Source organism: Camarhynchus parvulus, chromosome 2 (genome assembly GCF_901933205.1).
Source record: "Camarhynchus parvulus chromosome 2, STF_HiC, whole genome shotgun sequence".
Lineage (NCBI taxonomy): Eukaryota > Metazoa > Chordata > Aves > Passeriformes > Thraupidae > Camarhynchus > Camarhynchus parvulus.
The window spans coordinates 73,957,188-74,101,366 of record NC_044572.1 but is presented as its reverse complement, the minus strand read 5'-3'; the positions used below and the strand labels follow the sequence as shown (position 1 = coordinate 74,101,366).

At 34.7% G+C, this 144,179-nt stretch overlaps 1 protein-coding gene across 5 annotated transcripts; it reads right to left on the bottom strand.

Annotated features, from left to right (window-relative positions):
• Positions 1–31,396: 31,396 nt before the first annotated feature.
• On the bottom strand, positions 31,397–124,994 carry LOC115915613 (cadherin-10). Of its 5 annotated transcripts, none has more exons than XM_030969162.1 (13): positions 124,947–124,972; positions 104,552–104,713; positions 86,197–86,575; positions 64,278–64,572; positions 54,348–54,467; positions 53,573–53,740; positions 48,403–48,590; positions 45,278–45,531; positions 43,582–43,718; positions 41,189–41,310; positions 35,155–35,263; positions 33,042–33,293; positions 31,397–32,156 (listed from the first exon to the last, which is right to left on the bottom strand). In XM_030969162.1, exons 3-13 carry the CDS (start codon positions 86,425–86,427, stop codon positions 31,663–31,665), a joined length of 2,370 nt encoding a protein of 789 aa, XP_030825022.1. In that variant the 5' UTR covers positions 86,428–86,575; positions 104,552–104,713; positions 124,947–124,972; the 3' UTR covers positions 31,397–31,662. The 5 variants fall into 5 exon arrangements, with proteins under 5 accessions (XP_030825022.1, XP_030825033.1, XP_030825004.1 ...); XM_030969173.1 differs by lacking the exon at positions 124,947–124,972 and adding an exon at positions 123,482–123,508; XM_030969144.1 differs by lacking the exon at positions 104,552–104,713 and having other exon boundaries at positions 124,947–124,994.
• Positions 124,995–144,179: the final 19,185 nt, after the last annotated feature.

Sequence of the window (144,179 nt, the reverse complement as noted above, 5' to 3'; positions counted from 1 at the left end):
AACAAGCCAAGAAAACACCCCAAAATTAGAGTTTGTTTGTGTGTGCTTCTAATTATGAAAAGTGATTCTGAAATATTTCACAGTTCATTAATTTCATTTTTTTTGTCCGTTCCAAAAACTGTAGTTGGCACATTTTATTTGTCTACTGCCACTCATCTGACCTCTTCAAATGACAAAGGGCTAAGGTATTTTTACAGTCTTTTTTAAGACACCAGCAAGTACCTTATGCGTGTATATTGAGTTTATGTAGCTGGATTTTGGTAGTGGAGGGATGACAGGAGTACCTTATGTGTGTATATTGGGTTTATGTGGCTGGATTTTGGTAGTGGAGTGATGACAGGAATACCTTATGTGTGTATATTGGGTTTATGTGGCTGGATTTTGGTAGTGGAGGGATGACAGGAGTGGCTTCTCTGAGAAGCTGTTAGAAGCTTCCCCTGTGTCCAGTAGAGACAAAGCAGAGGGCTCGAAGGCAGACCTGCCTCTGTGATAACATCTTTAAGAAAGGAAAAAAAGTTACTGCATCAGAACAGCAGGAGCCGGAGAGGAGAGGAATGAGAATATGTGAGAGAAACAACTGCAGACACCAATATGTTAAAAACATAAAGCATGAAACAGAGAGCTCTTTCAAAGGTGCTTCAGTCACTTCTGTATTCTGGTGAAAGGGTGCTCAACCAATGTTATCCACTGCATACACAGCAGCTATAGATTCTCTTGTAAATGTGGACTAAGTAAAACATTGTGATTTTATTTACCTTCAAGCTTCTGTTAACATTTAAACATGGCCATGAACTGTTACTTGCTGAGCTAAACAGCTCCATTGCAGGCACATCCTGCAGCTGAGCAGAGATTAACTTCACAGCAAGCACAGTAACCTTCTGGAGCCAGGGAATCTGCAGGAGAGCACTGAGACCCCCATGGAGACAGCAGCTTGCTTGGGGTGGTGTCAATGTGAGCGGAACCAGCACTGACAGTGGCTGCTCCCATGTGATGCTGTTCACAGGGGTCCCAGGACAAGGGAAGAGATGAGAATCTTGACTCCATGTTTCAGAAGGCTGATTTACTATTTTATGATATATATTGTATTAAAACTATACTAAAAGAGTAGAAGAAAGGATTTCATCAGAAGGCTAGCAAGGAATAGAAAAGAATTATAACAAAAGCTCGTGACTCTCAGAGAGTCCGAGCCAGCTGACTGTGATTGGCCATTAATTAGAAACAACCAACATGGACCAATCAAAGATGCACCTGTTGCATTCCACAGCAGCAGATAATCAATGTTTACATTTTGTTTCTGAGGCCTCTCAGCTTCTCAGGAGAAAGAATCCTAACAAAAGGATTTTTCATAAAATGTGTCTGTGACACTCCCACTCTGTCATACGGGGCCCACAGGGAGGGCAAGTGACCAGGAATGTGGTGAATGGAGCAGGCAGACAGGGCATGGCGCAGCAGCTCACTGAAGTCTGTGCAACAGGGAGAGCTTGTCTCTCACCATCAGGGTGCATCTAACAGAGGCAGCAACCAGCCCCAGAATTTTGTGACAAAGGACACAAAGAGGTCTTTTCATCACCAGTCTCATTCCTGTATACTTTCTCAGCTCTGGTTTTGGCAAGCTGAAGAGTTCATTCTCCTGTCCACTGCACGTGCCGTGTCAGAGGCCTCCAGCCAGATCTTCTGACGGTAGATGTAGCTCACTAGATCTCAGGCTGCCCAGCATGCCTGATGTCTCTCTGGGCTGACAATCATTCCTTTTTGCAGAAAGTGTGCTGCTATTGCTGAGCTGTGTTGTCAGGTGAAGGAGCTACAGAAGGAAGTGAGCAGGCTGCAAAGTATTCCTGAGAATGAGAATGAGAGACGGGAAGGCTGTCCAGGAAAATATTAAAGTCTCAGGAGTCTCAGACTGCCACTGAACTGGAGACACAGGTGGACTGAGAACCCTGACAAGCACTTAGTCAAGGGTCTTTTTGAAACATGAAGGCTGGAAGCTGGTCACTGCCCATACTAGGAGGAGGACTCCTACTGCTGAAAACTTAGAATCATAGATTCAGTTCCTTGGTATCTGCACAGAAGTTAGGAAGTACATGTAATTTTTATTTGGAAACTGAAAAAAACCCACTGGGATTAGGGTCAAAAATATAGGTCTTCCCATCAAGGTGACCAGCTAATTACAAACGAAAATCCTTACTTTTAAATCACATAAATCTTGCATTTCTCTCTGTACCATGATCAAGTTCCACTAGGCAAGGAGAAGAAGGGATGTAACCTATGACTGGTTCAAAATCAAATAAATTATTTTTGTACTTTTGCATTTTGAAGACTTTATGTATTCTGAGCAAATTCACTCAGTGTTGAGGACTTACTACAGTTCTGATATATTATTGCTATTTCTTTATAACAGGAAAGGTAATTAAAATAAATCACTGTTTGAAGCTCAAAAATCAACTAAATTTTCTTTGGAGGCTTCAAAATACTTATTTCAATGATATTATCTAAATGTTGCCCAACCTCACAGCAATATCTATGCTACTTCCTCAGAAAGACTGAAAGGCTCCTATAAATACCCAGTTTGGGATGCACTTGTGGAGCAGGTGAGTCCTCAGGTTATTTCCAAAATAAACATATGGATCTTTAAATTGATTAATCTGCATATTTTCTGCCCTGTTGAAAGTATTTTTATTTCAGAAACTAAAAAAAAAGGAAACTGAAAAATGTTAATATACTACTTAATATTTTTGCAAAGCAATGACAATTACCATTTTCACCATCCCAAAATGTAGGGCAGTTGAATCAAGAAAACTTATCACACATCTTAATGTCTGAAAAGACATACTAATGCTGATAAAAGCTACAATGTCAGCAAGTTTATAAAGATAATGACTGGCATGAAATAGTTCCAACTAGTTATTTAATATTCAACTTTTTGGTTCATGGTTTTTTGCTAAATTCCAAATATCTCCTTTTTGAAAAAACTTTCATATAGAAGTCAAAGCAATTTTATAATCTCAAGCATTAATTTCATGTTTTTAGGATACTGATGTTAGTTCATGATTCATTTCTTCAATATAGCCAATGCCAAGAATCTTGGTAGGAGTGAGAAGCATTGCTTGCTTTTTTAAAAGTATTTTTTCTTTTGTCCCATCATTTTATAATTCTTGCTGTAATCTGTGAATGCCTTTAATTATTTGATTCTGTGTATGACACAGTAACAATAAAACTATGCTGCAAAGGAAAAAAACTATGGGAAACAATGTGTATCTATGGAAAATGGATGAAATAAGGTTACTTTTGTTTTTTAAACTTATATTTCACAGCTGATATACATCAAAGATTTAGAGTACATTCCAGACTTGATTTTGTATTCATTTTGCTTACTTTTTTCCTTCACAGTCCTTTACCTTTTAAAATATTCTTGCTATAATATCATTTAGTATTTAGGGAATTGATCTTACACCCAAATTTGAACCCAGAGTGCTTCTTACTCCGCAAAGCATTTATGCCTGGATTTGAATATGGTAGGTTTGAATTTGTTTTCTAGTTTAGACCAGGTCCATTACATTCAGATTACTTCATATTTCTGCTGTGACATTAAATTCTTTGCTGTAATGGTGCTCATTACTTGAAACAATTTATATAAGTATCCTTTCAGCAGCACTCTTTTTAATTTCAGTAATGTATTTTTTTTTCCTAGAGATGAATGCCAAAGTCGTTATTTCAGTTTGTTTTATTGTCCCTCTGAAGGAAATGAAAGCATTTGGGAAATCATTACAAGTAGCCAGATATTTGTCGTAACAATGTGAACAGTAAGGTTTCCATCACTTGTTCTCTTTCTAAAATATTTAGAAGAGTTTTGGGGGGACAGTAATATTTTTAGCCTAATATAGGACATAAATGATATAGGGCCAGTTAGGAAACACAAAATTGAGGTTATAGATCTGTACTGATGACAGTAATAGGATTCACAAAAGTGAATTTTCAGCTTTGGATATATAAATGGGGGAAAAAAAGGTATTTTTAGAGGCATAAGTCTATTTCCACATTTAGTAGGTACTGGAACATGAATAGTTCCTATTTCAATTTGGTATGGGTTTTTTATAAGTTTTCCTCTGAAAAGTTTGGTAAAAAGGACGCTCCAAATGAATTATAGTCAGATTGTCACAACTGTTCCTATTGGGAAATGTACAGTGGAAACAATTTCAAGCAGATCTTCTTTCTATTCAACTTAAATTTTTTCAGGAATAACTCTGAAGGTGAGAAACAGATGGAAATGTCAAAATGGATGGAAGTCCATGGACTAATTTAGTTCTGCAAGTGTTAATGCTTGATATACTGAAGTATGATTAACAATCACAAGTTCTCTAGAAACTTGTGATATTTCTTGTTGCCCTCTTGGTGGAGAAGGGAATTCCTGCAGTCACGTGTAATTCAAATTGAGTAAACCTCCCATCAAACAAGCCACAAGGTCAACAGCTCTCTTAATATAGATAAGCCTTTTGTTTGTTTTTAATATTTTACTTAGGAAAGCACAATTATTATTTTAAAATGCAATAAGGTAGAAGCATGTTCTTTGTGAAATATTCTCTGAAAGATAAGCAGAGCAACTTGAATCCAGAAAATGGATATTTGAAACTTAGAGATAATGAAACTTATAGTATTTGTTCTAAGTTCTGTTTAGAATGGCTTCAAATTAACTTTTGGTGGGAGGCTGCTATAGTCAGAAATATTTGATGATTTTCTAAAGTAACAAGAATAAGAGATCAGTGTCAGCCTTCTACCTTTCAGTTCCCATTATACCTTTTTAACCCATGAACACATAAAACCAAATGTCCCAAAGATGCAGAATGGAATAGAATTAACTTCATGTAAGTTAGACAGTTGGAAGACAAGTAAAAAAGGAAAAAGCTTCTGTGACCTCCAGAACAATGCCTGGCCTGTTACTTGGTGTATGTTGATCAGGAATGAAAATGTGGATACTTTCATAGAAATGAGTGGAAGAGGTATTGGAAAAAATGCAGGAAATATAAGTAGGAGAGACAAGGTCCCTGAAAAAATAAAGAGAAATATGAGTCATTTTTTCATCTCTAGGGAATTAGGTTTAATTATTTCATATGCCCTTGCACCAGCTTCTTTAGTGTTAGGAAAAAAAAAGTACTGGAACTGCTCTGAAAAATGAAGTCAGTTACAAGAAAGATTAAATAAGACAGGTACCTTCCATTTCATGAGAATCATTTTATGACCCTGGGCATCCAACCATGATTTTCAGCAGTGATTATTCATGTTATGATCTTTATTCTTCTAATAGCCAATACGAGATGCAAAGAACCTAATGGTCAGCAATTACTAAACACAGCCTTTGAAATGTAGAATCTCTTTTTTTTTTTTTAATAGAGAGATTGTAGGTAGAATGCTTCTTCCTTTCAGCCATTGTCATGAGAAAATTAAAAAGTCTGGTTGCTGTCAGATGAACCATGTTGTGCTTTTATGTTCATTCTACAACTGTCTTGTTTAGTAATTAGGATTCTTTAATTGGTGAAATATTCCCCGGAGACATGGTTGTATATTATACTACCTACAGCTACACTTAACAGTTATCTTCCCTGTGTTTTCTTCCTGATTATTTATTTTTAATTTCTATAATAAATAATTAAGTAGTGCTCAGATTGCCAGTGTAAGGACTTAATGCTGTAACCTAGAAGATATAAACTTGAAATGCTGTTTGTAATACAAATGGGAAGAGAAAATAAATTACCTGGGATTTCAATATGCAAAAAAATTAACAAAGACTGAAAACTTTACTAGGGTCATCATACCTAGTCACTTAATTATCGATCAGTCTATAAAGCTGCATCATAATTTTCAAAAATCTCATTAAGAAAAAAAATACAAAGCCATATCAAAAGTAAAACATTATTAAATTAACTGCAGTACTGTCCTAGTTTCAGCCAGAATATGGTCCATTTTTTCAGTAGCCAGTAAGGATGCATGGTCATACCCAAGCATTATTTAATGCCATATCATGGGATGAGATGCAAGAGGCAGGAGTAAGGGACTTACTCCAGGTGGGAGAAAGCAGGATGTGATAAGGAAGAGCCAGTCAGTATTTTGTCATGTTTTCTCTATGTAAATAGTGTCTTACTCTTATAACTTTTTAATAATGTTGCCATTACTGTTTTTTTATCTTATTGCTGTTTCCAATAAAGTGTTTCTATCTCAAACCCTGATTTTCACACTTTAGACTCCAGTTTTCAACTCTATTCCTGGAGTGGGAAGGTGGGGAGAATGGGTGGGGAACGTGCAAGCACATCTGTTTTGGGAGAGCCTTGATTGCAGGGGGCACTAAGACGAAAAGTGCCATTCCTGAACCATGACAAGTACAAGCTCTGGAAGTGTTGTCTTACAAGTCCTGGAACTCTAAAGTTCACGTCTACCAGTGCTATGCTTTTGTGTCTGTAGCAATAAGTAATGAGGCAGGTTGCTAAAATGTGCTACTGCTGTCTAGTCTCACCCACCTGTCTTCTTGGAGTGTCAGAAAAAGTTCTCACAGAACTTCAATATTTCTGTAGCCTGAATTTTGTGTATTATTTTCTATAATATTTCATATATTATATATGTATATTTTATTTCTGCATACTTACAAGTTAATACAGAGAGAAGCAAAATACTGTATAAATAGGTATAAAAGGAAATATTTAAAAAAATTAAGATGCTTAGACTGATTGTGCTTTTATTAGTTATATAGACTTTGATCATAATTATGATGAAGCCAAACTGTTCCATATATGCTGTTGAAGAGGGTATACCCATGAGATATTTCAGGATGTTCTGAATATCTCTACTTTATTCTTAATCTGGTGACTGTGCTGTAATTTTCAAGTAATTTTATTTCAGTGTGTCACTGTTGTATATTTGTTAAATAAGTGCTTAAGAAATAAATGTATTTCCATCAAAGATCTGGTTTTGGAAACAATTACTGGAGAAAAGGATTTTTTTGGAGGATAGCTTTTAATGAACTTTATGCTGTGAATATAGATCAAGTAAGTGTTTTGGCCAAACTAAGTGAAGGATATGGGTTATTCTTAGGAGAATCCCTCTGTTCCCACCTTTATAAAAGGAATCTTAAAAGGAAACACATCTAGGACGTGTGATGTGGAAATCTGTTTAACAACAAGCCTTGTAATTGTGTAGCCATTATTCAATCACCCATTTTGCCTCTAGAAGCACAGGAAATGTGTTCCTACACATCCATTCAGGAAGGATAAGGTTGCCAGGAAGACTCTTGCACTGTATGACATTATATTATCATTTTCTACAAATAAATATAGCAAAAGATAGGCTTAATTCTTAGAAATCTGGAATCTAAACACTACTAATCTGTAATAAACTAGTAGGCTTTATATAACTGTGAAATTGTTCTCAACATTTTATTTTTGGATTGCTCACATGTAATAACAAGATTTTGTGCAATTGCAATTTTTGTTGCTCTTATTTTCTTCTCATTCATTGCTCTCCATGAGTCTTGTTTTTAAAAGCCTGTAGGGGCGTTAGTTATTGATGTTTGTTTTACATTGGGCCCTTCTGGGGCCTCCCTGGGTGGGAAAACCCCTCCTGTAGCAGTTCTGTGCCAGGAAAAAGGAGACGTATAGGACTTTTTCAGTCTCCAGCTTCTTGTTTATTGTTATCTTATCTGAAGTTTTGCACACTGTCCACACCAGGCTCAGCACGCTGGAAAAGCACTTCAAAATGGCCCCAAAATGTACAGTTTCAAGGTCTTTTAAAGTTGTCTCATCCAATTAACTCTTAAAACGTACATTTTTTCTACTTACCTACCAATAACTCATCCCTTGACTGTCCACATAACCTCTGCACTGTGCTTTCCTTGACCAATCCCCCTGTGCCACCGACACTGCAGAAAATGGAGCAGATGAAGAAGAAGACAGGGACTACACCCAAATTCCTCCATCTTGCTTCTTATCCACATCATACAAAAAATCCCAAAACCTAAATTTCACACCCAAGTGACATACTGTACTACTCTCTATTGGTAGACTCTAGTCTATCTCAAAACCTTGGAAGCTCTCTCCATGGGTGAAGGTTAAAGGCAGTACTTCTCTGGGGGTCAGAACACCCCAGAGCAGACAGAAAAATATTCCCTGGGCCCCAGATTCCCACAGAAGCCTGCTTTTTTTCTTGTTGTTTTTTCATTATTATTATTATTATTATTATTATTATTATTATTATTATTATTATTATTATTATTATTATTATTATTTTTTTAAGCCTGATTTTTTTTATTTAGGTCATATTCTATCATATTACTTTTTTATAGAAAAAAAAGTTAGAACTGTATTTGAGACTGGAGAAAATGTTAAATTATTTTCTTGTTATTATGAATAAAACATGCATGAAGAAAATTATTTAAAAATTAATAACCTAAGCTATCTTGTAGTACAAATATTCAACAACTATAAGAATGCTGTATGGCTCTCATTTATTATACATAATTACTAAAATCTCTATGTTGTGCTATACAGTGTTCATTGTAACAGCCTATTATGTAATCAGAAAAGTTCATACTAACTTTCCATGATTTAAACATTTTCTATATTGTCTTGGTCACTGTAGGACATATATAAATGCAGTAGCCATTACAGAAATGTTGTACATATGTTATTAATATTGTGATAATAATTTGAAATATTATTTCTATGATAGATATATAATCAACATGTCTATAATAATTAAAATATTTTAATATCAAGAAAGTGCACAAAGATGCCCTTGTAATATACAGTCTGAGCATCTAGTCAGTACATACATATAATATGTATATATATTATATACATATAGTATAATTACTACAATGTACAAATTTAAAAAAAAGTTGTTCCATAAGTACAGTAGACATTTTTATGTAAAGTGAAGAACAGTTTGAAAGAATTCCTACAATCCAACAAAATTTAAAAGCTCCATGTATAAAGATCCATGCTATATTTAGGCACATATTCTTCAAATCTAGATTTCTTCATCAGTGAGAAAATTTCCTAATTAATAGATTTGTTTAGGTTGGAAAAGACCTTTAAGATCATCATATTAAACAGTTAAGCCAGCACTGATATGTCCACCACTAAACCATGTCCCTGGGTGTCACATCTGTATGTCTTTTAAATGCCTTAGCTTCTCCAGTCCCTGCCTTGAGGTCCATCCGCTCATTAGATGTGGGAAGAGAGGTTGCCAATGAAGACTGAGGCAAAAATGTTGTTAAGTACCTCGCTCTTGTCCTTGTCAATTGTCTTTGACCTTCATTTTCTGGCTGACATACCTGTAGAATACTTTTTTATTATTATTATTAATTTTTTTAAATTTTTTTTTATTTGTGTCCTTTCCTGAGCTCTAGCTGTGCCTTGGACTTCCTGGCTTTACTCAGCCATGCTAGTGTCTTATCTTCCTTTTCTGATTTCCTGCACCAGGGCATCAAGAATTCTTGCACACTATGGAAAGGATTCCTAAATATCAGCTTTATCCTGCTCTTCTCCCTAGTCTCTCAGGGCAGTTTCCCTGGGAGTCCTATTGACTAATTCTATGAACTCTTTGAACAGCTGGAAGTTTGCTTTCCTAAACATTCAGGGTCCTGACTTTACCCTTTGCCCATCCTATAACCCACAGATCTGTGAAGTCCACCAGTGCATGATCACTGCAGTTAAAGTTCCCTCAAACCTTGATGTCATTGATCAACTCACTTGCATTAGTGGCCATCAGGTCCAGTATTGCGTTCACTCTTGTGGGGTTGTCTACTACCTGGCATAAGAAGTTATCTTCAGTTCACTTCAGGAATGTCTTGGATTGCCTACAGCTTCTTGTGCTATTTTCCCAGCAGATGTCAGAATGGTTGAAGTTCCTCACCAGGACAAGAGGCTGCGAATGTGATGCTTCCCACAGCTGGAGCAAGAACGCCTTGTTAACAGGCTTTTCTTGACCAGGCAGACTTTAGTAGACACAAACATCATTTCCTTTCTTGCCTCAGTCTCTAGTTCTTCCTCACAAGTTTTCAACCTGCTTATGGCTGCTCTTCAGAGACATTTTTTTTGTATTTCTCTTCATTTCTTGATGTAGAGGACAGCCCCTCCACCTTCCCTTTCCTTCCTGTCCCTTCTAAACAGCCTGCAGCCACTGATAGGAAGACTCTCAACTTTGTATTCATATAATCAAGTTTCAATTATTAGGTTGCAGCTTTCCAGCAGCAGGGTGGATTCCAACTCTGGTTTGCTGACAATGCTCTGTGCGTAATTCTGGAGGCACTTCAGCTGGTCACCTTCTTAGAGGAATGCATCTCAATTCCTTTGAGGTATTTCAGCAGTAATTCCCTCTTCGTTCCTATTATTCCATGAGCCCCTTGCCCACCTATGTAAGATGCCAAGTCTGCTCCAGCATGACACAGAGCAGTAGAGGCTAAGAGCCCTCACAAGCAGCGTGTCCCTCTACCCTTTGAAGAAGGTGATTCTCTAAACTGGACATCCAATATCCAAATATTTTGACTGGTGACTGCTGGCAATTTTTATGGATAATGGACCATATTTTATCAGTTTGGATAGCCCTCCAGTGATCCTTATCCAGAAGCCGAAGTAACAGGTAACCTTCCTGAAGCAGCAGGAGGGTTTGGCCGTGGACAGTCCTTCCCCTAGAAGATGGCTGCTAAGAAGACTTTGGCACCTTTCCAGGTGTCATGAAATTAGAATAATTTTAGTAGCTGTTACACATCCAACACCTTCTGTACAGGCAATTTTGCACATGGACTGTCAATTCAAATATTTCCTTGGTGTAAAGTTTTTGAGGATGCACTGAAGAGGTGATAAGCGGAAACATATATCCCACACAGTGGAAGAATAAGTAATATTTTGTCCTGACTTCACATTTCATACTTCTACAGGTTGACAGAATATAAAGATGTATTGAAAAGTGCCTGCAGGTAATTGAGAACTACCTGACAATACTGAGGAGATTAGGTCACTGAATATTTGATTTTTAATCTAAAATATGAATTTTTGTAATAACACTAAGGAAACTGTAATCTTCCCACTCATATATACTAATATTCTGGCACTGGCAAACTGTGTGAAATATATTTTTGTCAGACAAGGGATAGTGGAGATCCTATGAATGGATAGTTGCAGACACTTCCTTAGAAGATAATAAATGAATCTAATTTTGAAGAGATGCTGTGATGATCCTAAGTAAGGTACAAGCTTAGCCTACTTTTTCTCTCACATTTTACTTAGAATGTTTTGTGCTAGCTAATCAACTGATATTAATCATTCAGGTACCATGAAATACGTGCAAACCCTAGGGGCAGTACTGTTACATTTATCTTATTGTGACAGAACTGGTGCAGAACTGCCTTAAGATATCTGTATTCCTACAGTGTGTTGTAATGTCACCTGGAGCTACCCCATGAACATGTGGCAGACTAATCAATTCTGTGAGCTTGCTCCTTCTCTCCTCACTGGTGCAGGGAGTGTAGAATGGAGGCAGAAAGAGAGGAAAAATTACGACTTTAAAGTAAATGTCTCTGGAAGTGTGGAAAAACATGGAGAACTCTCATTTGTGCAGGAAATGTCATATTTCTACCCTATGCCATAAATGAAAAGCTAGAGGCCCTTCTTTCTTTCTTTCTTTCTTTCTTTCTTTCTTTCTTTCTTTCTTTCTTTCTTTCTTTCTTTCTTTCTTTCTTTCTTTCTTTCTTTCTTTCTTTCTTTCTTTCTTTCTTTCTTTCTTTCTTTCTTTCTTTCTTTCTTTCTTTCTTTCTTTCTTTCTTTCTTTCTTTCTTTCTTTCTTTTTTTTCTTTCTTTCTTTCTTTCTTTCTTTCTTTCTTTCTTTCTTTCTTTCTTTCTTTCTTTCTTTCTTTCTTTCTTTCTTTCTTTCTTTCTTTCTTTCTTTCTTTCTTTCTTTCTTTTCTTTCTTTCTTTCTTTCTTTCTTTCTTTTCTTTCTTTCTTTCTTTCTTTCTTTCTTTCTTTCTTTCTTTCTTTCTTTTTTCTTTTTTTCTTTTTTTCTTTCTTTCTTTCTTTCTTTCTTTCTTTCTTTTCTTTCTTTCTTTCTTTCTTTCTTTCTTTTTCTTTCTTTCTTTCTTTCTTTCTTTCTTTCTTTCTTTCTTTTCTTTCTTTCTTTCTTTCTTTCTTTCTTTCTTTCTTTCTTTCTTTCTTTCTTTCTTTCTTTCTTTCTTTCTTTCTTTCTTTCTTTCTTTCTTTCTTTCTTTCTTTCTTTCTTTCTTATCATCAAGCACTTCCTAAAACTACTGTTCTTTTTCGGTGAAGAACAGGCATGTGAGAGGTGTTATATTTACTGAGTAAGATTGACAACAAAAGGTTTTCACTACCTGGATAATCCATTTAGTATTTTAATGCATTCTTTTACATTCTCTTCCTCCATATATATTGAACAGGCTAAACTACATGGAAACCATTCCTTAACTACGCTGTGTCAAAATGAAAAACATAGCTTGAAATAAGGCACATGAAAAAAATGTTAGTGGTATTTTGATATTTGGCTTGTTTGACTGTTTACTCCATTTAATTATTATTCATGATAAAAAATGTAAGTATGTGGTATTTCCCAGGCTTTTGCCTGATGAAAAGCTGTGGACTTGTTCATATCAATTCTAGGTCAATATTATTCTGCTTAGAGCCTGGCAAAATATTATTTGATGTGATTTGATCTTCATGGGTTAGAACAGTGTTCTGACCCCTTGTGAAAGTTGTATATTAATTTTGTTCTTCTAGTACAATTTCTTGTTTCTACATGTGTTTGTTCATAGACACACAACTTAATAAATTTGGCAACTTTTTAAATTCTCAATAATATTGGAAAATTGAAGATGGAATAATCTAGTGCCTCGGGGCCTCTTGCTGGTCAGAGTGACCCCAAGAAAAGTTAGAAAGTCTCTTTTCTCAGCACGGTAGTTGAAGAAGGAGTCAGAAGTCTTCAGTTCTCAGTCTCAAGGTTGTTTATTGTTCTTTATCTATAAAATATTTTCTCCTGTCTAGCTGAGGTCTGCTCAGCAAGACAGTCCAGGCACTCTCTGCCTGCCCCTGGGGCGGTGTTATGTCTTTATAATAAAAACTACATATACAATGTTTACAATTACTTTCTAATACTTATCACTTATGTTAGACAGTGAGCTTCTACTCTAAACAAATCTAAAAGTGGCAAGATCATAGCAGAAGATGGAAGCCAAGAAGAAGAAGGAGAAAGGCTGGACATGCTCAGATCTTTCCATCATGCCCTCTGAACCCCCATTCTAAAAACCCCAAAATCTACTTTTTCACCCCATGATAAATTCACTGTCATTCTACTTAATCTGTTGTGGCCTGCAGATCTTCATCTAAGGTTGGTAACTCGCTCCACTCGTCATAATCAAAACCACAGGCATCTTGGGCTCTGTGCCAGGGTCTCTGAGCCCCCTGGCAAGGGTCTTGGCTGCTCAGGACAGCCAGAGGGATGTCCTGGGTTCCGACAATCTAGGGTCTGATTTTAACATTCTTTTTTCCTTTAAATGGGACTTGAAAATAAAATTACAAATTCTGCAACCCTCCTTCTCTTATTTATTTGTTTGTTGGCCATAATAATATGCACTTATTGCAGAAAATTATAAGTCAAGAGAAATCTTCAGATTTGTAGCTCTAGAAATTGCTTTATACAATGATAGAAAAATCTTGGTGAAGAAAAATTTCAGGACTTAGTTCACAAGAATGAAACACTGAAAAAACTGAAAAAAACCAAGAAACTGATTTCCCTTGCAACAGGTTTATACTACTCTTTTGATCCTCTTTTTTAAGCTTTAGCAGAATTAATCCTGATAGGTAGTAATTTAAGGGTAATCAAAAATCACATCCTAAGATATCATTTCAAAGAATAGCCTGGTATACTCTGGCACTCTTAGCTTCAAGCAAGTTAAGATTGGAAACAAAAGTATAAAATTCCTTAAAAAATTACATTTATTTAATAGGGAATCTAGAATTCCTTCTTATTCAAATAATGTGTATCAATCACATGAAAATTCAAACTCTTGTGACTGTTCTAATTACATATACCTTTCCTATTCAGATTTATGCTTCAAGAAAATATTTAGATGCTTCTAATTTTAAACTACTGGATTTAAGTGAAAAATTTAAGGTTCTTTGCCATATAACAATCTCATTGCTATTCTTGGATCTATACTGCATAGGAAGGAGTGCTATGGTTTAGTAAAGACCTGCAGTCAGTGGAGTGGAAAAGAAAGTGCATTAGACCAGAAATAGTAGCCTCTAAAGGAATTGTGCCATCAACACAAAAAGTATAAATGTTATATACAGCAGAGTATTTGAATTTCTCTTGTGCATTTTGTACATACAAACATACAAAACCCACAATATTGTGAATGCACACATATAAAGGCAGAGTTTAAAATAGAATATAGCTGTTCATTAAGAGATGCTTAAAATAAATTACATCCAAATAGACAACATGTGCTACTTTTCCACATAGCAAAATGAAGGTTTTCCCTGCCAGACTTAAATTGGGTAATGACTTGTTTTCTAATGGTTGATGCAGATAGATTAACCATCCAAAAATTACTTGTAATTCTTGTGATGGACCTTAGTCTAAGTCAGAGCATCCTAATCCTGTCACCTTTTCTGTTGTAATTTCAGTTCGCCTAGTTTCTCCATGCTTAAATATTTCTGCAAGGTTTTGCTTTACCACCACTTGGAGAGAAAAATTACATACTCAAAACCATACATCAAGCTCAAGACTAATTTTGAGATTTTTCTTGAAAAGTCAGCTTCTCCTCCAAGTAAGTCTCTTTCTATTACACATATCTCAAACACGAAGTCGGTATTTTTGCATTGCATTACATCTTATGTGAGCTACCAGATCAGGTCGTGAGCTCATCTGAATCTTCATATAACTGTTCTCAGATACAAGCTTGCGGCCATTAAAGTTCCCTTCCAACAAAAGCAAAGCACGTTTGCTTCTGCTTGTTACCTTTCCAATTATTCTATTGGTCCTATGATTTTTTTCTGACCGAAATAGGAAAAAAAAATGATTCTGCAGGGCTGCTGTGATTAATTTCCTCTCTGTTCCATTCCTCAACAGTCAGGTTTAAGTGTCAGTGTTGGCATGTAGGAGGTGTCAGAAGGTTGCAGAATTTCGGGAGATGCACAAGAGAACCTTCTGAAGAATAAAACCTCTGGTTTTTGTGTCAGGAAGCTACTAAATGGACTCACTTTTATTTTTGAGCCATGATACATTTCCCTGTTTGCTAGGCAATGATTTCAAGTCTTACATAAATAAACATTTGTGGTGTGGTTCACACTTCTTGTTTGGTCTACCTGTGAGTTTGAAAGGCTCTCATAAATACATCTGTGATTTCATCAGACAGGAGCAAACCACACATGAAACAATTCAGTACCTTGCCTGTCTTGATAACACAAAGAAGATATTTATATTTACATATTTCCTATGTTCATTACCACTGTCTTTCTCCTGAAAGGTAAATGTCTTCACAAACTCATTTGGACTCATTTAACACACAAAAAAAGGATTTTTCACTTCCATCTGCACAATGAAATTAAATCATAATATTCTTAAAGGTGAGGTCATTTAAAAAAATGTTTAAAAATGTCTGTGTTAAAAAAAAATCCAACAAACCAAAACTCAAAAAAAAAAAAAAAAAAAAAACTAATCAAAAAAAAAAACCAAAAAAAAATTCCATTGTTTTTCAGAGTTCTGATTTCCATTTTTGTCTGGCCATCTTATCCAGAGTAAGACTAAAAGCAGACATGTTAAGGGGAGAAAGAGGAGTAGAAGCTATTCCTGTCCAAAATACAAACAAGAATATGTTCACAGGGTTCCAGATCTTGAGTAAAAGTGTTAAATAAAAGCTGCGGCAAAGTATTTAAGAGAATACTCTTATTGTGGTACCTGGAGCTTTGTGCTTTAATTCACCACCTTAAGGACTCTTCTGGTCCAGCTATTAATTTGGCAAAGAGATACAACGAATAATGTACCAAAAAAAATGTGTTCATCACCCATCATGTAAAGCTGCATTATGTAGTTGTTGTTGCCTAGTGAAAAAAAAAAAATATATAGATATAGATATATAGATATATAGATATATTTTTATACACAGGTGCCTGTATATAGGGAGAAAGTGGAAAAGCAGTCAATAAAATTTTAGGCAGTCCCAGTAGTCAAGGTAATAATGCCTATCATCTATCCACAAGGCTATAGATTGACACATTATTTCCAAGTTTAAGACATCTAATAATGGTTTATTTCACATTTTTAAGGGTGCTAAGTTGGCATTTGGACAATTTTGAGGATACTTCTTGTATGTCTCTCATTAAGGGGGTAGGTACTTTCCAAGGGTAAACACAAAAGCTGATAAAATTGACAACAGAAGCAATGTATAATGAGCTAAGAAAATTCATAGGGAATGTTGGGATTGTCTCTGGGACCCTTGAGTAAGATGTTGTCAGCTGAAAATGAGCTAAGACAATTCTTCTAATTGCTGAAGAGATACTTGGGAGATTTGCAAGTTTTCACCATAATTTCTTTTCCAATCTATGCAAAATGCATGTGTGAAGCAGCACTTGCACATTAACTTGCTATATCTAACGGGAATATCGTCACCATATGGCAGTTTTCCATTACTTCTAGCCCTAAATAGGTAAGTACAATTCTACCTCTCCCTGCTGAAAGACTGCTCACAGTTGGCAAAGCAGAATGATGTGAAAAGAATGGCTGGAGAGACAGGACTCACAGCTGGAACCTGAAGAGTTTGAAGAAAACCAGGTTGGAGCCAAACAGTTTAATTACTGAGTCACCTATGTTTCATATTTCTAGAAGGAATCTTTGTATCAAGAGTGATCGATGACTTTTTATTCAGTAATAAAACCCAGAAGAAATCAAGAAAGATGGAGCATTTTTTTTATGAATAAAACCAAATAATAGAATCATAGAACCCTTAAGTTTAGAAAAGACCTCCATGATCACTGAATTTGACCTGTGACTGAACACCATAACGTCAACTGAACCACAGGGAATGTCTTGAACACCTCCAGTAATGGTGGCTCTACCACTTACCCGGGAAGCCTGTTCCAATGCTTAACCACCCTTTCAGTGAAGAAATTCTTCCTGATGTCCAATCTGAACCTCTCCCTGGCACATCTTGGGACCATGTACTCTTGTGGCAGGGTCTTACCTGGGCCTCTTTTACCTCAGGCTGAACAATCTCAGCTCCCTCAGCTGCTCCTCACAGGACTTCCTCTCCAGACCCTTCACCACCTCCATTGCCCTTCTCTGGACGTGCTCCAGCACCTCAATGTCTTTCTTTTGGTGAGGGACCCAGAATTGGACATAAGACTTGAGGTGCAGCTTCAGCAGCATTGAGTACATGGGGACAATCACTGCCCTGGTGCTGCTGGCCACACTGCTGCTGACACAGGCCAGGATGGCATTGGCCTTCCTGGCCACCTGGGCACTTGCTGGATCATGTTCAGCCAGCTGTTGACCAGAGCCCCCAGATTCTCTTCTGCTGGGCCACAATCCAGACACTCTACTCCCAGCCTGTAGTGTTGCATGGGGTCATTGTGAATCAAGCGCTGGACCCGTCACTTTCCTTATTGAGCTACATACTATTGGCCTTGGCCCATGAATCCAGGGTGTCCATATCCCTCTGCAGAGCCCTCCTACCTTACAGCAGATTAACACTCCCACCAATTTAGTGTCATCCTGCATGGATGTGCTCAATCCGGTCAGACAGATCGTTGACTGGCCCCAGTCCTGAGCCCTAGGGAATGTCACTTTTGACTGGTAGCCAGCTGCATGTAATTCCATTCACCAGGTAGACTAAATCCACAACTTTTCCTTTATCCACTAGGCAGGTCACGAAGTTTTGTTTACTTCAAATTTTCCAAATATCTATTCCAAACTTTGTCAGTTGCAAACAATATGTTGCAACATATACTTGTTTTGTTACTTGGGTTTGCATAAAAAATAAAACACCAAAAAAACCCAAAAACCAACAACAACAAAAACCCCCAACAAACAACAACAACAAAAAAAAACAACAACAAAAAACACCTCAAACCTGTCTACAGTGTAGTGTCACAGAACATATTTTACGCATAAATAGTAATGACCCAATTTTCACATTCCTATCTGGAAAGGGTTTTGCACCCTCACCCTGGCAAAAGATCAAAAAAGTTCATGTGGATCCCACAGAATAACAGATAGGCTTATGAGACCTCTGGTCACCAACATTCCTTGTCCATACATTTAGGAGACATTGTGTTTAATTACAAGTTAAACAAAACCTCTCACAGGAGTATTGTAGTCTGGTAAAAACAAATTTCGAGGAAATATTTTGGATCTGCATTTTATTTTTTTTCTCTATGCTAGCACTGTATGTTGGTAGATTCCACGTGCAGTTGATCACAACTGTCTAATTCTTAGCCAAAATCTCAGAAATTACCTAGAGAAAAAAGAAAATAGCATGCAGACAGTCGAGCCCTGCATGACAGCACGCACAGGAGTGGGTGTTTCAGAGTCAATATTCAGGTTTTGACTTTCATAGAGAAGAAGTCCTACCTCACAAGATTATGCCATTCAGTTTATAGTGCGAACCCTCTCACAGTCCCTGACAAATAAAGACCTGTGAAAAATGTGTGAAATAACTAATTAACATGAAAGTAAGGAGCAGTTCAGAAGGTATAACATCTGCACAAATGAAGTGTGAAACACTTTTTCAGAAGGGTTAAATGAAATAACAATCAGTGGTTTTCAAAGAAAATTCCTGGCTATTTTCCCCCTACCCTGAATTTGACCAAAAAAGGATATTTTAAGGGGGAAAAAAAAAGCACCCAATGTTTATCTGAAAAAAGTATGCAAAAATTTGATTATTTCCTGTTAAAAACTCAAATAAATTAATTGAAATATGCTTGTTTTCCTTCAAAATTTGCATGGGAGAAAATTAGAGCAGTTTCACTGCTGTAAATGTTATGAAGACAGAAGCTGAATTGGTGAAATCAGGTGTTTTATTGCCATGTTTTAGAAAGCATTTTAGAAAAGATGAGATACTATACAAAATTGTATTTTTTCTCAGCCTGAAAAATATGTGTTCCATAGCCTGCAACAGCTGATGTAGCTTCCTTAGAGAAATAATATATCCTACCTTTAATACTGCAAGTGTCATAGTAAAGAATGCTTCCCATTTAATGAGAAAGGAACGAGACTTCAGAAAAGCTTTGAACACCATTGCATCTTCATACTTCGTTGCTTAAAAAAACAGTACAGGTCCTTTACACATGAAATGAACTTTCCCAAAGGTTTTACATGGAAAGAATGAATAGTCACAGCCTCTGGCATCAGACATTGGATTTGGCTGACCAAGAATGAGCAGCCAAGTCTTGAGCAGGATAATATGGCTGGCTGAAAAAGAGCTAAAACTGGGTTGAGACTTCAACCCAGAAGAGATGCTATAGAGCCACAATTTTTTTGGCCATATTTACAATTTATGTAAAATATACTGAGAGGTTTCTAATAGAATGTCACTCAAAGTTGTAGCATAGGACTGAGACATGAGATTTCTTTTATATGAAGATAGCATTATGTAATATGAACAACAACAAAAATAAAAAGTGAAGAGCATTCTAACAGATATTTCTTTAGTATGTAAAACCACTAAACAGACCCTTGGATTTGCCTTTTTCTAATTCTTCCTAATGTTTTACACTTTACATAGATAACATTACTACAGGATATCTAGTCTTGAGTATATTTTAAATAAAAGTCTTAAAATAATAGAGTTGAAAAAACAATTATTACAGCAATATAATCTTCCATGAAGGGTCAGTTTAGGCCATCATTATGTGATTGAGCCCAAAACATTAAGGTGAAAGCAGTTTGGCAGCATTTTTGCATCATATGCCTCTGCGCAAAGCATCAGTCCAGTTGAAAAAAGATAATGTCTGAACGGGGGTGGGGGGAAATGGGGAAAGGCAGATGAAAGACACGTAAATCAGAATAGGAGGATTTGAAGCCCATTAAAAAAAAATAAAAAGCTTTTCATTTCCAAATATAGAGCATCAGATTTGGTTGTGATTTTACTTCTTTTCAGTTGGCACATCAGTTATACTGAAAAGCAATAGAAATGTTTCACCATGTACTGATGCATTTTCCTAAAGAAAAACCTCACTAAATTAATAAAATGTACAGCAGCAGTTTTGAATATGATGACATAAACTGCATACATTTTAATTCTCAATGTAACTAATTTTTTTCTCACACAAAACAGTGTTGAAGTAAAATATTATATATGGGATGTTGTTCACTTGGTCATGAGGATTAATTGTCATTAATTCAAATAATGGTTAATTTTGTATTTGTAAAATAAGTTTGTCTAGTGAAGAAATTTCCAAGGCTCTAATTTATAGTTCGTGAGCCATTTCCTATATATCTTTTAGTGAGATAATAATATGCATGTCCTGTGTAGTCAGAAATCTACATGACATATTTCTTGAGCTATTCCATCTTTGTGAAATTGATACTTCTAATGATGCGCTGAAATGTGTCAGATATGTTTCAAGAGAGAGACATAATCAGAGCTCTCTTATCAGAGACGGATGATACACCCTTATTGTGAAAATGTTATGAAATATACTAATACTTGTGAAAAATAATTTCTTTTATTCCTGTGAACTTTTAAAATGTGTCTTCCTAAAACAAAATGTGCAGTTAACACAGGAGTCAGGAGTTCAGTTTATACAAGCTCTTGGCGATATCATAAGACCTAATTTAAGTAGCTTTATTTTTTTTTCATGCTGTAAAAATGTCATTGTTGCTTGCTGAATATTTGGCTTTCTATTTAAGTATACTCAAGATGATATAATTGAAATATGCTGACATTTGCATATCATCAAGAAAACAGATGATAACTTGCGGAGACATTAGAAATATACAGCTTCTCACTGAAAGTCAGAAATATTTGGTCTCATAGAATGTGTTTTAGACAGCTGTATCTTGAATCCTCCTGAATGGCTTAGGTGATATTTTTGAAATGAATACCTTTCATCAGGAGTACCAGCAAAGATCAAAAAATGGAGCAGGTTTGTTTAACTCTTGTTCTTCATAAGTCTTCTGGTTAAGAGCCTGTAACCAAATTTCTTAGAATCAAGTAATAGCTGTGCTCTGCTATTAACATATATCTCTGACTCTCAAAGTAATTGTGAAATATTAACAATGGAATTTCCCTGAAATATAGTAATAAAAGGAAGAGATATGAGCCATCTTCAGTCACAGTAATGCCAGGCAGAGATATAGATAATTTTAGATCTTAGTTTTCTGGAAGTAATAAGTAAAAAACAAAATTTAAAAAATCTTTATATTGCTTCTAGTTGTTTTTATGAATCAGGGAAGGGTCACAGACTTTGGACTTGAAATTGTCTTTTCCCTAGTCTCATTTTGCTCCTTATCCATCTGGAACTGATGCCTTGAAAGGAAATGCATGGTGCTTCTCTTCCGAAATACACTAGTATATAGTAGTAGAATCTACTACAGCTTCTTTTCAAATGTAATCCCCCTCATGCTCAGTACACAACTTAGTTTATGCCAATCTCTCATAAGAAGAGAGTTTAAAAAATCCACAGCCCATTTTTTTTCTTTTTAAAACTCTGTGACTGCTCTTCTTTACTGAAGGACTAATGAGGGAAAAGTAGACTATCAGAATGAATAAACAAGCTGATGTTACAAGTACATACCTATTTCTCAAAACAAATTTATTTTAATAGAATGTTTTATTTATTCATATGTTTTTACTTTGCAGTTTCTACTTCCTTGATTGTACATGAAAAACCCCACTATAGTTATGAAAGGAAGAAAGACTCAGAATTCATAAAGTAAATGGTCCTGACTAACTCAAACTGGATCCTGCTGAAATTACATTAAAGTTGTCTTATCACTTTAGAGTTCTACTTTCTTTAATATCAGCAGAGGAATATCAAGGTGTCTAAAAATATTCAGTTAGGCTGTGAAAGGCTTGTTTGTGCTTAACTGAACTGAATCTATTTGAGGCACATCCACTGGAAGAAATAAAGCTGAACTAATGATAGAAGGAAATATTGGCCATTTTTTCAAGTAATACAACAATATTTAATTGCTACATTATTTCAATACATTTTCCTGTAATAACACAGCAAAAAAAACCACCAAGCCCAAAACATTTTTCTGCTTTCACTACTTTATAAATAAAATTAATTTATATTCAATTTCCGGTGGCAGCACGAATTGCTGTTAATTCATTTCACAGCATTTGGGTGCTAGAAAAAAACTACACCGCTCCCCTCTCCTGACATTTTACTTTTAAACATAAAATGTTTTTCCTTTAATATCTTATGTAAGATAATTGTGCATTAAATGGCTTAGATATATATAAATAGCTGACAGTGGCCAGGAGTAGTTATTTTTGATGGGCTTAAAGAGATTTTATCTGCACATATGAATGTTGATTGCTATTGCTTTTACTTACATTAATTAAATTAAGGCATGTAATCACAGAAATATTTTGTTTTCATTGAAATGGACAGATCTGAAAAATAGCTAGAAAGCTGAATCTCAGCTGTGCAGATTCTTGTAAGCTCTGTAGGTTGATTTGTTTTTCCTTACATAAAAACTTTGAGAAAGGTTTCCCCTGTTTTTCAGTTGCAGGTCTTCAAACTTACTCTCAATTCTGGTTTTAGGCACCTTCAAGGAAGCTTACTGGCATTCATTTTAACATTGTTATGGCATTCTTTGTGTGGTTTGTAACATGATGTACTTGATGCTGAAAGAAATAGCATTCTTCTGTAATGAGCATAATCAGGCAGGTTTGTAGCTCTGGAACTGCAAAGATTTGAATTTAGAAAGCAGGTACACAGGACTGTTTGCACACTACCTCAGTCAAAAACCAGTTTCAATTTGCAATCATGCTTTACATTGGCAAAAATGTGTACTGAACCAAAGGTAGAAGATTAGAGCACTTTATAAGAGCCGTTTCATATTAGATATTTGATTTTATTCTGACAGTTCTTAAGAGTAGGGGTAAGGCCTATGGTATTAGTCAGAACATGCCTGTGAATAAATATGACAGCAATAAGCCATATTCTTATTTGAGGGTTTCTTAATGTGTTATCCAAAAGGAATAAATACTGAAAAGATTGCTACATTTACTTTTAGGAATATTTACAATATATTATTCAATCATGTTTTTACCCTATGAACTGGAATTTTAGGGAAATAGAGTTTGCTTTTATGTGTCTACTGATATAAAGGCCTTTTTTAAATGTTTTATAGTTGAAGGTTTGGGGTATATTTTTTTCTATTTTTCTATACAAGAGATAAGAATTCTGAAGTTTTGCTAATATTAATATTAATAGAAGATTATATTTTTTTCAGGGAAAAATAATCTGGCAGGCCCTTATTTACAGTAAACAAACAAAAACCCAAATTTTCCTTACATTTTTAATTAGCTAAAACTACAAGGGAATCTTAGACCAGTCAGATTTTCAAATTTTATGTATGAAATAGTTCCTTACATGTTACAATGCAGATATAACTGAATTTGTAAGGAAAAATCTGATTAACTTTATCACATACTAATGGAATAACAATTAAACTTATTATTCGTTATCAAAATTAAGGCTGTAAAGGCAACTCAGAAAATTCTGTTATTAAGGCTGTGCTTATTTCTTAATTTTATGTGTGTGTTATAGGTGAGTTTTAATCATGTGGTGTTTTTTTCAGGTTTCTTTTTCTCTGCTGAAGAAAAGCTGGCCTGCACTTCATAAGCAACTATTGACCTTGTCCAATGAGTACACAAATATTTAATTCACCTTATTCTCCTTAGAAGGGGCTATCAAGTATTTTGCTTTGGTTTGTTTGTTTGCTTATTTGTTTTGGCACTCCTATTGTGCTTTCCACTATAGATGGCCAGTGTTTGACAATTAATTGAACAATAAAAATCCTCATGGTCTAAAAGCCTTATTTATATGTCTTTTACAAATAAGACCTGAGGAATAACTACTAAAGAAAATACTTCCCAGCTGAGATATGTAGCCATGAATTCTTGGTTTAAAGGACTGATGGTTTTGCCACAAGCTTGGAGCTCAGAAATTCAAAACTATATAGGTCATAGTTCTCAATATTTATTTTATTTTAAGACTCTCCAGTAGAAATAGAAATAGAAGACTGCTTCCTTGGGAAGTGGTATTTTGTTGGAATATTTTTACTACAAATGACAATCTCTGTATGAAATGAGACAAATCTCTACAGAAAATAGTCATTTTACCGTAGCCTCTAACTATTCCCAAAACAAGTTTACCCAGTATGGAAATGAGGAAAATAGAGCAAGCAAAAATAAAATATGTGAGCATAAGAGTTACCATAATACTTGGAGCCCATGGAAATTTGCAATAAGGAAGAGGATTTTTCTCTCTCACTAGTGCACTAGTGTGAAAGAATGCCGGACTGAGGCCTTAGCTATAAAGGAAAACTTTTTTACAAGAACTGTTTTTTGGATTATATAATTAAAGGTCAGAAGACAACCTTCATGATTTTCTTTTTTTCTGTCATCCAGCCTCATTTGTGCCAAGGCTGCTCAGGTCACTGTTTTGAGCTGGTGATGCAGGAAGGTTTCTATATCTTTGGTATAATTGTGCATAGCAGTTTCACAAAGTTTCTCTGCTGGGAGTGTCGTTCAGAAAGGTTACTGTGACATTTCAAAAACTGTGTCTTATTAACAGGAATGAAACATGTTTGTTTTCCCTTTTAATGCATCAATATTGTATACACATTTATCTATGTTGTGATATGTTTATCTAGAACATAAATACATACTTTTATATATATATATATATGTATGGAATATTGATGTTAGAAATAGTATTTTCTTTGGGTTATATTTTGCTTTGAATGTAACATAAAGAGTAGCAAGCAAAACTACTTCTCAAACATGAATAATTTGGAGGAGAGAAAGAAGTTCGGCCACAGTTTCCTTCCAAAAATAGTTTTCAGCAGTCTCTGAGTTATGAACAAGGTTTACTAAATAAAGTGATGCTTATGGCAGCTAAATTAACTATAATATCCTTGACTATGTCTGATGGAATTTCATGAAGAGGGAAATATTTTAAATTGTCATTTATAAATCATCTCTTTAAACCTAGTGTTTGCTCGCTGTTTTGTCAGCCATGTCTTAGAAAAGTATCCAGTAAATTTTCTTTGAATAAATTTATATTTTGGGCCCACTTATATTAAAGCACAGCTGTAGTAAAGGGAAAGTGAGTTTAGCTGAGTAAAGGTAAAATAGAGCTTTTCTGTCAATGCCATCTAACATTTTCCTGGTCTACTTCTCTTCTGCATACTGTTAAAACATTTTCTGGCATGACAATTTAGCAGCATGACAATTTAGCAGCACTTAGAGATATATTGAAAGAATGTCGAGGACTTTTGATCCACTTGATCCATTAAGAATTATGTGGTAGGATTTGTTTCTGGGGACAGAGGGAAGGTCATAAAAATGAGAATATATTGATCATTGTAACAGAAATCCAAATGTCTAGGTCATCAAAGCCTGTCTTTGATGGTGGCCAGCTGTGGGTGGTTAGGAAGAGTGAAAGCATAAAGTAAGCATGTAGTGATAATTAAATATAGAAGTTTCTTCTATGATCACTGGCAGTATAAGATTGTGGGGCTTCTTGATTGATTATAACTTACATGGAGGGCCTTTTGAAACATTTCCTTCAACAATTTTGTAATCCACTTAAGCAGCTGGCATCTATAAAATGTTGCTGCAAGGAAATCCACAGTCTAAAGTGTGTTTTGTATCTGCAAAATAATCTCCTTTTCTTTTTGAACCTGGTTAATTTTTTCTGTTTTTATTAGAAGATTCCTGATTCTGTTATTGAGAAACACAGTGAATATTAGATCCTGCATATAATTCATGTTTTCATAGACATCTATTTCCTATCAGTTGGAAAATCCCAGCCCACCTTGTTCTTTATAGAGAAACCATTTTCTGACTTTGATCATTGCTTGTCCTCTTCTTTATTTTTGCTTGATGGAGAATACCCTGTCTGAGGGAAGACATACTAATGAGAACAAGGAAGCTTTCACTATAAGGACATGCCATTTAGTAGCATAACATTTTTTCTTCTTTTCTGAATAATTCTTAATATATTATTTCCTTTATTTACTTAATATCTTTACTTACGGAGGTAAGCCTTTCCCACAATTAGCTATTATAACTACAAGATCTCATTTGCGAATAACCATGTTGTACCACTTCATCAGTTCACTTGCTTTTGAATGGCCTTTTTATTTACTGGTCTTAGTAACAATCTCAAACAAGCTCTCATACCAATTATTCATTTCCTTTGCCAGATCAAAAGATCAGATCTAAAAGAATTCCACTTTTGTCCATCCTCTATTAGGATTATTGAATATTTACTTTAATTATTTTTTTCTGTATTTTGTTGAGGAGAAGATTTTCTAGCTTAATTTCTTTTGAAATGTTGTTGATAGGCCTTGTCAAATACCTTCTGGAAAGTTCAGCAGATTATGAGATCTGAAGCTCCCTCTTCTATATATAAGAAGCATAACTGCCTTGATTCATAGCATTCAAATGAAATTCCTGCGAGTGGCCAAATCTTAATTTCTGTCCTTGTGAACAAGCAGGATACCACACTATCCAGAAACCAGCCAAAACTAAGAAAGTTCATTGGTTCTGTAATGTTTTACAATTCTGAAATGAGTAGGATGAGACAAACAATTGCAACATGCAATATGATGGAGATATTTCTTATGCACCTATGTTAAATACACTGAAGTTCCTCAGTAAATTAAAGTTTTTTCAACAGTGTCATGACTTTCAAATATTTTGAAAGGTGTTAGTGATTATTTGATTTGTATTTTCTGTACTTTTTGTGGCTGCAAAGTTGCAAGTTGTGCTACTTGTTTGGAAGGTAAAAGATACATTTAGATTCAGCTACTGATTTTTCTCTGACCTTTTAGTGACTATAATAAATTAGAATTTGTTCTGCTTCCCTCAAAAAGTTTTGATAGAAGTTTCCACACACAGTAGCTAGACATGGGTGCAAAAATATTTATAAAATGCTTGCCTTCCAAAACTTAATAATTAAACAAAATACCATTTAACAAATATTAATGGAAATGTACAAAATTATTTTGCCAAATATAAGTTCAAAATTTATATGATTTCTGGTTTGTAGTCAAAAAAAAATAAAGAAATATTTCATTCTTCTTTTCAAATATATTTTTAGTTTGTTCTTGTTGACTAGGGTTTACATCAATTTAAAGACAATGAATTTTCTCAAAAATTAAATGTGTGTTTTGATTTTTTTGGGGGGAAAAAATTCAAGAGAAACTGACATTCTGAAAAAAATATTGGTTTAAAAACTGTCATTTTTATTTAATAGTTGATTATATTCTTCTAAAATGGAAAGAAAAATAGCTGTGAAGAAGGGAAAACAAAAGAATTTAAAAAATTCTCTCTGGCTTATTGTATTTGTGAATTCCCATGTTATTAGCTCTATCTTCTGTCATGTAGAAAGTGACTTTTCATACAGCTTAACCATATTAGAATAGAGTTTAAATAAGCCTCTCAAACACTGCAGAGACAATAAAGAAGCCCAGAATACTTTGTCGGAAAAATAAAAGTTGTATTCACATGTCTCCTTGTGTTTCCAATTATGTCCTTATCTTTACTATTTATAGGATGGCTTTGAACATAATAGATAACACTGTTGCAAATAAGTGAAATTGTTTTAGACTGAACATCTATTTGTGCATCTTGCTATGAACAGATTACAGCTGAGTGATTTCTGTGCTGTTCAAGCCTGATAATGATAACACAGTGTTTGAAGGCTTCTGGTAACTTTTATTTCCTGGTGTCTAGTTCAACTTATTTGACTCAAAGCAAGGAAACCTAAACTCTTTATATTCTTATCTAAGATGTATCTTACTAACTATCTTCCTGAAAGGTTCATTGTGGTTTTTTTTCAATTTATTTTATTTTGAGTAGTTAGTGATGGGCCAAAAGAGTGTTTGCTTTTTTATTCAGTATTGGATAAACTTAGAGGAACACTGTCAAAAATTTTAATTCTGATAGAATAAGGGCAAACTTATTCTACCAGGTTGAAGCAACCTGGAGAAATGATTGCATTTAATTTTCTCCGTCATTCATGATGATTCTTGTGGGTCCCTTCCAACTCAGAATATTATGTTGTTAGCATAATGAGCAGCTCTGTAGCCATTAATAAGTATTTATGTAGTTTACCTAGTAGGAGCAAATTATAATAACAAGGTTTGAAGGGAAATAATTTAGCAAAATTGGTTCTCTTTCTTCCAACTTTGTGTGACAGGTACCACAGGAAGAATTTAAGAAGTAATAGGAACATGTGATTCAAAGGCAACAGAGTCACACTGGACAATGAGTGAGAGAAATGAAGGGTAAACTCATGACAGACAGTAATGCAATTGATAAATAGCTTGGCCTGTGAATATTATTACATATGATTGAAGAAGAAATTATGGAAATATGATATGCTGTAAGAGTGAATGAGTTAAAAACATCTGCATATACAGAGATGGAAGCTGGTGGATATTACCTGATCTTTGCAACGTGAGGATTTTGTTGGTGTAAGTGCTTGTTTTGTACTCAGGTGTTTTTTTACTCTCCTTAGACTGTTCCTCCTATCAACCACTTTCCTGAAGGCCCTATGAAATATTACTTTTTACATTGTTGTCACTAACATAAGATCTTGTGCACGTCTGCTTCCGTAAAATCCCTTCAAATATACTTTTTTTTTTGCAACAGAATCTAAGAACTCACAGTCAGTTGCATGTCCAGTGGCTACAATTATTTTTATATATTTCTGACTTTTTAAACATTGTAAATAACTTGTAAATAACTTGTAAGTTCAAACTGAAATGCAATATTAATGTATTTTCTTTGTTTCTGTGGTCCTGTGGCAATTTTGTCTTAAGAACATATAGAAAATTCATTCAGACTAAAGAATACCATGATTTTGTTTACTACATATTGGTATGTTTTGTTAATTTTCATCCAATTTCATGTGGCTAAGCTTAGCAGGCACTACTTGGGAAGCAGGTATCCTGTTTTACAAGTTTTCCACTTTGAGTTGTCTAGGAGTTTCGCTTTCCAATTCCTCACAATTTTAAGGGTATAAGAAGACATTGTAATAGTGCCCTTGATTCCTAAAATTTCCTAAATATACTGACAAATAAATGTCCAAAGATATGGCAACAAATAATAATAATAAAAAATTATACTCTTTATATAATAATGTTAGTAGTATGTTTATATATAGTTAAATACTTTCACAATGTATACTAATATTTTATTTAACACACACAGGATTAAATTTTAAACATCAGATTCAGATTTTACTGATCAGTTATAAAATAACTTCCTCCAACACAGTGATAGAAAAATATTTCCTTATAGTTATTACTTGGAAATTAGTACTGTAATGCAAATCAAAGCCATAGTATCTTATTTGATGTTTGCTGATATAAATGAATAGTGAGGGAGATGTTCCAGAAACAAACCAGAGATTTTTACTGACTTATATGTAGAAGTGTTGTCTCTACCTGTTTAACCAAATTTTCTTTCTTTTTTTTTTTTTTTTTTTTAGCAAACAGGTAAAAAACCCCAGATGTTTTACAGACTATTTAATCTTCTGTCCTAGTATGTACTAGTTTCATCTTCTGTCCTAGAATGTACTCAGTTAAATACATCGCATGCCACTGATCTCAGTGTTGCTGTAGACAAAATTGGTTTTGGAAGAGTGTCTTTTGTCTATTTATATATTTAATGGCTGGATATTATTTGTTTGTTTCTTCTTATTTCATGGTGTTGAAGGACTGATAGAGATTTGAAAGCAAAAAATTATGTCCTGTTCACTAAGTGTTCATAAAGAAGATCAACTGTTTGCATCACCTGAAGACTTTTAAAAAGCTTTGTAATGCTGATTATGTAAGACATGTCTTAATATTCTTAGATTCTTATTCTAGTAAGGAATATAAAAAAATCATTAGTTAATAAAAGTACTATTGATTAAAATGAAGAAAAATCCATAATATTCACAGTTTCTTAATAGATCAAATTGTTTAACTTGATATCAAGTCAATAAAAATTTGGTCTCCATTGCACCAAAATAGATTGCTTAATGGTAGTGTATTCAGCTTTCAACTTCACTGGATTTTATCAGCCTATTAAGGAGAAGAAATATCCAACTAAAAGAGAATGCAACATTCCACTTTTCAAAGGACTAATATATTTTCAATATCTCTTGGTGTTATGGCAATAATTAGCTAAGAGAAAGTGAGGAGGAATAAACCTTCACGTGTTTTTCTCCCACAGTAGCTAATACAGACCTTTTAACATACTGCTTTGGCTCTGAAATTATTTAATCTCAGAAGCATTTCAAAATTGTCTTCAGTGCTTGTATAGTACAAAACACGTATAATCTAAAGATTAAGGGAAAAGAAGAAGCATTTCAAAATGTTTTTGGATACCTACTCTATTTTGTGATAGCTAAAGTATATTTTTGGCTACAGTTGACTAGTTGCTCAGGTTTCTTTTTACCAGACTTGAGAAAACTCAGTAAATTGAGGGGAGGGGATGCTGGTTTTTGTGACACTTTCTCGGTCTTCAGATTGACAGCTTTAAAAGTGGTTAAAAAACAACACATAGTGCTTGTCAGCAAATGTCTTTGGAAAAGTAGAGCTTAAAGGATTGAGCATCTTTTTACGCTTTATCTGTTGCACTTACAGATCACTTCTGATGATGATATAAGTATGATTCAAAACTGAGAACTATAGAACAAATAAATTGAGATTTTGAAACTAATGTTATGTGTTTGGATAGATAAATTGTGCCAGCATGTTTTTAGAATAAGGCAGAAGTATTAGCAGTTGGCTCCATGTTCTCTTCAAGCTTGAAACTCATGGTGAGAACAGGCAGGCAAACATTAGCATAGTTGTAAAAACTGGTTTATTTTTTAAAAATAAATACAAAAATATAAATATAAAACATTGGCAGATAGAATTTGATGAAATGAAGTTGCACAAACTTTTTTTTAAACCAGCTGCATATTACACTTATTAACACCACGTGTACATTTTGTTTTATTTTAATGTACAGAACAGGACATATTGGAATTTTTTCTTCTTCGCCATCTTAAAAGCTGCACTTGCAGGAATAGGACATGTACCTAACAGAAGCGGCTTGTACATGAGGTTGCTTAAGGGATTATCACCCTGTTCAAATTTCTGAAGGTAAGATATTTTTTATTTTACTTACTAAAATGTACAACACTGAATTTCCATAGCTTTGGCTCTTGGAAGTTTGATTAAATAAAATGTTGTATATATTCCAAGTGGCATCCTACTAGAAAGAATGAATGACATTAATGGACAAGTTTAAAACAAATTTTAAAAGGAAACCATTGTGCTGAGTGGCAGGAAAATTTTCCTGAATGTTAAATACTGTTGAGTGCAGAAGGTGTCTGTAAAATTACTTCCGCTCAAAGGAAAAGAAAAAAGTAGCCTACTGTAGGTTAAGAAGTGTCTTTGTCACTTTCTCCTCCACCGTACATCTCAGCTAGCTTATTAAACCGAGGGCCCCACTCTCGGAGGTAATCATAGTTTTGGTCTCCTTCGGTAGTACCTGACTCCAAGGAGCTCAAGGATTCAGCTATGGAATCGTTTCCTTCATAGGCATAGGTTGCAAGCGAGTCATACGGTGGCGCGGAGGGATCAGTGTCGTGCTCTTTTAGCCTTTGGTTAATGAAATCTCGGACATCCGTGTTGTCTGGGGCCGAAGGAGTCCTCCGTGGCACAAATAACGTTTCAGGGATAATGTCTCGCCGAAGCTTCTTATCTTCAATAGCTGCAGGATTCCTCAGTGTGCCGATATCAAAGGCTTGGGTGTCTTCCTCTCCACCGCCTTCGTCATTGTAACTCACAATGTTGTCTCTGATGTCCTCTTTAGAGAGGATCAAAGGCTCCTTCTTTCGTTGCCTCTTCAGAGCAGCAAATAGCACCACTATAACTTAAAGAGGGAAACAGAGAATGGGTAAAGATCTCTATTTAACAATTTCTTAGCAGCAAATCCACCGGGTGCAAGAACTACATTTCAGCTACATTTCACTAACTCTTTTTTTTTTTTTTCATAATCGGATAAACACCTCTATCTGTATAATGGTAGCACAATAAAGTCTATATCAAAAACCTATTTTGCACACATTGTGTGCTCTGCTTTACAGGACCATGAGCTTGTCTGCATGCTCCTTCTGTAGCTGTAATGAGCTTTAAAATAGCCAGGTCTATTCTGAAGAGATTTTTCCTTTTTCAAGCTCAAAGGATATTGTTAAAAAGTGGGTTTGAGTTGAATTATAGGTCATTAAGTGTTATTCTGAAAACCACAAAATGGAGGTTTATAAAATTTTCTTTTTTTTTTTTTTATTACAGCATTGAAACCACTGAATAGACAGGGCTTTGATGTAGTAAAATTGCTGCTTACTGTTATATTATATGTGAAATATATACTGCATATTGATTTTTAGTAGTTATTTAAATGAAAAAGAGACTTTTCCTGAAAAAAAAAATTAAAACGAGAGACATGAAAGCAATTTTTGATTATATTATTCATCCTCTCTGAACTTTCATTTTTTCAGCAACTTAACGAAAGAACATAAATGAGCTTCTTGTTGCACAGTGATAGTTTAACAGTCTGGGACTTGAATTCTTATTTACAGTGTTAAATTAGCAGATAACTACAGTTTGCCTTTGTTTTTTCCTTTTTATTTTAAGCTGCAGTTATATTCTTCTTGCAAAATCCAGGACCATTAACTCTATCAACCTTCATAATTTTGTGAAATGAGTCAGGCCTTAAATATTTGTTCCTGGATAGGGGAAGATGCATTTCTCTCCTTACCTAGCAGGATAATGATGCAGAGGAGAATGGCCACCAATGCCCCCGTGCTGAGGCCGGCAGGGAGCAGCAAGGCCTCGGCGCTGCAGGACTGCATGTTCCCCCGGCTGTCACAGGCACACACCCGGATGGTCAGCGTGCCCGTGCTGCTCTGGATTGGGTAGTCGTTGTCCGAGATCACCACTGGGAGAAGGTAAGTGCTTATTTCATGTCGACTAAAGCCATTCCTCCTCGTCAAAATCCTGGCAGTGTTATCTAGATCGATTAAAAGATACTGTTGTAGGCTATACAAACAGAAACCATATAATTTATAGCACATGCAAATAATTGTATTTTATATGACTTCAAAATAGATCCTGATATCATAGTGATAGCTCTGTTTTTCTAACAACATTCTCATTTGATCAGAAAGCTATTTATAAGTTTTTAGGTACATCTGGCCTGCTTCTCTGTGGCTCTGCACCACCTTGGCGTGTGATTTGAAAAGAGGATTTCTCAAAGCTTAAAATGTTTTATAGATTAATGCATGCAGTGTGTGACACAGTTACAGTTCAGTGCTGAAACCCTGAAATGCAGCAACCAACCGAGGAAAAAGAACCTTCCACTTTGTGCACTTCAACAAGTACTCTGTTCTAGAAGATTCTTTCTATGGCTCATCTGTGACAACACTCACAGAAATGCTGTCAACTCAAGATGAGAATTGTTAAACCAAACTGCTTTCAACGCTCTGTAGAACAATGAATTATTTACCTTAGCATATGAAGCAGGGCTTTTTTTGGATAGAAATTGTCTTAGGAATTCAGAAAATGTGAAAGATGGTAGGTATTCCTGCACATTTTTGAGAAGTGAACTTACTAAACTGTATCTGTAGCCGACAAATCTTAGTTGTGTGCAGGATACTTCAGCACCAAAAGCTGTCCACAGAGTGGCCAGAGGGAAGGGAAGGAAGAGAAGGAATTAATAACAGGGAGAGACTATTTCTTCTACTGTTAGAGCCACAATGCTAGAGTGGCAGCCAACACCAGAGTTGATAACTGTTTTGTCCAAAAGAGTGAAAATACAGGTTTAATGTGCACTAAAAGGAAAATTTAATTTTCCTCATATTTGTGGGTTGCCTGAGCTATGTAGTTAGCTATCTCGATAGCTAACTTCAGACACAACTAAAATAACCCATGTGCAAAAAGAAAAAAAATAATTACAGATAATAAGGAAATATCAAGATCTATACCTCTCTGTACTCAGGACCAAGATATAACCTTTGTTTAAAATATCAAATCATTTCTTTCTTGCTTCCCTTCACTGGTTGTTATGTATTTTAACATTATTTGTTTTCACTCAACATCAAAAATGAAGTGTCTTACAGATCTTTAAATACTTCTTCTGCAAAGGATTTTATAAGGTATGCAAAATATTTTATTTAATTACTTCACTTTCCCTAGCATTAGAAGTTTTTTTTCCTGCTGTTGTTTGTAGTCTACTACATCTTGAAATTTTCATCAGGAACAGAGGATTATTCCCTTTGCCTTTATGCCTTTGACACATCTGAAGGCTGATACCACGTCCTCTCTCATTTATGTCTTCTGTAATCTGGAGTCCTCTCAATTAGTCATACTAATAATGAAAGCCAAAATGCATAGTCTCACTTCCCCAACAGAAGCTTCTGAAAATTTTCTCTGATAAAGACAGATTGAGCAAGGATCAAAAGAAAAGCCAAAGTGGCTCTCAGAACCATTATTTTCATTAATGGTCAGAAAGAAGCAAAACAGAAGGCAAGGGGAATCAGAACGATGTCACAAAAGGCTAAAGTGAAAAATCTCAACTTGTCAGCTGAAGACATTTTTGAAAGCTTTTTTTATTTCAAAGTCAAGTATTTCATCTGTCTCTTACCCCAAGCCAACACTTTTCTGATTTTCTTCATAACTTTTTTTAATCACATTTTTGCTTTACACAGATACAAGTGTAGCTGTCCTAAACCTCATTCAGGTAAAGTATTCTTGATAGCAGCAACCTTCACAACTTCTCTACATGTTGATGGACATCAAAAGCAAATATATTTCAGGAATGTAGCCAGACAGAAAAGATAAAACTCCTTCCTTGGAACAGGCATGAATTTTACCTTCATTATCCTGAACAGTGAAGTTAGGGTTAACGGCAGCTAAACTGAAGAAAAATTTTTGTCCACCAAGAGGGTCATCTTTGTCTACTGCACTTATGGTTTGAATAAGCTGCAGGAAAAAAAGCAAGCAAACAAACAACAACAACAAAAAGACCAAATACACCTAGGTTTTTGATAGAGCTGTCTGATCAAAGAAGATGAAAAGCACTGGAATAACTTAGCATTCACACATATTGACTTAATATTTATTCTGTAAAATATAAAACCAAATAATTGTTCAACAAGTGTCTTATATAAGTTTTTTTGAAAAAGAACATCTGTATTTTTCATGTGATAGAATATGTGCACCTATATTATTGTAGCTACATAATGGACAAAAATTGCCAAAAATAGTTTTAGCTGTAGCTGGTAGTTTTTACACTTCATCTTTGATTCATTATTTTAAATTCAAATCAACACCTAAGACTGTAATTCGCATGAAGTTTTCAATTTTTGTGATAAAAATGGCATTTTATCAAACAGGTTTTTTTGAAAGGGAAGTTAATGCTTCAAATTACATTGCAACACTAAAGCATTTTTTCTTAAACATGATGTTTCTATTTATCAGTGTAGGAGAACACACCAACATGATTCTTGAGATTAAAAATTCCAATTATATTTTATACATATTTCTAATCTTGTAAAACATTGTAGCACGCCCTAGAGTTGCACAAGTTTGGAGGGGGATGAGAATCAGGTGTCATAATTCTGAGAGTAAGCTGCACCTGGTCAGTTCCATACTCAGACTGAGAGCTTTCTGCGATGCCTACAACAAATTTGGGCTATTTTTGGGGACAGTAATGACAATCCCTTTATCAGTACTTCTTTTCCTGTCAGGTAAGTGAATATGCTTTTTCAGTGAAATTTCTATACCTAAGAGTGGCTAAATATTGTTTCCCAAGCAAAATGATTTTTTGTTTTACTTTCATTTTTTATTTTATTGCCTAATTTCAGTCTGGGGCTTTTTTTTATATTATGGCATATAAAGTGAATTTAAGTCTGGATTTTTGTGCATGCATGCTTGAAGGTTCAGTTATGTTCTTAAGTTTAACTCCCAAATACAGATCTTTAGTCTAGATAATTTTTATTCTTCATTTCTTATCCATCATTTTAAATTGCACCGCTCTTTCAACCATGGAATTACATCTAATTTTTAACACTATTCCTTCCCTGTGGTGTACTTGTTAAACCCTGTTTGTTTTTCCTCTTCCAGTTCTTTCAAATACAGCCATTTCTCCTCATATCACAGCTTTTGTCAGGTCTGATCATCTTTCACATCAACAACTGCAGCACACTCCTGTTTGCCTTAAAAAACGCATGACTAACTCCCAATTTCTCTCTTGTCCATCCAGAAAATAGCAGTAAATATCTTGATGAGGCAAGGATGGGATTTCTTTTAATATAGCAGTTTCCTCGCTTTTTCAACAGAACTTTTGTCTTTCTCTAAATCTGTTTTCTTACATAATCCTCCAATAACTTTCTATATTAATAAAACTGATAATGCAAGCATAGAATATTATTTGTTTTTGAAGAATGAATATTTTTAGTGAGCAATTAGCATATGAATTTTCATAGACATTTACAAAATGAAATAAAAAACCCCACTAGTTTATTTTACTTAACAACTAGAGACTATGAATATAGTTAGTTGCAGGTGTTAGACTATTGAAAATCAATTGATTTGCTGAGCGTTCATTATCATAGTTTTTTTTTAAAGAGCATGTAGAATTGAAAGCATTATATTGCAGCTTGAAAACTGCTTCCTGATAATATTGATTACTATTTTAACGTGATAAATTCTGTTTTACATGTGGTTTCTAAAAGTTCTTTTCTCTTAGACCTGCCAGCCATAGGAAACCCCAATTACCTTGTAAATATGGGTATAACACTCTTAAATTGTTTCTTTCTAGAAATGGCACTAGGCAGTAACTGCAGGGAAGCCAAAGATGTTACTCTGTACGATAACAGTCAGAAAATTAATGGCACAGTAGCAGTCATGAGGGTCATTAGCCACTAAAAAACTGATAAACCACAGGAAACAAGTTTGCTATATGGTCTGCTTATTCCAACAAAATTCATCTTTCTGCTTGGTAGGACTTTGGCAAGCATCAGTTCTATCAACTGTTTAGGTAGATGTTTTCTTCTAAAATATACTATACTTTTGCTTTTAACTTTAGAACAAAGAAAATACAATGTGATATTAAGAAAAAGAAAGCAGAACTCTTTAGAAACTCTACATCAATTTGCAGTTTGAAAATTTTTTCTTGCCTGAGTGAAAAAAAGCAAACCTTTGAGAGTTTTTGAAAAAGGTAAAACAAAGATAAAATTCTGATACTTGTAAAATTACTGGAAGGTATAAGATCTATGGCTATATAGTGAAGAAACTAAAATAAGAATGAATCAGGGAAGTTGGGAAAGAAAGAGAACAAATTTTCAAGTAAATTGATCATAAATTTTCATTTGTCAAAAAAATGAAAGATGCAATAAACAAAGATAAAATAACACTTCAGCACTAAAGGATTTAAAAAATTTTATAGAAATATCTGAAATATAAGAAGGGAAAATTGAAATCTAGGAAAAAACTTCAGGGATTTTAGTTTTTCAATAGATATGAATTTTAGCTATTTTTAGAAAGACACTTGGTGAATATAACAAGGAAATTTCTGGAAATATGAAGATCCCAAAAGCCATGTTTAAGCAAGATTATGGTGAGAAAAGGATATCCTTTTCCTGATAAGGACTGTTATATGGCTCAAATGAGCTGATAATATGAAGAGCAGCATAAAAATAATTGGTTCAGGAAACCTAGTGTGTTTATATAATCTATACTGAAATAAGTTATCAGATAAAGGAAAATAGACCCCATGATTCCTATTTTACAATGTCTTTGAAAGAGAATCCATCATGAGCTAGACCTATTTACATAACATTTGACCATGTGAAAAGGTATGTATGGATTAGGTAAAAATGAAGGCTAGTAACAGCAAGATAATTACAAGCCATTTAAACATCACAGTGGACTTGGAAAAGGTGAGGCTGTCCCAGTGCTGGCAGCGCCGGGGCTGCCTGGGCCAGCCCCAGGAGGTGTCAGCAGCTGCAATGGCCCCAAATTGAGTTTTGCCAGGGATGGTAATTTGTAAGTTTGTCTTTGTCTCAAGCCATTTACTTGTCATCTTTTCTCCTCCTATACTGTTGAAGGGGAAGGAAGTGGCTCGTTGGGCACTTGGCTGCTGACCAAGGTCAACTCCTGCCTTCTTTTCTTTTGGCAGATCATTTACAGATGGAGAAGAAGGGCTTCTCTTCTGTCATCGACTATAAGGAAAATGAATATATAGAAAAGTTTTACTTAGCTTCCATGCAAGATCTCTCTAAAGCAGGACTGACTTCTGCTTTCTAAACTGATTCTTATCTTTTACATTAGAGGATCTTTGGAGGCTGGCAGCTGAGCTGCCAGACATGTGACGGCTGGGAGCTGACAAAACCAGTGAGATTCCATCTGTCCAGATGCCCAGCTCCTGGCTCTTCTCACCTGGGGGCAGAGGACAGCTGAACTTCTTTGGTTGTAGGGCTGCAGCAGTCTGAGCATTTTGCTGCTTTATTTCCCTGAACTCGTATTGAGTCAGACTTGTGTAGGTCACATGAATTCCTGTGTCCTCTTTATGCCATCACACCAAGACTGTCCTCATTTTTGTGTTTGGGGGTCAAAAGAACAGCAACCACCAAAATAACATTCTGCCAGAGGTGCTGCTTGTGCATAGCTTGAGCTTTTTGAAATAGGATATTTGCATCATTTGTAAGTTCATGGTAGGATCTGACATCAGCAGTAATAGCAAGCAGGAAAAAAATCACAGGCCCTTTGAGTCACTCAGACTACAAAAGTCACATTTCTCTCTTGCTATATATTTGCATATATGTGTATGTTTGTATACATGGATTTATGTGCACCTCCCTAGGTATCATATATAGTATGTGTGTGTGTGTATATATATGTATGTATATATATATAAAATTTAGGCTTCTGTACAAATTAAGTAAATGGAAAAGTATAATATTCTTTATAATATCTCTCTTTAGTAGATGGGAAATACTGAAATGAATACAACAGAATCTGTGACTGATGAAGCATCATTAGTTTCAGTTACCTAATAGATATAAATTTCATGGATCAAATGTAATTATGAAAACCTGAAAGGGAAGAAAAGTAGCAGAAATGTGGGAGGAATCAAGCTCAGGGAACCATGTTCAGTTTGAATTGATTACATTCTCTCAGGACAGATTGAATTCGAAAACTAAAAAGTCTTATTTATGAGCTGCCAGTAAACAAGAAGAATATAATTACATTCAAATAGATTATTCGTGTTATCCTGCATTACATTTTTTCTCTTCCTGAGAATTGTTTTCTTTAAGCAATCATTTGCAACTCAGATTTCTTAAAAAAATGTTTATACTATGGCCCTCTCAATAACCTTGGCAGTTTTTTTCTGATAAAGACACTATTGAGCCCTATAACAATTTAAATAAGCATTTGTGGATCTGTAAACTTATTTAGCATCTCATTTATTAGTTTTAAGTGACTAGTGCTATTTTATTCAATTTTTTAACTGACAGCCTATTCTGATTGTAAACAATACACCAATGCAGTGTTGAAATACTTTTATATTTACTTTTAAATTATACTGACTTTTATAGTCTAGATAGCACAGAAAAAAACCTGTTCCTTAAAATACATTTAATATATTAAAATACATGGATAATATATTAAAATACATGGAAATTTAACTGCTCTCTTAACATTTCCTGTGTGCTCTAGAACTAGTAACCAGCACAGAAAAAATTCTGAAAACTCAGATGAGTAAAATTTGTGGATTCATGCTTTTTTTTTTTTTTTACCACAGGATGTTTTTTTTGTGAAACTGGAAGAGGAAAATTCAAAGTTCTTCTTTTACAAGTCTTAATCCTTATGTCATATTGAAAATTATTAAAACATTATTTTAGCATTTATAGTAGACAATTCAGCTGTCCAAAATTCTACATTTTTAGCCAGTGATTTCTCTTTAGCTAACACATTGAATTCTCTTGTGACTGCCACAGCAGACAAATGCAGTTGCTCAGTACCTTTATGTATTTTATGCATTATAAATTTGGGCCTCAAATTCTTTGTTATAAGTTCAAACTGATGTCACTTTGGAAGGAAGAATGGCAACCTGAATGCAAAATTTTCAACAGAACATGAATGTTATACCTGTGGGACTCCAACAGTTAAGACAAGCTGGCACTTGTACCACATTCTATTCAAATGTACTGGGAGGGTTGCACTGAGGTACTACTGCTACCATTTTAAAGGCTTTATTATTGGCTGATTATGCTCTGGGACGTGTAATAGGAAAAAAAATTTAGAAGTTCTAATAAGTGACTGCCTATTGGACATTAGGTATTAAGCAGTACAGACATTTCACTTAAATTGAAGTACAGATTGTGTAGCCTCGAAGAAGCAAAAGAAAATATTACCATTTTAAAAATGCATGTTTTCTTTACAGAAATTTTTGGTGTGATAATGAAAGATGAATCTAACATTTGAAAAAAAAAGTGTGACAGATTTTTGGTTTGTATTCACTGTCAGCATGGATTGAAATATATCTGAATTTTGCTATTGGAGAATTATTTTAAAAATATAGATCAAAGTTTTTAGTTACATATAATGTTCTACTTTGTGAAATTAAGGGCAAAGTGAATCATGACCATGTCATGGACATATCTCATCAGGATTTAAAAGCAGTACAAGGATATGTAAGAAAAAGTGGTGATTGAAACACTGATGTGCTTGTAACATATTGACATTTCACTCTAAGCCTCACTTACAGAGCTTCTTTCCTTTCATTTTGAACATATCAAAAGCTAATTTAGATATGATTTTTCTTAAGCAATAGGCAGGAATGATCTACAATTGAGTTCTGTAGCAAAACTGGATGGTGGGAAGTGTTTATCAAAGACATACCTGTCCAGCTCTTGCATTTTCACAGACAAAAGTGTCGTAGAATACAGCAAACTGTGGGGCATTGTCATTAACATCCAAAATTCTTACATAGACAGGAACACGAGTAGTATCTTTGGGGTTGTCTGACAGTAGAAGAGAGAAGAAACATGAGATCATTTTCTTATTAAGAGTTTTCTGTTTTCTTCCAAATTTCATGAGCAATACACATGCAAGATGAAGTTTGAATCTGGTCAATATTTAGCATACAAACCAGTAACAAGGCAGAATCAGGCCTTCTGAAAAACAAAGAAATTATTTGTGTAGAGTGAAAAAAAAAGAAGTATTGGGATTTAGTGAGCAATTAAGTTTTACATGAAGATAGGGGGCTGCAAATTTTAATAATATATTCAAATATTGTATATGAAAAGCATGCCCACTACTACAGTAACAAATTTGATCACGTGGTGGGCTTAAGGTTTTGTATGGTTTTGATCTTTAATTGTAAAATTCTTTGTTTATCTGGTTTGTTTTACAGAGAAAAGATACCAAGGGCATCATTTGTGCATGGTGCTGGTTTTGGCTGGATTAGAGTTAATTTAGTCTATGACATGCATACATATTTTGAAAAATTTTTAAGTCTGACTTTCCTCTCTTGCCCCTCAAAGAAATTCCAACAAAACAAATGAAAGTACTCCTCCAAAAATTTGGTAAAGAATTTATTAGAATAAGATTTTTTAATGCTTAAATTGCCTTAAAAAATATGAATGTAAATTTTCAGACCTTAGGTTCAGAAACAACAATAACGTCCCCCTTGCCAAATGCCAAGATACTATTATTATTATTTAGTGTGCTCATTTGTTAGTATAGGTTAATTCAGGAATACAAGTGTCCCTGTTCTCACTTGCTGATCTTGTTGCCATACCAAAAATAATAAATAATTCTTGGGTGCAAAAAGTGCAGATGTTTCTTGGAATTCTGCTGTGTGATAGCTAAGGAGCATATGATTTTTTAACATTAATGGAACTGGATAAGTAACAAAAGAAACAGATTGTTCCAAATTACTGATTTTCCCCCCTCTTCTTCTGCTTTAAATAAAACAAAAGACATTTAGGAGCAGCCGGAATTACATTAGCTTGTTATCAGTAACACCTTTGCTAAAGAGTGTGAAGTGGATCTTTTTTGACATCCTGAATTATTTAAATTTCCAGGTTTAGGATGCAGTTTTTCATAGCCTTCTGTATGTTCATGCTTACTTTCCAAATCAGTTTCTAACACTGCTTTAATTCTGTCATGCTTCACAGGTAGCGTTTTAAAATATTTAAAGATCTAAATCTCCCTCTTCACTTCTTTCTCCAAAATTAACATATCTCTGTGGAGAATGCTAGCTACTCCAGATATATCCATAATGTAAATTTGCTCTAAGTTTCCTGCCAAGGAGATAAGTTTAGCACTAAGATCTAGTCATGCAAGGATGCTAAGTTTCATCATTATAAAAATCTGAAAATAATTTGTACAACATTAGACAGCAATCTGAATGCTTGTAAGCTCAGGACAAAGGATCAAAAGAAAAAAAAATTGCTTTAAAAAAAAAACAACCAAACTACTGTGGGGTTTTTTGTTGTTGTTTAATTGGCAGGACACAACGTTCCATTTAGTCCTCTGCAGTGTAACTCTTGCCAGACATGTTTCACTGCTGACCAGTATTTTTCCCTTTTTTTTTTTTTCAACTGATACAGAATTAGCCCTAAAAAATTTAGTGACTTTGAGAGGAAGTGATTCTTAGATGCTGATTTCAAAGATCAGACCTTTGTCCCTTAGAAAATTTTCTGTCTATTGATTAAAGCTATTGTCAATTATGTAGTAGGTTTAGGAGGATATCTGCTCTTCTCTTTATACTCTTAACATGAAAATATCTACAGACAGGTGTTTTAAATGGTCCAAGAAATGCTACAGCTTTGGGATGAAACTGAATGGAACTTTTAAGATATATTAAGATTCTAAGAGCTGTAGGTGTAGATACCATAGGAAGAGATAATGAAAGTATTTCTAAGGAAATGAAGAAAATAATAGAGACAAAACCACAGATTACTATGATAAACTTGTGTATTTTAACAGCAAAATCATGTTATTGTCCCCCAAGAAAAGAAATAAAAATAATTACTCCAGTGTTATAATTTAATTGGCTAACATTTCAGAAGCAACTTGGACATTAAAAGTCAGTGATGGAGGTAGCTGAGGAAAAGAGCAATGAGGAGACAGCTGCTATAAGCTACCCCACAGTTCACTTTTCCAGAACATCTAGTATAAAGGGAGAGGGAGAAAATAAAGGAGGGATGTTTTCACCACAAAGTTGCAGCTGTAACTTTACAGGCTAAGGAAAACTGAAAGGAAAAAGAAAAACCAAATTAGCTTACTAATCTCAGCTGCTATAACACTAAGATTGTGCCATTGGGATATCTCACGGTCAAGTGGCTTAGAAGTATAGATGGACCCATTTCCAGAATGAATGTTAAATATTCTGTCAAGGTCAGTGTGACGATCCAGAGAAAACCTAAATATGACAATAAAATAGAAAGCATCATCAAAATTATAAAAAGTCAAAGAAAACATATATTTCACAAGTCACTACAGGTTTTATGTTCTATATTACAAAGGTTAGTTTTGAAAAGACATATATTTAGTTTCTATAAATACTTCTCAAAATTCTGAATGGTAGCTCCATAGAACAAGGAATTAAAATTTGGATTTTAAGAATGTGATGCAATAGTGTAATATTTGATAATTGGAGTTTTTACAAGATTATAGAATTGTTTTAAAAAATCAGAATTTCAATGTATAATTAAAGAATTAATTTAATCTTGAAAGGAAAATGGTCTTTGATATACTGTTTCTTCAGACTGAGACTGACAGCTAATTTACAAGCTGTTCAAAATTATTGCTATAAGCTCAGCTTCTGCTATTTAGGATGTATTAATTCACTAGAGATCAAGATAAAAAAAAAAACTTGTATAAAAATAAGTCCACATGCAGAACTTTCATGCATAGATATTAAAGGACCTTTTATATTTCTATAGTTGCTATACTTCTGTACTTCTGGCAGGCATGAGGTCCACCAACATGCTATGGTAGTGTCAAACTAGTATCAGAAAATTTCTCTTTCCTCTTTTTTTTTTTTTTTTTTTAATATTTAACATTGCCTTCAAATTAGAATTGGAAGGGAGTGGAATTAAATGCAAGATTTTGCCAAATACAGAATGATTTTTAGCATACGTGTCAGAATTTGGCCAAAATTTTAAAAAAGCTAAATAATATACTTGTATAGTACAATAGAAACAAATGTTTATGTTTCTATGAAAATTAATGAGTGATCTAAACTGTTAATCAAGTGCATCTGGTTTCATTTGCAGTACTTAACTAAATTGAGCCAAATAAAAAAATGCTGTTATATGAAAACAACATCTATACGGTTTTGGTGGTTGTTGTTTGCTCACTCCAATACACACAATTGCAGTAAATAAAAAGACAAACAAATAAAACCCCAATGAAGTCAACGCCAAAATGAATATGAAAACAACTAAAAAAGGAAATTAGAACAGCCAATGAAAACTTCTGATAGTGGAATAAAGACTTACTCAAATGTTTTTGAATGTTTTTGTTTTTTTACTACTAGCTTACTTTAATAACTCTTAACTAGAATAAAACAAAAATGTACTATTTTCTAGAGAAATTATATTTAACACTATTTGGCTTATATGGTAAGCATTTCATTTTACTTTATACATGATGTTAGTTTTATTGGAGGCTAGAACTTGTTTCATCAGCACTCTAAAATCTTTTCACAGTACGAAGTAAAAAGCAATCCTGATGGGCCTACTTGAAATCAAGTTTTTATGAATTGTGGCACTGGAAAATATTTTGTGTGTCTCTTGAGTACAAGTAAATTGCTGTTGCCTGACATATTTGTAGGTTTACAGATAGCACCATTCTCAATTCTGTCCATCTCTGGGACACTAATAAATAATAGAAAAAACCTCTATGTGAAATTAATGTTGTATTACTATTTATCTTAATTTCTTTAGCAATAAATATGTTTAGACACTGAAGTATTACCTTATTGGACTTGAGGCAGAATCAGGATCCCGTGCCATTACTGTTCCTATTATTGTCCCCAGCTCAATATCTTCATGCACCTCAAAAAGGTAAGAAGACCTGCTGAAAACAGGAGGTTCATCTACATCTTCTACAGAGATTTTCACAATAATTGTGTCTTTGAAAGGCCCAAGGTAATAGAAACGGGGATCCACATGGGTATTTTCAGCTTCTACTTTCAAAGTATAAAGTCGTCTTGTCTCATAGTCCAGTGGCTAAAAATGAAAATTGCGATAAATTTAATTAAATGATATTTACATATTGGCAGATGTAGACGTATGTACATAATGGAAACTGAAGAGGGCTCAAGCCTTATCAGATCCTAGCCCTGCATTCTGGGAGCACCAACACAGTTAATATTTTCCCCACCACAGGAGTCACTTTGTCAAATAAGAAATTACATTGCTTTTAGAAGAAGTATCTTTTCCTGTATATTCGTTAAATTATCTCAGCATGAATGATAAAAAGATTTTCAGTGCAAATTAACCAATTATTCAGGGAATTCTGCAGCTGTATCACAAGAATATGGATTTGAAACAATCATATAACCATTTAAAAAGGTTGAGATACTGACTGGAAATGCAAACATTCCAGAACAAGGTATTTAACACAAATGTTTCATAGGAAATTCTGTAAACTCCTGAATAATCAAAATGACCAGAGCATTGTTATTGTCAAGCCCATATAGTGGGCCTTAAATATCAGGAATGTTTTAGGTGACTTTTGAGGAAGGTATGTGTGTCAAAGCTCTCTATATTTAGAGAAATAGTGGGGTTTAATCTTGTTCCTTTTTATTTAATTTAATGAATCCAACATCAGAAGGGGTTTTTTTTTGAAAATATATTTGACATTTTTGTCAGCAGTTCCTTTTAAAATGGGAGGAGGAGCAGTTCACGGTTATAATTAGAAATCATTTTGGATAGAAAATAATTCTATTCCTTCAAATTTTTCTAGCTGTCATAGATGAAAAGTGTTAGCTAATTAATGATTCTAAGGAAATGAGCAAGCTGAAAATCTACCTTTCTGACACAAAGAAGACTTTATTAACTCCCACAGATTCTCAGAGAGATATAGAACTGGTGGTTTTCATTCATCAAAATGGGTGGTTGATGGCTTATTTTTTTCTGCCTATCTGCTTTTAAATATTAATTAATATTCACTAAAGATGCCAAAGTGACAGGTTAGATATTTAAATACACTATTCAAAAGCAGAAAGATGCAGTCCAGTGCATGAGAAAAAATGAGTTTCCCCACTGCCCCAGACTTGTTTTAAAAAGCAGTCAGAGCAGATGGGAGAGTATCTATGCATACAAATGAGAAAAACAACTATTTAACCTAGATCTGAGGCTATTGCTGTGTCTGTAAAGTGTATCATTCAGCTGTTAAGGGACACTGGCTTCAATCCTAAAAGCAAAGAAGACATGCTAGTCCCGATTTATTCTAATTGGTTTAATCTGGCAGAATGTGCACCATGAATATGTAAACTTGCTACTACAACATTCACATCCAATTTGGACATCTTGTCTACCTACAGTGCAAAACATGGGTATGAAACCTGTGGATTAGACAGGCATTCCAGCACATCCACAGTAATGAAGAAAAGTCTTGCCCAAATATATGAAATTGTGGAAAATCAATTATTTTGTCTGTGAGAAATTGTATAGAAAAAATTGTATAGAAAAAGTTCTTTTATAGCACATAATAAATTCAAGCTTAATAACTTGCAGACTTTGTAAAGGAACACAAGCTATTTGTAGTTATTCACCACTGAAAACAAAAATTACAATCAAAGTGGATAAATAACAACAACAAAAAAAGAGACTATTTTAATGAATCAATGAACTCAGCATTCTCATCTCCTTCCTTGCTTGTTAGCACTGTTGTCTGTGGTATTGAATAAACTACTTATTCATGACTGAGAGAGCATCCTGAAAAATGCAAATTCTGTCAGACTGTTAATAACAAAATCAGAAGATCTTGTTCATTAGTATTTATTGACATTTTTGGAACTGCTGTATTATAATTTAGGAAATTTCTTGTGCTTGATTCAGCTACTAGACTTTTTTCAAGATGTGATTGATTTAATGTAATTGTGTGAAAATCTGAAGCAAGCAAGAAAAGAGCATCTCAAGAGAAGCCTTCACAAATTAGGAAAAGAAAAAATATAAGACCTCAAACTTTGTTTTTTTAGTTGTCTTTCTTTTCCCAGATAAACAACTACACTGACTATGAACAAAATAAAACACAGAAATTAAAAAGGAACATTCTTTGCAGAACTTCTCTCTTCCTTGGCTGCCATTATCAAGAGATGTGAAGGTATATTTTATATCACTGTTTATTTCATTATTCTATGCTTAAGGACATTTGTTTGGAAAGCTAATATAAACAGTGCTTTATCTTAAAAATGGTGCCTGAACTCTTTGAAGTTCATCTCAAAGTCCCAAGGACAAAGACCAAAGGACAAATGGAGGGGAAATTTTTGAGAGGTAGGAGAGTGGCATTTCTATTGTGTGATAGACTTAGAAGACAAGCATCTGAAAGTGCTCTGACAGTGCAAGACAGAGGGCAGAACTAAAGCTAGCTCTGGATCAGGAACAACACCTTCATTACATACACATTGCTCATGTGGCAGCCCTCTCACACATTGGAAACAGGAACAAAACCAAATCGTTTGCAACTCATGTCTGTGTTCTGGCACACAGATCTCATCTCACCCAAGTAGATGAGGATCTCACAGAGAAGGAATCTGTGTGAGCTGCTGATTGCTTGCTGAAGAAAATAGGTTATAGAAATACTTAAGAAGTCTGCATTTGAAATCACAGAGATAATTAGTCCTAACACATTTGGGCTGGTTCGCTTTTTCATACTTTGCTTACAACAATGCTTTGAACTTATGCAAATCTTAGATATGGTTACCACCTTTTAATTCCAGTTCACCTTAAAAGGAGATAGTACCTTTCAGTCACTGATGGGGGATGCTTGCAAATGTTAGGCAATTAGCATGTGTTATCACATAATGTAAGCAATGAACGCTTATGACATAACATTGACATCAAAATCATTTAGTGAATGCTGTTAACAGACACCTTTCGCACAGTGATGATGCCTTCCTGTGTGTCCTTCTGTGTCACAATATCAAACATATCGGTCCCATCACCATCTATAATTCTGTACTCTACTTCTGCATTTTTTCCAGTGTCCGCATCTGTGGCTTTAACGCTGCCAATGGCTGTCCCAACTGGGGAGGACTCTGGAACGCGGAGATGGATGGTACCTGTCAAAGAGACAAAGAGACATTCAGGACCCCCACAAGCTGGTACACACACATGAAGTAACACTGTGTGACACAATAGCTGGTAACATAATTTTGTGTATTTTTTTGTTCTAGAGAACTTGCCATTTAATACTGAGACAACGGACAAAACATGAGGCACAGAACTATCCAGAGAAAAGTTTTATATAGAAGACTGAAAACAAAATTGTAGAAAAAACATTCATAGAAAATAGGGTTGAGAAAGACCTTTATTCTATCTCAGAGAAGAATCAACTATATCTGCACTCTGCTTGCCTTTCTTTTCCTTGTAAGTTTCTTGTCCTCACTTTTCTTTCATTCCTGAAATATCATCTGGAAAGTCTGCTGTGTGTTCTTGCTCAGCTTCACTCTTCTTTTTTATCCCTTAATATCTAAGAGCAATCTTTGAGATATATATTACATGTATTTTATCACGGAAACAATAACAAGAAGATAATTTCTTGATTTTTCTGGCCAATTCTATGCAACAGACTGACATTTCAGCTTTCAAACTTAGATAGTAAGATATATTAAATAAATTTGAATAGCACATTAATGCAGGGGGAGGTGTTTTAAAAATCTACGAGCAGAAATTGTGCCTATACTTGTTGAAGCAGTTAATTCATACTGAAATAGGCTTATGAATATTACTATTCGTGGTTCGTGTTACTTTTCTTATCTCAGTTATATCCCTTCATGGTAGTGTCATACAGCAGATAAAATACATAGGAATAAAACTGTCATCATTCAGACATGCTGCAGTAAATTGAAATAAGTATCTTACCATACATTTTAGCATTCTATGTCCTAGCCTTAGCGTGAAAACTGTAAATAAGCATTGAGACATTTGATCCCATCTGTTGGAACATACGCTACAAAAACACGTGGGGGACATAATACGTTATGAAGAATTCTCAGAAAAAATATTTTAAAATTAATGCATCTCCAGTTGTCATTCCAAAGATGAAAGTGAATGCATCAAATCTCTTTTGGAAAACATTTTCTTCTATGGCCTTTGTTAAGTTTATCAAGATTTTCTGTTTTACTTTGACCCTACCTAAGTTAAAGGAGTTAGAGATATGCTTGAAATAACACAAAAATGGAAATGGTAAAGGGAAGCAACCACAACAGTAAAAAGCTGGACAGACTACACAAAAAGCAACACATAAATACATTGCCCAAATAAGTAGTACAGAAAAGTCCATCAAGGGCATATTAGTTTTGTGCAGTCAAGAAGAGTCATGGGGAGAAACTGGCATGGCTGTATGGGAAGGTCACTGGCAATGTGATTTTATCACAACTCAGGAAAGCATGAGTCATTTGAGGATTATTGGTGTATTACAAGTCATCTACAGAGTGACACTTAGTACAAAAAACCCTATTATTTATTGGGTCATTGGAGATTTTTTCTGCTTCTACAGAGTTATTTTTTTCTGTTCTATTATGTTATTATGTTCCCATTTGACAGACGTAAAAAAGCAAAAATGCAATAATTGGAAAATAAATGCATTCATATCTAGTTTGATATGAATTCATATCTAATTAAACACTGAATGAAAAATATTGAAATATTTAAATTTAATTTCTTTATATAATTTTACTTAAGCATATTTTAATATGGAAGGGACACATAGCAGCAGAATGAATTCTTTATGGCCATTCCATTTGTATGCGCTTATTTTTGCGCAGTCACATTTTGATGTTCAATTCAGTATTTTATCCTGCATTTTCTCTAATATTTTCATTACATTTCTTTAATATCTAAACCTGTAATACTTCACTAGTAGAGAGTCTCTCTCTAATCATCTAATGGTAAAAAAAAAAGCAAAAGAAAAATTATCCCCAGTTTAGTACTTAAGCAGTATTATAGGAGACTATGGTGAAAGACAGTAGTTTTTTTTTTAACCCCAATTAATATTTATATGTCATAATTATTTTTATGAGGTGTCAACTACTCTCCACTTTTTTTTTTCAGCGCTTAAAATTATATCCCTATGCCTTGTGCACACTACTTTGACTCCCAGTGCAATACCCAAGTCATTATTTCGTCTACAAAGTAGTAAGAGCTGATATCATGAATTGCTAAGAAGGTAGTGGAAACGGAGAGGGAAAATAATCGGAAACTTATAATCTAAAAGATAATTTTTAATCTAGCCTATCTATTTCTAGAAATCACCATAGTATAAGACGCTTCATTTTATTCCTTTTGTCACTGAATACATTTAATTGACTAAGTATGGGATGCAGTGCAGCTTTGGACACTGTATCAGAATACAAAGTACACTGAAGTAGACTCATCCTTGCAAAACTCTGCTTTCAATCTTATTTCTTTCTTCTCAAGGAAAGTAGTTTACTCTTTGCATTTACTCCAGTGAATGATGTCTTTCATTTGTCTGTCAGGAACAGAAATGGGAGGATCAAGGAAAGGAATACTTTTCCATATACTAAGGAGAGCAGAAATCAGCTTGAGGATTACAGTCTACACACTTGGGATTGCAAATACTTCAGTCAGTCATAAAGAGTGAAAAACCAATCTCATTTTTCCATTTACCCTTCTTCCCATTCACTCTTGAATGGGCATATAATGTAAGGGCAAATATTATAAATTACCACAGGCTATAGTCTCACAGGATACACGGGCTGCCATAATTCAGGTGCACTGAGTTTCACCGAGTCTCAGGCACCTAAGTCCATAAATCACATTTTCTGTTTATCACTGATCAACACTATCTCCTTACTTCTGAGAACACCTGGAAGTATTATAGTTGAAACAAAGATCCAATGTCTGAGGTCTTTGAAGACCTTTCTGTAGCACCTTGAAAAAGTTTTCAATCTCATCACCACTGTTTATCTATGTGGGTTTTAGTATATTTTTAAGAAGAGAAAAATATTCTGAAGAATCCTTGTTTCATAATGCAAACAACAGAGGAATTAGGGATTCTTCTATATTTATTTTTTTAGAATGTATGATACAATACATTATGTCAAATTTTCCCCAATTTTAATATGAGTTTCTTGTGGGAGACATATAAACTGATATTAAACATTTTATTGAAACATATAGCTGTAATATGCTGAGTCCTGTGGAAACAATGGGAATTCTAATACTTAGCCTGATAATTTATAAATCTGATATGAATATTATTGTTTCATTAACCTAATACATCTGGGGTTTTTTAATTATTGGAATAGAATAAGAATAATTTAACTTAATCAGTTTCAATTCCAGCAGTCTCACTGAACTCTGTTAAAATCATGAATCACTATAATGTCTACTTCCATTTTGAGGTTAAATATATATTTTTTTAAAGTCAATAGCTATTTTTACTTTCATATATCTAGTAAAATATGTCATCCTTATAAATGTTTTAGTTTTCATCTCTACTGAAACATGCATTTATATCTAACAAAGAAACTGGCTGAAAGTAGAGAGAAAAATCAAACAAAAACAACAAAAGCCCATGAAAGCAAAATTAAGTTTCTTTAAAGCAAATGACACATCTGATTTAAACTGACATTAAAGAAAAATGCAGAGAGGCTACATCAAATCCTTCTCTATCTCAAATATTATGTTGGAATCCCAGATAAGTCAGGTTAAAATGGTCTGGAAAGTTGATTCCATCATTCTAACTTCTAATTTACCACACTGTTCAAGAAACAAGAAAAAAAAGAAAAGTATGAATATGCACTTTTGAAGCTTCTATGCTGTCTTAAGTTTAACTGTTATTTTTTTTTCCTCTAAGGCTTTGAACATGACACCTCTTTGAACAGTCCTCTTCAGTGTGTCCAGAGTGGAGTAATACAGCATTCCTGTCCTACACAACAATAGAAATACCATAATCTTCTATATGCATATTGAAACAATAAAAATATTTTTTCTAAAAAAAATAATTATAAATCAACAATAAATTCTGTTCAGAATATGACCTTTGTAGAAATGCACAAGTTCTACTTACTCAATGGTGTATGACTTTTTTTATTTCAAGTGTGTATATGAAATTACATGCTGATAAACATCTTAACTGAACGCATATATATTAACTTCAATATTAAATTGAGCATAATTATGTACTCCAGTTCTGCCATAAGGAGCATAATTTGAAGCTAATTCTGTTATTTTGATCAAGAAAGTGCATCAGTAACTACTGGATTGAGGAGAATTATACAGAGTGTATGAAATGTGTGGTGAGGATACTCTAAATCCTTTACGTATTAAGTAAATCTAAATCATCATGCAAATATTGCAACTTCAATTTATGCAAAAGGCTTCAAATGTATATAAAATTCTGAACTGTTACAAGTTCAATGCTATATAGTTTAATATTTTCATATCAGACAGAGACCGAAAATATTTTTACATTTTGGTTTAGGATACAAAGTCTTGCCAGCAGCAGTATCAAAAGGCAAAAAGCATTACAAAAACCTTCACTAAAGCTGTAAAAAACCAAAAAAAAGTTAAATGTAATTTGCTTTAATTTGGGAAATTTTTTGTATATTGTTTTGTAGCTCTGTAGCTGAAAAGGACAAATCTGTCTGATTCCCTTTGAGTAATTTCTTTTCACATTCTTCATGATTAAATATTTAAGCAGATACCTCAATTCAAACATTTCTGCATATCTAGAATTACAACATGTTTTATTCTCCAGTGGGAGAGCATGTAGGATTTAAGCAATAGGTAAGGAAAGAGCAAAAACATTCCCTTAATGCTCTTACAAGTCCACCTACTACTGCTCCCCATATTCTGGGAGGAATTCCAGGTTTACTGCAGTTATATTTCATCATGTAACTGTTTCTTAAAAAACAAAGAAAAAAAGCTTTAACATTTAATATACTGCTTTAATAATAATAATCAGCACATAAGCCTTTTGTTTATGTGTGCCCCATAATCTAGATTTACTCTAAATTAAACCAGATGGTGACTGCTTAACTCTTCCAGCACAAGTCAACTATTAAATGCAGCTTACTCTGGGGGAAGCGAGGTGGATTGTCGTTGACATCAGTCAGCGTGATGTTCACGGTGGTGGTACCTGATAATCCACCCATCTGGCCCCCCATGTCCTTTGCCTGGATAACTACTTGGTATTGTTCCCTGTTTTCTCTGTTCATGTTCGGCAACGCAGTCCTGATGATGCCTAAAAGAAATAAATTGGAAAACAGAACCGCTAACAATGTATTTGTTGCTTATGTGCAGCAATCTGCTGCATCTTTTTTATATTGGTCTTAAAATAAATCTCTAAAACATTCATTTAATGTTTCAAAGAACAAATTTCTGTCCATAAGTGTTATTGTAGTCTTATAGTAGTCTTTAGTACAGGCTGTGTCTTGGTTGAGTACTTGTTCTACATCACAGGTACTTTTCCAGTTTCATGCTGAAAATGCCTCAAGATATTTGTGCCAAAGGTTTAGGAGAAAGAACACATTTTATTAATCTAAGTAGAATCATTAGGGAAAAAAAGAACAACATTTTCTAAGGAAAAAAAAATTTATGCCTGCCTTTATCAGAAATGTTGTTATTTAAATCTTAAGCAATAAATAGTCCCACTGTGAAATTACTTCTACTTCATCATTTCAGATGTCTTGAGTATGTATTATAAAAGTTATAAATCATGAGAAAAAGCAAGAAATGCTCTTTCATTTCAGTTAGTTTTTAATTACATTTTTTATGTGATCTAAGGTCTTTTAAATGAAAGAAAAAGTTTAAAGTTTATGGTAAATGAAAAGAATGAAAATATTCATTACCCGTTTCTGGTTCCACAGAGAAATATGGCTGCCCTTGAAGTATGCTGTAAATTATTCTGGCACTGTTTCCATATGAAGGGTCATCAGCATCAGTAGCTGTAACTTGGACCACAGAAGTACCTGAAACATCCAAAGCCAAATTAGTTGCATATGACACTACACGGAGGTGTCAGAGCATCAATTTCCATTCCAACGGACACCAAAAAAATTTCAGCTAATGCTAATTAGATTTTCCAAATGTATTTGTGATCTTCTAGTCAACATTAGGTACATTCTTCCTTATTCCGGGTCTCCTTCTACATAAATTGAAAATAAACTTCTGTAATCCCACAAGTGTGATTAAGATTTAATTAGAAAATATAAACAATAGCTATGTCTGAGATTAACTCTTATCCTTACCTAGCTACAATAATTTCATGTATTCACATCCTCTTTGCAGAAGACACTTTTTTACTTGGAATAAATACCTTCATTCCATTGCCTAGAATGGGTTTGGGGTGTTTTGTGGTTTGTTTTCATTTTCTTTTATTTTCTTTTGTTCAATGATATGAGGATGATATGAAACTACACATGCAGGAACATGATAGAAAAAGATGATTAAACAGGTCATTGGAACTTGTGAAAAACAAGGCATCGCTTCTCCCTGTTTCCAAGTGTTACTATAGATATATATTACCAGAAGAAACACTGTCATATGAACTTTGAAATCTGCTGATTATTTAGATTACAGAAAATTTCCTAACCTTAAAGACCTTCTCTAAATTTTAGTAGAATATACCAATACTTTAAAACACGAAATGTTTGCCACTACCACTGACAGTTTTTCCACAATCAAAGTATTTTCTACATCCTGTTCAACTCTTCCATCATAGAAATAAAGTATGAACAAGGATCCCCCCTACTGTGCATCCATAAAGATAGACACTATTTTAAGTACATAGGAAAGAATTGAGGAAAAAAAAAAGGAAAAACAATCATCATAAGCACATGACTGGCTAGCCATGGGCTAATCTGAGGATGGGAAAACTTCAAAACTTTTTTCTACTTTTATCCCAATTCCTTCAAAATTCTTTGCCCCACCAAACATGTAAAAAGGCACCTGTAGATCCAGTACCCTTGGCAGAACTATTTACTCCCTTGCATTATCTGCATTGTCTGTCTATATTACATAGTTATTCTAACATACATAGAAAAACAAGTAAAAGTAATTGCTATTTCTCCATTTATTTGGGATTTTATGACATGACAACAAATCCACTTTTTATAAGTAAATTGTTCAATCACAGCACCAATATCAAGAGAATAAGCCATGTGCCTAACTGTTGGAACAGAGATGAGTTCTCCAAAATGTTCAGTTTTCAATAGCTAGAGAATCAAAATACTTGTTTCAGTGAGTCCCTAGAAGTACTGGCTTCTTATAAAGAAGGCAAAATGGGCATATTGCTGGTTATATTATTCCTACTGAAATGGAGTGAATAATGAATTTAACAGAGAAAAGACCCAAACACAAAATAAAATTTAAAAGATAAAAATTGCTACACAAGTATAAAGAAATTAAAAGAAAATTACTTTCTATTGTATTAAAGATTGCTCTCATAACCATCTAGAATATGGCTGATTTCAAAACTCTGAACTTCTTTAAGAAAGTAAGAATGCGGGGATGGTAGGTCTGTTCTAAAAGCTTTGTCTCTATGATTCACAAATGTCTCATGTCTTCAGCCACACTGAAGTCCATGTGTAGATATATGTCTATATAACTATTCTGCTAAAAGGTGAATAGGCCTTTCTGTTTAATATATTTAAGTTCTGAAGAGTGTTGTCTTCATTCTGAAATGCACTTTCGGACTATCCTACTACTATAGAGAAACTGCAGCGCTAGAATGTATACTTGTTCCTAAAGAATACCTTCTCTGAAATAGCAGTTGTGTAAAAGAAGGATAAGACAAACCACGTTCAGTAACTAAAGTGCTGCAAGTTAAAAATGGGCAAAAAAAGTCCAAGCCACTGAGTACACTGAACAACACGGAATTGTGTAAGCAAAGTTTACAACTCCTCCATTTCATATCCATACCAACAGAGAACAGTCATAATCAAGACATGTGTCACAACAGCCTGATGTGTTAATCAGAAACTTCTACATTGTAAATACATGAAAATAAATACTCTATTACATGTAACTGAATAATTTCCTTTTTCTAGTTTTCACATTTCCTTCACTTGTGAAACTAGACATATCTACCAATAGGTCGATTGTATGAGACTTTTATTTCATTTTATTTTAAAAATATAAGGAAAATAAATTTTGAAGAATAATTTGGAAGTAAACTGAAGGAAATGTTTAATAAATTTAAAATATATTTAAAACAACTCCATTTTAAATGTAATAATATGTGTCTAACTGTTACTGCTATCTTATTTGAGTGTCATACTCAATCTATTAATTAATCCTCCCAGTGCACATGCACAGGAAACAGAGCAAATTATACAATCTATGCTTCTCTACAGCTGGAATGAACATGGCTGCATACATACACCCCAAAAAAACCTATCAGAAACTTCTGAAAACTGTAGATTTGTACCTATTCCCTTTAAAGTCTGTGGAAAGAGACTTGTGTTCCTTGATTTCATCGTTATCACACCATGCAATTGCTGGGTTATGTTCAGGACAATGTACACCCTATTACGCAAATGCAGTAAGGATGAACTTTACTTTTTAATGTTACCTCAGCTCTTTGGTTTTTATGGGTCTGGTACCTGGGAGGAGAAGTGCATGGGCACTACTACACTTCCAAGTGCCATTTAGGATGCGGAACTCCCCTTGCTATGAGAGGAAAATAGATGTGCTCCCTAGGCTTCCACAGGGGGATCAGCAATTCCTGTAAAAACCTGACAGAAACCACATCAAGAAGTAAACAGGAGTAGTGCCATCAGTGTATCAATTACATTCTGCACATCAGTTGTCAAATCACCAGTTGGTTTTGCTTTGCTTCAGTACACTGAAGACCACTGATGCTCAATAAAACAAATGTATTGTTTGTTCTGGTTTGAAACTTGGACCAGAAATCCAAAGGCATTGAAGAGAATCAGTTATGCCAGGGCTTAAAAACTACAGTGTAGGGATCACTCAATAATCATCACTTGGTCTAGATCTTGCTCTGTCTTTTACATAGTCACAGGTTGTTTCTGATGAAGCTGGTGTTTGACCTTCAGAATTTAAAGACCAATCTGAACTCCACAGCAATGCATAACGGAGACAGTGATTGCATACAGGAGAGATGGAGATGGACATTTTACAAGGGCATGTAGTGGTAGGACAAGGGGGAGTGGCTTCACACTGAACGAGACCAGGTTTAGATAAGATATAAAGAACAAATTCTTTACTGTGAGAGTGGTGAGGCACTGGAACAGGTTTCCCAGAGAAGCTTTAGCTGTCCCATCGCTGGCAGTGCTCAATGCCTGTTTGGATGGGGTTCTGAGCAATGAGGTCAGTAGGTGACATCCCTGCCATGTCAGGGGGGTTGGAGCTAGAAGATCTTTAAGATCCCTTCCAATTCAAACCTATGAATCTATGAATAAGGCACCATCTATGCTATTAGTAACACACCAGTGAATTCTGTTATTTTCTTCTGGCATAATTGCCTATTTTACACACCATGAACTAGAATTCAACAGTGGTAAACTTGGCCTAGAAACAAACAGTCTTTTGGCAGATTATTGTAGTTCTCAGAAGGCATATTTTAACATAACTTTAATTGTAATGTTTGACTCTCCCTAGAGTCTAGGACTAAAACAGTAATTAATATATTTGGCCCTTGCTGCTGTTTTCTGCAAGCATCTTCAAACACAATACAAGTATTAATGAATTTGACCTCACAATTCATTTATGATGCATACATATTAGATAAAAATCACTGGAAATAGTTATCTAGGAAAAGGAATCCACAAAATATCCACTGTAGAACTGGATTGTAAGCTTAGGTTTTGTTTTCTTTACTCCCAGCTGAGTTATGTGATACTTAACTAGAGCAAGTACCCTCTATAGTAAATTATCCATACAAATAACAAGCCAAATTAATAGAAATTTTCTGCTGTTTTTAGTGCAAAAGACAGGAAATAATGACACCTATTTTCCCCAGAAATAATGACACATTTTCCTCTGAAATAATCTATTTTAAGCTGCAGAATACAGAAAAGAACTGAAAAGGGCTGCATGTTCCGAGAACTCAGTGTCAGAAAGATCTTTTACTACAAGATAGTCCTGTAACTTAGAAAACAATAAGTTGCAAACAAGCACAGGAGTGGATAATTACAAGTCTTTTAAGATGTCCTTTTTTAGGAAAAATGTTTTAGCTTGGTGGATTTTTGTTTTGTTTTTGTTTTTGTTTTTGTTTTTTTAACTTTTTGTTTCATCTCCTAATGGCAGGATTTGTGTGCAGAGTGAAATAAAACTCTTTTAAAAAATCAAAAAATTCCTGATTTGGGTTTTTGAAATGTTCTAAGTCAGAAGATGCAAAAGGGTTTGTTGAGAGAACTTTATATGAAAAAAAAAGATTTTGAAATATCTTAGTCGGAAACCAGAAGGAAGTGTTGTAAGATGAATTCCATGGCAGAGAGGACTAAGCATTGGGAACTGGTGAATAGCACTAATGAGGGAGTATAGAAGAAGCTAGAGTAAAAAGTCAAGCAGCTCTAACTGCTGTCTAAAGAGAAAGAAAAGCATATAACAAGAGGTAGAGATGACAGACCAACAGGGCACCCTGTTCATCACATGTAAACCCAGAAGGAAGTTACATCTTCTGAATATCATATATTTATATTGCTAATTCAGAAGCAGAAAAGTTACAAGATGCAATAAGGATAAGGAATGATTATAGAATACATAGGCTGTGAAGATATATAAATATATAAAAAGAGGTCTAAAGAGAAAGTTCTGAAAACTTTTCTAAAATACACTAACAGGCAAATTCCACTGGAAAACTCATCTAGAGGAAAATAGAATATCTGCAGTTCTGAAAAGAAATCTCCAAATGAGCAGAAAGAGATGGGTAAAAAATATGATGGACAGAGCAGAAGACTGTCATCAAAACCGTAAGAATATTCTGGGTCACAAACTCTGAAAGTAAGGAAAGGAAAAAGTGAAAGAAGATAAAAATCCAGTAACCAGTACAAAGATTTCAGGAGAATAAGTTGTATTCTCAGATATTGACCCAGCTGTGAGATCCTGAAGCTGGCCCATTTATGTCTGCCTTTTCAATGTTTAATAAGCAACAAAAGAAAGATGAACAAGACAACAAAGAATTTATGGGCCTTTGTCAAGACACTTTATTTGATAATAGAAATAGCCATATCCTCCGGTGTCTGTCTGGTTAATACCACAGCCGGAGGAAGGAATCAAAACTGCTCTTGTGGTCTGAAAGAGGCTGGTGTATGGCTACATCATGACTTGATAAGGTTTATGGATTGGGTCATACGGAGTAGATAAAGACTAAATAGTGCTTTTCTGACTTCCTGATCACCTAATCATCCCTTCTAGTACAGGGAACTTCAGGATGGAACAAACCCTGTACTCCAAGGATGCACAGATTTCAATTACTTCAAGGTTTTGGTATGTAAGCATTTCACTTTCTTTGCATGTGTGGTACCATGTTTGTCTTCTTTCTGGTATCCAGATAAGTGCATACAAGCTTCATATGAACACCTCATCATTGTAGCTGCAGTACAGATGTGTAGAAATAGACAACACAGTGGCAAAACTGCAGAATAGCTGAATTTTTGGGGCTTTTTGACACTTAAAGTAGAGAAAAGATTAAGCCCATTTGAAACAATGATATTCAGTACCAGGACAGAGAATGCAGTCACCAGGCAATGGCCAAGGTTTTAAGAACACAGTCACAGCACAACATACAAGGCACAGGTACAAGTTGTAAGTTAGCAGTCACATTAAACACTGATATGGATTTTAAGTATAACAAAGAAAAAAAAGAGTAAATATTTATTATCTATGAAACATTGCTTGTGTGGTGAATATACATATAAAAGATTATGACTACTTCCACAGTAATTGGAAACAATGAACAAAGAGAATCATCCCAATGTTCTGTCCTCCAATAAGAGGCATGACATCTGATCTCTATCTGCACCATCTATGTGTACAAGGTCCTCTTTCACCTTTGATAGTGAAAGTGTCATACCACTTATTTTTTTTCACCCCATTTTAATATACTATACAATCCTACTTTTATATATAAGGATCTTTCTCTGTGCAGTTGGTTTGAATAAACTGGTATCTTAAAAAACATTGTTTGGGTATGTTTATGTGTCTGTCTAGGGGTCCAGCCTTTACACCTGACTGATAGTAAACTATTGAACTTAGATGCACCAATAGTAGCAGGAGTGCAAGTCATCCTATAAGATTATAGATGTATTTTTGCTGGATAATGCTATCATGGAATCATATCATATACTGGGTTGGAAAGGACCCAAAAGGATCACAAGTCCAACTTTCTGCTTCTCATAGGACTACCTAAAACTAAACCATATGACTAAGAGAATCATTCAAGACACTCTGAGACTTTCCTGGAGAGCCTGTTCCAGCGACTGACCAATCTCTTGATGAAGAACCTTTTCCTAATGTCTAATCGGAGCTTCCCTTGACACAGTTCCATTCCACTTTCTTGTGTCCTATGGCAAATCAGCAGAGAGGGGAGATCAGCACCGCCCCTGCAAGGGCACCTGCGACAGCGAGGTAGTCGTGGAACAGATGCACCTGCAGGACTGGGCAGGAACTTGTCACCATTCTCCCCTATTCTTGAAGTCACGGCATTCAGCGAAATGGAACAAAGTGAGGACAGGGAATCTTTCACATGGGCTTCTGTCTGCTTGGCAGGTCTGACGCAGGAAAGGCAGGGTGTGGTTCCAGCAATATCTCTCTTTCTCAGACTCCCAGTATAGAGCATACGCCACATTGTGTTGTGACTATCCTTAGACAATGGCAGATAATGAAAATATTACAGTCCTGATAGTACCACACTTTTTGTAGAACCATATAACTCATGTCTATTCAGGTAAGGGCCATAGTAATTTAGCTTTGCAATTTCTCTTTCTGGTACCTATCACTGTGAAAATATTAATATCATAAACTCTTCTTAATGTTTGGAGACATTTATAGAAAAAATAACTGTTTCTACTTTCTCACAGAAGTGACTACTACAGGGGACATTCAACTGAAAGTACAATTACATCCAAGACTGCAATTTCTATCTGCATTCCTTACATCAAGCCTGACAGTTTCTTAGCCCATGGCCAACAGTACTGGACGAGTAATGGACTGCTCACAATACCATAACCAAAAAAAAAAGTCCAGAGAGAGAAAAATAGAGAAATGTAGGAATTTCTTCCTATTTTCCTTTGAATGAGGAAGTGAAATTGTAATAAAAAATGTAATTGTTCCTTTTTTCATAAATTTCTCATGTAAGTTGCTGTACTAAAAATTCTTGAATTGTATGATGCCAGAAAAAATACTAATTTAAAAATATTTTGTAATAATGATGTGATAATATATTATTGTTGTACCAAAATGTGAAGAATTTTAACATAATGACTTCACAATTTCTGATTAGTTCTATTTTTCTCAAAAGTGTTATGCAACTTATTCTTTTGAGAATCTTTAGAAGATTTCTCCCCTTCTTCCCTTAGTCTTTAGTTTTCAGATTACTGAGTAGATTTTTTTTAAGTTGGAGAATTAAATTAGTGTTATGAAGAAATGAATCAACTTTGATGAATACTTTATGAAATCATGTCATTCTCTTATGGACTACAGATGGATATAAACCTCTAGGGAGCAGGCATAAAGCTAAAAGTAATAAAGCTAAAAGAAATGCTGCCTATCAGGTAGACAGTCAGTCACTCTAGCAGCTGAATGACTGCATTTACAAAATCCAGAAACATGACAGATTTGAACTGAGTTATAATTCTCCTAATTATTATCATTTTATTGACAAAATGAAGTCCATTTGTTTCAGTACAGCTATTTATTTAAGATTCAAGGTTACATTAAGTACATCTAAGTTGGTGTGTTTGTTGCTATAAATTATTGTTTTCTAAATATTTTTCTTATTATGTAATCTCATTTTTTGTTGTTTTAATGCTGACATTTTTCAGTTTCAAAATTTTATGTTCTATGTACAACTGTACAGATACACTGGAACCTTGCAATCTGAATACTTCAGAAGCATTGAAATAATGCTGCGAATGTTTGAGAATACTTAAAGAAAAAATGTTATTTATGGAATTGAGACTGATGAAATGAAGAAACAATAGCTTATAACTTAGTATTATATAATAGCATAATATTTAATGAAAACCCTGAAAAATTTTCTTATATCTTTCCAATGATGTTTTAAGCAATGCATTTTGGAATTTACAGAAAGAACATGAGAAATTAGGTTGAAACCCTGAGACATACTTTTTCAGCCCTCCTGTAATCTTGCCAAATGTTTCTCTAGAAAATCCTCCAGAAATGTTCTTTCAGGATGCACTTTCAAGATGCTCTGCTTAAAGCTGTATATGTTTATGGAAATTTAGAAAGCTGACCAGTACGTCAGTAAGTTGGTATTACACTTTGTTAGATTTTGGAACAGTAAAGGTGGAAGACTTTTCAGTTCTCTTTATGTGGGCTGATTTGATGAGATTTCAGTATAGGCCTACACAATCATCTGTCAGATTTCATTATCTTTCTTTTTAAAATTTCTTTTCCTTTACAATAAAAACCAGTTGCTGAATACTGGAATTTTAAAAACTGATTCAATCACAAAAAAAGCAGACTGAAATATTAAGAACAAAAAGGTATTAGCATTATGCTTCCATACATTGCTGCACAGATTTGCTGAGGCCATTCTCTTTCAATAATTATGTATTTTTTTTCTCTTTCAGCATTTTCCAAGGTCCTGGAAAATAAATACTAAATCATCAATACCTGTATATATAAAACATCTTAAAAACTTACCATCTCAACAGACTAATTTAGTAATCTAAAATATCTGTTTGACCTATTAAGGCAGTAGAAGTGATTAAAATGGTAATAATAGCCTAAAATTTTATTGAATGCATTGCTTGTTTTTTGAATTTTGCACTTATACAATTAATTAATTAATATTATTTTTTAAAATAAATGTTAAGAAATGTTTACGTTTTTAAAAATTATTCTTAATGAGTTGTATGCACTAATATCAATAATAGCTCATATTCCAAAATGTTATTGGTTATAAAATTCACCAGCTGGCGTGATCCAGGCCGCAACTTTGTATTTAAGATAGGAACTGAAAATACATTGCAAAGAGAAGAAAGATTAACTCAAACAGCTGTTTAACATTCATGAAGGTGTCATTCATGGATGGAGTTAAGGGAAGAAGTGAAAGCACAAGAGGTTTTGTCTATACAGTAAAAAAGTGAAAGAAAAGAAAATAAAGAGGATGTCTACCTTCAGACAGTGCATCAACAGTGCATGAGTCAATATATAATTCTCCTCACCCACAGAGGGAGTGGAGACAGCTCTCCATTCAGTGCTTATCACCACTGGGAACCTCCAGTGAAAATGAAAGAAAAAAAAATTGAGCTTTCAACAGGCTAATTTAGTCATCATATTCTAACAGTTCCTAAGGAGGAGGATGATTCACCATTGCCTACTATCTATAATATTTATATTCCAAAGAACTGTAAAGCCAATAATTTGGATATTCCAAGTAGAAACAGATCTTAGATCATAAAAATCTGGTTCTGAATGCCATTTCAGTATTTGAACAAGTATGTCAAAATGAAAAATACTTAACTCATCAGGTAGAATTCTGCACATGACTGACTTTTGAAAAGATGGGGAAATAATTTGTCAAGTAATGGAGAAAAGGCATTTGTACCTCAGTACAGAGAACTCACCTACTACTGACATTTCAGGAACACTAGCAGTGTAAACTTCTTCTGGAAATGTTGGTTCATTGTCATTGATGTCATGGATCTTGATGACAAACTCAGACTCAGGTTCCACTGGTCTCAAAGTTCTTCTATTGATAGCTTGGGCACGCAGGGTGTAAAAGGCTTTCTCTTCCCTGTCAATTCTCCGAGTTGCATGAATATCTCCTGTTTTCTCATCAATTATAAAAAGAGTACCAGCCCCATCTCCTGACAAAATGTATTTGAGGGATCCATCTCCTTTATCCTGGTCAGAATGAAGCTGAAATGGAAGAAGACAGTACTTTGTTTAGAAGCAATGAAAAGAATGGTTGTTTTTAAATATCATTATTATATTTTAAGTTATTCTGTATGCCACATATGTGGTTGATACCATTAAGAAAGTAATTTTTATTCACCACTGACTGACAGCCAGTTTCCTAACTTAGTTCCAAGAATCTTTCAACTTGGCTGTTCTGGAAGATTTTACTTTTGCAGCAACACCTGTTCTCTGCTAAGAAACCTCTGCACCACATCTTAAAGAAGATTTTTATGTTAATACTGACCTTTTCTTCCCTTGAAGAGATCCTATTAAAAATGCACAACAGCTGTGCTAGCTGTAAATTCACTAAGCAGATAAAGAACATGGCTAAATACAAGACAATTAAGGAAAACAGAACCACTGGTTTAATGAAATAATATATTTTTTAAAATCTCATTTCATATTATTTATACTCTTCCCAAATTGGGGAACATTTAATTTTAAGTAATTTTCACTTGCATTTTAACAACTAATGTAATTAGACTAAAGGTAAAATACCCAAAGCATTCAGTATTGATTTAACACCCATTATTTAAGTTGTATAAAGCTTAACTTCGCATATATAACTTGCAGTCCTGACTGCCTTTATATGGAAAATTATTCAATTATGCTTTGTTGTTCAGCACACCCGCGTGGATGATGGCTCATTTGATCTTTTGGATACATTTAGCATAATTTCTCTAAACATCTTGTTGGAAAGGTCCTTCCAATCTCATTGATTCCATAATTAACTGAAAGAACTTGGCACTCAGATTTATTTTCACCATGAAATATATTCTTTTTAGTAAACTTAGTTTTGAGTTCAACAGAAGGATCAAATCAAGTAGAAGCTCTTATTACAAAACTGAAGTGCAAATACTTTTTTTTTAGATCACACTCAAAAAATATCAGAATATTCCAGTTTAAGAACTGGTGCATTTTTTCCCATCTAAAAACAGTTATTTGCACACATAATTACAGCATTGATTAAATCCACAGGAAGATTATATTTAGTCATGTGAAGAGTTTTTGTTAATTTAAGCCTCCATTTCAGATAATGAAAAATGTCATACATGTAGCATAGTTTAAATACCCCCCTTGCTTTGCAACCATGAAAATATTTCTCTTTTTCATCTGTGATGCCCTCCTGTTGTCTTCCATAGCATCTGTTTCAAGTATTAGAAGTAAAAATATTTAATTATTCTGGTTTTGAATTTGTCTTTCCTTGTCTTTTGTGCTGAAACCAAACATACAGAGTGGACTGGTGGGATAAGCCAAAGCCAAACAGTAGACTTTTATGCTGTGAAAAATTTTCAAACACTGAATATTTCCCACAGACTTGATGTTGTGAAAAATTTTCAAACACTGAATATTTTCCACAGACTTGATGTATGTGGAACAGACAGAACTCGCCAGGCATCTTGGATCAAAGCCTTCATGGTAGAAATTTGAATACTATCATGTTCTGAACTTTGATTTTCTACATGAAAGTATTTAGACCCATTAAACTTTGCTTACACTACACACGTGCATGTTTACTTTACAAAGTATTTTCTTACTGTTTCTTTTCATTCTACAACAAATAAAAAAATATGAAACTCTACCAAACACAAAGAGTAAGAAGGTAGATGTTAAGAAAAATCCTTTGCAAATAAATATTTTTCTTTCTTTTCCTTCTGTTTTTCTTAATGACTTCAAAGTGAAGGTTGCAAGCCAATCTCACACCTCTTTTTAGGAATGAATTTCTAAAGCGAACTTTAATCTCTCCCCTGATGGCTCACAAAAATTGTGACCTTTCATGCCTCCAATTAACTCCTTCACCCTCTTTTTAAGGGACTTGACAGTATCTTCCAAGCTGTGTTCCATTTTAAAATGTCATCTAGTGTAAGTAGTCCTTGAGCGTTTTCTTCTCCATGTCTTCCTAGAATATAATTTCACTTCAAAAACATTTTGGTCCTAGGAACTCATTGCTTGTCCATGACCACTCCATGAAATATTTTCACAGCAGAATGATGAAGAGCATGAAAATAGCCTGCTCTTCCCTAGACCTGTGACAGAAATATAAAATAAGGTCCTGATTGAGTGGGATCTTTAAATGGGCACATTGCATTTTTCCCAGACGCTTTCCAATCCCAGGTCTGGTGTTGTTAACTCTTGCAAAAGTTTGCAATAGTGTATTGGTGCTGCAGTGCCTGTCCTTTCACTCAGAAACCATTAAGCAGCCTGGCAAAATCCATTCTAATACCATCCATTCTAATTATCTCCAGAATAGGATAACTCCATGCAAACAGTTCCCAGCAAGAGTGTCTGGCCAAATTTAACATACAGATGATGCATGAAAATTGTTTTGGAGAGTGATATTTAGCAAAACTATGCCAGGAACTTGTAAAATAATTTAGCAATCCCAATAATCATATTCTGGTGCCTTAAAATATTGCCTGGCACTTGAAGCCTGAACAGTATGGTGAAGAAAACTAAATCAGAGAACTAAGAAAATCCCTGCACTACAAAATATGAAGCTTTTGAATAACTATATTTAAATCCAATTTAGTATGCAAAGATCTTTTAGCACAATTATTTGTCTAATATGTAAGATACTATCATTGTTGTTGATTTACCATTGCCTCTCCTGTAGCTATGTGTAAGTTTTAGTCAGGTGCTTTAAAAATTATTTTTATGTCCACAAAATCATTAACCTATTACCTCTGCCAAATTCAAACTTCCTACTTGTGTGGGTTTTTTGTTTATGTGGTTTGGGGACTTTTTTTTGTTTGTTTTTCCCCACACAGGTATTAGCCAAAAGTCTGGAAAGGAAGCTGAATATAGGACTTTGAGACTTCCACATAAAGACTTTCAGGAAGCCAAGAGCTGCACTTCACAGTAACAAAGAAAGAATACAAACCTACACAGTTAGAAGAACACTTTAAGCTATAACACTATGTTCACTAAAAAAATATTAATATTGCCTTTGGTTTGGTAATCCAATTAAATTATATGTATATACATAAGAGTCCAGAGTTATGGTAGAAAAACTTCAAATTCACAAATAACCTTTCAGGTCTTTTTGAGTGATCAGGAAACACAAAGCTATAGATAAAATGAGCAAGTCTTCCAGACATAATTCGAGGGGTGAAAATGTGTAGTATAGTTAAACAACAAAAGAGAATACCTCCGGTTTTGTTTTTTTCAGTTCTTAATTCAATCCAGATGTTACTAAAGGAATCAAGGTGAATAAAGTCTGCCCAAGGTGCTTCACAGCCCTGTGTGGTGTATCATTACCCAACACTGAAATGCATGAACACTTTGTCAATCAGTGCTGCAGAGTTTTTTTCATTTTACTCAAATACTAAAAAAATGTTCTGCGAAATATTTCTCTGCTACTTTTAGCATAAAGTGTTTCCTATAGTTATTTTAGCTAATGGGCATCTGTTATTCATGTCAGCCAAGCTGAGAAATGGAAAGACATCTGTTTCATTTAGCAATTTCATGGCACAAAATGATCAGCTGTGAAGATGTGGTTTTGTTTTCATATCTGTCACTGATAGTTTGCAAACTCCTGAATTTCTTGCTGTTCTTCCACAGAAATACTTCCCTTTTCAGCTGCACTGGTATATGTATTTTATGCATATTTTTCTCACTTTATAGGAAATCAGAATGTCAGTTGGTATTATTTTATCTGTTTAGCTCTGTTTCATTATACAGTAATTGCAATTATTATGACATTTTTGCACCTCTTCTATCTAAATTGATTGAACAACCTTTTTAATCCAGAAGGATTTAATATAAATAAAAAAAGAAGATCTTGTTAAATGGAAGATAATATTTACAGAGGGCCACAAAATGGATTGTTATGTGAATACTTAAAAATGAAACTGAATTAGCTATCTAAGACAGATACAAAAACAGGTTTTAAGAGAGGTTTACTTTTTATTCATTTGTGGGAAAAACACAGGGTTAATGAACATATTACATCCTTCTTTAGGGTAAATGCAACCATAAATAAAATGAGCTCATGAAAAGATGCCCCAATCAAATTCAGCTCAATAACTTTTTAGATCTGTAAAAGATCTTTGTAAAAATACTTTCAGAATACTTTAGTTGAACAACATAATAAATTTGCTTCAAAAATTACAACACAGGAAATCCATGTTAATTGACATCCAGTGATTCAAATCAAACCTGTCCACTCAGGATTTTGGGATTTCTCCCCATCTTCCCCCATGAAATCCACGCAATTCTGAAATCTCCCCAAATGAGTATAAAGTAGGTGGACTTTTTTTTCTAATAGCATACAAAGTGTTAATCCTATTTTCACCAAGAAGTGACAGGATGCTACTGTGAAAACCAGAGAGAAGACTGGGCTAGTCAGATCTATTTTATCATACAAGCTACTTCTGGAATTCAAAATTATTTATGACAATGAGATATAAAGACTTTAAGATTTGTCACACATATTTCTATTTGAATTTCTGATTCAGAAGTCTCTCTACGATTTTTCAGTGATTGGTATTCAAATAACTACACTCCAGATATGAGTGCATTAAGAAACCTCCCTCTAGTCAGAAAACTTACTGTAAGCATAAATGCAGTTCAAGTTATTTTTAATCTTAATTTAATATACTGTAATGTATAGGACACTTTCCAAAACAGTTTAAAGTTTTGTAGTCTTTGCAAACTGACAGACTATTTTATTATTAACTTACTAAATGGACTCTTAATCTCTTACTTCATAGCAGTCATTTTTAATTATATAATGCAGCAATATGTTTTTCTACTTTCTTCGGCAATGTGTCAATATTTCAATTTAATTCTAGTATCACAGGAACAATGAGACCTAAGTACATTCTTGAATGACTCTATCTTTTAGATTTTATACAAATAAGTCCAGAGTGTCCCCTAATTCTGAGGATAAATTTCAGGGCAAATTGTAACATATTTGCTTTTTTCTAAATAATTAAATTAGTAATGAGAAGCCAAAATACGCCATAGAAGCATTTCCATTTCATTAATTGTTCTAGTGCACACTTAATATTAGCAACTTGACTGGATACTTAGTTGAATAAGAATGACTGTGTCTCTAAACATAATCACAACAGTGGGAAGATTTGACATGAAGTCAGCAGAAAATAATTGATACAGAATTCCCACAATGGAGATATTTATTTTAAGTATCATGAACTGAACTACTAAATGATGCAGTAGTTTAACAGTAGCTGCATTTACTGTTAAAGATTTTCAGACCAGCTCATATCCCGTGCGGTATTCTCACGGCTGACTGTTTTAACAGTCACGGCTTTAATCCACATTTTACTCGCCAAAGAAGTTCACTTATTTAAATGTATCCAAAAGGTAACATTTTAAGCAACTCTTTTCAGTGATTCTGTAATTTGCACTAAGCTTTATTCAGACATGTCACACATTAAATTTTCTCACTCAGTTATATTGTCAGTTTGCCGGACTGTGCTATTGTGTATTACTTAAGAGGAGACAGGCAGAAAGGAAAAAGATTTCAAAAATAATGCTTTGTGAGACTGGGAAAGATAAGGGATGAGCAAACTAAACTGGAAGTGCAACAAGTAATGTCAGATGAAGAGTACTCTGAAATTCTTTTGCAAGAAATGAAAATGAAAAACTCCAGTCTGCAGTGCAGACTATTTTCAGACTGTGTTTGCTCTATTTGATTCATTATCAAAAGGAAAGATAAAAATATTTTCCACCATTTTTAGTGATAAATTTCACAGTAGTTCCTTGATGTCCAAAATATTTGTTTGTTCTTACACAATGTTTTGGAACAGTAAGACATAAATTAAAATTAATATACTTTTTTAGCAATTCTTTCCACATCCCTGACTGAAATACTATCACACAGATAGAATTATAATTTTCACAACTCCCTACAATTTTCATTACACATAGAATCTTGAAGATTCTCAGTTTCCAGAAAATAACCATACTACAATTGTATTTTTTCATCACTAGATTTGTATCTTTTCCTCTTACTGTAGATTATTTCAAAGGGAAGAGTCAAGTCCGGAGAAGGTAAATAGTCTTGTCACTGATAAATATTAAAGGATTTCAGGTGAGAAAGGTTGGATTTTTTTTTAAGACACATCATATGAGCAGCAGCAAAAGGTCTTTCATAGAGGCACTAAGTCAATATGCCAATACCCAATCTCCCTCCTTAAGCCAAGGTCTAGCTGATGTTCAGAGAGTTAGAACAAGAAAGTTTCAGCTTCATCAGGTTGTTGTAGCTTCCACTCCAGAAGACACATAATCATTGAGCTAAGACGAGAGACTAATTGAATTTTATACACCAAAAAGTTCTTGCATAAGCCAATATGCATATTGTCTTCCAATTTTCGTGTAATAAGTAAAATCTGTACATTAGGTAAAGACAGAAAGAAGTGCCAGTAGACCTGAACTGCCCTTATTTCCTGGCACCTCCAATACATGTCTGAGTACGAGTAAGCAGAAGGGAATTCTTGTGTTAAAGAGAAGAAAAAAGCCCTGACCCATGGCAGTTGTTCAGGTCCCCATTCATTAAAACACTGGACTGAACAAATAAACATTGTTTGGCTCTCCTCCTACTGAAATTGATATAGCACAAGCCCACATTCTTACTTCTACAAGTAGTCTCTGTACACTGTCCTGTGGTCTCAGAATAAAAAATATCTGGTAAGATTTTCCTCAGACTTTGTTGGAGGATTTTTTTAGCATCCATGGTTTTTATATGATATGTTTTTTGCCTGTTTTTTTGACAAAAAAAAAATCAGTACTAAATATTGTATAAAGGAATAAGCAGCTTCCAGAACAATCTCTCTATTCCACCAAGGAACAGCCTGGGAAGGCAAATATGCTAAAACAGCACATATTTTTCTTTTACTGAATTCACAATAGCTTCATGTGTTTTAAAATGTAGGGGTTTGTCTGTTTAGGTTGAGGGTTTTTAAAGGAAAAGTCACCACTTATTCCTATGCCCTCAGCGTTAATCACAAAAGAGTGATTGTAAGAACCAATTGTAGGTTTGGGGTTATTTGTAAACAAGAATTATTTTATTATATATATGTTCATATATGTTTCCCTAAAGTAGCCTATTATTAACAAAATAACCATAGAAACAATTAGTTTTTTTATATCCTAATGTATAATTTGCACTATACATATAAAGTATTGTATTTTTAAAAATAAAATAAAATGTAAAATATTGACACTTGGTTTATTTTGCCTACTGCTGGAGGCCATTTAAAAACATGTTACACAAGATTGTCTTTGTTTCCATCTGAAATCATTGCAACATGTCGATTGGTAAGAGCTTTGAAGGTTTTCTACCATTATAATATATGTTTTTCTTTTCATGTATACTCTGTATTTATCACACAGAAATGAATAACAATGTCTCTCAACCCAGGAAGCAGAAAATATCAACTTAAGAGGAGACTGTGTATCAAAATTAAGGAATAAAAGCTATTTTAATAATCTCCAAAACAGTGATGCCCACAATAATTGAGTATTATTGTTAAATTCAATCCCAAGGAAGGGAAGAGAGAGAAGGAGAGAGCTGACATATGTTTTTATACATTTCAGGAGACTTCTGATGAGTCTGAATTGATACTATTTTTAATCACAGCAACTAAAACAATACAAGATGAGTATGTCCTGTATCAATCCTGACCTCATATATATCATAGTGAAATCAGTGTGACTATATATCCAGGAGAGAAATCTTATAACCCTAGACAGGTAGGTAAGGCATTACCTGAGCATCAGTGATAGAAAAGAGGTGGAATATGTATAAATTCTTAAATGCTACTCATATTTTTATTTCTCCATCAAGTTTGTCTCTTTTTTTAGTAAATTATGAAATCTGTTATTCTAAGGAACACTATTCTCAAGAAAAATCCTATGTACATACCAGTTACTAAATAAAGAAATGTAATTAAAATAATTACATAAAATTACATTCCGGAATGAATTTTCCAATACTATCACCCTCACAGGACAAAAGTGTTTCCTGATGTTCAGACGAACCTCTTGCTTTTTGGTTTGTGCCCATTGCCTCTGGTCCTGCCACTGGGCATCTCAGGAAAGAGCTTGGCTCTGTTCTCTTTGTCCCCTCCCCTCAGGTGTTTGTGTACACTGATAAGATCTCCCCAGGCCTTCTCTCCTCTGGTACAAAGAGCTGCTGCTCTCTCAGCCTTTCCTCACAGGTGAGATGCTCCAGAGCCTTAAGCATTCTTTGCTGGATTCTCTCCAGTGTGTCCATCTCTTTTGCTGGGATGCCTAGAACTGGACACGGCACCCCTGGCATGGCCTTCCCAGTGTTGAGCAGAGAGGAAGGATCTCCTCTCTTGGTCTGCTGTGAAGGTGAGGCCACTTCTATCTGTTTCTGGAGAGCCTCATCCGCTTGTTCTTCTTGGTCAAGTGGCCTATAAGCACGCACCCATTATAATGTCACCTTTTCCTGTCCTCCCTTTAATCCTAATCCATAAACTCCCCATTGGCTCCTCTCTCATCCCCAAGCAGAGCTTCAGCTGCTCTGTCACATATGGGGCAACTCCCCTCTCTTTGTCTTCTCTTCCCATCCTTCCTAAAGAGTCTGTACCCTTCCATTTCAATGCTTCAGTCAAGCAAGTCATTCCACCAAATATCTATGTTCTCAACAAAATCAGAGTACTGCAGCTGCATGCAGGCCTTTAACTCATTGTGTTTATTACCCACACCTCATGCTTTACCATACAGGCATTTAAGAGTGGAATCCTAGCATGCTAAGTTCCTGGAGACAGTTTGGGGATTTATCCACAATGGTTCCTTGTAGACATGTTGTAGGCACCCCAATTATGTTGGGAATTACAATCACATAATTAAGTTTAATTGAATTTAATCACGTTTCTATTAATACTAGCTATACTAGCTGTGTATGTAGCTATAATTACAATTAATTTCAATTTTTCTATCAAAGCACCATATTTTATTCCACTATCAGAGTGCAAAGTACCAAAAATAACCAGATTTGGGTGTGAATCTTGGCACAAATCATACAGAGAATTGCATGTTATGGTGTATAAAAAAGGGCAGCATGATCAGCCCCAGTGAACTCTATTCCTCAAATACTTTTACTGGGGACAAAAAGCCCATCGTGATCTTGAGTGATACAAATTAAGAATTGTATTCCATAGTAATTATTCTCCCTTGCAATGTTAATTGCTGGTTTCAAAAAATGTGTTCTGTGGACCATATCACTGGTAATCAGCTGATAGGCCTAGCCAGTATTTCCATAAAGCTTCTGTGACATTTGCTGACATTTGTAAGACATCAAAAGCACCCTTTACTTAATCTCCCTTTTTCTAATTACAAATAAAGTACACCATATTAGTTATGCTGCTGGTGTTTCATTTTCTTTGTGTGGGGTTTTATGTTTTGTCTATAAAACAAAGGAAATCCTTTACATTCTCTTTTTTTTCCCCAGAATTAGTTCATTTCCATGAAGCTTTAGCTCTTGCCTTGTGTATTATTTGCTCCTACTTTCTTCTTTCGATAGTAAAAAGAATTCTAAACTATCCCTAGAAAAGTTAATTCTCTTTTATGATGCAGAGACTTTTATATGGTGCTTGAAATAGTACTCCTTATTCTTTTAATGACTTTGTTTTCTATAGCATGTCATTATTCTTTCCTAGGAAATACATCAGTATTACTGAAATCTCTTCCATTATTCTTAAATGACAAGCCTTGATTAATCCTGTGCAGCTCTTTCTAGTGTCACAGCCATCAGCAGTCCTCTAGCTATTCCATTTTTTTACTTGGCTTTTCATAGACAACATGCCACTCCTGACACATAGAGAATGGTCTGTCACATAACCTGACCCAACTAAATAGGTAATTAATTCCTTATATTCCAACTGTATTATTTATATAGCAGTTTCATTATCCTTTTTGAATGACCTAAGACATCCTGCTGATTGCTACAGGAATTTCTAACTCCTCTATGGCATTTTCAGTAGCAAAAATGTGTAAAATTGTGGCTGAATTTCTGCATACTAGCTCTCACAAGGGACAGGTATTTTAAAAGTACAAGAGTGTTTTGTAAAATATTTAAATTTTAAAAAATTACCTAAATTAACAGAAGTTATGTTTTTTTTCCTTCTCCTCATAGATGTATTTATTTGCTGTATGGCTGTACCCAAGTGGCCTCTCCTGAAACTCATATATTCTACTTGCCTCATTAATTTTACTTTTTACAAGTACTTTTACTTCATTAAAACTTTTCTTAAATTTTAGTAACATGGCTTGGAACACTGCCTTACTCTATCTTTCCAGTTTCATTTCTCAAAATGGATTTTCATGACATTTCTTTAAATTCCTACTCATTAAAACAAAATTTAAAAAATAGAACCCTCTTTTTCTCCCCTCCATTTACTTCACCTCTCACAGAGTTGCATTAATCAATCTTCTCACTGCCAAAACTTAAAATATCAATGTCATTTTAATAATTTGGTATTAAGGTAGATAATTTCTATCCAAGATTGCCTAGGTACTAATAGTTGTTAATTACTACATTCACTCTAAGATGATATTTCTTAAATATTTCTAATTCCTAAAGATACCATTTCTAATGGAATTTACAATCATCAGCATGGAGATTCAGAAATTTGAATTTATGCATACTTCACAGCAAATGTCATACATCAAAATGGATATGCAAATGCTGTCATTAGAAGATGGAGTTCTTAATATAGAAAGAAGAAATCTGTATTGCTGCTTCATGTTTCTGCATATCAAGTGTAATTTATTCTATTAATTCCTATATTGTAACATATGTACTTCTAAATTACATATAATTACTAAGAAAACTATTAAAACATTTTAGGAATAAAACCAAGAAAAACACTTTTGTAATATAAACCAGCTTCTAAACCAAATGGTCAGAAAGACTAGTTGCATCTTTTCTCAGCTGTTCTTGAGTGTGGAAGAGACAAAGTATCCCATATTATCATTTCTAATGCATCATGCAGTCTTCCAAACTTTTCTACAAAGTAGGTTTTTTTGTGGGTTTCTGTTTGTTTGTCTTTGTGCTTCTTTTCGCCACCAGTTGCACCCAGAAATATTCCAAATCATCTTTCCAACCTCTGTTTCCTGTTGTGTTAATAAATGTTGTTTGCTTGAGAATTATTAAGAGAGTAAAAACATTCTCAAAAAAAAAAACACACAAAAAAACCCAAAAGGCAAAAACAAAACAACAACCCAACAGAAACCTCAAAAAAACCCCTCAGATTACCAAAACACTGGCAGTGAAGGACAGTATGATTACTCTTAACTTTACACCAAGAGTAAGCTTAATTTGCCTATGTCTATGTCTTCCCCCCCCCTACTGCTTTGAGATACATACTTAGACAAGTTGAAAGGAAAGGCAGGACTGAAGGAATACAATTTCAGAGGCAGGGAGAGCATCTACACTACTGCCTAAATAAAAATATCACCAGAAAAGTTAATTTCTTATAGGTTTGCATTGTGTGTAAGACAATAATTTTAAATCCAGGTAGCATAACTGGACTTTAGACCAGAGATCTAGGAAACAGATGAAAGGCCCAGCCAAAATGAAAAAGAAAAGCTTTTCTACAAGCTTAATAAGGGGAACAGAAGAGATGATCAGAAGTGCTGTTGAGCACCAAGGTTTTCTTCAGCTGTTACATATTCTTGCAAGTATGCAGTCTTTTCCCACTGAAATTTTGCATTCCCAGTCATCTGAGTATACAGTGCAGGCAGCAATCTTTGTAACTTCTTCGTTTTAAAAACTACAATACTATGAATACCCCAGAACATTATCTTTCTTTGTTCAATGCGTATTTTCCACCTAGTTCTTTGCATAAATCTGTTTATGCATGTCTTTTTAGGATACCAAGCCTCCTAACTATTCACTAATAATTTTCTAAGCTCTGACATGTATTCAGATGTGTAAGGTACCTTTGTACCTGCCTGTCAAGAATTTGGGTGGTCTGTGAATTCAATCTTTGAAACAAAAACAAGACAGCTTCTGTTCTCAGGCTTGAAGAGACTAGGAACTCATCTAGGGTTATATATTTAATATTACTACAGACCAAAATATTGTAAAATTAAAGGGTAATTTTTCCCTCAGTGGTCCTGTCCTCCTTTAATGCTCTGAAGTAAATAACTATTGAAAAAACTCAGGAATCAGAAATAACTCTTTGAGAAAGTAACACTGATGACTTGACAATGATGTTTGTTTACTCCTGCAAGCAAATCCTACTCTGTCTTCTGGGACTTCAGATACTTACTGCCTTAAAACAAAAGATGTTAGAAACTTTGGAAGAACTTACCACTACAGGCTTTTTGCTTCAGCTTATTTTAATTATCTTCAAAGACAAAACCACTCATAAATATAAGGAAAACCTTCTAGCAGGAAGACATTTTAAAAGGGTAAACATCAACTTTTAACTTCTTAGAACTCTCTCCCTCATGGGTATTTTGTTGCAAGTCACCAATTTTTCCACAGTATTACTCCCAGATCTTCCTTGGTATCTGTGTATACAGGATATTTAAAAGGTCATCTGCATCTGATTTAAAAAAAAAAAAAAAAAACAAGAGAAGGAAAAAAAAAGCCCCCAAGGAGAACCAGCCTTTGAATTGCTGCTGTAACTATTGGCTATTTACACATTTATAATTTCAAATAAGGTATAGGTCAAAAATTTGTAATGCTCTCTTTCATGTTATGTTTTTTAATTCCTTGAGTGAATGAATGTACTGTGATGAAGCAGACTCTACTTTTCCTGAGTTATGGCTTTGAATATAAATCATTTCAGTTTTATCAGTTCTTTCCCTTTGGGACTATCTTTTTTGTGACAAGCAGATAAAATTCTAAAACCAAAAGATAAATTGAACTGAAAGGAACCAGAGAGTTCAGATTAAACTATTTCCCAGTTTCTTATACTATTTTGAAGCATGATGTTGTTTTAAGTACAACGCATAATCAGACACAAACTCTAAATGAAAATCTCCCAAGAGAGCTATAGGTGTTCTTTATAAAGGCAGCGAAATGTATCCTATTGGTGATTTTACACCTGCTGGAAGTACGCCCGTAATTTAGACTATCGTCCCTCTAAATATTCCAGACAACTGATGGATGTTATTTCACTTTGTGCTTACACAGTTGAGAATCATCTATTTTATAAATTATTTTCAAAATGGCAGACTACTGCTACTGGGATTACTAGAATAAATTTAAAATCTACAATTTAAAAATAGTTTTCTCAGATACTGAGAAAAGCAGTTTCAGGAAACCTACCTCTATGACTAGCAGAACTACATTGACTCCTCAGGCTCATTTACCAGTTCTCATCAGATTGATAAATGGCTTGGACTCAAGTATCAATGTTAAAAAGAAAAATGGAGAAGTTAAATAATATTATTCACTCTTGTATCAAAACTAGATAGTTTTCATTAAATTATTTAGGTAAAGCTGGCCTGTCAGAATTCAAGAAACACTGGACAATGCTCTCAGGCACATGTTGTGATTCTTGGGGTCTGTGCAGGGCCAGGAGTTGAACTCAATCCTTGTGGGTCCTTTCCAGTTCAGGAGATTCTGTGGTTCCATGATTCATACATTCCCAGTGTTTTGCATTTATCATGCCACCTCGAAGCACTCAATAACATTAGACAAGTAGCTTCCATTTACTTGATAGGAGGAAAAAATATTCAGCTACTTGTCCCTACTCATATTTGCATTAGTTTATGAGTAGACTTGCAAAGTATTTACATAAGGGTAAAGCACTTGAAAGCAATTAGATGGATGGACTTGGAAATACATGAAGTGAAACACCCACACTGTTTGGAAAGTGGTATTTGTGAAGCGCTCATAGCAGATCAATTATGAACATAGCATGTAATTCTGACATACTGAGAACGATTGACACATGGAAAGGAAATGATAAAACGCTGTTTTAATATAGTGTGCCAAGTGTGTTATCATATATAGGGCAGGTGCCTGGGTAGTGGCAGGGGCAGCACTGGGGGCTGTACCCTGCGTTCCCTGTGTGGAGCCGGGGCTGTGCCTGGGCTGCCCCGTCCGGCCTCAGGCGGTGCCAGCAGCCCCAGTGCAGGGCACGGCTGAGCTCCTCAGGGAGCGGCAAAACACACCTCCTCACATATGACAGCAAACAAGAAATACTTTTTAGTGCTTCACTTCGAAAGTTCAACATACCAGTTGTAGCATGCAAAAGCTGTGCTTGAAACAGAAAGCTTTAAAATGCCTGCAAAGGGTCATTTTTGGTCAGGAAGAATTTAAGTTTATTTGATTTTCAATTGATTCATAACTTTGTTCAGTAGAACTTGAAATTTCCATTAGTATCTTCCTATACTTTGCACCTCCTACATTCAGTTTTAGTTTGTTTTCCTTTTGAGGGGAAAAAAAAATAAAACCTTGTTTTTTGTAAAGATCTATTGCAGATTCCAATTAAAGACCATTAAAATTGTTAAACTTGGTAAGTAAAATACTTAAGGTCCTATAGAGGCCAAAGAGATATAAGAACAGATTATAAAATTAGTATTTGTTTGAAAGCTGAGCAAATATAATTTTACAGATGATATCCCACTTCTTTGGCTGTAACTCCTTCAGTTACCATGACCTTTAATTATGCAAAGTATGCCTCAAACTACCCATGGAAGTGAAAGAGGTCCTCTACCATGCTTAGTGTTTAACTTCAAGCTACTGAATAAAAGCACATTTACATATATCTGCCTGAGATATATAGATATGTCTACCTAAGCAATTTAGTGTCATACTGTTCTGTTTCTATGTATTTTGCTTTGCTTCTCTTTTTGAAATTGCAAGGAGTTGAAGAGCACAGTTGCCTGTCTTGAACTCTGCTCATCCCACAGAAGGACTTTGCCATGAGATAAGAACAGAATGGAGCAACAGGATGGCATGAACCCTAGGCCTGACAGAGGTGAGGTCTGGTTAGGTCATCCTGGTTAACACATCTGGGCAGAAATTCCCACTATGGCAAACTGTGTAAGGAAGTAACTGCTCGTACACATATCACTGGTCAAACAAAGAGCATCCCAAGTTTTGGGACAGATGACATCTGTGACCACCAATGAACACCTAAGCCCACCCAAACATCCTTCCATGGATATCCAGTACTTGGACTGCAAGAGAAGGCCCCACAGCAGGAACTTGGGATAAGATAAAGGTCATACTATTTTCTGGGTGTTACCTCAGATGCAGGGGGAGGTTAAAAAAACTGAAGGAGAAGAACACATCACTGATATTGGACACAAAGAATACAGAATTTATGGAGTACAAGGAAAGCCAAAACAGCAACTGTGCTGAATCAGCTCTGATAGGGTAAAAAGGTCATTCTGGCCAGGGGGACATCATGACCCACCAACTTAAAAAACTCACTGGCTCAAAAGAAAGGAAAGTCTTAAAAGGCAACTGGGAGTGCTCACTTAGGTCTTTCATTTAAAGTGTGGGGCACATCTGAGCAAAAATATAATCAGATAATTTGGTCACTGGGAATCGTCCCCTTAAGCAGCTGGGAAAGGAAGTATGCCCTCAGTATGCCCTACTCAAGTGACTTAACCTCTCTTTTCTTCTGAGCAGACAACACTTTAAAGAAACTTACACACACAGACATCTGTCGAAGGCTGTGAAGCCACAGTCTTTCAACAAATATATCTGGCTTCAAATTCAGGCACACAAAAACTGTGGCCCTTTTGGTCATCACCAAAAGACTTGTGGACACTACAAACGCTTTGCATTCTTCAACAGTTGCCTATTGCATACTGTGTCATCCAGCAAAACCCAGTGTCTTGTAGGGGTACATCCAGAACAGTAGCTAACAAAACAATTCATTATTTATGAGAATAAAACCTTAGTATTCAGCCTGGATAGCTCTTTGCCACCAGCACCTTCTGCTGCTGTTTCCTGAAGCAAGAAATCAGTGCCTCCAGCATACATTGAGGTTTCCAAAGGAATAAACCTTCTGCAAACAGAAAATATCAACCCTCTGCACACTTAACAATTTAGAGTAAGTGATGAATCTAAGCAGTTATAGTCATAAATTTCCACTAAGCTGAGATTCAATAGACTTTGACAATGAACTTTTCCCAGACTCACTGAGAATCAATCAGCCTTCAGGACAATCCTACAGGAAGCTTTTGATGTCTCTGATATTATGGGAAAACAATATTACACTCTGACACTGTTGACCTGTTCTTAAATTTCTAGGGGGCCACACATGTACCCCCAAAAGCAATCCTTCATATGCTTGAAATGAATGGGTGCCTTAAATAACCCTCTTCACATTATATATTTTAAGTCTTGCTGAGAAAGAAATAAATTTCTAGATGTTCTTGTGTCTCAAATATCAATTCCATCACACTGCAGTATCTTCAGTAAGATAAGGTTTTTGAAGATACACAGCTGTGAATAACTTGGGCTTTGCTTCCAGTGGAATTATACCAAAACCGCCTGACATGGAAACTGTTAAAGGACTAGCTGCCCTCTTTCACCTTGACAGATCACTATTCATTTATTCAGTTTGCAGAATATCTTCCATCCCTTTTCATTCTTTTTTATTGATCTCTGTCATGTGAATCTGCTCTAGTTGAAAATTCAAACTCTACAGAACTTCAGTGCCACAGAAATGATTACTGTCACCTGAAAGAAAAGGCATTTTATATCTCTCAGTCAGGCCTTCACACCAAGTATTAAGCCTGCACATTAGCATTTGTAATTCAAAACCCTACTCTTCAGTCTCTCATAGCAGCAAAGCTCTTCAAAACAAAAAGAACTATGGTAGAAACCCTCTTCAGAAATCAAAATGCAGAGATTTTAAAAAGAGTTTGGTAAGTCTTCACCTTACCACTACAATAACATCACTTCATTGGGACCTTTTATTGTATGTGTCACACCTGATGATGAATCCTTTGAAATCAAAACATGAAATTTTTGCTACCCTCTTCAAACCAGTACTTTTGGTAGCTGTTTCATCAGAAAGAAAAATACAAGCAACATCTGAGGCTTCACTGCCTTATATCTTTCTGACTGTTATGTGGTACATCATCCACAGTGTCCGTGGACAGTTACTGAAATTGTAACTGCTGCTCCTGAAAATGTGTCATGCACACACAGCTTGCTAAGTCTTTCCCTCAGAATCGCGTCTGGGTTGGGATTCTCAAAGTGAAAGGAACTAAGTGAGGTTGACATGTTCTGCTCTTTACACCATCAAAGATAATGACTACATTACAAGCACGTGAAAGTCAATACTGCCAGGATAATCCTTTCTGCTAACAGTTCTAATATGACACACACAAATGTTATATACATTTATGTGCAAATATATGATAAATTATCCCTTGAGATACTAAAAGGCACTGCAGTGTTACTAAGAACTTCAGTCTCTCAAAGTGCTGAAATATTTGTGTCAGTGGATCGTTTATGCAATAAAATTACTGTAATGGAAATTGCTAGAAAAAGTCAATATCTATCTCAGAAAGCTAAGTTGGGAGAATATCTGCAAAAATAAACAATTGACAAGATCTGCTGAGATAATAAGAGGTGAAATGAACTTTAATATGGATAAAGAACTTATTTGAAAATTTATTTTTGAATGACCCTGTACTAAGATATTATTGGTACATAGTAGTGCTTCCTTTAGGTGACAACTACTAGAAAAGAAAGTTTTGTTTTAAAAGCATTTTTTTTTCTGGATACACTCAAAGTAAATTGAAGTTTTTCAGAACAGGTTTGAAAATGGATAATATTTTATAATTTCAGCACTTAATTTGAAAAACAAAAAATGGGCCTTGAAACTGTATACTAAGAAAAGAAATAAAAATTGTGAATCCACTTTCCGTAATATAAATTAAGGGATTTTCTGAGATGAGGTTTACGCTTTTAGAACATTCCTGCATTGTTTAACTAAAACTGGGAGGACAACTTTTACTCAGATTTTCTTCTAGTAAGAAACTTCTAAATTTCTTCAGATTTTCTTCCTTCTTTTGTAAATATACGTCAAAGACAAATTGTAAAATATATATAAATATATATATATATATTTATATATATAGAAAGAGAGAGAGAGAGAGAGAGATGTTTGTTTTTCCACATGGCTCTTCTTTATGATTTCGACCTTTAGTAGAAATACAGCTGGAATCATTATTTGAGGTTCTGCATATATAAAAATCACATAATTTTGATTTCTGTTCTAAGGATGCTCTGTTATTACATGAAGGAAAGGATGACCATCCTCTTTCTTGTGACAATAGTAAATACTAATCTAAAGAAACCTGGGAATGTCCATTACCAGACAATATGTACTTTGCCACCATTTCACACAAATTAATGAAGGCATGCTTCAGTAGTTATGGGATTTTGTATCCCATTAATTCAGTGAACCCCATTTCCATCATATTATTGTAGTTAAACATTCTCAAGATGACCCAAACAATGAATAAATGAGTGCATAAATTGCATTGTGAATTCTAGACACTTGTTTCATATTCACCAGTTACTAAGTTTCCCTGACAGATATTTAGATGCAGGTTATAAAACAAGAAAAAATATATCAGTCGTGAGATCAGAAAGCAAAAGATGTAAACCATAAACCCAGATGAATCAGCTTTGGAAGTTCTGCTGATTCGTCCCCTGTCATTACACAAAAATTCTCTCATAATCCTTGGCCATGAATCATTGAGTTATCTTATTATCTCCCAAAATTTCCAAACACCACCTCCAAACATGCTGCAGAGAAATTAACAGGAAAGTGGCATTTCATGTCACCTACCTATCAAAATAATTTTGTCTCTGAATAAAATCAGGTAAAAGGAAACATCCAGAAATATTTCGAGTATAGAACTGAGATGGCCATTGGAAAGATAAGTGCAAAAACAAGAGAAAGGCGATAGGTACCATAAAATTTATACAGAAAAATTTTCATCAGTAATTCTTTATTTACCTAATCATTTGAGATTTTGGACTATCAGAATAAAGCATTATTAATGTAACAATCAATTTTTTATTCTACATATAATTATATCTTTTTCCATTAGCTTTCTCCATGTAAAACTCTCCCTGAACAAGTATCATGCGATGATACTCCTCATTTTACATGTGTTTTCAACCCTTTTTCTCAAATTTGTCACAAAATTACTACTGGGCAATTTTATATATGGTTTAATTTTAAATTTTCTTTCAAATTTCTAACAACTCTTTTATTTTAAGCAGAACAAACTAGATGAAAGGGCTGTCTTAACAGCTCATCAAGTTTCTTCTCAGTGCTGTACTCTTAATCCATCATTTTACTTATCTTTACTTATCACTTCACTTTTGCAAACACTTATTTTCTCTCAGCCAAAGTAGTTCAGTGTTTATCAGCAGCTTTTCTAATGGAGGTGAGTTAGTCTAAAAAATGTTAACTCTTTCCTCTCTAAAGAGTTTTCCTTTAATTACTTATAATTGGAAGAAAAATTTTAACACCACCCCCTCTTCATGATTTGAAATCATAAATATTAAAATATAATACAATAGGAAAAAAAGTAATCAGCATGCTTTTGAAGGTCCTTAAATATGAAGTTCTGGGTGCCCTGGAAAGCTGTTTATTTCCTAGGACAGTTGTAAGCAATATGCTTTCAATACAATAGTAAAGAGTTTCGATACAGTGGCCCTTCTTAATTTGTGGGTAAGGTCAATTTTCATAAACTATCCACCTGACCCAGACTGAGCAACTGGCCTACTTGCATAAGAACACTTGGAAGTCATGACTTTACACTTGAGAACGGGATGAAATAAATATAGGGACTATTTACAAGACTCTCAACATGCCCTGTAAATGGCTGCAGTATTTAAATGCTAGTGCTAATATTACAGACTCAAGGCAACAAATAAAAAATGGTTTACATTCATAAGCCTGCACTCTTAAATTTTTACTTAGTGTTTAAATTTCATAAGTTTTAATAAGCATTTCCTTTCACAAATCCTCCAGTGTCCTTAATTCTTCCAAGAAATGTTTTATAATATAATGCTTCTATACAGCAGTACATACTGGGGCCCAGCTGGCTGGATAGCAGTTTTGCAGGGTGACCTTGGGGTCCTTTTGAGCAGCAAGCTGACCAGGAGCGAGAAATGTGCCCTTGCAGCAAAGGTCATCAGCACCCTGGGCTCCATTTGGAAGAGATCACCTGGAGATCAAGTGAGATGATCGTTCCTCTCTCCTCTGCCTTGGTGAGATACATCTGTACTTCTGTGTCAAGGTCTGGGCTCCCCTCGTGAAAAGTGGTACAGAACTCTGGAGTGGAGTCCAGGAAATAGCCAGAAAATTGAGTAGGGAATTAAGGCATTTTTAATATGAGGAGAGATGAGATTCTTCAGCCTGGAGAAGAGAAGGCTCAGCATAGACCTTATAAATGTATATAAACACTTTGTTGGGAAGAAGCGAGGGAGACAGGCCCAGATTCTCTTCAGTGGTGCTCAGTGACATGACAAGAGGCAATAGGTACAATGTGATATACAAGAAGTTCCTTTTAAATATAGGAACAAATCTTTTACTGAGTGGATGGTCAAACACTCAAATAGTTTGTCTGGTAAGATTGTGCAGTCTCTACCTTTGCAGCTATTTAAAATCTGACAGGACACAGTCTTGAGGAAAATCAAGCTTACCCTGCTTTGAGCATGGGGTTTGGACTAGTTGATGTCCAAATATGCCTTAAAATCTTAGCTGCTCTGTGATTCAATGATTTTCAAAAAGTCAGTATTTCACTGTGGTATTTTTCAAGTTCAAAAACAAGTAAATACTGAAAATCTGCTTTTTATAGAAAATTGAATTTCTTTGTTTAGAACCAATCATTGATGTTAAGTTCTACCCATTACTGCTGACACTAAATTTCATTTTCAAGAAAATTACCACTTTGAATTAACATATTGTACCTGACTGAATGTTATTGTGGCATTATACATTATATATTTTTCAATAAATTACTTGGGAAAACCTAAACATCAACAGAAAATTATTTAAAGGACACTTCCAGTGTCATTTATGTATACCTCTAGTAATCTACAGTCACATGTACCAGTCTGCTGTCTTCTATTGCAGTTCACTTCCTAACCACATGATTTCTATCACATGGTTTGCAAATAAACTTTACTCCATGCAGTTAATTGATTTTCAGGGAGAGGTAAAGAGGAATAATATTTTTTTTGTTCAAAATAGGCTGCATCCTGCAAACATGAGCATAGAAAAAGAATGCAATATCTTGTATGAAACATGAAATATTCAGAGATGGAGTTGGAGAATTATTTTATAATGATTTATATAGTAGTATGCTTTGATAATGAAAACATACTGAGTGGGCTGCTGGTAAGTATGATGTGCTTAAACAAGCAAATCTGTCAAAAATATTTCCATTTGTTTCCTTCAAGTGTTTCTCAGTAGCTCTAACTAGCAACATTAAGTTAGGGATTCTAGTAGGAGAAACAGTGTATCTATTTCTTGGAAATATACTTCTTATGCATTAGAATAAAACATAGAAAGTAAGACTGTGGAAAGATAAGAACACTTGAAAATTTTACAGAAAACCTTATAAGAAACCTACCTTGCCTACATACTGATAATCAGATCCTGTGTATTCCTCTAAAAGAAAAAACTGGTTCCACATCCAGCCTCGCTTCTGGCGGTGAATTGCTTTCCCATCATTCCCTAAAGCACGTCCTCCAAAGCTTCTGGGTCTGAGATCAGGAGTCCTTCTGAAGAGCATTTCTGTATGGCAGGGATGTGGCAGCCACATCCAGAGCAGCAGAAGTAATAGGACTTGCTGTATTGTCATAGTTCTCCACTGCTGATGCTCTTCAAGCCGGTCGGCAGTGGAGCGTAAAGTCCTGTTTTTCCTGACTTGTTTTTTAAGGTATCTAGTTTCTAATGCAGCCAAGCAGTTTCCAGCAGCTCATCTCTGAACTCTATACAGTAACCAAACCCTGAAAGTAAACAGAGAAGAGACAACATAGTTGAAATGCATTCATTCCTTAGAATCCAACATCACTGTTACTGTACCCTTCATATACAAAGCATGATCACATAGAAAGCAATCTGGTCAGAAATATAAAGGTTATCCATGTAGGGGGAACACTGAATATATCAGGTAGCTGCTGTAAGAATACTTTCTTAAAAAAAAAGTTAGAGTGGCATTTAAAAAAATTTCAATTTAGAAACTTCTAAGAGTGTTCTTTATTTAGACTGGTGGATAAATATTGCTGAAACTTACACATTAAATACTGCTGCCTTTGCTTCAAATGTTTTCCACCCAATTTCATTTACAAGAATTTCGGTGTTTTATTAATCTTAGTATCAAGAGACGTGAAACTCTAACACAAAGTAGTTTTAGAAATTACAAATGGTAAAACACCAGTTCTCCAGGGCATTTTAAACGGTAAAAGGAAATATCATATGCATCAGAAGAACTACAATGTGATATGAAGCAAACTTTTAAACAGAAAAAGTTCTTGAGATGGTCTTGCAATATAGAGTGATATGAGCTTAGCCTTAAAATGTAGGAAACATTTTTAAAAGTATGACAGCCTGTTTTCCAACTATTCTGAAATACTGAATTTAATCTCATTGTGGAAAATGATATTGTAGGGAGAAGGCAAGCCTCTCCCAACGGACCCTTTTTTGTCTCCACTTCTTTTTTTTTTTTCACTTTGCTTTATTTTATTTCTTCCTTCACCTAACAGAATCATGAGATGTTATTTCAGCAAGAGAAATTCAGTCAAGATCTCTTCACTTTACTTCTATACCAGCATTAAAGGAATAGCAGTTTTTGTTAGTGAGACCATTTGGTAATTGTTTCCTCCAGTAAACAATAATAACCTTTGACTTGTCATCTTAATAGGGTGTAGTTTCTGCAGGGTGGTTTAATTTTTCTGCAGGTGTAGTTTAATCAGGCTGGTTTTGCTATTCTTCCTAGTATACCCATAAAAACAATGATGGTTGAATATTCTTCCACAAGTGGCAAAAAACTCAAGTAGTAACAAGCTTGGGTTCTTTTTTCTCCTTTTTGCTGATTTTAATAGGTAAGCGATGTGCTCTTCTTTCAATAACTTTACACTATATTTCACTATCATCTTAAATATTTTTATTTTTCAAAGAAGAGCTATGTAAACATTTCAGAAGTTCTTCCCGTATTTCAGTTTGATATTGATGTGTTACTCAAGTTATTTCCAGTAAGCCTGTGTTGATTAAAAGAGCTTATAATAAAATGTCAGGATTTTTAAAGTGGATGTATTATGAATACAGTGACATAGCTTAAAAACTGTGTGTCTGTGGGCAGGACTGTTAATAACTGAACAGATACTTTTCAGGAACCAGTTATTGTCTTCAAGTTATATTCACTCAGGAGAAAATTTTCCCCTCTCTCCCAGCATTTGGAAGTCCAAACAACTTCTCAAAGCCACTGCTATGAAGGATTTTGGCCCCAACCCTGTTCTCAGTAACCCACAGATACCCATTTCCATTGGTCAAAACAAGCACCAAGTTATGTGTCATTTCATTTACCCCTTTTGCCTTTCTCCTAAAATTTTGACATTTACCTATTTGTGAACTTTGATTAATACACAGAACAATCTGCTCTAATATAAGCTACTAATGATGAATATGCTACATATGCTGAATTATATCAGCATGTACAAGCTGGAGATGTGATCCTCCACCTTGGAAATTATTTATCACAACTCATACTTGTGTTCTTTTAAGACAAAGGTATACTGAGTGAGAGAAGAGGGCAAAGATTTATTCTATGACAATTATAAATATGTCTTCTCAAAGACCATAAGAAAGTCAAAGTTGAAATTCTCTCTCTCAATTTCCCTAAAATTTCAAAAACTATTTTCCTAAAAATTTGAAAACTATTGGATTTTTTTGAGAAGACTATATAGAATTTTTTTCTCTTGCTCTCTCTTTTTTTTTTTTTTTTTTGTGTGCATGTGTGGATGGGGGGAATGTTTCCTTTCTTTTTTTCCCTTTTTTCACTTTCTTGTTGCCCTCAGTATATATATGCCATTATCCACACATTATTATTTGATGTAGAAGTGTTGTTAAATGCCTCTTGGGAAATAATGCTTCAATATTAGGGGTTGTTATTGAATTTCCTTCTTGTTAAATTAGGTCAGCAGAATGAAAGCTCAGATGAAATTTGTTAAACTCACAAAAGTAGCTAATGTACTTGGCAAGCACAGCTGCTTAATGGATGTACATACCAGCAAGGACTTTTCTCTCCTTTGAGAGTCCTGTTGGAGTTCAGTTTCCTGCTCTAAATGTGATGAGTTTGATAGTAGACTACTCTAAAGTAATAACATTTACCTTTAAAAATGAACTAGCAAAAAAGAAAAAACAGACTAAACTAATAAAAAGCATTGTATAAAGGTAAAATTTGAAGACAATTAGATGAAGGAAACCTTTAATCCATAGCTACAGAAAGTAAACAGAAATCTGAGTTCTGCATTCATTTGCATATCTGGCTTCCGTGCTGGAAGAGTGAATGGAGGAAGAAACATTTTTCATCTGTTTGCTTTTTTGGTGTTTAGAGCTTTTTAGTGGTTTTGTTTGTTGTTTGTGTGGTTGTTTTTGTTTCTTTTTAATTCCCTGGAAAACAAAATAGAAAACTGTCAAACTTTTGAAAAAATAATATCTTAGAAGAAGGTTTGAGAATTCAGAAGAGTTTAAATAGCTTTGCTGGCTTAAAGTATTTATTTTAAAAAGAATTTAAAGAGTTTAAAATAGCTTTAAATAGTTTTAGATTAAACTGTTTCACCCATCTTTCTCATCAAATCTCTCTCTACCTCTTTTTCCAGAAGATCGCTTCTTGAATTTTTGTCACAATAGAAAAGAAACAAAGGAAAAAAAATTAAAGCTTTTTAAAATCTATCAGATATGTCCACTTTCTATGTAATATCCTCCTGTGCACTTCCCATATTTTTGTGTTATATCCTTCTAAATTACATTAAAATTACTACAGAAGAACATTGTGCCCAACTGTGCTCTTGTTTATACAGGTTTGTGGATTTGTATTATTTCTAATGAGTTTTCTTGGAACAATTTATATCACCATTAGCTTTCAGGTAACAGTTTTAAAACCATTAGGCAGTACTTCCCACAGGTTGATCACTTCTATATCTTTCAGAACTTAGAAGAAAATGTTTTAATGCTGGTCAAAATGTATTCATGTGATTTTCAACTTCCACAAAATTTGAAAAATACTATATATTGCTTCTCATTCATGCAACCCCTCCCTGCAATACTAAAACATACTTTGTGCCATTTGAAACTCATAAGATTTAACATCTGTATAAGATGGGCCGTGAATGCTTTTAACTGATGCATGTGTGCAAGTTCCACTTACTGGTTCAGGAAACAGAACTTTTACACTAGGGATTTTATTTCTATATTAAGTTATGTCCTCTTTTTGTCTGTTTTTTGGCATTCATATATAGTTGCTTTTGGAATTCAGCAGAACCAAATTTAAAATAGAAAATTTAATACAGATCAAAAGACTGTGTTTATTTTTTTCTAACAAAGAAATTTTAGTAAATTTCTCTTCTGAGGAGCAAATTTGAACAACAAAAATTTTACTTGGGATATCTACCATTTAAGAATTTTGTTCTGTATTTGACCTTGGTCAAACTTGAACTGAATTTTAATTATGTGACATTTCAAAAAGCTTGTGTAAGGAAAGATATTTATGCAATGCTGGTCCTGTTTTCTCCATTTCTCTTTCAGCTGGGAGCCATTCACAGCTCTAATCTTGTCTTTCAATCCTTTTTGCTATGTTTGTGCAAAAGAAAGAAATTTTTGGAACTGAAGATGCTTTCTGAAAAATTAGATTAAACTGTATTGGAATGTCATGAGGAGAATAATATATAATTTTATTATACTGGAAGCAAGTAGGGCATATTTTGTTCTTGTTTTGCTCTTGCTCTGCAGAGCTGATGCCAACAGTGCTATTCTTATACACAGCCACAGTGAGAAACTTTCCTTACTTTCTGTCTTACCTCTCCAAACTGTTGGATGCTCTCCAGCCATTGGCAGAGAGTTACCAACAAAGTCTCCAGACCTTCTATCATAGTTTCTCCAGCCTTCAGCCTACTGCCAAAATTCCTATGGTCATCAGCCATGAACCATAATTTCTACCATTTTGGTTCTTCCTTGAATTAGGCAACTTGCTAAGGTGCCTCTATTTCATTAGAACTCTGGTTCCTGGCTTATGGTGTCAGAAATGAAATTCAAACCTCTGGTTAGGATTTGAAGTAATAGGAACTATTTAACAAACTAGTAAACGTAGAAGTAGCAGGACAGCTAAGTGCAGAAAAAGCTGTATTTTCACTGAGCCTCACAAAGAGCCTTCAGCTAATTTACTTGTGTTCATTTATTTGCCATCTCTATCAAAATCAGAAATTCTAATGCTTTAGAGCATAGTGTGATGAAGCAAGTACTTTAAAAAGACAGCTTTGCAACAGCCTGTAACTCAAAACACAGCAAATCTTTCTCTCTGTATGTGTAACCCATTGGTGTTAGATATCCCTTAATGGAAAAGAAGACTATACATTTTTATAAAGAATTTTAAGAGTATTTGAAACAGACAAATTAGGTCTGTTAAATGATCAATTCGTAATCGATTCTAATCTCATCATTCCCGGTATCATAGATTTATGTTCATTACTTTATGTATTATATCCCAATGAAGTCAACTGAAGTAATTCATAATTTAATTGCTTGATTCTGAACTAAGAAGATAAGTGGTAAATTGTCAATAAGCTGCTTATTTCATAGCTTGTAGCAGAACTCTTGCACACCACAATGACCACACTTCAAGTTATTGAATTATAACAGGAATTTGCAAAGTAGTCAGTTATACCTTTGAACCTTATAAATCAGTCTTCTTTATGAAGTCCTGCAACCATTAATCTGCTTAGGAATTTGAGTTGAATATACATAGTTCAATGCTAAACTAAGGAAAAAACCAACAACTGACATTTCAGGGATTAGGTATTATAATTTTTAATATTAATAGTATTTCCTAACCACCAAAACTACTTCATTCAAAGGAGTGTTTTGGGGAAAAAGGTACTGAAAAACAAGCAGAGAAAACAAAGGAAAAGGAAATATTGAACTTTACAACTTTTGCTAGAGAAGTTGATTTTTTGAGCTACGGAAGATTATATATAAGCATACCTTATGTCTTTTTTTAAAGTATATTTATGTACTAAAAATTCTAACTGTTTAAAAAAAACCAAACAAGTAAACATGCACTATACTAAATTCAAAGTGGAAGGTTAAGGATGCAATCTACGTTCCACTGGTAGTTCAGTAATTGGATATCCACAACTATAGTTAAGTGAAGAGAAATCCACTCCTCCCAGTTCCCCTGCTGTGAAGAATATAGTCCTCCACCCTCTAAAAATCTCTGGATGCCTCACCAAAATTTCTCCCTTGTCTTCTTACAGAAGAGTGAAACCCTTAGGCTTAAGACAGAGTGGGACATTCAAAGAGCGAGCAGAAGACCAGAGAAAAGGCAGAAGATATTAGTAAGTTATCTTGCATAACAATTTTGACTGTTTATTACTGAGGATTTTTTGTGTTAATTAGATTATCTGGATAATTCTTGCCTCTCTGCATACAGTGAATATACCTTTTCTGACAGTAAGACATTGAGAGCGCCACACTATTATAGTAGTTTTCTACATAGATAGTTAAATTTACTGCTGTCACTAAAGTTTTGGGGGAGAAGTTATACATGCAGCAATGACTAAATGGTGGGTGACTTGTGAACATGCAAACGTTATTTGAATCTTTATAATTTCTGTAAATTGTGAGGTACCCACAGCATTTCATTACATGTGGCACTCAGCTCTCCCTTCTAGATGACTCTTTCCTATCTGTATATACTGAGTTAAAGTTCCACAGGGTAGCTACCCAGTACTCTTCAGCATGATAAGGATGAACAAGTAAAGAGTTAATTTAGTAAATTTATAGAGTGTATAAGCCCTCCCTGCTGAATTAAAGAAAAAAAAATCAAAATATTAAAAAAAAATAAAGACACTATCTGAAATTTGCAGGATGTAGCAAAAAAGTGGAACGATCATAATAGGTTGCACAGCATAACAATAAACTACTGTGTTGAGTTGACACAGGCAGGCAGCCAGAACAACCACAAACCCACATCTGAAATCAAAAGAGTAAAATCCTTTCCTTACTCACTAACCAGAGCACCCTGAAGCAACACTGGGCAGAGACAGCCAAGAGAGAATGCACCATCAGGCTCAGTCCACCCTGATGGACAGCGGCCCTGCCATTTGCGCACATTCATCAAGGGCCTGTGTACATGTAGTTTACCACCATGCTCTGATCTCCTCTGTGGCTTTTATGATCTTTGCTTTGATCTCTTCCAAAGCAGGGAGCTCAAGCACGTCTGTGAGACTGCCTCCAAATCTCTCAAAACAGCTACATCATCAGCAGTAGGTGCAATATGTGAGGTTTCCCCCATTGTTATTCTCCAGGCCTTGGCATTTCCAGATGCAAGGTCACCTGAGAGATTCTACCATCCCCCCTTGCCATTCTTCTGCTTTTAACCCTGTCCGCCCAACAACTACCTAGGCACAGTTCTGGAGAATATAATGCAGAAGAAGTATAATAGTTTTAAACAATCTCAGTATGGTGGATTTTTTATCACTTATCTTCAAAAAGAAGAAAAAGAAAATGGGAAAGAAGATATGTGGAGAGGAATATTATTTTTAAGAAGTATGAAATAGTCCTTCCTCTCCACTCAGCCTCATTGTAAATCCAGCATTCAGTTTTGAGCACACATCTAATTATTTATAACATGTAAATTATTAGACATCAGGCTAGCAACAAAATATTTAGGAAAAAAAAATATTTTTAAGGAAAGAACAACTACACCTAGTTACAGAGTGTATAGAAAGAAAACAAAAGGAAGAAAGTGCTATGGTTGTAGTTTTTAGAACCACTTCTTGAAATTAAGAAATTATTTTCAATGCACACCACTGATAGTCTAAGCTATTTACTTCATTCACAGCCACGGTGATTTAGGTTAAGTGTTAACTAAAGCTTCCTATATATTAGCAGGGATAGTTGGCAGCTGAAATGAGATGTGACTGAAGGATTTGAAGGACAGTCTGAGCAAACTGCTTTCTGAAATGGGCTGCCTGCAGCTGGTATGATCAGAGTTATTTCTCAAGATATTTTCAAGCTCCATCCCATTGAATTCTATCCCTTCTTTTTCCATGCCATTATTCCTTTTCATTATGTCTTTCTAAGTCTGGTGCCACTGCTGCCAGTGACAACTGCAACCACTGGTCACCCTATTCTCTTGTATGAGTATGGATTGTTCATTCCAGATCAGCTACATCCTTTTCCATTTATCTGATTTAATCTCTAAAGCGGCTTTAGATTTGCTTGTGTGGGTTGAAAGCAACTGAAGTCCTCTTGCTTGCCAGCCAGCATAACATACATTTACACATCAAATGATACAGTCCTAGACACACGGTTTAGAGAAGGTCTTGCTAGTCCTCTGAATTCCCTCCATAAGATTTTGTCATTGTATTTATCCCATAAATTTTCTGCTATACTCTCCCCAATAGTGAATTTAGCTCTTTCTTCCTCCAATGAGAATTCATCCCATGTATATCTTCCTAAATGATTATCCTCTTTGTGTTTAGCCTATGGCCATGCTGTCTTCTAAAACATCCATATTTACTATTAGTAGAGATTTTTCTTTTGCAAAGAGGGTAGTCCTCTGTTTCACGTATTATAAAACCTAACTGAAATCCCAAAGCAGTTACAGCTTTTTAGTATTTGATCCTTCCTTCCTTCCTTCCTTCCTTCCTTCCTTCCTTCCTTCCTTCCTTCCTTCCTTCCTTCCTTCCTTCCTTCCTTCCTTCCTTCCTTCCTTCCTTCCTTCCTTCCTTCCTTCCTTCCTTCCTTCCTTCCTTCCTTCCTTCCTTCCTTCCTTCCTTCCTTCCTTCCTTCCTCCCTCCCTCCCTCCCTTCCCTCCTTCCTTCCGACCATGGGTTTTCAGGAAATAAAAAATATCAGAAAATTCCATATTAATTCTGCCAAGAATGAAACCTGAGAGATCATTGAATATCTAGACCTGGTGACTATTCCTTCTCCCTGTAATGAAATTTGCCTGAGCAGGATGAATTATAATGAATAATGCTGAACAGCTAAAAGAAAGACATTCTTTTCCTTCAGGGCAGGTGGAATTTTAAATATCCTAGCCTTTGCTATCCAACGCTTTCACCTGCCAGCAAACTCTAAGCCTTATTAGGGAAATAGAATAAGCACAGAAGCGTGCCAAATATCTAAAAACTCACTCTAATCTCATCAGGAGTTTATATCTTCAGTTCAGGCTGAAACCTTACAGCTTTAGAGAGCAGAGGCAGTTCACTAAAGCGTAAAGAATTGGGGCATTGAGAGACTGTGGCTGCTTAGAAAACTGTGTAATTTAATAAAGTGTTCATTGATGTCTACACAGTGGCTCCTCAAACTTGTGTTAGTGCCTGTGCCTGCAGCATGGATAGTCACATTCCTGCTAATTAGATGATAGCAGAAGGATTACATTCTTTCTTAGCAGTCAGGAAGAAATGGAAGCAACCATTTCTCATGAAAAATCACAGCTGAAATTAACAAGAGGATCAAATTTTAAGAAAATTTGTAAAACACATTATTTTATTTCCCAAGCTTATTTGAATAAAAGTGTAAATATTGCAAAATTCATTCAGTTATTGACAAATTTCATAAAACTCCTATTTGGAAAAAAAATAAAATCTTGAAAGACAATAAGGTACATTTGCAATGCATTTGGATTTTTTTCCCATAAATGTTTCCTAAAGTGCCTGAAGTTTCACCTTGTGGTCAATTACTTTATAATTATTTTAGCATGCTAAAATTCTGCTATGGCTTTTTGTATTGTTCTCAGTTAATCTAGGAAAGCAAAAGTCTCCTCATGGGGTAACTGCAGTTTGTTGGACCATGATGATCTGATATTATGAAAAAAAAAATTGTAGGGAGTCTTAATATTCATTATACTAGTTTGCTGTGGCTGGATGAAATGAACAAAATTTCTTCACTTTCAGTGAGTCAGAATTATGGATCCTCTTTTATAAACTTGTTCATAAACTGTTACAAATGTCAAACCATGACAAGAAATCTCTTAAGAATATAACAGATACATGCATAGTTACAACAGTCTGTAGCCTTTTCTGCCTTACATTAGACAATCTGCAGTACATTGCAGCATGATGAAGTGCTTTCAATTTAGGCAATATAATATTTGCTGTTGCCTATGCAATGTGAAACTATCTGTTGTATGAGGTATGCAATAAAAGCTCCTTCTTCTCAAATGGTTCTTGCTTTAAACCAGCACACAGCAGGCTGCATCTGACATTTTTCAAAATTAGTTTTTCAGAGAGATTAAATGCAAAAAGTTGAAAATCATAAAATAAAATTTACCCTTTTTTTGCATATATCAGTAATGAAAAGGATGTGTCTTGACTGGTATTGTGAAAGGATATCTGCTCTTAAGTAGAACATAAGCATAGCTATGATAAACTGATGATGCACACGGGTCAATTAGAAACTTTGGAAGCAAGGAAATTTTCACTTAAGAATGTTTCTGTGTACTGTAAAGCTGTAGTATAGTTACACTGGCATTCAAGAGTGCTTTTCATGCTCAGAAAACATAATTTATACATATATAGCACTGCTGTATAAAAAAAGGGAGGCAGACACTGAAAAGATAAATTAAATTATGCATAGTCTGACCCACACTTGGATCAAGTGTGTTCTGAATGCCTTCTGTAGTACCTGTACAGTTCTATGCTTTACACAATCTCTGTTTGTGTCTCAGCCTTCAAGGTACAAGAGGTCAGGCCAATGCAATAGATTCTGTTGGGCTCCCAAGCTGAGCTGGAAAAGTCAGTTAAACCTGTGGATTTCAGAAATATTTACTGGACAAATCTGTTGACATTTAAGAACATATTTGTATTGTACAACTTTTTTTTGATACATCTGTCATGTTTGATGGTTATACATGTTAGTTTGCTGGCCTTCTATATGTTGTCATTTTTTGATGTTGACCATAGCATCTGAGGAGACAGTAATAATATTGGACTATTGTAGAGATAGCCTGAAGAGAGCCATTAAATTTGTGATAAAAGCCAAATAAGGACATGCCTACTTTTTCCTGTTGAGGTGTCATCAACATAGAATACTTCCTGAAAAAAACAAATACTTGAAAATTATTTCAGGAAAAAAATCAATGTGCTGAAAAACACTTGCAAGGCTCACATCAATAATGTGATAATGTCAGGAGAAACTTTTCCCAAGAACACTTCTCTGGAGAACTAAATCACTGAATTCTACTTCTTTTCCCCCTCTCCCCCATAATGTTACACATTTCACACTCTTTGCTGTGTGCTTTTCTGAGAAATACATGAGTGGAAATCAGCAATCACTTGCATTGGAAATGACCTTGCATGGGTAATTGGTAAGGGCTACATCTAGCTGCCAATAAAGAGATATTATTCAAAACAGTTATTTCATCTCTGATTTTTCTCTCCTGATTTTCAAGGGTAACCAACAAAACACTTTTCAAAGATAAACCTGGAACAGAACTTCAAAACTCATCTAGGAGAAAAAAACAATGAACTCAAGTGAATTTATCTTTTTACTGTGCATCACATTCTCTCCCTTCCCTTTTAACCTCTGTATGTCTGCAGGTTATAACCTAACTAAATCTCTCTTTCCCTTGAGAGCTAAATATCTCTTGTTATTCTTCACAACACTATTTTCATACCAGTCTATTTCATTGGTGGCAAATATATATGTAGATACATTTTTTCTTTGCAGAATTAATGCAATTGATAGCTATCTAATTTAAATTAGAGAAATTTCTTCAACTTCTGTATAAACTCAATTTTTTTTCTATTTCAGATAGAAAGTGTTTAGATGCCTGAAAGAATATTTTGGATTATGATTTTCTTTTTTGCCAAATACATCCAGATAGGCTAGCAAAATATTTTGACATCATTAAAAGAGTTATACCTCATCTATAACATCTTGTATCATTAGTTACAGCAACACTTGCAATCTCTGGTGATCACTACTACTTCATCTATGATACAGAAAAGGAATATATTCTCTCCTATCGACTCTACAGAACACAATAATAAAATATTATTCTGTAATTCTAGATCACTTGAGATTGCAGAGAAAGTTTGTGATAGGCAAGAAGGCAAATTGCACCTTTTGAAGTCTCAGCATACAACACTGAGTGGTCTTTCATTTAACTTCTGCTGAGAGGCTTTTATTCTGTATCCTGTACTTGTGTGCCCCGTTCCAAGCCTGCATGGTGAGGTCATTTATATATGACTAGCAATAGATTTACTATTATACAACTGAAATCATTTGCCTTCTCAGTAAGGAGGATGTGTGGTAGACAAGAAAAAACAGTAAGCTCCTATCTGTAGGATAAAACTATGCTCTGGAGAGTTATAAATACACTGAAGTTATTTTAGCTGCATTACTCAAGTAATAGAATATTACGTTTAAAATCCAAATGTTTTGTGGGGTCAGTGTTTGGAGACAGGGACAACACACATTCCAAAGCTCCATGTGACAAACAGCCTCCAGTTTATTCCTCCAGCTCCTTTTATAGGAGCTCCACTTACACATGTGATTGGTTGAGGCCTCAGCCCCATCCAGCTCTCTGGCCAGTGATACACCTGCATTTAGAACTGGATGACACTGGCTGAGAGTCCCTGTGTATATTGAATCCAACCTATCCTTGCTCACCCAGGGACTCCAATGCCACAACAGAACATTGACATAATTGAGTGTGGACTAATGAGCGACTACAAAATGAAATAACAAGCAAAATCTCCTTAGTCCATAGGGAAAATATCTGCTTTGCTGCACCAAATGGGGAAACAAACCTGTGTGTCAAATGGAGTATTAAGTGAAGTTATGTGGGTAAGCATAAGCAGCCCTTTTCTTCAAAACATCCAAGAAATAAGGCAAACTCAGGAGGACATTTGTAACTGCTGCATGAGGGGTTGCAACTTGAAGGTTTGTATCACAGTTTCAGTGTCTGGAGAATCAATAGTTTAACAGTGCTCATACTGACAAACAGAACAAAGCGGAGAGTGAGAAGAAAAATAAAGACTGAAGGGAATCAGCACCCTGCATCTCCTTTCCTACACCCAAATCTTGCTTGGCAGCAAATAATGAAGTAGCAACATCCAAGGTATATGGCATAAAGGCATTCCAAAGTAATGACTTTTGCAAGGAGAGAGACTAAGCAGCAACTAAAAAAGTCTGACTCATGGTGTAGATTAAAAGGAATGATCAGCCCATAGTGGTGTGTGTGCAGATATATTTGCTTGAACTCAGAAAGTAGAGATCTTCCAGAACAACTGAAAATGAATGGACACAGTGATTTGATTTAAGAAAGCCTGGAATAATCCCATGTAATTACAGATTATCTTGCTCTTAAAAGAGCTGTAAAGGGAAGAAAACTGAAAAATACCTGCAAAACTACCCAGACCTTGGCATTCATTCAAGATGCTTTCTTGTGGTAAGCAGAGATTGCCTGAAGGAGTATAGAAACCAGACCAACAATAAAAGTAACTTTCTTCTATTTCTGGTTTGGTTTTTTTGGTTGTGGTTGGTTTTTGGTTTTTTATGTTTTGGTTTACTTTGGTTTGTTGCTGGTTTTGGTTGGTTGATTTTGGTTTTACTATTCATAAAGTCATTATTTGGAGGTGAGAATTTATGTAAGGTTTACCTTGCCAACATGTTACTTTTTTTGAAGCATAACAGTTTTTGACCAACCAGTCTTCTAAATTGGAACACTGGAATAGAGTGATTTGGCAATTGGCAGGTAATATACAGCACCTACAGTGTTTATTGGCATATTATTTAAAATGAGCATTGGATGTTTTCATCCTTTTCACCCAAAACAAATGAGAAATTCTGCTTTTGGATAAAACTGAAATCTAGATGAATGAAGTAAAGAGTCATACAAGCAAATAAATAGTCTGTAATTATTTGTTAAAATAATCAGGAACTAGGAGTAACAGAATATCAAGATAAAAAAACCTGAGGAATATGGAGAGAATTAGACTTTTGGATAGATTTTTAGTGTTAGCAGGTTTCTTTTTCATCTGAGTTGTGTCAGATAATTTCATGAACGGCTTTGGAATTGGGATTACAATACTGGAGCTTTTTAGACAGTAAAGGTAATTTATTGTAAGTGCCATCTGAGAGGTGGTTGGATAGCTGATAAAGGTTCTAGTTCTGGATACAGAGTCTTGTTTGTTTCTGTGTATGTAAGTATGTGTGCATGTATAAATTTTGCAGCTGTAGGGATGCTTATTCAGCAAAGTATATACTAGCGGGAATATTATATGAAGATAGAAAATATATTCTGAAGAGAAAACAAGCGAAAACTAACAAGACTTTGGTTTGCTATTAATTTCTGTTTTGCTCATTCTTTTCAATATTGTTTTTCATGGAAACTCACTTCTGTTTCTTTGATAAGTGCCCTCCAATAACCTCTGTTAATTATTTCTGTGTTTTTTCCTTTCTTCCTTTTTTTTTTTCTCTGTCACTACAGATTCCTTTTACATGGCCGCTGGACACTCATAAAACAGCAACCCATATTAGCTGTTCAACCAGTACTGGCCAGCCCTGCCCGTCCCATGTAACATCAAGCCAGACTATTTTTTACCTAACAGCTCTTTTTAGTCCAAACTGAAAATACAAACCTGCAAGAGGCTCTGCTAGGCAGAGCCTTGGCCTGTCCACACCATATCCAAAGTGACAATGAGTCTTGATATTTTGGTCCAATAATTCTCCAACTGCATCCACAACAAAAATCCAGAAAACAAAATCCAAACAGTGCATGTGAGCTAGCAAGCTCACAAGAAGCTGTCAGACAGTTTAGGAATACTGTATTAGGATGGCAAAGTAGCTGTCATGGTCAAAGGGAAGATGGATTCATACTTTATAGGTTTATCCAATTACTTCCTTTGTTAAACAACAAACAGTCCTAATTAAAATGATACATTCTCACAAATAGCTAGAAAATCAAAATTTTTCCTAACATATTCCTGTAGGATCACAATTATTCCAGTAAAACTCAATGATTTATAGCAATATACCCAATATACTGTGAATTCTGTGGTTTTAAATAAGTAATTGCTGCATGCAGTATTTACAACAGTTTCTAATTAAATCTCTTTTTTTTTCTCTTTTGGATCTAAGATGAATAAAATACTATTATAATTGTAAAACAAATGTTTATAGTTTAATTGAAATTGGAAGTCAATTAGAATTAAAAATATATTCCTATGTGAAAAAAATCTTGTTTCTTTGTATTTAATGTGACTGAATAAAAATTGTACAAGAGAAATACAACTTAGTATATAGGAATAACTTATGCCTGTCAATTACCATCTGGTCTCTGAGTTTTGGGTTTTGAGATTATTTTTTTTAGAACAAGGGACTGTTTCACTAAAATATGGACAGCTAATAATTTAACTTTATGGGGTTTTTTTAATGGAAAGAAATTGCAAGTGATTAATGATATATTGATCTTTGCAGTTAAAGACTTTGTAAAGTGTTACAGAGACTTATTGCTACCTTGTGCTATATTATATGCAATATTTTGATATAATTTCTAAATGAGTGATGCTGTGCTAGGCAGTATCTACACATTTTTTTCTAAATAACATTCTTCGGTAACAGCAAGTGAAATCTCCCTTGTAGAGACCACAAATGAGTAACTGTAAAGGGACTGCAAAAAAAAAAAATCTCTAATTCCAATTCTTAGAATTAGAAATGTTCTCAAAATGTCTGTTCAGTTATAAATATATTTCCATTCCAGCCTCATAACTGAAATTATAATGATGTATATACCACCCAGATACCTAAGAAAACTATCTGGAAAAAAAAGCTTTTCTTCTTAGGACAACAGAAATTTGATAGTTCTGTGTATTTGAAGGCAAACCCTTTCAAAATATATAGACATATATGCAGCATATACCTAAGATATTTTACATATAGTTTCTTACTTTGTGTTTGTCCAAACTATTACTTTATAATGACAAAGTAATAGTTTGGACAAACACAAAGTATTTCTGTAAAATAATTAATACTCTAAAATGTTATTCAACTAAGGCAAAAAGAAATCTCACCACTTAATCCCACAAGGTGCATAACATACTAGAATTCCTCGATTCATTTTCTCATTGTACTGATTTTGTCTATGGTAGGGTTTATTTTCTTTACAGTGTCCTTTATTTTGCTGTGTTTGGGATTTTTGTTGGGAACAGTGTGGATACCACAGGGATATTTTCCTTCTCGTTAAGCAGCACTTGCCTGGTGTTTGAGGTCTTTTTCTGGTCCTTACCCCACCCCTCCAGTGAGTAGACTGGGGGTGCACAAGAAGATGGGAGGGGACACAACCAGGACAGGCCACCCTGACTAATCAGAGAGATGTCCCATGCCATGTGACATCATGCTCAGCAATAAATCTGGGGGAAAAAAATGGAAGTGGAGGACATCAGGAGCAATATAGTTTGTCTTCCCACATCCCTTTTGCCACATGTGATGGATCCCTGCTTTCCTGGCAACGGCTGAACACCTGATTGCCCATGGGAAATGGTGAATTAATTGCCTTCCCTTCCTTTGCTTGTGTGAGCAGCTTTTGCTTTTTCTATTAAAATGTCTTTATGAGTTTTCTCACTTTTATCCTTCCCTTTCTCACCCTTATCCCACAGGAGAGGGAGTGACGGAGCAGCTGTGTGGTGCTTACTCTCTGCCAGGTTTAAGCCAGAAAATTTATGCTTTTTTTTCTCTTCCCTCACAGAAAGTTATTTTTGATAAAGTTACTCTTTTTGCATATCAAGAACCAGATGATCTGTGCATTCTTATCAGCAGATTTCTTCAAATCACTTACAGGGAGGAGAACACCATAAAAGATCAAAAAATGTGATAGATATATCAATATGTGATAGACTCTCCTTACAATTCTTGGGTTACAAAGTCATGAGAAAAATCTGAATCTCCCATCTTCTGTTAATACCAATGTCTAAAAGCTGGCTAAGAAATAAAGCCATAAAGATACAGTTTTTTTATGTGTACAAGAGTACACATAAAACAATATATTCAGACACTTTCTGCACAACAAAATTCTAGAATTTGTCAATATAGGAAATGGTGACCATCTGTTATCAAAATCACTCCAGGGGAAGCAAATCCATTTCCATCCAATGCATACCATGACTTAACTAGTTGATAAAGAATTACTATTTTATCCAATCTGCCTTGATATTTTTACAGGGTGGCATCCAGCTTCTAACTTCTGAGAAGTTTATGTCAGACTGGATCTCTGCCATATTGCTACAAACATCAGTTGCTGCACCTGGCAAGAAAAAAATGTATTGACCCAGTGCTACTGTCAGCATGGAAGAAGCAATGCTGAACATTTTAAATGTCTTATTTTCATTTATATCTTGCTTTACAGTAAAGCAAGCAATTACAAGAAGTTTAGAATTTTAGACAAACAGGAGGAAGGTTACTTGAGGTTCCACATCAATTTATTAGGATCCAATGGATCAAGGTGATTCTTAGAAGACTGTAAAGGTCACATAAATTAAATGGTAATACATCCCATTGAATGCTTTTTATTCTTATGACTCATTGTGTTCACTTTTCCAATTTCCATCCAGTGTCACTCACAAGTTACTTGCTCTAGCCCATATTTTGAAAATAGATTTTCATTGGCATGTTGACAACTATCCTTTCTTTTCTCCACAGCTTCTTTTTATCTCTGGTGGTTCTTTTACTCCTCTTCCAAATACCTATTTGAGAAAGGCAGACGAGCATAAGAATCTAATGTTGGGGACAGTGTTATCCTTACGTTACTACAAGAATGTCAAGGATTTGTTCTCAGTTTCAGCAACAAAAAGCTATCTACTTCAGTGACTGAAGTGTACTTGCTAAAGATATTCACTGATGCTACTAAAGGAAAATGTGATAAGTAATTAAAGTGTATATTATGATTTTCAAAGAAACTATGGGGTTTTTTTCCTCAGTGTTGAGAAGCACAGAACTACAATATTATGAAATATATATACATACACATTAGCAAAGCTTAGTGAAAATGTCAAGCAATGATTTCTTCCTTCTTCTCAAAACATTGTTTTAGAGTAAAACAGATATCTCTCCTCTAATAACTGTTATATGAATGAGGATTGAAGAACTCAAGTGTAATTTCTTCCAATGCCTATAAACAAACATTCTCATTTGCAATCCCTCCTTCATGTTACTCAGTGGAACTCGTTAAGACAGACAGCTCTATGACAGCGAAGAAAATAAATACCGAACCTACAAAAAGTACACCAGTTTTAAGAGAGAAAGGTGTTTAAAAAATGTCCATACACTGAATATGACAGAAAGTCACACTCACACTGTTGTAAATTTTGTGCCTTTCTGGAAACTGGTGAGGTAAGATGTTAAACACCATTGACAGACAATGAGGTCAGCAAGAAGTCATGTCACAGAGCAACCAGATCAGCAGCAGCAGCACTGCTGCTGTCATTTCTATCCTCAGTCATGACAGGTGCTGCATGTGAGTCCCTTCTGCTCTGCAACTGGACAGAAGCTTCTTCAGCGTCTCTGTGCCTTGGGGTTTTTCCAAATCCCGTTCATAACCTTTTCCAATTGAATTTCCCCTCCAAAAGCTTTATTTATGCAAATTGCTGAGGTCTGCTACAAATGCTCATCCATGCCAAGATCTGCAAGCTTTTTCCACAGTATCAACATTTGTAAAAACACCTTATTCTTTTCATTAACAAACTCTTTTAATTCATTACCTTATAGAGAACATTCTCATAAGAAAAAAGCTCCACTTCTACAGAACAATATTCTGGAAATAAATCTGTGACTGATTGTGTCATCTGGACTTCTTTGCCTTCCTCACTTAAGGGACATTCTTCACTGAGTTATTGCATAAAGATGATTTTTTTTTAGGGGACCTGGAGGGGAATAAGGAAGGAAAAATTATGTACTAGCTCAGTAAAAAGGATTCTAGAGATGAAACACAGGTATGCTAACAAAAACATGTTAGGTATGGATAGGAAAAAAGAATATGGGACAGAATAAATAAGAGTTGAGGGGCAAGATGGATAAAAAACAAGTCAGGGTTAAGAAGATACTGCATTAGGCATCTAATCAGATGTCTTTGACATCTGTACATTAATATAAAAATGAGCAAACCTAGAAAATTGCACCATTTTTTGTTTTGAAATTTCAAAACCATATAATAACCATTTTAGAGAGCTGGTGCAGTATCCCAGAGGACTGGAAGACTATGATAATATTATGTGCAGGAAAGACAAGAAGACAAAGAAGGAGTAACTTTTGAGAGAAACTGTATGGCACAAACAAAAGCTTTTGTAGTGCAAAACTGAAATAGAAAATGCAGTAAAGAATAAACTTTGTCTAAGACTGTAATTTCATTCAAAACATAGTGAAACAAACACCTCAAAAATATAAAATACATTGTGTTTTTAAATATGAATATAAAGGAATAACAGGGAAAGAAGGAGGCAAAATAGACAAAGTCAAGGCACAAAAAAGTAAAGTCAGAGATGTCTAGGATGAAATAATTCTGTAAGAGAATTAGGAAAATGTGAACAAAAGCAAGATTGAAAATTTTGATTCAATACTCATTGGAGGAGCAGTGTTTTGAAGATAAATTGAAGGAAGTTGGAGAATGCTGTCTGAGCACAGCAGCATTCTTTTTACAAATAAATGTAGGACAGGTAGCTAATACAATTTATATTGGCAGCAAGATGTTATGATCTCTGCATTAAACAGGAAAGAGTAATTAAACAACTTAGATGTGAATGGCCACCTTTTCCAATCCTGTTAGCTGAGTTACAATATGTTTTACAACCAAGAGACATAATATACTGAAGAAATCCACAAACACTTTCTAGGTGAGAAGTGATGTAAACTCCCCCTGAAGGGGATGGAACAACATTGGACAAGGTGTGCAGCTGTAAGCAAGGCAACTGCTAAGCTATGGGATGACTCAGTTATAAGACACTTAGAAAACCCAGCAACGCAGCAGCAGCACATTCACATGTTGATAAAATAAAACCAGCTCAGCAGGAGGATCAGGGATTCTCAAGGACCACACACTGTTCACTGCAATTTGCAGGTTTTCAAAGCATGGGCTTAATGAATTTACTACTGGTATAGAACATGAATTGGCTGAAGCAGCTTCAGAATAATTAGTCATTCTCTGATTAAAAGTATACATTTTCCACTCCAGTTCCTCTCTTAATTCTTCCTATGATTGAATAATTATCATGCCTGGTGGACAGAGAAAAATTACTAAATGTCAACCATCTTAATGCTTTTGAGGCAAAGATCACAGAATATGATTTAATGGCAGGCATCATCAGGATTAAAAAAAAAAAACAACCAAAACTGATATATAAGGAGGATTATTACCTATAAGAAAAATAAAGTATATCTTCTCTACACAAGCAACAATGGGAAGCGTTCTGCTAAAATAATAAATTCATTTTGAACATCACATTTTAAGAGCGGTGTGGAGAGAGGAACTCTCATGACTCTCATGGCACATGGAACAAACTGGTGCTGCTACACTATAGAAAAAAAAGCATGTGAGAGGGAAGAACAAGTTACAACTTAGAAATACGAACGACTTGGAAAGAGGTTAATCTGTTATCCGTATTTACTGAATGTGCAAGAAATAATGTTTAAAATTATTTGTAGCTGAGAAGAACAACTGAAAAAAACAAACCACAAACTCCAGCCCAGTGATTTTTTTTTTAATTTTTTTTTTGATAATCACATCTACAGACAGAACTAGCACACATTAACATAGTACAATTAATCTCTTAAGACTGTCTTGGAGATTAACTTCCTTCTCCTCCTCTCTATCCATCCTTAATCTTGTAAGTGCTATACCCAAAAGACCAACCCTGAACTTCATTTTATCTAGACTGAAAAAAGTAATAAAATGCTATTATATAATGTATACTTTGAGATATGTTTCACATCCACACAATAACTGAAGAAAGGAGAACCAAGCTTTTTGAGCCAATCTTAGTCATACTGGCCCTATTTTGTGAAATCAAAAATAATGAAGTGTTCCATTAATGCAGATTCCACATAAAATGGGTAATATGGGTAATATTTGCAGGCTGGTTTTCACAGCTGTTTAGGGATTAAACATAATTTGAAAACTAAATACTTACTCCTATTTTGTTGACTAGTATCTCACCTTATGTTTTTTTTTTTTTTTTTAGTTGTTCCTTTAGACTACTGGATTTTCAGCAATACTTCATAACCTCACTGGAAACAGGAAACAGACCACGGGCCTGAACACAAAATGGTTAATGCTTTTGTACCCACTGTGTCTTCAAGGAAAGAAAGATGGAATGATTCTAAGCATGCAGAAGAAATGCTGTCTGAAAGAGGAAAAATCCTATGAAAATGTAATCACATCGCTATTAAGAACGACCTGTCCCCAATATAACATTTGATTCTTTTAGCTATTTCAGTTGTTTCCAATCACACTAAGCTCTAATGTGACACGTCATTCAGCATTAAACATAAAATGTTATGTTTCCAAAGAGACCATGGAAAGAAGCAGAGGAAATAAATCAATATTGTTTACAGAAAACTTCTTAAAAAAAAAAAAATCAACATTTTATTAAATTGGTGAATGACTTCATCAGACTTGAAAGTTCCCAGATTTATTTTATTATATATTGCCATGTTATTTTACTTAAGTATACAATCCATATCCAGTGGACAGGGATAAACCTGAGTCAGACCAAGTTATTTCCAAACTCTGTGAGCTATTCCCCAGTCTTAGTTTTACAAATGCCTTATCTTTGTGACAGTCTCTAACAGGCCACAATATTTCCATATGCAGGATTCCGTAGAAAGACTTCCAAAAGTACAAGAAAATACAAGCACCTTGACCTGGATTGCCAAGCAAATTGTTTTCTATTTGCCATCTGTATGGCAGTTGTCTTCTGTTAAGTGGGCAGTTTTCCTTCTCTCTATTGAATGTCACTGCATGACTGATAAGAACTGTAGCATCCCATTGTGAGATGCTCTGCCCAGAGGGAGGAGCCAAGCATTCCTACCCAGATATAGTCTGGAGTTTCTGGAACACCAGCACGGATTTCTTCACTGGATTTCCCAGAGGAAAGCTACCTCTTCCACTGGATCTTCAGAAGAAGACTACACCTTTCTATAGGATCACTGCTCCAACAGAACCACACCTGGAGGGCTGCAGCCACAATTCTGATTGGACTGCTACCAACACCCTGACCAACCGGGGGTCAGGTCATATTCTGACTCTGTCAGTGTTGTTAGGGTTTAATGCATTGGTTTTTTTATCTTTTTATTTTCTTCCCTAATAAAGAACTGTTATACCTGCTCCCATATTTTTGCCTGAGAGCCCCTTAATTTAAAATTTATAGCAATTTGGAGGGAAGGGGCTTATATTTTCCATTTCAGGGGAGGCTCCTGCCTTCCTTAGCAGACACCTGTCTTTCCAAATGAAGACACACCTAAACATGGCAGTTTACATAGGTCTGTCTTCAGGCTAGAAACCCAATACTAACACACTGTAGAAAGATTTTGTTTACTTTTCACTCCTGTGTAGTGAAAAATAGGTAAAGCTGCATATCTTCAAACAACTGTACATCATATGTACCCTGGGTTATGTTTCACCTCCCAATACACAGCTGAGACATCTTGGTTCTTCTCTCCCCCATGAACATTTTTTTCTAACGCTTACACAAGCATTATGGCACAGGACCTCAAGGAAATGGAAGGCTTTTGAAGAGAATGAGCAAATCCCACCCTTCGTGTTTACAAAGAAGGAGCCCCAGAGATTATATGCAAAGCAGCCCAATTATTAGCAAAAATTCCCAAGACGAAACTGATATAGAATGCTGTTTTCAACACCTATACGCTTGTAACTGTATTCCATAATTTTTGATAATCTCAAATGATCAAGAAGACTTAAGTTTTATTTGCTATATAATGGTAATTGCAATGGCCCCTCTCTAGGCTAAATACTGATTGTTAGTTCTGTTTGAGTTCAAAAGGAAAAAAGCCCCACCAGTTATGGAATTAAAATTTAATTCAAATTTCACTAAATAATCTTAATGTCCTGCCCAAGCATCCATATAACATTTCTAGGAGCTAACAGGACTACAGACTAAGCAGAGTGGATATGGTCTGGGGGTGGTGGTGGCTGTATTCTTTAATTATAATATATTGAATGGACAAAAAACAGCCTAAAGCTCTTCAGCAATTCTGAAGCCTTTGCTGTTTTGCAAACAACCAGGCAGTGCACAAATAGATAAGAGGTCTATGCCTATGCACAAACACTGCTGCAGCCCAATAAGCCCCATTACTTCACAGACCTATTAGTAGCAAATAACTAAGACATGATAAAACTAGACTTTTCTTTATCGTTAATTAAATCTTCATAAATAATAGCCTTTATACACCGAAAATTATCTAGGAATTCTAGCTGTACATCGTGAATACCCTTAAGAGCATTGAATATTTCTAAAAACACTGAATACACCATAAAATCAATGTTTAAAAACTAGCAGAAGGCTGAAGAAACACTAGAAAAAATATATTTGTAAGCATATGCAAAGTATCATAGTGTCTCCAAGAATAAGCTGCATGTGTGTGTTGATATCTAGAGATAGTGTTTTATTATGGATATATGTAAAAGGACTTATCATATGATTGTTGATGTCTGAACAATTTCTTAATTTTTCCCCTTGCTACTGTGCCATATGGCCTCTTACATGGTTTCAGGGCATTGCTGCACCAATTAGGTCTCTTCAAGTTTAACCAATTTTTGTGGATCCTGGTGATACAGTCCACAAAGGGCATACCTGGAAGAAGTATGACAGTACTTAGCAGCCCACTACAACAGAAGTTTTGTATGCCTGAATTAAAATATTTTGATGCTAAAAAAAGAAGTGTTCTATGTTTTAGCTACATAATAAAGTTTCTCACACAGGACTTCAGACTCCATTTAGCCTGCCACAATAAACCTTTTGCTCACAAACACCAATTGTTTTGAAGCACCCAATTGTTGATTGCATTTCAAAGCATTCAGTTGTTAATTTGCTATATTACATCACACAGATGAAAGATAAACATCTGTGATTGACAGGAAATGTGAAGTGAGAAACAATGAACATAAGAAGTATGTCCTAGGCAAAGAACATGACACATAAAAGAAACTTTAAAATACCAGTACCCACACATCACAGAAAGAAAACCAGTGATCAAGAACTGAATAAGAGCTGGGCCACATTGGAATAAAAGTAACATTACAAAAACATTGCTTATAATTTTGGAAATTGTATGAACCGAAACACATAAAGGATAATGCAGCAATCATCAAAATTCTAGAAGTAAAATATTTGTATTAAAAAGGTTTGTAATTTGATTTCCCTAATAATTTTGTATTAAAGTCTTATGTGGAAGATTTAATAATTCTAAAATACTTGGCAGTGTTTGACTTACCAGTGTATTTCAGTGAGTATTTCAGTGAGGCAACTTATTAGTATTCTATTAAATATATAATTCCCTATATTGCTTTGGAAGTGAAAATTTCTGCTCAATGTACCCTGAAGCAAAAGTGCAATTGAGCACTTCCTAGGCAATAAGAATGTTCAGCTCATTGAAAGTTCTCATTTTGCACTTCTCTTCCAGGACAAGCTCTAATCATGTGAGTTCTCTATAAAATTTAATCATTCCAACTGTCCTCTTCATTTCAATACTAAAGCAGGCTGCTCATTGTGGTCCTTAAGTCAATTAAATCAACTTCCTGACAAATACTTATTGGACATCATTGAAAGGCTATGAAAAAAGTCACTGCCTCCTAAGAATTATGTGAGCAATTAAAATTACCCTTTTATTAAGATGAAGGTGGAAACCAATGAAGTGTTGGAAAAATTATAAGTTCTGAACATAATACTACTAAGCACTAGCTGAGACAAATATGTAAGGTTGGTGGTTAACAGGGAGTTAGGAAAAGTCAACCTCAGAAATACGGAGCTGTTTTATTATTGTTTTCAGCTAGAAAATTAGTCTCAGAACAAGGCACAGCTTTGTTTAAGGATGAAGTTGCCCAAAGCACAAGTGTGTACATATCTGGACAGAATAAAAAAAAAAAAAATATGCTGAACTTTGTATATCTGATCAAATCCTGTCAACATATTGGAAATTAAACACAAGCTTAAAGAATTTTTGAACTGCTAGGCTCTCCTCGGCACAGAAGCACATGAGTTTATCAACATAACTTGGCCTCAAACTTCTGTGATTTTCTGCATACAAACTCCAGGTTTGAAATATATAGTAGGAGGTGTCTTTCAGTCCTTCCTGGAGGCAAACTCCTTCCCTGTTATTGCAAAGAGGGCACCAGAAATCCACTGACAATGAGGAGCTTCTGCAGTGCTGTCCAGCCCTGAGTCTCCTGGTTCCTCACATGCATGACTCTTCCGCCTGAACGAGCCCCAGTACTTCAAGCGTGGCCTAATTGACAAGAGCACCTGACCGTTGCTGTTAACCAAAATGCCTTTCAAGAAGTACCAAAACACACAGAAAGAGGAAGATTAATTCTTACTTAATCTCCTGCAGGATTTTTTTCTAATGAGTGGCAAGACAAACTAATGAGGTCTTTTCAAAGCGCAAAATCTGTGAAGTCCTTGTGGATAGCAATGTGGACTAACAAAAAAAAAAGCAGGAGAGTGGATCATTGTCACCATTCCTTTCCCATGTAAATCAGTTGTCACAAACACCTAAGGAGCTAGAAAAGAGCTGTAGGCTGGTCTAAAACTATCATAAAGACTTCTGGAAAATCTGGACATAAAGGTGTTTTTTTCCTTAGCTTGAGGAGAACGTAATTGAATGCTGTTAGAGAGACACTTCTAGAGAAAAAAGAGTTTAGTTTCTCTGAAAATGTTTCTATCCTGCACAAGACACTGTGAGGCTATTAAAAATTATGGTAAAATCAAGGAAAAATAAGGTTTAAAATTTCTTAAGGCTGAAAATTTCTGTCACATTTTTAAGGAACTACAATTCCTTTTGCCTTTCACTTCCTGAGTTCTCTTAGCAATACTAAAAAGTGACAGCCATCCCCATGACAGTCTGTCATAGTGCTTTACATCCGAGCGGATGGGTATAAATCTATTGCAGGAAAACACATTTTTGTTTCTAAGCATGTTGATTTCATCACATAAACCCAATAAGAGGTAATTTTAATTTTTGTCTTATTTCTATATCCATACCTCAGAAAAAGTATTATTATTATTATTATTATTATTATTATTATTATTATTATTATTATTATTATTATTATTATTATTATTATTATTATTATTGAATATTTCCACACTGTAAAATGTAGGGAAGGAAAAAAGTGCATCATTTGCAGATGATACATACCTAGGCTTCTCTGTTTATCTTCACAAGAAAACAACCAAGTTTACTTAGACGAAGGTAAGTTTAACCAAATGCCAAAAATTACATATCAGCGCTACTATTAATTTTGCAGTTCTCTTTTCTATTGAAAAAGCCCTTCCCAGTTTGTCCTAAGAACTGCAATCTCCAAAGGACAAAGTCATAGCTACAAACTCATTCAGACTATTTGTGCAGGAGTCTGAAAAGATGGCACAGCTACATTGTGCATGTAATAACAGCACCCATGATTGTCAGGAACCTGCGCTTTTGTGACCTTTATGTCTTGTTTAAAATTTCTGAAGGCTTGTGGTCCCTGAAACATGTCAGTTATTTACTACTGCAGTTGTACAGCAGGATGAATTTCTTTTCTTTCACTGCCACAGCTTAGGTATGTGTTGCTTAGACTAACTGGTCGTCACACTAGATATAAATAATTTTGACAGTCAGGAGAACACACTAAATACACAGGTTCCACAGCTCAGCGATCAACCTTATCTGACAGACTAACCCCAGAAACAGTTTTAAAAAGCATTTTTTCCTTTTGATCATCTAGACAAGTTCAGTGACAGACTCTTTTCAGTCTCTCCTTTATATACAGGATCCAACAGTTGCCAGCATAAATAATGTATTTTCTTACCTAAAATTCTAACTAAATTATGCACACTGGGATTGAAAGAGCAAAATCTACTGTTCAACATGTGCCATTTGAATAAAGGGAATACAAGGAATTTTACAGCAAAAAATGAGGAGATTCTAGCATTTTTTCAAAAATGTATTCTGAAATTGTGCTATACATATTTCCAAGTTTTTCTGAAGATAATCACAAAATCATTAACTTTTCACCTCCAGAAGTTCTACAAATAGGAATAATCACTTAAATTGACCATGTTTCCTCTTCCCTCACTAACTTCAAAGAAGACATTGACAGATTGAATTATTTCATCTTTCTAATACATTTTCCTATCTACATATTCTTTTTATCCCTTAAACTGATTTTACCTCCCTCTTATCCACATAACACTGTCTGCAAATTTTCTTAATCTCATCTCTTTGGAGACTTTCTCTTTGGTGACCTATGGCATGCTGCATCATCTTTCTGTACCTGTGCTTGCTCTTTTGCTCATCTCATTCCATGTTTCAGGTGAAGCATACTGCCTGCCTTTGCTGAAGCTTTTAGAAGCAAGTACATTTTAAAAATGCCTTAAACTAAAGGTAAAAAAAAAACTGTCCAAAACATATAACAGAATTCTACTTTCCTCCTCTTTAATAATCTTTAAAATACTCTGAACTAAGTTTGTATTAAAAGTAACAGAAAGAAATTTACACTGACATGCATAAACAAATGTGCATTAATCCAGAATAAGACATTAGGAAGATAATATATTGGTAAATATCTTTCTATAAACCTTTTTAAGATTTAGTTTGTGAGGCCTTAAGCTTCACATTTTTCTGTCTGTTTTTCTATCAAAACCATGATATGTATTTAGATTTGTTGTTCTTGTAAGGGAATATACACCTGATCAACTCACTGGAATGAGCAATTGCAATTCTCTCTTAAGTCATCACTTTAATTTTGTAGTCTATCACAGGAGGCAGATATAGAGAGAATATTCAATACTTAACTGTTAAGGGAGTTTTACTGGGATGAGGAGGAAATAATCACATTATCACATACCTGTATAAAACTGTTGAAATTCTGTATCTTATTACATTATGTGTAATAATATTCTCTTCATTCTAGCTCATAGGCAAGGGAGTTTTATATGTAGCTAACCCTAATCAGAGAAATCACACAATCTCCAACCAACAAAAATGAATGCTTCTTGACCTGTTGACTGACTTATCATAGTACACTGAACTTATCACAGTGGTACCTCAGCTAGTGACTGGTTATTAAAAATCACATTCTAGTGACTAACATTTTAGTATTTGCCATATAATTGATAGAAAATATATCTTGAATTTTTATCCTTCTAATATTATTTTCTGTAAAAATACAGGAACAATACAGTACATAGTAATGGTAATGTTTACAGAAAGTAATGGAATCATCTGACATGAAAAGAACAGGTGGGATCTTAAAACAGTGTTCTCATTTGGTACTAATTTTGATTGATAGTATTTTCTTCTTCAGCTGGGAGGATATTATAATAACTCACAGAGTAATAACCTGACATCTATTTTTAATAACTACAGCATATTTGGATGTTTCTTAAATAAGACTATAATTTCTTTTTTTTTTTTTTTTTAGAATTAAAAACATCCTTACTTTTGAGAACCTCCCCACCTTAAGTAAAACCAGGACAGACACCTCAATTCTCTTTCCAGCTTTTTAAGGAGAATAGTATATTTCCATCTAGAAACTTTCATCAGACTGGAAGTTGGAGCTAAGTAAGCAAATATGGACTAATGTATAGAAAATTTCTTCAGAAACTGAGCACGAATGTGATCTTTACTGATCGCAGATACCTACAAGCATTATCTTTAAAGCCTCCCCGTATTAAGCCAGTATTTATTTAGCACAGAACGAAAACTACTCATTTTTCTGAATCCCAATGAAAATACCAGAAAAATATACAGCATTCCTGTGCTGTTTTTGCTCCTTTTTTTTGGATGCAGGCTGGTATGAATTCTCCCAAGCCAAAACAAGAAAATAAAATGAAACACAAGAATGCTATCACAGACCCTGGCTTTCTGTTAAATGTTATAGGATGCTGAAGTGAATATTGCCTTGAGCTAGCTAAGTATTAAAGTATTCTACAGAGATGTAATGCACTGCTAGAATAAAAATATATTGACAATTGCCTTGAACCAGTTAAGTATGCTACAGAGATCTAATGCAGCAGACTAAAAATCTATTTCTATGTGCTAATGACAGTCAATTTTTGTGAGATTTCTCAAATCGATACTTATAGGTTCTTAAAAAGGAAGAAAACTGAAAACCAGAGATAGTTTTGTCCTATACATGAATTAGTTTGTTATTTTACAGTCACTATTAAAATTCATGCATATATATATCACCAAAGCAAGGTACATTTTTGCTAAGCTTAGAAAATACGTGCTGAAAAGACTACCTCTTTGTTGCATATAATTATGTTCTTGCCACGAGATGGCACCAAAAGATTAAAAATATCTGCATTCCTTAGGCTCCCATCTGAAAAAAGGAACACTTTTCAGGGAATTGCACAAGAAATGTCTTCATATTTGACTTTCAATTTGGTTAGCAAGTTATGAATATCATTCTGCTTACTTAGACAACCTACCAAAATGTGGAGACTTACTATAGAGTTAAAGGAGAAAAAAATTGTTATACTAAAGCTTAGGTTTCCTACAAATTGCAAAGAACTTGCTGTGGACATTTAGAATTATATATATTTCCCCTATAGGACAGGGAAGTAAAACCATATCTAGTATATTAATAAAAACTGAACCAATACAAGAAGAAACTCCAAAAACATCAACAATGTATAATTTCCCTTGAAAATTTATGAAACTTCGTTTATGCATTATGAATTGTTCCTTTACTCTGCTCAATTATACCTCCCAAATGCAATTAAAAAAAAAAGTTTATCTCAAATTTTTTGAGCTCTTTAAAAAGTTGTGTGATATATAACATGAAAAGTGAAGAAACTTTCTACCTTGTAGAATACCATATTGTCAAATGAATGCTTTTCTATTCCCACAGCAAAACCTCATCCTGTATGAAGGGCATAACTGTGTGACATGAACAGCTTGGAGTGGACTAACTGCACCAAACCAAACCAAAACAGACCTCATAGTCCCATGTAGGATAAAAAAATTCAAGCCATAATCACTTCACTGGCAATTATTTTATGTAACACGTGTCTATTAAAATTCCAGCAAAACTACTATTAAAAAGCAGTTCATAACCTCCAAAGAGAAAGAAAGCAAGCATCTCAGAAAAAAGAACTACAAATTCCACAGCTAATTTCAAATCACTATAGCTTTTTCCCTTTAAAGAAAAATTTTAATATTGTAAAAGAAATATATTTGTGTCAGTATTGTCCTGATCTTCATCACCAGTATTTCTGATTGAAACGTATTAAGCAACCTTCAAACATTTTTTTCCGCACATCACTTCATTTTAGCTCATATATTTTAAAGTACTAATGGATTAAGCTTGAGAAGTCAGTACTTGATTAAACATTAGAATCATTGAGCTGATCTCTGTTTACTTAGATAGAATTGAATACCTTAAAGTATACTTTGTTTTGTTGTCATCATGCCATTATGACATCATACTTTTTTCATTTAATCTTCCTCATAACTAATATCCCAGTTTGAATCCACTGTAATGATAACTAAATAGCTTCTAAACTTCTCCAGGAATTGATCTTTTAGTGCCAGGGCATCAAGATTTTTTTTTGTGGTATTCTTTTTTTTCTGAGAAAAGGAAGATTTTAATATAGTAGAAGTAGAAATGGACTCCAACCAGCATACCCAGATTAACAAGGAACCAGTCACATCACTAAAATGACCCGATAGTCATGGGTACCTCTAAGGCAAAACCACCTGGGTGCTTTTCCAGAGATTCAGTAGGAACCATGTAACTGGCAGCTGTGGGACTGATCCACATAGGCTGCTTTTATCCCATTAGCCCTGACTTTCACAGCCTGTCCAAGTGGCAAAACAACCTCAGACCCCACATGCACGAGCACTTTCTGGTTGGATCTTGACGGCTGCAGCCATGGAGAAAGGAAATGGCAGGTATTTTCTCTCCTGCGTGTACATAACCTGAAATTTAACAAGAACTCACTGCTCTGTTAACACAGGGGATCTGGTCTTGTAATTTAGGAGGCTGAACTACTTTGAGCTTTACCACTGGTTTGTAACTCCAGCTAAGTGGTTGTTGCTAGAAGTAAAAGCTAATTTCTAAGTTCTGTTCTAAAGCACAATATATAGCAAATACCATTTAAATCCCTGAAAGCAGCAAAATGTATTTATACTGGTATTAAAAAAAAAAAGGCAACTTCTGATTTCATAGCTCAAATAATTGGTTTCTCCTTCTTTGTCACAATATTTTAGGCATCCAGTTTAGACTATCTCAAGCCTAGTGACCTTTTTTGACTCACATTATAGATTTGCCAATTCTCTAGAAGATTTATGTTCATCAAAACTTTAATGGGATTATTAATATAATGCACTATGTCTTAGTTCTTTCTTTTCCTTTCCTACTTCTCATTATTTTGGCTTCAAATAAAAAACTGGAGAAAACCAACCACAGTTAGGACATATTCACTAATAGCACATGTGTTTCTGAGGGATTCAGATGCTTTGTTAATCAAGGATGGAAAGAATAAATGTATGATTTTGTCTTAATTTTCCATCCTGTACAAGTATTCCACATATGTGCTTAAATTTTAGAGAAGAGATCAGTTTATTCTGGTGATTAGAATGATTAAAGACTCTCTAAATAGTATAAACTAATAAACAAACAAAAAATGAATACATTTCTTCCTTAAGAAATTAATTAGACTAATCAGGATACTTTTTCCTTTGAAACCACTTAAGAAGGGAAATTTGAAGGAATACTATAAGCAATTTTATAAAATAGTACTATTAGAGAGGAAAATCCATCTCTCTCTCTCTGTTCACATTCCATTCTGTTGTGACTACTAGAAAACAAAGTAGTTCCAGTAACACACAGCACAATTGCTTTTAAGTTCTTAATCAGAAACTTAATAAAATGCCCCTAAGTGATGAAGAGAACCAAATGTACCTAACATGCCTGGGACTCTGTTCACCCATTTTAATCAAGATTCCAGCTTTAGTGCTATCTTCACCATGAGGACCACACTCTCACTCAAGGGAAAGAGCACATCTCAGCATGCTAATGTCAGTAAATAATCTTTATCCAACAGAGGGGGGAAAAAAATCACACTTCCTAAAATGGTTCTCACGATAGTGAGATCCCACTCTTTTATTGACACTAGAAATTTCTGCCAAAAGACTGTGGAAACTATCCCTAAGAGAAGATTTATAAGACTATTTTTTAAAGACTATAATATTTAAAACTTGGCCATGAGAAGTGGAAAGCAGAAGTATATTTAGGGAACTTAAATGTAATATGCTTAAGTAGATATTAAAATATATTTCATGCCATAATGAAATGTCTAACTTCTGCAGTCTCAGAAGCAAGGAAATTTTTTGATTTGGCTGCAAAGTAATTAGGTGTACCCCATTAACACATTCATAAATTGAGGTCTACACTATTACTTACTGCTTAATACAAGAATATTCTGATTAACAGTGCTTTTATTTTTTAGCAGAAAGTCAAGAGAGCAGGGTAGCAGCTCTCCATAGCTTATGCCACAGAATCAAACTTATAATGCATGCAAAAATAATATAGCATGAAGCGGTATTGACATGTAGAAACCGTGTCCCATATTAAATAAAAAAACCCAAAAATTAGAAGGTATCTGTACTTTTAATGAAATTATGATCTATAGCATGAGGTAAACTTTTTGTAAAAGATTATTTGCATAATTTGTTACTAAAATTTATTTTTACGGGTGGAAAGGAAGTAAGAACTGAAATATTGTCATTCTCTTGCTTCAATTCATCATGTTTGGTGATTTTTTGTGTTAAATCTATTCAGTTGGGTCTTTTTTCTTTCTGTGCTTTCTATTTTTCTTGGGTTTCGTTTTGCAATTATTTCTAAAAAACTATCCAGATCATCTTCTGAATAATCTCAACATTAAAAAAAATGAACAAGCAAATATACACCCAACATAAGAATTAAATCTTATCAATCTAATTTGCCCGTGTAAACTTTTAGTAGATTTATTACCTATAATTTTAATGGCTTATAGAATCAATGACATTTTATCATAGAGTCATAGGAAGGGTGGGGTTAGTAGGGACCTGAAAGATCGTCAACATCATGTAGTTCCAAGCCCCTCCTACCATGAGCTGAGATGCCACCCACTAGTGTGGATAGGGTATCTACAGCTTCCCTGGACATCCTGTTCCAGTGCCTCACTACGCTGCAAGTAAAGAATTTATTCCTAATATCTGATCTAAATCTCTACTTTTAACTAATTTTCTGGTGACACAGAGGTAAAATGGATGTTCATTTCTGGTTCCCGGTTCCATACACCATGGAAAAGGCATCAGGGAAATGACAGGTCACTACTTCAAAGAGAAAGGAATTGATACATTTATGGGATAATTTTTCTTGGAATTCTTAGAATCAGAATAAACCTAATCACCCTCCCTCTATTATCAATATTAACTCCAAATAATTACACATACTTTGGGTTCTTGTATATTTTCTCACTCACATTTAAAATCACAGATTTAGTCCATGTATTTTGTCTTTTGTGTAAGATATGAAATGTTTGAAACTCTCTTGATTAAGGCTGTGATACTTAGAGGAACTATTGACAGAATGCACAGCTTCTAAGTTTTCTAGACACAGGTATAGCTCTGTTTTATTTGGGTTTACTATTAGGAGAGTATGACAATTAGTAAGATAATTTTTGCATGTATTAAACATGGAAATTGTGGTAGATGCATGCACTAAAAAGTTCAGTTCTATATATTTATTTTATGTTAGTTTGGGGGACAAAAATTACAGTCCTCTACGACACTGCATTTTGAGTCTTGTCAATAATGCTGCAAATTACATTGGTATACATCCTTCATGTTCATAAAATCTGGGTATTGTAGCACTGCAGAGTTCATGAGGATTGTAGCCATCTTTAAGGATCATGTTCTGGTCTGGATAAGTGGTGGCATATTGTGTTCTTTATGTTGTAATGCAAAATATTGCACTAGGGTGATACAATAAATGCAACCTGTAATGTGGTAGGTGATGGAATATTAACAGTAAAATATACATGTACATACATTCATATGTATGATACCATATATAGTTCTTCAGGAGAAAATATTTGAAGAAGGTTTTTTTGTTTTCTAAGAAAACAGAAGAGTACAGTTGTAGTTTTGAAGCAACAGAATTCTGGAAACATCTACTTCAAGTAATTTTTTGAATCATTACCTTTACATAAACACACATGAACTCTTCATTACATGATTCCCTACTGTTTTAAATATAGTTCAGCATTCACTTTAGTTAAAATTAAGAGATGCCATAATAAGCTACAAATAAAAACATCATGTGAAGAATGACATACATGTGGGAATAATATTAAAAAGGACACCTCCCATGTTGCTTCTCATTATATCCAATTAACTTCCTAAATCTTTGAATTTCCCTGATGCAGCCTGTTGGTACAAGGTACATACTTCCAGATAGCAGCCTTGCGTTTGTATCCCAGAGCAGATGCCCTGTGACAAGCTAGGAAGTACCTCTGAGATGCTACTAGAGCTTTATGCCTCCTGCTGGACACACTTCTTTAACAAAAAAATGATAAACATGATCTATTTTATCGAAGTTAATAAAGACAAGAAACAGCAGTGGGACTTGCAGAAAAAGTCAAGTAATAAAAGGCTGAATTAAATTAAGAAAGAAATTTTACAGTATTTTGCTTCCTAGAATGCAAGCCCTGTTTAAGATAAAGGTTGTCCCTGTTTTACCTCTACTGTAAACACATATACACATTTGAGGTAATTTTCTCTGACATTATATAATCAGGAAGACTGCATGTAAAAAGAAATATGTATGAGGCTTTAACTGGCATTTTTTTGCCAGATCGCCCACATATGAAAAAATAGACTGATAGGCCAGTGGAGAGAATATATAAGCTCAATAGCCTTTGGTTGGGGGGTGTTCTGGCTTCCCTCCAGATGAAAAAAAAAGTGTTCAGGTTCAGCTGATGCCTTTTTAGTTTTTTGTTTGTTTTGTTTTGTTTTGTTTTTCTGTGTGCAGTAATGCTGTCTGGTCACGATAATATACACAGCTCCCAGAGATGACAATTTTTTTTCTATTGCTCTCTTGTAGAGCCATTAACCCATAGAAACAGGCATGTTTGGGAAGTCATCATGCCAATGATTCAGAGCTGAAGACATGTAAATCCAGGGAGCAAAACACAAGCAACTTTTGCTATAGGAGTTCCTCTTGGCCTAAAGAGAGATTTGGAGAACATTTAGAGCTCAGAATACCATTGCTGCTTCTTTTATTTCTTTTTGCTTTTAAGGTTTTTCAGAAGTTAGACAATAGAGGAATTATGTTTTTTTCTCAAAAGGCAAGTGTTCACATTAGCAGATTTGAAAGTCCAGGATGTGCAGCATGTGTGCTTTTCAATCACCTAATGTTTCAGTGAACTGCACCTTTAGTTTCTATGAGCTTTCATTGATAGTTACATACTATTCAGAGCAAATGAAAGTGTGCTATGATATGGCATCCTTATGTGCAGTGAAGTCACCCTTCATAATGTTTTACTCAGGCATATTTAAACTGCTCATGAGAAGATGGTTTTCACTTTTCGAATTTCAGTTTTTCCTCCTTTGCAAAAACCAATGTTAATAATGTCAAATAGTATACTAGTAAAAAGCCCATAGCAAATTCAGTGGTAATACAGAACGAATATTCATGTGGTTCACTGAAGTCACTCACAAAATGTTCCTTACACCCTTATATTCTGCCCAAATAATCAGTGGTGTTCTTCTGTTTCTGTCAGTCACAAAATGAATAATAATGTCAAAGAATTAGCAGTAGAGCAAGTTTTTTTCAAATCTGTGAAGGACATTTTATGAACACCTTGGTGTTCACAAACATGATTTTAGGTGACAATAATGAATAAATTAAAAATAATATCATAACCCCATATTCACCCCATTACTACTATTCAACAATAGCTCAACCTTCCTTTGACCCCCTGTATCAGTGCTGCAACCTAGTGGTACGAAATTATACTCCTTTTCAACCAGCCTGTAAGTGTGGTTAGCAGACCTAAAAAAAAAAAATCACTTGCACAGAATTATCCAGATGAGACAGGCTCTATTGCATTCATTTCTTTCCTTGGGAAATCACGTTGAGATCAGGAAATTACTCTCTCAGAATCAGAGGCAGATATTATCTTCAAATTAACATTTTCTGACTTTTACATTTAATTATTCAACAAGGAAAAAAAAACTTACATCACTTAGCTGAAATTTGTATACTGCTTTGTACATCTACATGTGTATTTTTTTAATCACTCTCTACATTTAATTAATTCTATGCTCATTTTCCTTCATCTATAACATTATTTTTCTGCATTTTTTAAATACTGCTAAGCACAGAAAAGAACAGTAGACACAGTGTCTACTGTGAGCACATTTCAGTATTTCATCATTCTTCACAGACTCTTTGTCTATTGAGAACATGCAAGTGTGAAGTTTTAGTGTATCTATATTCATTTATTCTATTGCAAAGCCAAAAAGATAATTTAGGAATATATAAGATTCTACATACAGTCTTTTTAAGTTGTATTTTGCTATTTTCTTTCCCACAAACTGTTTAAAGTATCATAAATATAAATGGTTGGCAAAGCAAGTAGCCAAGACTTATTTTCCAATGCTACTCAAAGTAACTAGAAAATCAAATAATCAGGATCAATTTTCAGCTTAAATATATGTATTATAATCAGTACTCTTCAGACATTTCAGTGTTCCTCTTTAAGAGCACATCATTGTCTTGACACCACACATAAAAAACACAGACATAAATCTAAATTAAAATTAACAGAAACTGCTGCAGAAATTATTACCTATTTATTCAAACTTTTATATAACAAAGTATATAAAAATATGAGCCCTCAGGCCCAAACTAGATTAAGAGTTGATAATCCAAGAAGTATTCTTCTCTTGCCATAAACCCATATTGACTGTAAATAGCTGGTTTTCAACTCTTGAGGAAGATAACCTGTTTCCTTCTTGCTTTCCTTAGTTCCCTAAGTTCCTTCTTTCTTTTCCTCCTCTAAAAGAGCATAGACTGCTATTTCATTCAGAAGGTAAGGAATTAATATAAAAGTTTGTGTAGCTGTAAAAATCTCAATAAATCTTAGTACCAGACTCGTAATATTCCTAGTAAATGCCATATGTGAAAAGGAATTAGAGATTCAGAAGTGTGTTCCAGTCTCCCACTCTCTGCCTTTCCCCTCCAGTAACATCACCATGTAAATTTAAAGCCTACTGCCTTTAAAAGAAGAAGGAAAAAAAAGAAAGAAAAAAAGCCCCACACTATTTTTTACAGACCTGCTTCCTCACACTGTGCACATACTCACACACTCACATATGCATCCACACATACATGCACAACAAGTTGTATAATTAAAAAATACCTTCAAAGCAGCAGGAGTGCTGTTGGGGTAATACAGAGGCTTTTACTGAAATGAAAGACTAAGATTATAGGCAACAGCTCCATTTGTGTGGAAGCAACAGAGATGATAGGTCCGTTTCAAAATGCTGGCTGCTATTTGTCACTGATTGCACGTGTAGATGCATTCTCCTAAGCTGAAGGGCTGTTAGATTTTTTACAGCTGCAACTAGTATCATGTACAGTATGAGCCTATTGAAAATTTCTTATGCAGCTGACAATGCCATCAATAGTTAGTAGTTGGGAGCATGGATTTAGATTTGTATTGGGCTGAATTAATTTAACACCACATCAAATATGGATTTTATTGCAGCATTGACAATAAATGCTCACACAGGTGCAGACTGAATTTTTCCTCCCTCCACCTTTTCCCTTCTAACCCCTGTTTTTTCCTTCTCCCTCCACTTCCCCTTTACTGAAATGTCAAACCAGGCAATTTTATCCCCATCTGTGCATATAGCTCTGTACAGATATTTGAAATATTGCTTGTATCCACTTTGCTATCCCTCTCCACAGGGATTTCCTTCATAAGAAGCATTTTCTGTGAGTGTAGGTAATTATTCTGAAATTCAATCCAGGGCAGAATGATTAACAGTGAAAGGTGCAACAGACTTGCACAGGTATACAGAAAGTGAGGGCACATATGTATATGTTTCATGCTATGCTCATAACTGTTACACTATGAAACATTGTGCTTTTTTCAATGCAATTAGACTTGTCCCCCCATACTGAATTTTCAAGAACTGACTATAGGTGGAAACTGCTGCTCAAAGGACAGCTTACTAGGAGGAAAAAAAATATAAAATGCTTAGTGTTTCAATCCTGAATGCATACGATAATATCAGTTTACTTTGAGGAGAGAATGCACAGCAGTTATTTCCTATCCCTTGTCTCATTACTCCTGACGCATATTTATAAAATGCAGAAAGTTGCATACAGTAGAACAAATATAGGAATCAAATTAAACAACATACTGCTCTAATATAATAACTGTAATAATATCAACAGAAAGAAAATGAGAAAGGTTCCTACCTTTTATTCTGCTGAGAAAGTGGTGTCCACCCCAACCAAACTGAAAAACGAGCTATTAGAGTCCTTTCCTTGGTCAGTTTTCTCCTGTTATTTTTTTTAAGACTGATTCTACTTGGATCTAACTGAGGCTTTTTCTCCCAGCATCACTTAACTCTGGACAGTCCGGAACCAAAGCTAAGGGGGGAGCTCTCCCTCCGACTGGCTTTCATTCAGAGCTTCTGATTTACGAGCAAAAAAAAAAAAAAAAAAAAACCACCACCAAAAACGAAGACGCACCACCGCAGACACACAGACGCGCAGCGTGCACGGACACACAGACACACACACACCTCTCACTCTCCCTCCTCGCTCGGAGGGGAGCGGGAGAGAGGCGCTGCTGCTGGAGCCGCAGCACTTACCCTGGGAAGGTTGGAGCCCGGGGAAGTGCAGGCTTCCCGAGCACACAGTGATTTGCAAGTGAATGCGGTGGGAGGGTACAGCAAACGGAAAGCTTTTTTTGTGAAAGCCTGTCGCCCTCCCTTCGCTGCCAGAATGGTTCTCTGGTTTTGAAGCCTAAGCCTCATCTGCTTAGCTCGTCGTAACAATGAATACTGAAAACACCTCCACTTTTTGTGGCGTTTTTTTCTTCATTAAATGTAACCACTTCATTATATCGCCAGTGATCTTACAGCAGTGTTTATAAAAGATATATCTATTTTAAAAAACAACATGCCGCCAAGTTAAAGGAAAACCTTTGAGGGCTGAGATGAAACCAGAGAGTAATTATTTTCTTCACTGAACGGCTTTTTTCTATTAGATTAATAATTTTTCCTCACACCTCACTATTTTGCCTTATGATTAATACAAAACAAGACAGGTTCATATAAAATTAGGGTTTTTTCACATTTCTAGAGGTTCTAAAAAAGAAAATCAGCGTCACTACTAATTCCCCATTAATATTTTTTCCCCAGTTGGTACTTGCGATGCCTGCTTTTATTTTAGTCGTCATATTTGGACTTCACATTTTGCAATGTGTTTCTTTTCATCGAGTAATCTGTGTTGGTTTCATGTTTTTAATACAGCAAATTGGACTTAGCACAATCCTCCTTGGATCATATCAAATTCAATCCTTTCATTGTGATACTGTAGAGAGTTATGTGTACATTAGTTAGAAGAGATTTAACAAATAGTCACATAAGATTAAACCAATGGATGTCAGTATTGCTCTATTTAAGAAGTGTCAGAAGAGGCTTTCTCTGGTTGCAAAAAAAAGTCTTCAAAAAAAAAGAAAAAACCCAAATTATCTTAAAACAGGAGTTAAAAAATGTGTTTGGGAGTGAGGAAGAAAGTAACAATGAAAACTATTTCACTATTAGGAAATCTAATACAGAAATTTGTAGCTCACTGGGTGTTGTGAGGCTACTCAGTTTTAACCATTCTGCTTGTCCTTAGCTGCTTTCAGGAGAAAAGACAGTTAAAAAAAAAGAGGCAAGATCCTTACCATAACTTACCATCATTTCATAATGTAACCACCTGCTGTTGCTTCCCCTTATTTGTAATCATCAGTAGGAACAGAAGTGACCCATCACCTAAGCACAACCTTTTGTCAGATAAGCAAGTCAGCATTTCAGGAATATACTATACTAGCATGTGAAGATATCGTCTGGAGATAGAAACAAGGAAAGCAGCAAAATGCCAAGTTGTGGGGGCAGAGGGAATCTCTTTTTACTGCCATATATGAAATTATTTTGTTTTGAAAAATTCATCTACCCTGACAGATTTTTAATCTTTCAAGGAAAGCAATTAAATTTATTGGCTTTCGTTGCACTTGGGCTCATAAGTACACAGTGCCATGTATAAAACCTCTGTAGAAAAAAACAAAATATTCTTTCTATTTCCCTTTCCCATTCTTTTGTCAATATAAAAATCAGAACTACCATGTGCCCCTCTGCTCCGGGTTTCCAAAGACGTTCGTTCTTAGATCCTCATCTTCTCCTTTCCTGTCAAAGGACTAACTCAAGTCTCCTAGTCTCTACCACAATATGTAAAAATACATTCACAGTTCCCATTAATCCATGTGGAACTGGCAATATTATTGAGGCACCCGTGCTGTTTTCCAAGTTTACACATTTATTTGTGCCAAACTGGAAGCACAAGATTCTTTTATTTTAAGCAAATCCTCTCGTATCAATCTGAAGGTAAAGTTCATGGAACTTCCTTTTCGGACTGTACCAACTGTGCTTCTGTCTCCTAACATATTAGATTTAGGCTTTGATCCCATAGCAGAATGCTAAGGATTATGTTTGAATAAAAGTTACACTTTCAATTTAATAATAATAACAAATTAAATTATGATGAAGGGACACGCAAACATGTGCAAATGTATACACATGGATGCAAAATATCTTTTTAAAGCTGGACTGCTTTTTGGATGATGAACAGAATACTAAGTGTTGAATATTAAGGTAAAAACCTCATCTCTTTTTAGCATTTTTCTCATTTGCAACCACGAAGTTGGTAATAAATGACAATTTGCGTAAATGCAGAAAAATCTATTCTACACTTGCACACACACATATCCACAGAGATCTATGCCAAATTTTGAAATTAAGAAAATAAACTGAATAATTCAGGAAAAAGAGGGTCAGAGACCCTGACTGTGTGCTTATTCCCTTTTCTGAGAAGTATTTTGGTACATTTCTTCTAGGGCTTTATTCAGCTGAAGTGAACCTATCTTATCCTAGAGAGATGTTAATTTATTCAGGCATAGTTACTGCAAGTCACACTTGTACCCTTGAACTGGAGTGACTTTGAGAATTAAGGTTTAACTCTAGAAAAGCCATACTTTTTCACAAACTACTGTTTCTGTTGGTATGGTCAGCTGCTTAAAATTCAGTGTCTATGAATACTGATAGCATATGGTCATCTAAGGAAAAATATTTATTCAACCATATACTTATTCATACACATGACAGTAACTTTAAAATAAGGTGACATCATAACCTATTTTTAACACTGCCTAATACTTCCCATTAGAAAAGCCCATTTTTAGTTACTTATAAATTTACCAAACAAATTATTTGGGATTAAATTTTCTACACTGATGATCTGCCTTGGACAGAAATCATTTAAAAACATTTCAGCCAAAATGACACTGAAATTTCAGAGAATCAGAAAAAATTATACAGCTGAAATTTTCTCACAGAAGTGAAACAACCTTCATGTTTTGAGGGCAGAATGTGAAACTCCACAGGGTACAGCTGGCCTTTGAGTCACAGAAGCTTAACAATGGGGACAGATTAGGTCAAGGATCATGAAAATAAAGGGTGGTAGAAGCAGGAGTGGAGGCTGGAGGACTCATTCTTCTTGGACAGCAAAGGGAAAGAAAAACAACGTATATCTGATAAAGAAGGTAGAAGGTAGAAGTAGTGGCAGAATAGCGGCAAAGAAATAAATTCATGGAAACTGAACAAGGAAACCTGAGGTGGGAAAAAAAAGAAAAAGCACGCTAGATGAAAAGCCAGACAGATGAAGATCTTACCAAAGACTGTGGGGTTGCTTTTTGCCATTTCTGTCTTCAAGGTGAGGAGTTTTATCATCTGAAATTACGTATCTACTACCACACTACAGTGAAGATGCTTTCCTTTATTTTCATTTCTGGTTACAATAGTGGCAGAGATACCATAGGCCAACATTTTTTCACGTTTAGGAAGATGAAAAGGTATAAGAAAGATGAGAAAGAAATATCTGGAATTAGACCCCATTCTCCTAAGCATTGCTACTGGCAAATGTCCTACCCACTGGAATTCTCTCCACTCAGTGTTGGCCCACATGGAGCATGACAGTACATTAGTAGCCTCATGAGCCCTTGAAATATTGATCACTCTGGTGCTTGTAAAGACTCCAAACCTATCAGTGACCTGTATGGAACCTAATGATCCCATTTCTCCATGGTTTTATTCCACATTTGATACATTTTTTATCTCTGTAATATTTTATACAGAAATCTAACAATAAAAGTCAAGTGCTCCAAAATTAACAAAAGCCAGAATTGTTTGTTATAAATAAAGAAAATGAAACTAAAACTGTAATATTGTAGTGCATATATGAAAATAAATCAATTTATTACACATATATCTGAATTATTTTTCCATCTCTCTTCACGCAATCCAGAAAGTACAATTCCTTGCTGCACAAGATGGACTGGTTTATGGGTAAGTCACAGTCTGGCAAGAGTTATCTAGAAAAAATTGTCTTTTATGGTGGCCAGAAAATTTTTAGGGAATGGAACCGAATGGAGGGGAAAATAGAAGTTTCCACAATAAAAACATTCTTCTTTGAACGAGACCACATCTAATCCTCTGCCACTTACACCTGCTTGATGCTGAACACATTACTTGAACCAGATATCTTTAATGGTTGCTTTCCTGTTATGTCTGATTATTTCCAAGTTTCTGACTAAGTCTTAGGTCTGATATAAAGAAGTGCTGAACACTCAGTTTCATGTGCTGAAGTAACAGCAAAAATTGTGAAAGCAAAGTCTGTGTGTTTTCACTGAGTCTGCCAGTACCTCTGATCATGGTTTCTCTCTATGTCTTAAATTCTGTTTTTTGGAAAAGCTTAAATATCATGGCCCCAAGTCAGACACTAAGTAAGAGGACAAGTTAATGTTTGGAAAACATTAATTCTAGGAACTACAGAAGTCCTTAAGAATTATGTAAAAAAGCAGGATTTGAAAAGTGTGCCCCAAACAAAGTCATACACTACATTGAATCATCACAATGAAGCAGAATTTTTTTAAAAGAGAATGTGTGCCTTTAAGACAATAATCTAGGAAAATATAATGATCATCATGCACCACATCATAGCTGCAGGATAAGCAAATAATTTTAATATTTCCCGAGTTTCTGTAAGTTTGAGTCTAAAATCTTTGCTTTTCTCTTCTACAATGACTACATACACATCTGTAACATTGATTATTTATTCATTAAATGCCATGAATGTACTAGGTAGTTAGGTATGGAGTCTAGTTGGAGGCAACTTGTTAGCAGAATATCCCAAGGATGGGTATCAGGGACAATACTGTTGAATATTTTCATTAATTATCTGGATGATAGGGCAGAATATAACCTCAGACAGTTTGCTGCTGACACCAAACTGGGAAGAGTGGCTGATGGGCCATGCTGCCATCCAGAGGCATCTCAACAGGCTGGAGAAACAGCTGATGGGAGCCTCATGAAATTCAACAAGGTGAAGCGCAAAGTCCTGCATCTGAGGAGGAACAACCCCACACACCAGTATATTCCAGAAACTGACCTATTGGAAAGCAGCTTGGCAGAAAAGGAACTGATTTGCTGGACACCAGGCTGAACAAGAGCCAGCAACGTGCCCTTTGTGCAAAGCAGGCTGATGGCTGCATTAGGCAAAATACTGCCAGCAAGTCAAAGGAGGGGATCCTTCTCCCTGCTCAGCAGTGGCAAGGCCATGTCTGGTGTCCTTTGTCCAGTTCTAGGCATCCCAGCACAAGAGAGATATGGACACACTGGAGAGAATCCAGCAAAGAGCATCTCACATATCAGGAATGGCTGAGAGCTGCAACTCTTTGCACCAGAAGAGAGAAGGCTTGGGGAGATCTTATCAGTGTCCATGAACACCTGAAGGGAGGTTGCGAAGAGAACAGAGCCAGGCTCTTTCCTGAGTTGCCCTGTGATAGGACCAGAGGCAATGGGCACAAAAAAAGCAAGAGGTTCCTCTGAACATCAGGAAACACTTTTTGTCCTGTGGGGGTGGCTGAGCGCTGGCGCAGGTTGTCCAGATGGTTGTGGAGTCTCCATCCTTGGAGATATTCAAAATCTATCTAGGCATGGTCCTGGGCAACCAGCTCTAGATGGCCTTTTGTGGGAAGGGCTGGTTTGGACAAGACAACCTCCAGAGGTCTCTTAGAACCATAAAAGTATAACAATAAATAGTAGAGAGAGGTGACAGTAATGAAGGAGCAGAGGATACAATGTCAAACAGTCTAAGTACTCTGGAGGAACATGTTGGTAGTACTAGGAAAAAAAAGAAGAAGGAGCAAAATATCTCACAGTGCATTAAGAAAAAAAATTCAACACAGCAGTACCCTATTTCTTCTCTAAAAGTAGTATCACCTCTCCATTCCATCCAGTAGTGTTCATACCAGCTGCTGCTCTGACAATACCACCATTTCCTTTAACTCTGCATGCAGTCTCAGCAATGTCCTGACTTCTGTTTTAAATTCCCCTTGATCTATTGTTACTCTAAAAAACCAAAACAACAAAAAAGTTGTTTGACTTCTTTGGGTTTCTGGCATCTCATTTTAACCAAAACAACAGGGTTTTTTTGCAATTTTTGAAAGCTAAATTAGCTGGCTTCAAAAATTCAGTCCAACATTCCAGTCTTTCATTAATTGCAGTTATTTCAGAATCTGCACATCCTGATATCTGCTAAAACTCTTTTGCTTTTATAAACCATCTGCATTCTTACTCCTCTATTTTAGAGTGCAGAAGTTCTGATGCTACAAGTGACTTCTAGTACAATAAACTAAAAAAGTTTATACTTACATGGAAAACATCTACAAACATGGAATTATGTGCCATTTATAAATGAAACATAATTCATACAGAAGTCTACACACAGAAAAGATTAAATTACTAAGAAAGGTGTCAAAAAATCTATATTGTATAAGAACTTGTCTTTGGTTTCCTTAATAATAATGGAAAAAAATCATAGCAACCAGCAGGACAAATCTTTATGGATTATTGGTAGCAGTCTTCAAATAGCCTTTCATTTCTTTAGCAGTTAGAATAGACAATGTTTTTATAAAATAATGCTTTATTAATACAAGCAAGCAGAAGTCTTTTGATAGAACAGCTTTCCTATGATTTGGACAAAAATTATTTCTGTATAATACAATGAAAATAAATATGAAAAAAGACATCATTACTTGACTTCACTAAAATTACTCTGTAGATTTCCCTTTTTCAAGTCAGCCAGTTGCTCGTTAATTTTTTTTGGTAGTACTAGTTCAAGCGTTGTTAAAGTTAATTTGCAGGTATAAGACATCACACAGTGTAAAAGACGCACTGCATACCAAAGTGTTCTTAGCAATAGTTATGTGAAGGTTGCCAGGTCTCTCTTTTCCTTGATCTTTCCATTTCTTAGTTTTCATTCAGTGATAACTGCACCAGAAATGTTACAAACAATTACAAAAACTTGTTCTTTTATTCCCATTAATATATCTCTCTGCATTCCTAAGTAAATGGTATTTTTTATACTTCAGGCTTATTGACATGTTTGCTTTAGATGCATGCTTTTGATTTAATATCATATAACAATGCTGTTACACATAAATCTGTCTCTGCAGGTTTATAAGGCGGTTTAGTGTCATTCAATTCCATTCCATTTAAATAAGAATGTGCATGCAAATGCAATTGAAAATAAATTAACAAACAGCCAAGAAATCCTACCTCCCTTGATAACATACATATCTGGAAGAACACAGATTAAATGTATCAATTTTTCATTTGGCAAGTGTGATGGTGATACATTAAGAACAGCTAAACTGCTAACCATCTTTAGATCAATTGCTCACAATCGAAAGAAACTATATTCCCTCAGAGAACAAAATCAAATTCAGCATACATTTTCAGTCTAAATAATACCAGGAATTATATTTATAGACAAAAGCAGAGAGTAAATCATAACCCTGCTCAGTAGAAAAGACAAAAATAAATTAAAAAAAAAAGCTACATTTCAACATGTGTATAATGTTTTTGCCATATTACATTTGAATTCAGAGACCTAGGGACATTTTAAGCTCTTTAGTCATTGAATGGTTCATATGCAATTAGCAGGATCCACATTGACTCTTCTCAGCTTTATCAGATTATGAAAAGTGCTACTCTTGTGCTATCATCTACTTGTCAAGAGGTACACCTTCAAGTTAGTCTAGCATATAAGAAGTGAAAAAAAGGAGGGGCCTGTTATTTCTTATGCTGTCCCTGTTATGGATCAAGTTGCCAATGTACAAAGCAGTACACCTGAGGAACCGTTTTTTTTCCACACAACCTATCTCATAGAGAATGACATATAGAGGGCACAACTCAGACAAAAAACATTTTAAAAAACAACAACAACAAAAAAATCCCCCAATTCTTTCTTAGCAGATCTTGGGTGATTTGCAAGTCAAGCTGCAATTAGCAGGTCTGGAAGTCCAATTAGTAGTCTTTCCTATTCCTTCTAAATTTTACCTATAGATTCTCCTACAGGAATTAATCACGTGCTTGTACTCCAGCTTTACTTTGAAACACCTCCTTAGGAGAGATTTTACTAGGGACTGGATAAGAATTCGTGTTCTGACTGAGAATACAAAACTATCTAACAGCAGAGGTTGTAAGATATTTTTTATTTTCTTATTAGAATAGATTCAGATATCTGTTCTTTTACAGGTTCTATTCACAAAAGCACAGGGCAAGGGGAAATGACTTCAAACTGAATGAGGGCAGGTTTATATTAGATAGTAGGAAAAGATTCTTTACTGTGAGGATGGTGATGCACTGGAACATGTTGTCCAGAGAGGCTGTGGATGATCCATCCCAGGAAGTGTACGATACCAGGCTGGATGGAGCTCTTTGCAACCTGGTCTAGTGAAAGGGAGGGGGTTGGAACAAGATGATATTTAAGGTCCCTTCCAGCATAAACTATTCTATGACTGTGATTCTTGATTAGCAAGCCTAAGCATATTCAGTCTTTTCTATCTATCATTGGACAAGGATAAACTCATTGGTTAGAGAGGGGGAGGTTGTCCAACAGCAGAAAAGTGATGTGGCATTGAATGTTTCACATCCTTCCAAAACTAACAGTAATGATAAGTCCCCTATTAAATATCAACCTCCTGTCTTCCAAATAGTTCATACAATATTTATTTCTATTCCAGATAGTCTGAGTAATAATCCAGCCTTCCCTTGAGAATAGGTAGAGGGAGACTTCTCTATAATTTCTTACTCAGTACCAAAACTCAGATAGAAAACCAGGACTTCATATGCTTAAAATACATGCATTTAAATACTACAGAAAAGGTAAGACAGAACCTAAGATTTTTACTGAAAAGCAAATCAGATTAAAAACATGCAAATCAAATACTTCCGGATTCTGGTTATAGTTGTTTTATACAATATTTTTAGGGGAATCAAATGCAAACCAGAAACTTATCTATACTATACATCTAAAATACTTTGTGTATAGAAACTGACCAAGACTTAGTCTGATATCCAGATATAGGAAGAGAGCTTCAGCGTTACTGACATATTTTTGACTACAAGTAAAGGAAGATAAATGGTAAGGAAAAAAATAAGGTACCTTTGTAAAAACAAAACAATTATAACTTGTATAGGTGGATGCTAAAAGAAGTGTTCCAAGCAGCAGTTACATTATTTTTGTAACAAAGGAACAGGACATTGAAATAACAAATGCTAGCACCTTTTCTTAACATCAGAATTTACTCTGAACTCCCAATCACAAAGTTGAATATCTTATCTGTATGTCTTTCAGTGAATTAAGGAAAAAGCCCCAAAACAGGCTCCCATAAAGTAGAAGGATTACACTTTGAAACAAACAAACAAAAAGCTGATAATTGACTGAAACTCTTCATCTGTGCTTAAACAATGTAGCTGTTGCATAATGTTGCACATGGCATATTTTTCTTTTTTTTAATCCCTCCCAGTATAGCTAATTTTCTTGCCTTAAACTTTCCTGACTACTACAGGAATAGCAGTATCTTTCTCTGAGAAAGGAGTAAAAAATACAAGGAGTAGAAATACAAGGAGTAAAAAATTGACAAGGAGTAAAAATACGAGGTCAAACAACTCATTGTAGTTTGCAAAACCATCATCAATATCTGTAAGCAGAACTGTTTCTTTTCTAACTTCTGTATTCATGTGTTACAGATTTTTTTTTCATTAAAAATTTAGTGAAATCATTATCTTCCATATTCCAAATACAATACCAGAGAGTTACTGGTCAGGAGACTTGTAGGGATTTAGTTCTTAAGTAGCACCCTTGATTAGAATTAATGCTCTTTATATTTCAGTGGGGTGCCAAACAGACGCAGAAAAGGGACTGTCCTCCTCTGACAGGAAAGACTTGAGAGTGCAGAGTGCTCAGCTCTAACACCAGGAGCAAGTTACGTGAAGTCAACAAATGCTCCTATCCATGTTTGCATGACACAGTTGTTCCTCCTTGAACCTTGATCTGAACTTTCTGTATTGGGAAAAGAATCCTACTGAAGTGTCACTGAAAGAATGTCTCATTTTCAAAGAATGTCTCATTTCAGTCTGTCCTTTACTGATTCCTGCAAAAATATCAGCACTTACATTGTGTGCAGAACTATCATCATTAAGGTTTCTGAAAAAAAAACATGTTAATTGTCAAAAGGAAAATTTTAGCCATAGAGCAACACACTAAATTGCAATACAAAATCATCTGAGAGCTACAGGCAAGTCTCTTATTAGAAATGGATGTTTCCATAGTCAACAAATATATACATAACCAAGGACATGGCTATGCATATACCTTATATGAAAATTCAGTCTGTAGTTAATATAAGAAGTCATCATCATTTAATGTCCAGTTAGTAGTTTAAATAAAATCACTTTATTGCTTGGACAACTGCCCAGTGAATAAGGACCCAATGAATAAGGATCATAAATATGAACACGTAAAAATTGCCATCAGTACTCATTAGAGTAGCAATCTTGTTGGCAGACTCAACAAAAATGGAAAGGAGGTTTGCTTAGGTGACAGCACAACATCTGATGCCAAAAATAAAACTGGATGAAAAAACACAGAAAGAACAAGCAAACTGCCTATGAAGTCAGATGAGTTTAAAATGACTGAATGAATGAATCAATCAATCACATTGGATTGAATCAAAATCAAATGAAACTAATACACAGAGTGGGTTGCTTTGTTGTTGGTTTTCGTGGCTTAGTCAAAATAAGGCAAGGGAAAATTCTTGCAAATAGTATAACACAACACAGTCAATCTAATACATACAAGACATTATATATTACTCTTGTGTATAACTTTGTTTCTGTAATACTTCACACTTCCTGGCATAAACAAGAATTAAAGTGTTATTTCTGTGTTTCATTAGATATTTTAATATCAACAGATATGATTTTCTTCACTACTTGAAATCTAGAAATTGTTACATTTATATTATTCTAAATGTAAATGTAAAATTGTTCTGAAGGTTTACACATGTATTTGTTACCACAATAATATTACCAACTATTTCTTTTCTTCTGAAAAATACAGTGATACATAATAGGAATGTACTGGATAAAATTTAATAGATAGCATTCTAGAAAAATATTCCTCTGTGACAAGATATTTTTATGCAGGAGTCAGGAAGTGACCTAAAAAATTTACCAAAAAGTAATTTACCTTCAAACTCTGACTCTTCAACATTTTAGCAAAATATGGCCTTTAATAACATAGTAACTTAATAATAAAATTAATCTCTAAACAATGATTCACCATTCGGTCATTTAATACTTTCTCTATTTCAAAAATGTCACAACACAGCAGAAAATTCATTTCCCGTACAGCTTTCTAAAAGACCATAATATTTTAGCCTCAAGACAATAGCTTTACAAAAGAAAAAAAATCAAACAAACTTTAACCAAACAAACCAACAAAAAAAGAAACTCAATCAGGAGGACACAAATCAGCCAACCCCATTTTATAGTATAGCTTATCTTCAAACTGAACATCAGATTAGAAGCCTGGGTATGCTCTCTTGTTAGGTCGTTTATTGTGCTACATTCTTAATTCTGGTCCCAAAAAAGCAAGTATTCAAGAGTTCCAACTTCTGGCATTTTTTAATAATGCTTCTGTGCAGTATAACATGAAGTTATAAGTTATAATGAAGGCCTATGGGAGACTATTAGCACCGTTTTTTTGGGGGCCTAGCAAATAATTTTTAATATTTATTTTGTCATAAATGCCATATGCAGAATTAGTAATTAGGAGATACAGCCAAAAGTAAAGAACCCTGAAAACCAGACTAACACTGTTTAACATTTTTCACTTAATATTGCCCTTGTTTAGTTTTTGATTTTAAGTAAAACCAGTTAATTTAAAAAAATCTTTAAAAGTTAACTGTTCACTTAGGTCTTAAGACAGTTAAATTGTATAGAAAATACAATGCACAGTGCATTCAGAGAGAACACCATGACAGCCTCCTAGGTTTCCTCATGAAGAAAAGAACATTCCTGAATTTTTGAAAAACTGACATAACTTACATGAATCGAAAAATATAAAATTTAACACTAAACTGTGAAAGCTGTAAGATGATGCATGGAACATAGCTCACTATTAATGGGTACTAGGAAGCAGATGATAACTGCAGAAAATCACTTCTATAAGTATTATAAAATAGCTTATAAACTATAAATGCTGTCTAGTCTACTGTAATGACACATGTCAAGTTCTAGAGATAATAACCTCTATTATAATTTCTGTCATAAATTCTTTTTGCGAATTTTGGCCAATCACTTATCTGTGTTCATCACTACAATGGAGATATTAATTAAAGAATTAATATATTTCATCTTCAATTTGCAAATTGCTCATATAAAGCTTACAGGTTCCTTGCATTTCTTCTGCATAATTAATCATTTAATTCTCAGATGACAATGGTTTTTTTTCCACTGAAACTTACAGAATGCTGGCTAATTTTTCTTGAAATATATGTGATACTGTTTCTTTTCCTAATTGTGTAAGTCTAAAATTTAAGCAATTAAAATTCTGTTACCAGCCACAAAATATTGGTGACATATATTGAGAAAGCATGTCTCAGTTGTCATTAAAGAACATGAAATAACTTCAGTAGAAACTACAAAATAATGATTGTATTTATTAATTTTTATCACTGGCTTTCCCCAGAGCTGTAAGAAGTATCATACTAATGGTCATACAATGTTAGAAAGCAACTGGATATTAACAATAATGGCAATAAACAATAATTAGTTATATGTTTTCTACAAAGGGTATTAAAACACATTATATTTTTTAAGTCTATTTGAGGATACTTGTTTTATTTTGATCCAGATGAACAATTCTCAGGTTTGCAGCAAATCTGACAAATTTTGAAGTTCACCATTCCCACTGAAATGACAAAAGATTTTCCCCAGAACCCAGGAATGTTTCTGGAATATTCTTTTACTCACAGTTAGAAGCTAAACAAAAGAGATGGAAATGGTGTGTGTGGACAGGAGCAGTTAATGTTTCACTGTGACAAGAAACATTTGGGTAGAAAATACTGGTCAAAAGAAAAGAAATATCATCTTAAAACATTCTGGCCTACAGAGATGAGGTCATTGCAAAGTTAGGATTAGACAAACCTTGTATGGGTCACCAGAAAGGCAAAACCAAAACCAAAGTAAGACAGCTGTTGTGTTCATTAAAGACATGCTGCTTTTCTCAAAATGACAATCTTTCTGGATTCAGCTAACAGAAAGTCAGTATTTCTGGTGAACACAATGTGCCTTAACGTCATACAGGAAAGACACAACTATGTTATTTCATAACAGCATGCTATATTTGAAAGACATTTTGGATTGAAATCTCTTTTCCTCACTTTAAAACGTTGCAGAAATAAGAGAGAGATTAATCTTATCAAAATACTCAGAATATAAGAAACAACATCCATAGATTACAGTCATATGCTGAAGTTTCAGTCTTATTAGAATACTTTTTTTCCCCAAGATTTAAATTAGAAATGTCCCTTCTGTTGCTGAGAAAATAACAACTTGAGAGAAGCAAGAATATTGTGCTTTGTTGAGAGATGACAGGTTCTGCTACAGAGTTTCTGTATCTTTGTAGTAATCTGTCATGTACCTACTGACTTTCCTTCAGACATGCTGTGGACATACACGTAACTGAATAGACACATCAAGATCTGCTTTGCTTCATTGTTTAATTTTCTGTGCATCTTTGATGTAGAATATTTTTAAAAATAACCCTCTTTGCTTTGAATTGAAGCATTCAGAAAAGAACCTTGAACATATTGTAATGGAAAGGAAAATCAAACAGTACTTCATTTAAACAGTAATTTATGTACCATGATTTAATTTCACAATGCCTTCTTTTTAAACTCTGAAACTTGCATTTAACATTATTTTCAAGCTATAAATCAGCCTTTAACGTTCTTTGTCTTTGAATAGAGGTTCATAAAACCATCTTCAAGCTAATCCTTGAAAAAGGCTATTTCATTATATACTTACCTTGACTATGAGCAAGTCTATTGCATGAATTAGTTAATTTCTGATTAATCATCATCCAGTTTCTACTTCATGATTGCTATTGGATCTTTATTTTCCTGTGGAAAAGAATAGAAAAGAGGATAAAGAGTGAAACTACATTAAAATAGCAGTATTTGTTAAAAGATGGGAGGGTCAAACTTTAGCTTAAATAAATTACAGAAGGCCTTCATGTGAGTCATATAATGAATTTTAAAAAATAGACCCCTTCTAGTTTAACCAGGTTTTCAGAAATAATTTCGTTTCTCTTGAGCAAAGCAAATCAATCATAAGAAAATTAGTTAGTAACCAGGGAATACAAATGTAATTCTTATGTGTGAGTAAAGAAACCATTCAGGACAACAGTATGGAGTTTCTAATTTTAGTTGCATGGGAATCAAAATCAAGAGAGCTTCTGAATGGCAAAAGAAGTTATAAAATTATTCTGGCTAAACTACTATAGTTGTGACATTTTTTCTGTAACCTAGTGTGGGGTTTTTTCTGTCAGAGCTGGAAAAGGAAGAAATTGTATGTGAGTGATCATGAGACTTTTTAAACTCTTATTAAGCTTTTTTTTTTATCTCCTTTACCACTGAACTGAAAAGGTGTGGAATTAGAAAAAAAACCAAAAAAAACAAAACAAAACAAAAAACCAAAACAAACAAAAAAACCCCCAAATTGGCTCAGCATGATTATATATGCAGAAATAACTAATTTCTAGAATAAAAAACTGAACCAAGCCAGGATGATGTATTAAGGAACTGAAGATAAGTACACACTACACTGAATATAGAAATGCACTATCATCTTGACATGTAAAGACTCAAAGCTTTTCAAAACCAAAACATCTACTTTTCATTAAAGTAAACTTGTGGGTGAATAACAATGTGGTCAAATAGTAAAAAAGTAGGCAGAGGGTAAAATAGTTTCTGAATAAACTCTGGTTTTTGATCAAAGAAAATATGGCTAGCTGCATGTGCAATCTCCTTGTGTTGTTCAGAGGTGATTTGACATTGTTTGGTATATCTCTACAGTTTTTGAGTCATTTAGGTATTTTTGAACTCATCATATTTTGTACTATATATAATGTTGCCAGTTTACAGAATAAATCACAATAATGCATAAGCTCTTTACACATATTCCACTTGATATATTAAAAAAAATGTATGAAGTATGATGGTTATATACATTACATACATACACGTACAAGCTATTGTATTTCACATAGGAAAATACTACTGCACATATAATAAACTCTCCCTATGAATGTCAGCAGATTTTGGGATGAACAACTAGGAAGCTGTATGATTTGCATGTCAAATAAAAATTAACAATTAACAATAAATCTCTACAGAATTTAGCAATACACAGATTAGGAAAAATGTTATTAATACTAAACATTTTTATACCACAATGAAATATTAGCCTTAATTGCATCAAAAAAATAAAGGGAGAGTGGGGGACCCAGCAGCCATTGACAGTGGCAGTGTGTGCCTGGGATTGTGTCACAAGATGGGCTGACCAAGATTTTTCTAGGCCATATGACATGTGCAACACTTCTCTTGAATGAATGATTTCTGGTATCTTATGGAGGATGAGTGCACATCCAAACTTTAGCACAGTTTAGCTTAAAAATTCACTACAACAACAAAATAATGCACTGGAAATTAGCCTCCTACAAACTCATAAGTCTTCCAGTAACTCAAAGAACTATTATTTTTTTTTATTTATTTGAGCCTCATAAATATATTTTCTTATTTCTATTGTTCTACAAGATCTCCAGTTTATTGGCTCTCTGTAACCAAGTTCTCCCACTAATATGTCATTCTTAGTCCACGAATATCTCATTTTATTTGAGTTGTGAGGTTATTTTCCAAAGAGAATTAATGAGAAAAAGAAAGAACTATTTTCTTTCTCTTGCCAGATGCTTTGCTTAAAGACGATTAACAAATTAAGAGATCTTGATTATTTATCTCAGTCTAATTTAGTAGATTGAGCCATTAGTTATGAAAAGCTTTAATGCTGTCAAAACAACAGAGAAGAAATAGGGAGGTGGCATGTATATTGTTTGTAATTTTGGTTCCATAATTTCAAAGAAAAAAAATGAAAGAAATTTACAAACCACAATTGGCAGGAGACAGTGTTAGTGTATCCATTCACTAATGACCGAAAAGATTCTGCTGCCCAGGAGACATCTTCAAACTGGTAATACTAGCATGTCAATTTACTTTTCAAGTTGAATTTTTGTTAAAGATACAATAGTAATATGATAATTAAATAAAAGCTAAAGAGGATAGGACACTGGTATGCATCACCAGCCATTACATGTACCATCTCCTGGATTTGTACTGCATAGTGTTGGGTTTCCAAGCCAGACAGGTTTATTTTAAAGTGGCACTAATGGCCATGTGTAATAAGAGAAAGATGATATCTGAACCTTGGTTACATTTTTAAAAAAGATCAATAAATATATTTCACCTCTCCCCCAGGCAAAACTTGTTTTAACTCAGTCAAATGCAGAAGTTTTGGGTGGGACATAGTTTACCTAAATTCATCAAGTCCCCACCTGTAGAAACTTTTTCACTTAGACAGCAAGCATTTTTTCATTCTGTCCTGTTGAAGAAGAACTTCTGTTACTGTGCAGGGCTCTTTACTGAATACTGGAACAGATTGTCCAGAGAGGCTGTGGAACCTCCCTCACAGGAGATATTCAAGAACCTGCCACCGTGGCAGAATGAAAGGCAGTAAAGGCCTTTGCTCTGTGTAACAAAACCATCTCTTTATTTTCAACCTTTGTTACCCCAGTCAAAATCAGCACAAATGTTTATTCCATCATCTTTTGGTCCCAGTCTTTCTTCACTTAGTGAAACTACTCTTCCTAGAAATTTTTGATTTCTTCATTAAGCTAAAATTACAATCAATTTCAGTATTAGTTATCATAAAAAAATGAATTCATTAACTTGCTTCTGCCAAAAGTTAGGGGGCTACAGAGAGAAGCTAATAACTTGCCTAAGTTATTATCTTGGAAAGGTGTTGTAAAAGTGTTTAATTGTTTTCTACCTTGTGTATTTGGAAGGTGCATTAAATAATGTTGTTTAACAAGTACACTTTTATACAGTGCACTACATAAAAATTGTATATATTACTTTGGAGGAAATTATTTCAAGAAACATTGCAATTATATTGGTGTTTGCCTCTTCTTTTCCAAAGCAACTATTTGCACAAATGATAGATAACATTCTATATCTGCAATGATTTACATAGCTCAGCTGAAATGCCTGTTCAATATGCCAAGCAGTATAATCGCCTATCACATATGAACAGTTGTTAGAAAGTGAAGATATTCCTTTTATACACAGATTTATCAAATAGTTGCATAAACTTTACACAGTCAGTTAATAAGGAAAATCCAATTTCACAGTAATAGTAAAATTATTGCAAAAAAGTTCCAAGTCATCTCCAAAGACCTAGGAAGAGAAAATGCCATGCCAATAACATGACTTCTCCATTTTTCCAAGTTTTTTGATTATATTTTCCTGAATTTCTGAAAATAAAGCCCTGATTTTTAGTTTTTGAGCTTTTTTTGTTGAGTTTGTTTTCAAAATCTTTGTTACTATATCTCCAGTAACTAAGATTCACTCTAATCACAGAAAAAAACTTAATCTAAACCAACAAGTACAAATACAAATTGTCCCATAGACAAGGCTTTTTACTTCATATGAAAGGTTAAGTGAAAAAATATCTAATCAGAAATTAAAATTAGAAGAGTTACCAAAATGGGTAACAGCACATGAAAGAAATTAAATAAATAATTTAATTTTCTTGTGGCAGGAAGAGAAAATAAATCTGCCTTGTATGAAACTTGCAAGACACATACTTGGAGGATATATACTATGAAAACAGGAAATGAAACAATGAACCGCTTGTACTACATGGAGCAAGTATTCAAGTCCGTTCAACTAGGCACTTATTTTTCTAATTATTAATATAGTTAATTGTAAATTCAAACATAAAACTAAAATTTCTTTTAGAATGCACAGTCCCAAGTGTTACAGTGATACAGCACAATAATCTTGGTGTTGCATAGGCACAGATTAAGAGACCCTCAATGCCATCCCATGTTATGCATGCATCTGAGGCAGACCTCCCTCTATCTCTTTGCAAAATGGAAACACTCAGGAGATATCCAAGAACCTTTGATCCTTTGCACTATTTTACTGAAATATAACCTGGAATAATGGAACTTTATAAGGCAAATTTTCAACTTTGTTGAGACAAATAAAAGGTTCAGAAAACAAACCTTGAGACTCTGGCTCTCATTTCAGCACAATGCTATGTAGCTGCATGTCTGCAGCAACCTATTAAGAAGTAAATGCCCTCCTTCAGAGGAATATACAAGTCGAAAACCACTAGAGAGGAGGAAAAAACCCAGCTTTGTCTTCTGACCCGCTCCTGACAATGGGGTAACTGATGAATGACACCTGCTTGTTAAAAATTTGATGTCCATTAGTCAAAGTAATGGTCACATTGTCACCAGTCCTGATCTGTCTGGCATGGGGGAAGCCCACGAAACACGAAGTTCAATGGGCTAATAAATGTTCAGGTTTGGGTGGGGATGCCCAGATATCTTCCTTGGGCGGAGTTATTTTTACAGTCTCTGATGTAACACTGTGGATCATGCGCAGTCCTCTGGTGGAAGACCCCAGAAATGAGTCTGAGGGTGCTTTGGGCCTGTTTGATGGTTCATGGCCCTTCTAATGACATGGCCACTATTGCGCCCTGCTTGTCATATTGTGCCTTATCAGAAGGAATTGCCATAATAGAAGCCATCACATCTCTGCAGGATCTGATTCTTATTGGCCTTTCCCCTTATCTGGCCAGAAAACAGCTTGCTTAAGACATCACTCAGAGATGATCAGGGACACAATAAGACACAGGGCTCAGCTGGTTTATCTAAACAAAGGTCAGCTTGTTGGGGTCATCCTCCAGTGGCGGGTGCTCGCAGCCTCTGTCTTACTTGGGTCAGAGGTTTTGCCCCCACAAATCCAAAATTCTCCTCCTCACCTTTGCTTGGGGGCTGCAAACCTGGCCTCACCAAAGCACCCATTGCTTTTGCAAGTAGCCAGTTGTGTGACTCAATAACTATTAACATTTCAGCCTCCAGCACCTTGGAGAACTATAAACTGCTGAAACTGAAAAGTAATTACTAAAAAGCAGATGAAGGAACTTTAATAAGTAGGAGAAATACTGCAATGTTTTTTTCAATATCAAAGCTCCAAAATTAAATACCTAATGTAGTTATCTCAAATTGTTAAATAAAGATAATTT

What these genes read in the sequence shown, in the direction of transcription:
- LOC115915613 (XM_030969144.1), bottom strand. Translation starts at nt 86,427, where the DNA reads ATGACAATACAGCAAGTCCTATTACTTCTGCTGCTCTGGATGTGGCTG. An exon ending in GCATCATCACTGTGCGAAAG is followed by an intron (nt 45,532 to 48,402) that starts GTGTCTGTTAAC and finishes TTTCATTTTTAG; the next exon opens with CCACTGGACTATGAGACAAG. An exon ending in CACTGTTCAGGATAATGAAG is followed by an intron (nt 33,294 to 35,154) that starts GTAAAATTCATG and finishes TAATCGATCTAG; the next exon opens with ATAACACTGCCAGGATTTTG.